General features: G+C 43.4%; 3 long non-coding RNA genes across 8 annotated transcripts; all 3 read left to right on the forward strand.

Moving 5' to 3' along the window:
- The first annotated feature begins 20229 nt into the window (after positions 1-20229).
- LOC122474288 lies at positions 20230-57261 on the forward strand. The gene is made up of 2 exons (XR_006294886.1): positions 20230-21188; positions 57074-57261. It is a non-coding gene; the product is annotated as an uncharacterized LOC122474288 (long non-coding RNA).
- Positions 57262-58011: 750 nt separating this feature from the next.
- LOC122474287 lies at positions 58012-72515 on the forward strand. Of its 3 annotated transcripts, none has more exons than XR_006294884.1 (6): positions 58012-58516; positions 62754-62843; positions 63114-63204; positions 65248-65449; positions 67649-67757; positions 69978-72515. It is a non-coding gene; the product is annotated as an uncharacterized LOC122474287 (long non-coding RNA). The 3 variants fall into 3 exon arrangements; XR_006294885.1 differs by lacking the exon at positions 65248-65449 and having other exon boundaries at positions 69978-70034; positions 70530-72515; XR_006294883.1 differs by lacking the exon at positions 65248-65449.
- A 2741-nt stretch (positions 72516-75256) lies between these two features.
- On the forward strand, positions 75257-95119 carry LOC122474461. Of its 4 annotated transcripts, none has more exons than XR_006294905.1 (9): positions 75257-75765; positions 78753-78913; positions 79273-79430; positions 83130-84067; positions 86923-86980; positions 89076-89295; positions 89937-90029; positions 91509-91619; positions 94218-95119. It is a non-coding gene; the product is annotated as an uncharacterized LOC122474461 (long non-coding RNA). The 4 variants fall into 4 exon arrangements; XR_006294902.1 differs by having other exon boundaries at positions 75258-75765; positions 91509-91644; XR_006294904.1 differs by having other exon boundaries at positions 75263-75765; positions 83130-83276; positions 91509-91644.
- The last annotated feature ends 49060 nt before the right edge of the window (positions 95120-144179 follow it).

Below are 144179 nucleotides of genomic sequence, written 5' to 3' on the forward strand. Positions count from 1 at the left end.
TAGAGAAACACAATGGAGGTGTGTGATGTGACCTTCTATTCAATAATATAAGCAAAAATCCAGCTTGATTTATTGTTATTGTGGTAAAATATACATAGCATAAAATTTAACATTTTAACCATTTAAAAATACGTAGTTCAGTGACATTAGTGTATTCTCACTGATGTACAGCCATCACCACCAGCCATCTCCAGAACTTTTTCACCAGCCCTGTGATGAGACTCTGTCCCCATGAGGTAATAAGTCCCCGTTTCTCTCAGTGTCCACAGCCCCTGGTCCAGTTTTATTTTTAATTTGTGGCCTGGGTAAATGAACATGCAGACCTGGGAGACTTATAAGGTACATGATCTTGCTTGCTCTCCCTTGCTTCTCTTTTTGAACATAGTCCTTTATAATAGACCTGAAATTGTGTGTATTAGATTTCCCACCCTGTATAGTAGAGCAGGAAGCCAGGCTTAGCAAGCTAACGTCCCTCCTTTTAACTGTGTATAGTTTTCTTCCCTGGCTTTTCCTTCTTTCCTGGGCAAATTATCTATCTGCTAAGACTCCGAGAACTGAGGCACATTTCCTGGCCTCTGTTGTTGGCTCAGGCACTTGCCTGGAATTTCTGGGATGCCAGCCCCCTGCGCGTATCTTGGAGGTGCTTATACCGATGGGTTACACCAAGGAAGCAGACGCCGTTCCTATGGGGGTTTCAGCACCGGGAGGTGAGATCTCTGGCTGCGAAGGGTTCTTAGCTTGAGTTCCAAGTTTGACTCTCCTAACAGCTGTTCAACTTTGAGATGACTTAGTCCTTCTGGATCTCAGCTTCCTCATTTAAAGGAGCCTCAGTTTCCTCAATGTGCAATGAGGATGATGACATATCTGATATTTCCACTTGGCATCTCCAATTCGACGGAATGAAATGGCGCTCTTGATTCTTCCTGCCAGATTGATTTCTTCGGCAGCCCTCTTTGGCGTGATCCCACATCATCCATCTGATAGTTTATGATGGAAATCTGGGGACAGCTCTTCATTTCCTTCCCTGCTCATCAGGAAGCCCTAATGATTGCACATCTGACTCCCATTTTTGACTCACACTGCACTGCTCTCCAATTTCCCAGCCACCACTAAGGACTATGGGAGCAACCTCCCAACTTGTTTACTTGCTTCAGTTCTTGGTTCTTCTCCAACCCATCGTTAATCATCAGAATCAGGATAAGAACACTTCTATAGTGTTCTCTACGCTGGCCACTGTTCTAAGTGCATTATGTGTATTACCTCGTTTAATCCATATACTAGAAGTAGATGAATCCCTACTTAAAATGAATCTAGGCTTCCTATTTTAAGGAATCTTGCTCTGCCAGATTCTGAGTGTTGTGTTCTGGCTTCCAGATGTCTTCATCAGGTCTATGTGTGAAGCAGGTCTTCTACAATGACTGACTGAAAAGGCCAAGGTGAAGGGCAATGCCTACTAAGTACTAAGAGAATTAAGAAGCCATCTTTATTTCCTGTAGCTCTCTTCTTGTGGTCCTGCCTTAGTACATTTTTTTTTTTAAGTCTTCACTATGGAAAAATTTTAACAAATGTAAAAGTAGCCAGAATAATAAAATTAATGCCTGTGGGTATGTCCCCCAGAGCCAACAGCCATCACATCATGGCCAATTTTATTCCATCTATGTGCCCATCCATCCCCCATCCTAAATTATTTCAAGGCAAAGCCCAGACATTATATCATTTCTTCTGTAAATATTTTAGTATGCATTCCTAAAAGATAAGATCTTTTTTACTATGCCATACCCAAAATACCATTATCATACCTAAAATCATTTAAAAAGCCACTCCTTAATGTTGTCAGTTGTTATATATATCCTATTATCAATTATTATATGTCAGTTATTATCTCATCCTTAGAATACATACTTTTATAGTTTATATCTGAATTTATTCCAATAAAGTCCACACATTTTCATTGTTTGATGTATCTGACCAGTATTTATAGGTTTCCCTGTTTTTGTTTTTTCTTGAAATCTTCCTTTTAGGAAACTGTGTCATTTATCCCATCAAATTTTCCATGCTGCATATTTATGATTGTGTTTCTGTGGTGTAGATGAGCATTTCTTCCCTTTTTTGCATTTCCTATAAATTGTAGAGACTTGATCAGATTCAAGTTCTATTCTTTTGATAAGAGCACATTCTAGGGTCACCTGGGTGGCTCAGTCGGTTGAGCGTCTGATTCTTGATATTGGCTCAGCTTGTGATCCTGAGGTTCTGAGATTGAGTCCCACATGGGGCTCTGGGTTGGGTATGGAGTCTGCTTGGGATTCTCTCTCTCCCTTTGTCTCTTCCCCCACCCCCCACTGTCCCCCTCTTGTGCTCTCTCTCTGTAAATAAATAAATAAATAAACATTAAAAAAAAAAAAAAGAAGAAGAAGAACACATCTTAGATGGTGTCCTACTCTAGGTTTTCTAGAATAAGACTGTTCAATAGAACTTTCTGATGATGAGACTATTCTATATTTGTGTTGTAGAATTATGGTAGCCACTGGTTCATGTGGCTATTGAGCCCTTAAAATGTGGCTAGTGCAACCAAGGAACTGATTTTTAAATTGTATTTAATTATAAGTAAACAAAATTTAAAATTTAAAGCCCTACATGTGGCTGGTGGCTGTCAGATGGAATAACACAGCTCTAGTGTTTTCAAAGGCACTGTTGGTTTGGTGAAATAAAAAACATGGCCAGTTTGGCCAGTGGGGCTGGAGTTAGGCTTGTGGAAGACTATCTTTATTAAATAAACAAGCCAGTAACTGCCTTCTTTGTGTTATGTAGTTAATGCAGTTGTACCCATCAGTGCCTGGAAGGACCAGAGTTAGGATCCAGTGCCTGTCCCTGAGCAAAATTTGTGTTCCCTTTGGAAAGAGGAAAGAGAATTGGCTATTGGCAAGGTATATCAGATGTTGTGTGGCTTGATGACTATACACTTTGAAATCTCTCTTTAAGAAAAGGCATACACAATTCTGAAAACGAAATTAAGAATAAAAAATAAACTTCACAACATTCTTGGGTGCCTGGGTGGTTTAGTTCGTTGAACATCTCGACTCTTGATTTCGGCTCAGGTCATGATCTCAGGGTTGTGGAGTTGAGCCCTTTGTGGCTCCATGCTAAGTGTGGAGCCTACTTGGGATTCTCTCTCTCTCTCTCTCTCTCTCTCTCTCTCTTTCTCTCTTCCCCTCTCTCTCACTTGTACTCTGTCTATAAATAAAAAAACTAAAAAAATGGTAACATTTTAAGTAACTGCCTGGCACATCCCTCTGAAACATTTTATTCGAAATCCTCCTCACCTGACAGTGAATTTCTGTATAATTTTTTTTTAGCAAGGATAGAAAGACCATTCAGTCTTTTCTCAACATGGGGGATCAAGACGTTTTTTTAATCAGTAGTTTAAAAACGTTTCAGCCTGACAACTTGCTTATTGGTAATGTTATGTAAAGATGTAAGGTTACTGCCAACTTTGACAAAACCACCCCCCGGTTTCTTTTATAAATGAATTGTAAGATCTCCAGGTATTTCAAGTTGTCTTGTGTGTTGGCGAACCTCAAACACTCTTTCCATTCATGCTACTCGTAAAAGAGTTCATTTTCAATGTCCTCATTGTAATGCGTGTTATGAGTTTTGTGCTAAATTTGTTGTTAGTCTTTCGTGCCAAAGTATTAAGAAAGTAAGATTGTTTCCAGTGCGTCCGCATGATTTGAACTATTAATCACATTAGCAAATAATCCCCAGAGGCTCTTCATTACTTTTATCCTCAGTCTATCTTTTCTTCTTAATATATTGCTGCTTTAAAAAATATATGCTGGGTGTAATCCAAATGGTTCCCAAACCTCGCTATTTTCTTTTAACCAGTGCCCATTTACCTTGAAGGGAGCCACGTCAACCTGTTCTAGTAAACACAATCTAAGTGTATCCTCAACCCAACTAACCCACCAGTACACCCTAAACCGTCTACTGGCACTCTGCTACCATTTAGCACGAAAGGAGATGTGAGTGAAGAAAACTGGGGTAGAAAACGGAGGTGGTTATACTTCACGGTGGGAAACAATCTTACTCACACAGGTAACCTTCAGGCAAGAGCTTCCTTTTTCCTGGCTTTGGAAAGGAGCCCAGCCAAGTGAGTGACCTGGGAGCTTAAGCTTCAACGGCTTCGTGGTAAATGGTAAGTCTACCTCTGCCTTCCACGTAGGCAACCACCAGGGTCTGCTGGCATAACGTCAGGAGAGTCAGAAATCACCAGGAGTGGTGAACTGAGGACGGTCTAGAACCAGGGATTGGTTTGGATCGGAGCAACCACACCAAAGCTGGTTTCCAGGAGGACCCGGACTTGGGAGCAGAATGGCGACAGGAGGCACGAGGTCCCGGAGGAAGTGCTACGACGTCTGGTGAGCAAGGAGATGTAGCAGATGTGCAGGGGCCAATACTGATGCATTCCAGATGGTCACGGCTGGACCAGCAGGCAGATGGACATTACTGATGGGGACGAGGAGTTTGGAAGGGTGGGATTGTCACATCCTGTCAGGGGCACAGCGCGACTTAATGAAACTGGTCAAGAGGGATTGAGATCTGGGGTAGCTGAGCCCTCCGCCGGCGAAGGATTCTTCTTTAGAGTGTGGCCAAGCTGGCCGGGAACCCAGTTTTTCTGACTCCTGTTTTTTTTCTTTACTCCAGGCTGCTGCCCAAATAAAACCTTTATCTCAAGCTACGCATTCGAAACTGGAAGAAGGCATTCGTTCTCGCCTAGGGAGAGCCTTCCTGGGAGGTGGCTCATCAAACCCTCGTGGTGGGTGGCTCCCCTTCTTGATGGCCTTATCAGCGGTAGGGGATCTTTGCCTGGCGCAAAGAAACATCCGTAAGACAGGGGAGGGAGAAACCTATTGTATTAAATCTTTCTTTCTCCTTTCGGTTTTTTTCCCTCCTGCCTCCCACAGGCACCTGGTATCAGTTCCAAAAGATGCATTTTAGTGCCTTTAAGCAAAACTAGTTCTTCTGCCTGGGCAAACTCTGACACTGAACTTTCTGTTTCCAGCCCCCTTAAAAAACCTTCATCAAACTTCCACCACGCAAAGGTTGAAGTGTTTCGGTCACCGAAGCGGTTCAGTGATGATCGTGGTGGCTGTTTCTTAAAGGGGGATACTCGTTCATTCATTCATTCATTCATTAGTTCGTTCATTCAACAGACACGTAGCAAATTCTGCAGTGTGACAGACATTGCGCCTGAAGGCAGAGCAAACACAGTCACCGTTGCGGCCATCTCGGAGACTCGCATCGAATAAATCACGAACAAACGTAAACTTGCCACACTCACCTGAATAAAAGGCATAGACCTGACCTCTATGTTTAGCCACTATGCAAATACGCTGCTGGGTCAGTGTGAAGGTATTTAAAGGCGTCCACGTGACATTCTCCTCAGATGGCCCCATCCTGTCCTTCCCTCTGCTGACGCAAAGGCCTTCTCACCCGTCACAAGGTGAAGCCTTGTCCCTGCCTTGAATGGGGCTGGCCTTCGAACTTGCTTTGAGCCTGAGAACGCTGTGAAGGGATCTGTGTGAGACAGTTTGGGGCCAACACCTTAAGAGAACTGATGGCCTTCCACGACTTCCCTTTCCAAGTCATCTGCCGCAGACAGAGCCCAATATCCCGAGACCACAGTGCTGTGTGGAAGCCAAGCCAGCAGCGGGGAGAGGCCACACGGAGAGAGGGATGTTCAGCCGGGTCCCAGCTCTTCAGCCTTCCCAGCTGAGACATCAGACGTGACTGAAGAAGGCCGTCTCCTCTCGGGGCATTCTTCTCCCAGTGGACACCACGTGGAACAGGAAAACCACCCAGAGGAAACCAGCGCACATTGCAAAAGAAGAATAAATGGTTATGGTGAGTTATTAAGTTTTGGGGAGGTTTGTTACACAACAATAGATCATTAAAACAGCAGTATAGCTGCTGCCTTGAGCCCCTTGAGTGGCCCCTCCCCTGTGGCCTAGACCCCTCAGATCTGTCTCCAGCACCCCCAGGACGGCTCCCCACCATGACTTAGCACTCAGCAGTCAATTCCCGGCACAGCAGGAAGCTTCCAGTTTCTTGTTCCAGAGTCCATTCTGTGTTCTTTGGGCTGACGTCTGCACATTTCCAGTAAATAAATGCTTTGAATACCTTCACCGAGGGCCGGGTGGCATAGGGTTGTATGGCGGGGGGGGGGGGTCTTTGACCTATTCAGAGAGGCCAGGGAAGGATTCCCCAAGGAAGAGATCTAAAGTGTGTGGAAGTGTTGATTTGGGGAGAAGGGCGAGGTGGCATGACCACAGAGGTGTGTAAGGGAGCTCTGTGGTAGGACAAGAGCAGAAAGAGAAACTGAAAGAAGGCAGGTGTGACTGGTGTGCACAGGGCAAGAGGAATGTGAAGGGTCTGGACCTTGTAATTGTCCTCCCAGAGTACAGCTGGTTAAACTAGAGAGTTCCCCTCTCTAGGCGGGCCAGAGACCAGGTAGAGTGCTATATGCTGCAGGGTGACTAGCCAACCCAGTCCAGTCCCTTCTTTTAGAGAGTTCAAACCGGATGTACCAAAGGAGTCCACTGGCCAAGAGCAAAGCAGACTTGCAGCTGAACCACTGTCATGGCGGACCTTGGCTGGGGCAACGGATGCCTCTTCCTGATTGAAGACTGAGCTCTAGAATTGCTATAGGGCAGAGGTGGCCTGCAGGCCAGCTGGTGTGGACATTACACCTTTTTTCAAAAAATTTTTTTTATTCTGTCCATCTACACAGGGTTGCCAGTACAATGCTTTATTATTAAATTCGTCGTTAACACTGAAATATCAAAAGTTTTCAAATCGAAACCTTTCAAACATTTGGGAATTTTTTGAGCATTTCTACCATATCTATGGCAATCGTAGATGGAAGTGAGTAGCAGCTCCTTGGGTTAGTTGGAGTATGCACAGTGCACATCAGTTTAAAACAGTTTCCACTGCTCGCTGGGGCGATCTCTCAACACACGAGGCCAGTTGTCATATATCATCCTACAGAGGCCCTGCTGCACATGTTCACATTACTACCCCCCCCCCGCCCCCCAACCCTAGAGGCATTGGACATGGTGATCCCCTTTTGGGACAAGCTGGCTCCCACTGTAAACGGAGGACCCTTGATGTCCTCCATGGTGTGTGTGACATAAGACTGCGAGATTTAGCAAACGGAGAAATGAAACGGTAAGAACGACAAAATTAAAGAGGACACCCAGTTTAATTTGAATTTCAGGTAAGCCACAAGTGATTTTTTAGTGGAAGTGTATCCTCAGTGTTGTATTTTCTCCTTCCCAGGAGGGAGGGGCAGCATTGACGGCTGAGATGAATGATGTCCTGGCCTCGCTGTTCCTGGATGCAGGCCCCCGTCAACTGGGGCAACGTTGAGTGAGGCTCTGCTTCTTGCCACATGGCACAGGGGCCAGTGAGCAGCCCGCTCCGAGTAGGATGATGTATGTGGATGCGAGGTGAGGGCATTCCCAAATGTGGGAATTTCTGTCCTGGGCATGCACGACCCTCCTAGCACATGGGTCCATCCGCCAACTCGGAAGCTCTCTAAATTCCTTCGTCTGGGTTTTTATGGAGGTCCTGTTGCATAAACATGGTTGATTAAGTCCTTGACCATTGATGAGTAACGCAATCCCTGGTTCTTTCCCCCTCCCCAGAGGCTGGGGGCGGTGGGACTAAAGTTCTAGCCCACTTTTCACGAGCATTACTTACCTGGCAACACTCCCCCGCTCTGCCCCCATCTTCCAAGAATCAGCTCATTAGCATAAACTCGGGTATGACTGAAAGAGGCTAAGTATGAATAACGAAAGATGCTCCTCTTGCCCCATTCCTCAGGTAATTCTAAGGGTTTTAAGAGCTTTGTGCCAGGAACCAGGGAACCAGGGAACCGGGACAAAGACCTTGGATCACAATATCACAGCTGGCACGGAGAGGCAAGTGACAAGGTGACAGTGTGGATGGCTGGAGAGAGCAGGAGCAGGAGGAAGCAAATATGTTGGTGGCACCTCTGTAGTTATCAGATAGTGGCACCACTGCCTGGGGGTTTTGTTTCCAAGGAAGCTGGGAGGAGGAGCTGCTCTGAAGAGAAGAGCACTACCTCTCTAGATGAATCGATTTTGAGGTGCAGTCAAAAGAAAAAGTCCAGCGAGTGGCTGAAAATTCCGTTAAGTTATAAGAGCCACTAATATTTAATCTGTGCTCACTTATGTGTTTCCTGTTCTAAGAACTTTGCACATATTAATTTCTTTTTTTATTAACATTTTTTAAAATGTTTATCCATTTCTGAGAGACCGAGAGAGACAGAGCGTGAGCGAGGGAGGGGCAGAGAGAGGGAGACAGAGAATCCGAAGCAGGCTCCAGGCTCTGAGCTGTCGGCACAGAGCCCGGTGCGGGGCTCGAACTCACGGACCGCGGGGTCATGACCTGAGACGAAGTCCGACGCTTAACCAAATGAGCCACCCAGGCTCCCGGCACATATTAATTTCTTAAATCCTCACAAAAATTCTATGAAAGAGATCCTACTATTATTCTTTCCACTTTTGGACGAGGAAACCAAATAACAGAGACATTTAGTAACTGGTCTAAAGTCTCATGGCCAGCGATATTCCACCCTAGCTGTCCCGTAGTGCGTTTGCCACACTTCCTCCCACCTGAGACCCAGGTGTATGCTCCTCTGCTCCCCTTTATCAGATCAGTCTAGAGGTGAGAAAAACATGTTTTATTTGTCAGTGTCCTATTACTTAGTTAAAAATTTTTAAGGGGAAAAATACAATTAAAACCAGACACCCCAAATTAAATTGTATTTACGTACGAAAAGAATTGGGATGAGTTCTGGCCGAATGGCACAGGTCTTTTGTGGCATCTAATTAGGATGCTTAAGTTTTACCATTGCCGTCTTGGTATTTAATTTTAGCGCAGAAAAGTAGTGAGATGGTGCGTGGATAGTTAAGTTGTGTCTTTGAAGAGCCTCTTAGACATGCTGAACGTGATTAACAATAATATATTAATTAACTGATTAATACTAGCTTCATAATGGCAGTTTTGTGACAGGAGTAGCTGAAGGTACGCTGCTAGCAGGGATTCCAGGGTACTTCATCTTTAAAAATGTGTTTCTTTCGTTCTGTGTCGAACAGGAATGCATTTTCCTTGAACTGAAGGCATGCGTTTTTTGCTGGACTGAAAATTGGTATTTTTGTCTTTTTTTCAAGAGGATTGTTGGATCCGTGTGCTCAGATTCATAACTGGCATTGCTCCCTTGTCTTGGAAACAGTGTGAGAGAGAACATTGCGTTCTTGGAATCAGAAACTGGTTCCCGAGTTCAGCCTTCCTCCACACAAGGTCTACGGGAAGAGGCAAAATTTGAGAGATGGGAAATTGCGCCCATGGAGTCATCAAGGGGTCATCACCGGGGTAGCAGATTTAGGACCCAGGTGGATGGGATAATTGCCACCTCTTCCCCCTGAACCAGCAAGTGTGCTTCCAATTTCATCAACAGAAAGGGGACCTGGGGAAGAAAAATGGCTTTACCCTTACGTATCTTTTGTTCTGTTGCTGACTCTGCCACAGGCCTTTTGGGATGTGAGAACGGTCTCAGTGTGTGTGCAGCCAGGCTTTTTTTTTTTTTTTTTTAGCACTATATACTTCTTGTGGTCATAGAGCCGTAAGTAAACGTGGAAAAGGTGACAGTCTGGGGACCTCAAGTTAGGATTGCTATACGGTGACATTGAACAATGGAGTGTCCCCAGTGCTCTCCAATAATTCACTGCGGACACTGACAGAACACGTGTCTGTTGATGGCAGGGTTGGGGTAGTTTGGGGTGGACTGAAGGCAAAGGCTCTCAGTGCCCTCCAAGATGCTGGTGAGTTCAGAGGACTAAGATATTCAATCATTGTAGGGCAGCAGACTCTTTAATACCGTGGGAAGTTGGCAAAACCTTGTGAACCTGTGTGAATCAGATACACTGGCTCAAAGTAGATGAAATGGATCAGTTCACATAACTTGGCCTAGTGTTAGGGCTGTGGGAATGAAAATGCCCTAGGAGAAATCCTGCGGCAGCTTTGCTGAAGCAGGTGTGTGTGTGTGTGTGTGTGTGTGTAAGAACCCTTATCCCAAATTGTTATATGACTTCCACCACTTACATCAGAATCCCTTTCTCTTTCTACTGAATGGCATTCCTAGCTCCCAACACCCTCCCAGTTCTCATGCCTGAAGGTCAACTGTGATTTCAACTTGATGCTTTTGCCCTGTTGGACACATGATTTTTTTTTAAGGTAACTTTTTTTTTTAAGTTTACTTATTTATTTTGAGAAGACAGAGACAGCGCAAGCAGGGGAGGGGCAGAGAGAGAGGGAGAGACAGAATCCCAAGCAGGCTCCGTACTGCCAGCTGCAGAGCCCGATGTGGGGCTGGAACCCAAGAGCTGTGAGAACATGACCAGAGCTGAAAACAAGAGTCGGATGCTTAACTGACTGAGCCACTCAGGCGCCCTGGACACATGCTATTTGTAAACCTAGGAAAAAGCAAGGAAAACTCCTTGGAGATTGATTTGGACACTTGATCAAAATGAATCTTATAATTAAAAATATTGATAACTCAAATTCTTTAAAAAGGTAAAAATCAGCTCATTTCAAGCAAGCTCTCCTGCCGGCCACTTGGAATAAAGTTAAAGCACCTTTTGAATAGGTCATCTGAATGCAGTTTTCTCTTGTAAGTGGGTTTAAGCAGGAACAGGTTGCCATTTCCTTGACATCGTTATGTGCTGTTGCACATGTCTGAAGTCCAGACATGAAATGAGGTGTGTGCGCATGCATGTGGGCATATGGGACCAGTTTTCCTTACAATGACAAACACATGAGTGGATCCCATGCTTAACCCCTGGTTGTGCAACTTCAAGCACACTGACAATGAGGCGAGCCCAAAGCTGTGCTGCTTGGCCTAGAATGGAAATTCTCCTGCAGACTCCTTTAACTTCTCTTCTAGTAATGGCTGAAGACTTAAGATGAAAACAGCAAGTAAGTCTCTTCAGAAAGGAAAGGTATAAGTCATACTTTCACTTTGGGAAAACTCTGCTAATTTGATTACTTACTTGACTTAAATTCACCTGTTCACATCCCAGGAAGTTTGGCTGACTATGTGTTGTATTCTTAGCAGCAATGAATGCAACAAAGATTAGTATTTTATTTCAAAAAAAAACTTCCTTGCTTTTATTTTTCCAAATGGGAATGATGGGAGGGTAATAACAGAATAAATCTATTTGTAAGTTCTTTTTTTAATAAAGTTTATTTATTTATTGAGAGAGAGAGAGAGAGAGAGAGAGAGAATGAGTGGGCTAGGAACAGACAAGAAGAGAGTATTCCAAGCAGGATCTGTGCTGTCAGTACAGAGCCTGATGTGGGGCTGGAACTCACAAACTGTAAGATCATGACCTGAGTCAAGATCAAGAGTTGGATGCTTAACCAACTGAGCCACCTAAGTGCCCCTATTTGCAAGTTCTTTAAATGAAAGTCATTAAACAACAGATGGCTTATTTTATGTTCAGATTCTAGAGCATCTAAAAAAAAATCTAGGCCATTTATGTTTATTATGTTTAGGGATTCTTTAAGAAAATAGTGTAAAATATTTCATTTTTCTCTAATAGTTTTACATGAAAATTTGGTTAAATGATAGAGAATTCATGTAAGGGAAAATCTTTAAAGTACTAGTGAAAAGGAGAATGTATATATTCTTCAAACAATTTTTAAACATTTATTATTTACTTTTGAGAGGGAGCACAAGCGGGGAAGGCACAAAGAGAGAGGGAGACACAGAATCGAAGCAGGCTCCAGACCCTGAGCTGTCATCACAGAGCCCAACACGGGGCTCAAGCCCCATGAGATCATGACCTGAGCCAAAGTCAGACGCTTAACTGACTGAGCCACCCAGGTTCCCTGGAGAATGTATATATTCTTAGTAAAGGCTGCTAATCTGGCTTTGTAAATATAAGTTGCAATCACTAAAAAGCAAATAGTAAATTTATTTTCAAGTTTGGTAGCATGTGTAGGACCATAATAATTACTGTCCAAAGGTACTAGGATGTATCATATTATATTCTTTAATGGATTAATGTTAGGTTTTTTTTGTGGCCCTTCCCAGTAAACATAGCTTAGCTGAGTAAATGATTATTTTAAGTATCTGTTATAAGTTATAGACGCCTCAGTAGCCTCTTGGTGTTTGGTTGTTTTGGGGAGAGTATTTTCTTTTTTTTTTTTTTCTTTTTTTAAAAAAAAATTTTTTTTTCAACATTTATTTATTTTTGGGACAGAGAGAGACAGAGCATGAACGGGGGAGGGGCAGAGAGAGAGGGAGACACAGAATCGGAAACAGGCTCCAGGCTCTGAGCCATCAGCCCAGAGCCCGACGCGGGGCTCGAACTCATGTTCCGCAAGATCGTGACCTGGCTGAAGTTGGACGCTTAACCGACTGCGCCACCCAGGCGCCCCAGTATTTTCACTTTATATCTTTATACAAAGATAGGAGGAGAGAAGTGTTGGGCAAGATGAATGGGCACGTTCTAATCGCCTGTGGGGCTTTGTAAAGTACATTCTCTCCCTGACAGATTGTGATATTGTAGAGCCTGTAACCCCTATACGGGACACCAAATTCCTTACTCAATCCTAAATCATGCCTAGAGATGGCTGCTGTGACTGAGGGAGTGTGTCTTATCCCTCAGGCATTTTGGGACAGAAAAAGTTTGTGAAAAAGTTAGTATTCCTGGGGCATCTGGGTGGCTCAGTCAGTTGAGTGTCCAATTTCAGCTCAGGTCATGATCTCACGGTTTGTGAGTGCAAGCCCCATATCAGGATTGCTGTTGTCAGCACAGAGCCCATTTTGGATCCTCTATACTTCTCTTCCTCTGCCCCTACCCCGCTCATGCATCTCTCTCTCTTTCAAAAATGAATAAACATTTATATAAAAAAAATTAGTATTCCTGACAGGATTTTTATTTCCAGAAATAGGGATATATTCTGTTACCAAATATCATCTGCCCGTCACACAAGATGATGCTATGAATCTGTAATTGGTTGTGGTTTCCAAATAATTTATATTTTAATACTCAACCTAGGATGCAAGATATTTGCAGAGTTTGTTTTGAGCACCAACTGGATGGCTTTGCTTAAAGGACCACCATGAGGACTGTTTCAGACAAGGAATCTTCAAAGTTCTGCTCTTGAACCATGGCAGCAAGAAGAAGATATAAGCTCAGTTTCTCTTTTTAACCCATTGAAAGGTTCTGTTATGCAAAAGGTTCTAAAAGGTTCTTTGTGCTGGTACCAAATCCCAGCGATCACGAGAGGGCTTAGGTCTTTCTGGTGGACCCACCAACTTGAATGATGGTCTATCAGCTTTGGAGATTTGACCTTCTGAGATTAGAGACAGCTGTGCAGAGAAAGAATCTCCCCCATCCCATGTTCTACCATTCCCACAGAAATAAATATACTTTCATTTGAGCCAGCTTAGACACAGAGGAGTCAACACTGGAGCATTTATCTGAAAAGAAAACCCAGGGAAACCCCTGACATGTTTTGGAAAGACCTCTAAAAATCTAGACATGACTGTAGTTCAAAGGCCCATGTTTTCTCCTCCCCCAGGCTCTCTCCTGGGGCAGTAGTTCTCAATATTCAATCTGGAGGTTAACTTTTGGCTCTGCGATCAACTATCTGGGTGGAGGGCTTCTCAGGGAGCCCCAGCGTCTTCATCTGTCAATAAATTACTTTTTGGGGCTACTATGGGAAGTAAAGAGGAAAGTGAGTATGGCGATCTCAGCACAGTGATGGTCACTAAATCAAAACTAAATAAAGACTCAACAGAATGTTAGCACCTACATCCTTGGGCACATTCACTGTTGGAGGGAGATTGTGACCTGGCATGCCAGAAAACATTGTACTTGCAATTATAATCGCTCTTAGGAACATTTTAATTTTTTAAAATGTTTATTCATTTTTGAGAGACAGAGAGAGACAGAGCGTGAGTGGGGGTGGGGCAGAGAGGGAGGGAGACACAGCATCTGAAGCAGGCTCCAGGCTCTGAGCTGTCAGCATAGGGACCGATGCGGGGCTCAAACCCGCAAACCACGAGTTTATGACCTGAGCTGAAGTCGGACACTTAACCAACTGAGCCACCCAGGAGCCCTGCTCTTATGAACATTTTAATATACAGACACAGACATATTGTGTGAATCTGGGAAGTGCATTAGATTAGAAATGGTGAACATATTTATTTTAAAATAAAAAAGGTAAATTCTGGCTAAGAATGCAATCGATCATTAAATGGGTGGTCTGTGAGGACACAGAAGAGGAAGCAGTGTTAGAAGAACGGGCAAGTGCCGGATAAGGCAATATATATCCAGTGCCCAGTCCCTCATGTGTTTTTTTAAGCCTAAATGGGCATACATGGAAAAAGAATTACGTGAACAGAATCTTAGACTTCGATTCAAGTCTTTGAAACAAGCTTGCTTTTTTGTTTTCTTTAAATGTATGCATACATATACACATGCATTTAGTTCTGGGAAAGGATCACAATGAACTCTTAATTTTAAACCCTGTGAGGACAGGCCGTGTCCCTGTTTTGTAGAACAGTGCCTGTCTCTAAATAGCATCTGTTGAATGAATGAGTAAATAAGCAATGAGTCAATAAGCAAATACCCAACCACTGTTGCAAAAGACTTGGGAATAACCAGAATGAGGTTTTAATCATATTTGTTTTGTTTTGGGCAACATCTATTGCATATTTTATATTTTAGCTGGGTATCTTTGGGAGAAGTGGTGTGTGTGTGTGTGTGTGTGTGTGTTACAAACTGTTGTCTGTTCTTATAAAATTGTGGGTGTTTTTTGTGGAGTGATTGTGTTCCAAAAGACTCAGACCTGATATGGTGAGGACTTCCGGAAGCTTATGGAGTTAAGGCGTGCATCCTTCACTTTGTGCAGCAGAAGGATCTATAACAACAAACTGGTCTACATGTAGCTATGTGTAAATATGACCGTTCCTTTACATATTGAAGTTGAACAAATATTATCAGCAATCACTAGGCATCATTGATTTGCAAGGGAGCAAGGAGTAAGGGAATGGAGGTTCTCAATGTCAATCCCCTTGAGAGAAATTGCTCTTTGTCATGGGATGGTGCGCTGGGCCATAGGAGGAGGGCTCTCTCTCTCTCTCTCTTTCTCTCTCTGCCTTCTCTCAGGTCCTCCTGGCAAAAGTCTGCACTCCAGAAAGAAAGTAGGAGAGCTGGACTTTGAGACATGGTGGCAAAGTAGGAGCCAGGAAAGGGAATTCCTAGGACCCGAGTAGGGTAAGCATGTGGGCTAGACTGCTAAGCAAATACACCCGTTGAACAAGGTCATCCATATGGTACTTCCATGACTAGCTGGCCTTTTGGGAAAATGAATCCAACAGATTGTGATCATGTCAGTCACTCATCTGGGTGACTGGGTTGGACAAGTATCTAATGGTTTTTAAAGTAAAAGGGCTGGTGCCTCATGAATCTTCTCATCACAAATATGTCTTCTCGCTGGGAATGATTCTCAGGTTCAAGAGCCTTGATTTCATCTTGTCTGTGTTTCCCCCCTTGTTAAGAGAACAGAATTGTGTTTCTCAGGTCTTCCCTTTACTTGCCCTACTAAATTGGCAAACCTGTAGCAGATAATCTGGAAAAGGAAAGCGAAAGGATCCGGCATTTATTAATAAAGGATCAGTTGTCTATGAGAGGCGTTTTGCGTATGTTATTGAATTCATTCCTCTTGACAACCGTGACGCATGAATGTTAGTATCCCCATTTCACTGATGTGAAAACGAAGACACAGAAGGCTAAGTCTCTTGCCTGATCTTGGGAATGAGAGCATTGAGCCTAGAATTATTTGGCTCCTGAACACCTGCAAATTTCTTTCAGGGTCTCTCCCTGGGCTTCACTCCCGGGCACTTTTTTCCACCTTCTCTCTGGATGGATATGCATGAGGTAGCATCGAAAGCAGGACAGATGTGCCCACGTGCAGGTGGTTTGGGGGAGCAGGAGCCATCTTGGTGAAGACTCATCTCCTGCCCTTTTCCCACTTCAGCCTCCTCCCTGCCTCCCCCACCCCTGGGCAATCTCCTGTCTCTGAAAGACGTCACAACAAGGGATTTGTCACTGGAGATGAAACCAGTGATCCGTCCAGCTCAGTTTCCTGCCTCTTGAGTTTGGCCGAGTCATGACACTTGAGCAGGAGGCAGGACGCTGGGCAGCCCCAAGGCGAGCAAACAATATTGCGTGGTATACGTGGGACGAAAACATCCCAGCTGACCCCAGACCTGTGCGTGCCCCAAAGCAGCAGATTTAATGAAGCAAGTGGCCAGGTGAGGTCACAGACCAGATTCCAGGCATGTTTTGCCCACGCCGGCTTGAAGGGTCTCTTTGCATCTTTCTGTCAGATTTATAAGACACATCGGAATCTCATTTTTAAAATTCCAGCCTCTGAGCTTTGATATATTTCCTTTCTAGTGCTTTTCTGCTGTGGCCTGAGAAGCGAAAGGAATATTTGCATCTGCGTTGCAATTACCAGAAGGGGAAACTTTTAAAGGGTCTTTACAATTATTATAATCCCATGTAAAATGTTGGCCTTTTAGGGCACAGGGAGGGAAACGGTAATCTGGTTTTTAAAACATTTTCTTGTTTCAAGTGGAGTTGGTTTATACCCACTACCCTGTCTTGTCATCATGTCATGTCACCCCCACCACTTAGGCGTGCTGACTGCCTCTGAAAGCTGTCGAGATCGTATGCCCTCGCCAAGGCTAACAGCTTGTCAACAAGACAGGTCAAAGGGGCCATTTCAGTGGCCAAGCTGGCAGATTCTGGGTCGGATACTGGAAGGAAACTGGGGCCCAGGGGCCAGTTTGGCCCTGGCTCTCGCAGTAATGGTGTGGGGAGAGGAAGGGTCCTGAGCCCAGGTGCCAAATCAGATGCGGAGGCTCGTGTGGGTATTGAAGGACCAGACCCAAAGCGCCAAGGCCATGGGGATTAGAGATCCATGCCTCAGGTCTCCACAGGAAGCGGCCAATGGTTGCCTCCTCACGTCTGCGGTGGGTCCTCCATACAGACGCCGGGCCGGACTGGATACGTGTCGGGATCTCTGTCAGCGTGGGTGCCTCACTTGGCCAAGGAACTTGCTGCTGATTCCCCCGACTCCTTTCTTTCCTGGAGTGTAAATTTTGGTTTACTCCTTTCACATCTCTTTTGTGCCCAGTTTTCTCTAGATTGTGAGCTGGAGTTAAGTCTGACCCATGGGAGTTATGGGGATTTAGTCAAAAGAACAACAACCCCCCCCCCCCACCCCATTCCTCTTCACCCCTCTTTCATTTATCATGAACTGAAAAAGTGGATCTCTGGATCTTGCCTGGAACTTTTTTCTCAGGTGGCCAGGGTCACAACACCAGGGGCCAAACTTCAGAGAGATCCTCTGAATGATTCCACGTTCAAGCACTTCCGGGCGAGGCGGTACCAGGTGCCCAGATTATCATGGTCAGTGTATCTGGAATGTGAACCGAGCCCAGAGTCAGGCTGGATGAGAAGAAGGCAGATTTGCGTTAGGCGTGGTGGTCAAGAGTTCAAGTTGATTACATTGGCATTTTTCTTTGGAAAGTTGCAAAGCAGTGACATTAAAATATCCTCCCCGCTAATGAAAGGTTTTAATAGAGCAGGGGCAAAGGACGTTAATGAGCATCGTGGCACCCTGGTTGCTGAATTAATGACTAAGTGAGGGAGTCCCAGACGCCAGGCTTATCTGCCATTAGGCATCTCTGAGCGGGCAGGAGGATCAAACTGACAAGCATCACCGTGGAGATGATTGAGTTTCTCAAGCAGCCTGTGTTATTTTAATTAGACCGGGATATTGAGAACATGGTGCATTGATAAACTGAAGAATTAACGAAGGCTGTTTCTTCTCCCTTCTTCTCTTTTCACCCCCTTCAAATGAAGCAATTATTTCCCTGACCTCAGGAACTGAATTTCAAAGAGGTCTGAAGACAGGCTGAGGCCTGCTGCTCTGGTGAATTCTGCGGGGCCCAATTACTGACCTCAGGAGTCAGCATTCCGAAGATTAGAGTCACGGGGAATTTGCTTCACAGACTCACTGCTAATAATATACCTTCCGCGCAGACACCATTAACCTGCCTTTTCCAGTTAGCCGGTCAGGTATGTCTCGGGGCAAAATTGTTATCAGCTCTCAGGGGGTCAGGCCCCGGGCTCTAATTAGAAACAGAGGCACCTGCAAGGGAATGTAATAAAAGCAGCCAGCGAGTAAAGGAGTAAAGGCTGACAGTGAAGGAAGGCAAGGTGAGAAGTCGTTCTCCGCCTTGGAACCCACGGGAACAATGCTCCTCTGGTGCTGAAAGAGTTGCGGATCTTACGGTTTCTCCGGCTTCTTCAAACTAGCTCTGATCTTCCCTGCGAGTTTTAGTCCAATAGGCGGGCAAGGGATATTGTTGATATTGACCTTACTTAGAGGCGACTGAGAACACAGTGACTTCTTCCCCTTGTCCCCACACCTGGACACCTCACTTGCTTATAGTTGAACGAACATTTGTTGAGAGATGCTGGGTGCTGGGCTCTGTGCTTGGATGGACAGTAGGCCCTCCCGGAGGGTTCCCTGAGAGAACTGAGCATGGATGTCCGGGGTGTCCGCAGTGGCTCGGGAATGAGCTCGTTTCCTATGCAACGTGCCCTCCCTGGGAGGATTGAGAACACGTGGACTCTTTTTCTGTAGGGCTTAATTTCTCAGGTAACATCCCCGGTGAAGGCCGGACCACAGGCACAATGCTGTTCCCCGACCCGCCCTGCCATAGCCCAGAGGGACTGGCAGCTGGCCCGGCAATGATGTGGCATGTAAAGGTGACAAAGACCATGGGGTCTGGCAATGATGTGTCATGGGGGTGTGACAAAGATGAGGAGAGGGGGTGCGTGCTGTGGGAGCACACGGATGAAGAGCCAGCTTGCTCAGGGAGGGTAGGAGGGTGAAGGAAAGCCTCTGGATGCTTCCATCTGAAGGAGGTGCAGGAGGTGGTCAGCAGAGGGGAAAGGAGTGTCCAGGCAGGGGGGGAGTGCGACAGCAGGAGTGAAGGGACAGAGAACGGATGATTCCAGGTGGACATTTGGGGACTCCTTGGTATTTAGCACAGAGTCTATGTACATGACACGTAGCAGGTGCTCAATCGACACTTGGGTAAATCAATGAAGAAGGGAATGAAGTGTGACTGGAGAAGACAGTGTGGCTGTGGGGAGTGACTAGGAGGGTGGTGGGGGGGGGAGGGGTGGGGGGTGAGGGACATGTCTGGAGAAGTCAACAGGAGCCTCGTCAGTCACGTTCAGCAATTCGGGCTTCATCCCAAACGTCCTCAGGGGCTGCTAACTGCAGTGTGGTCATGTAGCCTCTCAGTCATGTGCTGGGAGTATGAGCAAGTATGAAAGCACGCTTCTTCACTGGAAAGCAGGCCTTGCAATGAGCTGATAACGAATATGCCCTGATCCCCGGCTGAGTCCCCCCTCTGAAGGGCCTCTTGAGGTTTCCTTCTCTGTGTGGGCTTTCTGTGTTCTCCCTCTTCTTCTTCTCTCCATCCCTCAGCTTTTCTTACCCCTCTGTTCTCCCCCCAGGGCCCTGGCTCCACCTGGAGTGGAAGAGCCAGAACCTCAGGTCCCGTGGTTTGGGAGAAAGGTCCAGTTCTTCACATTGTATGGCAAAGCAGCTCCGAGTCGACCCCGTAGTGTAACTCTGCTGTGTCACTATGCCCAGGGCCTTATTGAACATTGTATGATTCCACCCCTGTTCTCTCTCCACTTACCAACTTTCCAAAAGTACCAAGTAGGTAATGGCACTGTGTTAGGGCCGTGGAATTAGCAGGAACTCTTCGCAAAGCTGTCACGTATCTGGGCAGGTTAGCTTTATTTTAAACATTCATTTTATAACGGAAGCAGTGTTTCAGAGTGGTTTTTGCCTTCACTGCAGGACTCTGCTCTTTCCAGTGATTAAGAATCTTTTCTTGACCCTTTTATAACATTCACACCGAATTTATTCCATCGCAGACTCTGAGAGACTCTGAGAGACTCTGAGACTTAAGGTTGGCTTCCAAATGGACCCCTAGTGGGGAAGCTGGCCCTGGGAAGGGGTGGTGAGGGCAGACTCCGGGCGCTCACACCCCTGCTTCGACCACAGGGACTTGGCACTGCTCCGGAGCTACCCTTGGGGTCAGATTCTGTCAGACTCCGGGGTTCCACAGTTGAGCAAAGGCTGAGAACCACTGTTCCAGAGAGCAGCTCCAGGCTGACTGCCTGGAAATGGGCAAAGAGCCACTGAAAGTCAGCACCATTGAGTGCCCTGTGTTCAGCCAATGGCCTGGAGCACAAGTGCCCACGAGGTTCACTACAGCTGCACTTTAAGGACCTGCGATCATTCTCCCGTTTCTTCTGAGAAGTCTTGTGACAAACCACCCAAGAGATTTAAGAGATGAATCCAACCGCGGGAAGCATCAACATTTTTGACCTTTTCTAGGTATCAGGCCTCGTGCTAAATGCTTTATGAGGGTTATTCCTCTTACCTCCCTCAGAAACTGGAGGAAGAAGTTTGGGGAAAGAAGCGGAAGAAATGTGGACGTTAAGTCTAAGAAGTCCTCAACGGAGCACAGATGAGCCAGAAAGGACATGGTTTCAAATTCCTCAATTCGAAGCTGCTAGATTGGAAAGGTCAAATTGGAAGCTACGTCTTTAAATGTTTCAACTTGTCTTTAGTAGGGTCATCAACAACAGATGCCATGGAGCAATGGTGTGCACGTTCTAGAATTGAGGCTCTCACATTTTCATCCGTAAATATCACCTGGAAGTGTGACAGAACTAGAGACTTTCAGTCTCCACCCGCAGAGATACTAATTCAGGACATTTATTATCAGGTGAGAATTGCTGGCAGACTGTACTGATAGGAAGGTCAAAGTGACCACCATTAAACCTGCAAGCTGGCTCTGTTTTAAGTTCATTTGCATCCGAGAAAGGCATGGCTGCTAATTACTTCGGAAACCGGATTGATCCACTTTTGGTCATTTTACTGTGAAGCATTGAGCAAGTGTGGCTGGAATTCACGATGGCCTGGTATGTTCAGCATTTATCTTACTGTGATAGAAATATTCCTCCTTCTCTTCTTTCGTTATTTTCTTATAAGCTGCAAGCTGTGCTAATAAGTAGCCAAGCCTCTCTTCACAGCTGATTATTTTGTGGACTGTGTCCCGGTGCATACAACCAAATCAGCCTTGAAACTATATTTCCCATATCAGTAAGCTTGGAGACCATTTGGGAAGACCCTTTATTCACTGGGGCCAGAGAACTCCTACTCTTGTTGGTTTTGAATGTTTCTTTGGCTGACCATGCCCTCGTCACCCTGTCAAATCTTATTGATCCTTAAAGGCTTATTACAAATGTCATGTCCTCCTAAAGCATTTCCTGATTTGCCTCTTCCATATCCCTTTTCCTGAATAGTCAACTCTGACTGCCATTACCTTTGAACCCACAAAACTCGTGGTTACAATTCTTTAATGGAGCATCTTTTCTTTTTTCTTTCCTTTGCTTTGCTTTGCTTTCCTTTGCCTTGCCTTGCCTTCTCTTTTCTTTCCTTCTCTTCTCTTTTTTTCTTGCTTTCTTCCATTTTGATTGCTTTATTCACTTACTTAGAATGCTTATGACAATACTTAAGCGCTACTGAAATAGATATGGTCAGAAGTGAAACCTCAGTCCTTCATGTCAGTTTCACTCCCCACTATAGACCTTTCAAAAGGTATTTGCAATATGTATGTCTCCACATATCCACCCCTTCCTCCTAAACACACACAGACTTATTGTGCTTTTGGTGGGGAGTTTCGATCCATAACAAAGTAGGCTTCCTTTCAGCTGCTCCAGCACGTGTAGAATTTCAAAGAAGGTTCAGTCTGTCCTTTAATTTGGATTTAAACAACAGTGCAACCCATAGATAAATTTGTGCATGGGTTTCCTAGTCTCTCCACCTCGCTTCGACCTTTTTGAGGGCACAAGGCTTTCTCTGTGGGCTCTCCTGGTGCCACCTCCCCCCTCCCCCCGCAGATTCTTACAATTGTAGATGACAGTGCTGCCGGGACCAGTTCCTCACCATCTTTCTCTCCCTCCTCAGTTCTTTGGCTTTTTATTCTTCACCTAGGGCTTGGAGAACCTTGTCTGTGAAGGGCCAGCATGTAAACGTGTTAGGCTTTGTGGGCCATGGAGTCTCTGTTGAACTGTTCACCCCAAAAGCAGCGGAGGCAATGTGTGAATGAATGGGGGTGTCTGTCTTCCAATAAGCCTTACTTACAGACACTGAAACTTGAATTTGATTCCTTTTATCTTTTTCCCCATTTGACAATGTGAAAATTGTTCTTAGCCTGTGGGCCATACAAAATTAGGCAGTGGTCCAGTTTGGCCTAAGGAACATAGGTACCAACCCCTGCCCTCCCCCAAACTTTACATCCTTTTGTATCTGGCTCCTGATGAAGTTGCCAGCAATTTTCTATTTGCCTTATAATGGGTGGAGCTGGGGCATGGATCTTCAGATTCTGGGGCCTGAAGAGGGAAAGCAGAAGGGCTCTCACAATGTCCTGGCCTTCAGGTAAGTATCTCAGATGCAACAAACAAAAAGCAAGATTAGAACTTCTGATCTTTCTGCTCTTCTGTGTTTTTCTTACAACATTAAAGGAGTATTTCCTTCCAGTCTTGATTTAACCATCATTGTTTATTGTACATATTTTATTCTACTTGACTCCATATAATTAATTTCCTGAAAATAAGGGCTTTTAAAACCCTAGTGTCTCTGCATCATCCATCCAAATGTCTGGTACAAATTCAGTCCTCAAATCTTTTGAAAGGAACTGATCGTAAGAATTCCTATCAAGCCTTTATTTCTCAACCAACACTCTTTATCCACATTCTATCCATTTCTACTCCTTTCTACTATTCTCTCTATAAATTAGCAAATAGAAAGAACATGTCTTCAAAATTCTTTTACATAGACTTTCTTGGAAACCAAGAAAAAAATGGGATATGATGGATGGAAGATATATCTACCTCTCTAGACATAGTTTCATTTCTTTCCCCAAATCCCAAGGCTGCTCTCCCTGGGAATGCAGGGCACAAATGTGTTCACCTGCTGTCCTGGGATGAACCTCAACATGGTGGATTTGTGTGGGCTTTCTAAAGTGTTCAACACTCACAGCCACTTGTATGAAGATGACAATAAGATTGTGCTCGTGCTTTGGCTGAATGTATCTTACATCTGTGACTGAGTCTAACATTGCTCTGATCCCCCACCTCCACCCTAGATCTGCTTTCCCTGCCTTTCTTGAAAGCAGATGTGGAATTCGTAGTAGACAAGGAGTCTTTCTTTATGTGATTCATGTCAGAGTTGTAGTGACCATGGAGAAATGTACATAGATCAGAATGGCAGCAGGGAGTGGACTGGTCAGAGAGAAAGGTGCCCCGACGTACTTAAACATATCTTTGGCTCTGGAATCCAAGCTAACGTATCAGGGTCTTCGTTTACAAAGTTTTCCCTGGTCAAAAAATAAAACGTCTAACAAGCCTAAAGTATACTCAGTAGCCGTATTAAAGTTCTCATAAATCATTTATGAGATGCAAAGTAAACATGCCTGGCTCTTTGTATTTTACTTCCTTGGCATAACACGCGTTTCAGCTGGCCTCAAGTCAGCATGAGTATTTTCCTCAAACATTCAAACTCCTCCTTCTAATGTGATATTTTATTTTATTTTACTTTATTTTATTTTACTTTATTTTATTTTATTTTATTTTATTTTATTTTATTTTATTTTATTTTATTATTTTTTTGAAATGAATACTTGACTTTCCATCCTCTAAACAGCCAACCATGTGGCCCATACGGGCAGTTCCAAAATGCAGACTGCCATTCCTGACAGTGTGATGTCCTACTGCTTGTAAGCCAAAGAGTAAGCACGTGCTATATTTATCTACACTGGGCCTTTCCTGGACACAGTTGCAAGAAATCATGGAAACCTGTGGCACTTCTTCTTCTTCTTCTTTTTTTTTTTTTTCATTTAGTTTAATTTATTTTTTTAATTTACATACAAATTAGTTAGCATCTAGTGCAACAGTGATTTCAGGAGTAGATTCCTTAATGCCCCTTACGCATTTAGCCCAACCCCCCTCCCACAACCCCTCCAGTAACCCTCGGTTTGTTCTCCATATTTAAGAGTCTCTTATGTTTTGTCCCCCCCCCCCCCGTTTTTATATTATTTTTGCTTCCTTTCTTTTATATTCATCTGTTTTGTATCTTAAAGTTCTCATATGAGTAAAGTCATATGATATTTGTCTTTCTCTGACTGACTAATTTCGCTTAGCATAATACCCTCCAGTTCATCCATGTAGTTGCAAATGGCAAGATTTCATTCTTTTTGGTTGCCGAGTAATACTCCATTGCATGTGTATACCACATCTTCTTTATCCATTCATCCATTGATGGACATTTGAGCTCTTTCCATACTTTGGCTATTGTTGATAGGGCTGCTATAAACATGGGGGTGCATGTGCCCCTTTGAAACAGCATACCTGTATCCCTTGTAAATACCTAGTGGCGAAATTGCTGGGCTGTAGGTAGTTCTATTTTTAATTTTTTTTGAACTTAATTTTTTTAATGTCTTATTTATTCTTAAGAGAGAGAGAGAGAGAGAGCAGGAGCGGGTGAGCGGCAGAGCAAGAGAGGGACACAGAATCTGAAGCAGGCTCCAGGCTCTGAGCTGTCAGCACAGAGCCCAATGCAGAGCTTGAACTTATAGACTGTGAGATCATGACTTGAGCTAAAGTTGGACACTTAACTGACTGAGCCACCCAGGCACCCCAACTTTTTTTAAATTTTTTGAGGAACCTCCATACTGTTTTCCAGAGTGGCTGCGGCAGCTTGCATTCCCACCAACAATGTGAAAGAGATCCTCTTTCTCCATATCCTTGCCAACATCTGTTGTTGCCTGAGTTGTTCATGTTAGCCATTCTGACAGATGTGAGGTGGTATCTCATTGTGGTTTTGATTTGTATTTCCCTGATGATGAGTGATGTGGAGCATTTTTTCATGTGTTTGTTTGCCATCTGGATGTCTTCCTTGGAGAAGTGTCTACTTATGTCTTTTGCCCATTTCTTCACTGGATTATTTGTTTTTATGGGTGTTGAGTTTGATAAGTTCTTTACAGAGTTTGTATACTAACCCTTTATCCGACATGTCATTTGCAAATATCTTCTCCCATTCCGTCGGTTGCCTTTTAGTTTTGCTGATTGTTTTCTTCGCTGTGCAGAAGCTTTTTATTTTGATGAGGTCCCAATAGTTCATTTTTGCCTTTGTTTCCCTTGCCTCCGGAAATGTGTTGAGTAAAAAGTTGCTGTGGCCAAAGTCAAAGAGGTTTTTGCCTGCTTTCTCCTCGAGGATTTTGATGGCTTCCTATCTTACATTTAGGTCTTTCATCCATTTCGAGTTTATTTTTGTGTATGGTGTAGGAAAGTGGTCCAGGGTCATTCTTCTACATGTCGTTGTCCAGTTTTCCCAGCATCATTTGCCGAAGAGACTGTCTTTATTCCATTGGATATTCTTTCCTGCTTTGTCCAAGATTAGTTGGCCATACGTTTGCGGGTCCATTTCTGGGTTCTCTATTCTGTTCCATTGACCTGAGTGGCTGTTTTTGTGCCAGTACCATACTGTCTTGATGATTACAGCTTTGTAGCACAGCTTGAATCTGTGTCACTTCTGTTGCCATAATATGGTTAAGAGTGAGTGTTGGCAAATGACAGCAATGTTTGCTTTTGTATGGCTCATGAGCTAAGAATGATTTTAATATTTGAAAATTCTTTCCAAAAATCAAAAGAAGAATATTTAGTGATCTGTGGAAACTGCATCAAATTCAAATTTCAGTGTCCACAAATAAAGTTTTGTTGGCTCAGAGCCACCCCCATTTGCTGATGTGTTACCTGAAGTTGCTTTTGCTTACCCTGGTGGAGCTTAGACCTTCGGCAAAGGCCTGGAAAGTCCTTCACAGAAAGGGCTTGCTGAACCCTGGTTTAGAGCTTGGGGTTTGGATCAGACTTTCTTGGCTTGAATTCTGGCTCTGCCTCTCACCGTGTGAAACCTGTAAGCTTTTCTTGTCTATAAAGTATTTTCTGGTCTGTAAAAGATGGTCTTCTTCATTGTTTTCTTGTGGGAAAAGAACTAAATGGGCTTCTCTGGTTTCCTCATTCCCTCTAGATGTCACTGTTCCAGTTGGGAGAATTCCACTCCTTCCTGATCAAGTCCCAAATGTTCACTAAGAGACTTTGCTATGTTGTGGACTTAACTGGTATTCGGATTCGTCGAATAACAGCCTGTCAATCATTTGGGGTTGGTTTTCTATCAGGTCAACTCTAACTTGATAAAGGAATACTTTTAGCACTCACAGAAAAACCATGTTTTTTTCTTTGTTGCCTGGAGGTGGGAATTCCAAGGTTTGAGCATGTATTCTGTAGTTTTAATTCAGCTTGTGCATTCAGAAGCAACCCTCTGGGCCTGTGGTCTTGGCATTCTTCCCCCTGAGCAGTGAACTGCCCAGTTCCTGAGAGCCCACCCACCGTAGGAGTGCTGTGTCCAGGGCCACAGGCACTGGTTTGATCAGGTTCATCAGTGCTTGTCGACCTTCCAGCATCACAGATGGGAATCTCACTTCCTGTGTCCATTTCAGGATGATAATCATGCTTCTTTCCCAGTGTTATTCAGTATTAAGTTATCCCTTACGGTTATTTGTTTGAACACAACAGAAATTCAGTCTGGTAAAAGAACACTTGTTGGAAGGATGCTGTGTGGCAAACCAAACTAAAGGGAAAAAGTAAAGAGCTGCCTACCAGGCCTTAAGAAGGAGCCAGGGAAGTTGTGTGAATTGCAGAGCACAGAGCTCATTTCAAGATGTTGCTTTCATGACTCACCCCCAGCACTGTTGCTTCTATGACTTCGCAAGACATTGGAGGGTCTCGGAGAGCAAATCTGATGGGCCACCCATGGGGTCAGGAGGGTGGGTCTTGTCACTGAAATCCTCCAGAATCATATTGAGTGGCAGAATGCCCAGTGGTCTCAAATAAGGGGTGTCAACCTCACTCCAGCCTTTAATTTTTTTTTTTTTTTGGTGGTGGTGGAGAATAGTGGTGGTGGGGAAGGTAGCTATTAGTTAGATTGTCTCTAAATTTCAGTTCCCCAAACTATAGAATCCAGATAATAGTATTTATTTTGCGTTGTTGTAAAGAGTAAGTGTAATAATATAGAGAAAGTGGTCTATACCATGCTTGACACATTGTCAACGTGCAGTTATTTCCCGATTATTGTTCTCTGCATCAATTCCCATATACAACATTTTTCCATCAAAATATTGTGCTCTCAGCACCTAGGGCTCATAATCTAGAACTCCATTTCAGTTTCTAGCCATAAGCACTCAAAGATAAAGGGAATCGATCGATGCAATAGTTCATTTCTCTGTAAACAAATTATTTAGGTCACTATCAAAACTGTCCGTATTGCAGGTACAGGTAGGTAACTATTTCCTGACCTATTTTTATGTTAGATTGAAATCTCTCTCAGGACAAGGCTGAGTCTTTTTTTTTTTTTAAGCTCAACCAATACTCACTGAGCATCTACCACAGGTAAAGCTTACTGCGGGGTGGGCAAGAAGGTGTACAAAGGGAATTCTGTGTTAGTAAGAGTGAGGACATTGTACCTTCATTCTAGAACAATTTCAATGTGGGAGGAAGGGTGTTAATCTAAAGCAGCTGGAAGGCAACTGACTCTGGGGAGTGTTACTGGGAGGCGTTACTGGGCTCTAGAGACGGTTCAAGATTACTGTAGTGTCCCATGGTTCTATTTGAATACAATGTCGTTGAGAAGATGCTATTGTGCTATGTTTGTTGACATAAAGGGGCTTAAGTGTGTTTTACTCCTGTAGCCAAAATTGTGAGTGGGAAAAAAAAAAAAGGATGCCCAATTAGTTGTCTATCTATGCGTTTTACAATACAAAGATTTCTCAGGTCCACGAGTCTTGACATCAACCCCCATCCGATGAGTCACTTTAGATAACAAGTTAAGTGGTAAACATATGCCAGCAGAGACATCTCTAGGTTTCTTCTCCATATTCATTCCCAGGGATGTTGGCTCTAAAAAACAACAATAATGACAATTAAAGATAAAATCAAACGTCCAGTGAAACTATTTTTTCAAGAATGAGGCCAAAATAAAGACATTTTTAGACAAAGATAAGCAAATAAAATAAAACCCCAAGACCCTGCAGGAGACTCCTACCAATAGGTCTTCACTCATGAAAGGCTAAAAAATATATTTCAGAAAAAAAAAAATGACCCAGAGGGAGCACCTGAGATGCAAGAAGGAACCGGAATAAATAATATGGTGTACGTCTTGGTAAATGTAAACAAAAACTGACTGCATAAGCAATTAAAATCTAATTTACAGTGTATAACATCAGTGTAGAAATAAAACCTTCAAATACATAACATGTAAGTCAAAAGGATGTGATCAATGTTGAAGTGCCCTAAGGTTCATATGGTGCTCAAAATGAAGGTAAAAATATTGATTAACTTCTAGTTTTCAAAGTTACAGATGCATGTTGGTCATTTATAGGACACCACTAACAGAATAGACAACCAAAATGTAATTTTTAAATCAGAAGAGGCAAAGAATGAAATGAGAGAGAGAGAAAAAAACAGCAAAGCTAAAAAGAGGCAAGACAGAGGGGCAAAAACTAAAAAGCTCTGGACAAGGAGAAAATACAAAACAAGGTGGTAAAAATCAATCCAAATATATCATTAATCAAAACGAATATTAGTAGACTATAATATCTAGTTAAAAGGCAAATACCGGGGTGCCTGGGTGGCTCAGTCGGTTAAGCATCCAACTTCAGTTCAGGTCACGATCTCACAGTTCTTGAGTTCGATTCCCTCGTCAGGCTCTGTGCTGACAGCTCAGAGCCTGGAGTCTGCTTTGGATTCTGTGTCTCCCTCTCTCTTTGCCCCTCCCCTGCTCATGCTCTGTCTCTCTCTGTCTCAAAAATAAATAAAAACATTAAAAAAAAAAGACAAATACTATCACACTGGATGAACAAGCCAACAATAAGCATCAATGCAGTAGATTCAGATATGAACTTTTTTCTTTAAACGTTTATTTATTTTTGAGAGTCAGAGAGTCAGAACATGAGCAGGGGAGGGGCGGAAAGAGAGAGGCAGACACAGAATTGGAAGCAGGCTCCAGGCCCTGAGCTGTTAGCACAGAGCCCTCCGAGGGACTAGAACTCACGAGCCGTGAGATCATGACCTAGGCTGAAGTCAGACGCTTAACCAACTCAGCCACTGAGGTGCCCCAGATATGGACTGTTGATAACAAATACATATCAGTGCAGCAGATGATTCAGATATGGACTATTTATAAGTCCTCATAAAAAGATACTGAAGGTTGAATATAAAAGAATGGAAAAAATTATAACAGACATGTACAAACTCCAGATAACTGGAATAGCCAGGTTCGATAAAAGCTGGTTTTAAGACAAAAGGCATTTGGGAGATCATTATATAATGCCTACTGAGAAAAGATTCACAAGTTGATGAAATTACAAAGTAGACAAAACACCAATGATCTTAGTGGGAGACTTTCAGACTACTCCATCAGATATTTATAGATAAGCCAGATAAACATTCATTAGGTATATAGAGTATTAACAGCATCTAACAGACATATATGGAACACTTCCCCCAGCAATTGGAGAACATACCGAGGATCTATAAACATTAACCTAGTTTTTAGACGTAAGGCAATCCTCCACAAAAATTAAAATGAGTGTCATTTGAGACCACATTGTGTAAACAGAATGCAAACAGTTAGAAATTGTAAGACAAAAGACAACTTGAAGACACAGCATAGGCTGAGAATTTAAAAATGCACTCTGAAACCTCTCATGAATCAAAGAAGCAACCAAAATGGAAATTAGAAATTATGTGAAACTGACAGTTAAGGAAATTGCTGTTCCTGGAAATTAGTGGACAGTTGATATTCAATGCCAGCTGGTGATGCCATGTAGAAATGGGGTCCCAAAGATGCCAGAACTTCTGAGTCTTTTCAGAGGATCCCGAGAACCTGGTATTTTTAATGAGGACTTTCTGATCTTTACAGCACTGTGTGGGTTCTCCCCGACTGCCCACTGAAACACTGGCAGGCCTGTTGGTCACCTGTTTGCTCTTCCCAGGGGAAGTGGGAAGTCACTGAAAGTTTATTGAACTGGAGAATGATTTGATCACACTGGTCTGACTCAAAGCACTCCAGATCCAGTAATATTTTATGTATATTATTTCATAAATGTAAGTATAATATATATTTACATAAATTATATATTATATAACTTTATATAAAATATATACATATAAGTGATTATATGTATGTGTGTATATATATATATATATTTTAATGAATCTGGATCAATCCCTCCCTGCCACAGTTGACATAAGGCAGCTATCAGTTGATTGTGGCATTTTTTCACTTTCCCTTGGGTGCACAGAAACCCTGCAGATTCTGTAGCCCAGAAAAATGACAAAGGCCCCTGGTCCTAGGTCTCTGGTGATTGCTGTGGCCATTGTTCCTTTGCTTTGGTCTGTTGGATTTTGACACGTAGTAAGCATCTAGTGAATGTTGGTTGTTGTTGTGGTTATTTATGAGCCCTATTAGCAAAACAGATTTCATAAAACTGACATTGCGGCACAGGTCTGAGGTTGTTCAACACTTAGGATCGAGGTCATGACCTAAGCATAGAACCCTTTCAGAGTCTGTTAAATGAATGAATTAAGAAGCCACGAAGCTGGCCAGCTTGATAGAAGGCCTGGTCTGGGCAGGCTGCTTTAACTTGGGAACCTTGATCTGTAACAGAGGAAGCAGAGAAGGAAAGGAGCCGTGTATAGGTGGGGAAGGCTCACCCAGATGGGGTGTTCATCTTCCTGAGCCCTCCTGTCATTGAGATTTCAGTTTAAAACGTCATCTCTCAGAACGGACTTGCCTGGTCAGCCAGTTACTCCCATCACATGGCCTTATTCCAATGATTTGAAAGGGGTTTGTTACAATCTGACATTTTCTTGTTTATTGATTTATTTCCTATTGAGCATGCTTTGCTGGAATAAAAGACAAATGTCTGTCTCGTCCACTGCTGAGTCTCCAGAACCTAGAATGTGCCCTGCACACACAGGTACTCCATTAATATTCATTGTCTGAGTGAGTGTATACTTTGCAAATTTGCCTGAGCCCAGCTTTGTTTTTATTTATGTACATTGGGGAAAAGAGAGTTCACTAACATCTGGATTCTGGCAAGATAGGAAACGCAAGTAAGGACACGTTAGCAATTGCATTTATATTCCCCATTTTTCCCCCTGTAAATTTATATGGGCCTTGAAAAAGATTAAGATGGAGGGATTCTTTTTGGAAGTCTCTCGTTTGATGGAAGCCATCGTCTCTACAGAATAGCGCTTATTTCACAATGCAGAGAAACTTCTGGATGTAAAAGGTGGCATAGGCTGCAAACCAAATTCGACAAACTTTGGAGATGTGCAAGTCCCTAAACAGGCATTCTTCCTTTGGTCTCAAATCAGAGAGATTTGCTAACAATGTCATTTCTTCCGTTTGGTTTTGCAGCTCAAACAAAACTTTCGCTCTTGCCCAAACCCTGACATGCAGAAACGTGGTGTGGAAGCAGTTTTGACAGGAAAGGAAGCCAATTGTCCTCATTTCATGATGAAGCTTTTAGTGTTGTTAGGAGTACCATATTCTGCTCTTCATAGAAGTCTTGATTTCATGTACATTTTAACATTCCAAAGTGCTTTTTCCTTTATATTTCATTTCATCCCTGCGGTATTCTTAGGTGTCAGTTATCAGTCCCGTTTTTAGAAGATATGAAAACTATAACTCAGAGTGAATACATGCTTTGCCCAGGGGCATTTAGCTACTTATCGGAAGACCTGGGTTTTAGTCTTGGCTTTGCTATAAGATATCATGTTCCATGCTCTTATCTCCACTGTGTTCAGTCTCAAAGCTAACTCTCTCCTAAGAAGTTGGAAGCATCCCCAAATCAGAGCAATTAAAATATGGATTTAGGGAATGAGAGGAAATACTCTTGGATTACTTGTTCAAAAAAGGCTACATTTTACAGTTATCCAGGCATGTACTGATTATCACTGACAACATTAGATGCAACAATTAGCAAATTCTATTTTTTATGGGGCATGATAGATCATAGTTATGGGGGGATAATAATGATACCTTATAATTGTATTGTGCTTTTATCTTCCCAAAGGACTTTAAAATCTATTAGTTCATTTTATCCTTCCAAGTGATGCCTTAAATTTTTATAATATGGCATTTTCAGCAGGCTCTAGAGTCAGGTAACTCTTAATAACATTTGCAAACTACAGCAGAAAGCCCACGCAGTTGTGTACCACAAAAAGGAAGTTGCCCTTAAAAATATCTGATAGCAAATTAGAAGTGGGGAAAGCAAAATCCTACATGTTTAAACACTCAGCTATCTAATTCCCTTGGGATTTCAGACTCCGCTCATAACAGTGAATATTTTGGAATCAACTCAAACTGCAAGCTGTATTCATTATAGTAGAGAGTGAAATGTCAGTGAGCATTTTTGCATTCGCTTGTTGCTGGGATTAAGACCACATTAGTAATTAGCTATAACTCATTTGCTTCAGTAATTACCCACAATTATTCAGAATCTCATGGGTAATGGAGCACACAGCACAGTTGGCACATGCTGCCTTTTGGGCACTGACCTCTTGGGTGAGAGGTCATCCCAGGCATGAGGAAGGGTGGGCTCTCAGCAGAGTCAGTTGGTCTGGTAGCAACACGTGCAAATAATTTACCAGAGACATGAAGAAAGACATTGTGCATGCAGGGGAAGCTTTATAATTTCTGCTGAAGTGAAGAACAGAAACAATTTTTGGCTTGTTTGTTGTTCGAAAAGAATGTTCTGGAAAACAATATGGCGGGCTTTCCTGGGAGTGGGCAAGACAGACTCAGGCTGGAAAGGAAATCACACGTCTGTTCTGGGTAGAAAACTACATGCGAGAGGGCAATGTGACTGAGGCAAGAGCTCCCTGAGATGGAAACGTGGAGCCTCAGTTCACGGCCCTTTCAGAAGCAAACAACACTCAGGCCTCACGTTACCTCATTCTGTGCAGAACCCTACAGGTGGTTAACAAATGAATCTCTCCCTGGCTGGGGGGTTGGTTGGAATAATGGGTTTCCAGTAATTATGTCACAGGGGGACAGGTGCAAGACTTCAGTTTCTCTTCTCTTCTCTTCTCTTCTCTTCTCTTCTCTTCTCTTCTCTTCTCTTCTCTTCTCTTCTCTCTCTTCTCTTCTCTCTCTTCTCTTCTCTTCTCTCTCTTCTCTTCTCTTCTCTTCTCTTCTCTTCTCTTCTCTTCTCTTCTCTTCTCTTCCTTTTTTCTTTAGTGAGAGAATGAAGTACTCCTGAACTAATTTTTATAGCTTAGATTTCTATTCTATTCTATATCATAACTGTTAAAAGTAGAGATTTTCGGGGTAACATGGAACGGTGTTCCAGTCCTGGCTCTCCTATACATAAACTGGGCAAATTACTTAGCCTTTCTGAGCCTCAGTTTCCTTTCCTGTAAAGTGGATAAATTAATAAGTACTATCTCATTGGGTTGTTGTGAAGATTCAGGACTAATGTTAAAGCTCTCACCATAGCACTTGGTGTTAAGTACACCATATATCCTTGTTTTTATTACTGCTGTCGCTGCCTTAAAAAGTGATACATGTTGTACTATTTGTTCCACACAATCTCCCCGTGAGTGTCCCATCTCCATTTGACAAATGAGAAAACCAAGCCCCAGAAAGGGCATATGCTATGCTGAAGTTAACACGATTAGCACGGTAACCCATAACTCAGAACTCTGGTTGACTATTTTCCATTCAAAAGACCCATTGACTTGAGATAATTGCATTATATATACTCTATGTTAGCCAGAGCACTAGCCTTTCTCCATATGTAATTGTCAAGGAAAGAATTTCCTTCCCTTTAGCTCCTTCAACTCTGCCTACAACTCCTTACTACTAACTACTCTTCTTTTTAATTAGTGGAACAGTCTGGTAGGCAGAATAATGGCCCATGAAGATACCCATATCTTAATCCCTAGAACCTGTGATTATGTTAGGTTATGCGGAGGATAGAATTAAGGTTGTTAGTCAGCTGACCTTAAAATAGGGAGATTATCCTGGATTATTTGGGCAAACCCAATGTAACAACCAGGATGCTTAAATGTGGAAAAGAGAAGCAGAAGAGAGTCAGAGAAGGACATGTGACAATGAAGAGGTTAGAGTGATCTCATATGAGCCAGGATTCCCAATTTTTGCTGGCTTTGAAGGATGAAGAAGGGGCCATAAGCCAAGAAATACAGGCAGTCTCTAGAAACTGGGAAAGGCAAGGAAATGGATTCTCCCCTAAAGCTTCCAGAGCCACTTTATCCATTTCCCCTATTTTGTGGATGAGAAAAACAAGGTTCAGTTTCCAAAGTCCTGCACCTGAGATGTGACAGAGCCAGGAGTTAAGCTCAACCCACTTGATTCTAGAGCCTGCACGTTGAGGCTCTTCATTAAAGTGACATCTACCAAAGATATCTTGTTCCTCTGAACTGCTGTACAGAACTAGCTTCTCTACAGAGGACTTATATCATGGACGGAAGAACCTGGCCTTTTAGAGTCAGTTCTACTCAGTTTTCTGCTTTTCATTAGTTTGAGGTTGAGTTTCTTCTTCCTTAAAATTCAAATGACGCCCCCTCAACCACCCCTCACCCCAATCAGACTGTTGTATGAATTGCAGATGATGTGTACCGTCTTCAACATGATCACCAACTTGGTTGATGGTCACAATTCATACTTTCTTGAGCACAAACAGTTATTAAATCTCTATGATTATTTATGTCATTGTTTTAAAGTCACCACAATAGTCCAGTTCTTCCGCCCGATCGTTTTGTATTTTCGAACCTATGACTATTGCTTAAATGTTAGCGTGTGGTTTGGATTTCATTACTTCTATTCCTAAGTGTTGAGTAAGTAAAATGGATAGGTGGTCATTCTTGCCGCAGTACCAGTTTCAAGGATAATCAATTCATCATTTCTGTCCTCAGGAAGCCTAGCTTTACATGGAGTGGCTTCAGGGGGTGTGTGGCTAAAACAAATACATAATAGACTCATATAATGCCATCAACGATTATGGTAGAAATGTACAAAGTGCTCTGGAGTGTCTGACAGAGGAAAGACCAATTTTATTGGGGTGGTCCTGGAGAGATTTCATAAGGGAGTTAATACTTGAAATGAGCACTGATAGCATTATAGTTCTTTCAAGGGCAGAGGTGTCCGATTCTGTGTCCTCCTCCCCTCTCTCTGCCTCTCCCCTGCTCATGCTCTGTCTCCCTTTCTCTCTCCTAAATAAATAAACATTTAAAAAAATTTTAAAAAGGAAGCAACATGATCCAAAGTATGGGAGGAATCAGAAGTCCTCCAGGTTGACTGGACATGAGCGTCAAGTTCTGAAGTAGGAAGATGTAAGACTGAGGAAGATGTAAGCCTTGTTATTTGAGGCTTGACTGGTGCTTCCAGAAGCACCCCTGGTCAGGAAGTGTAGGATGCACTGGAATGGTGGAGGGAGGGAGGGTTGGGCAGCTGAGGGGGAGAATGAAGTGGAGGCCAGTCAGGATACTTTTGCTTTAGTGTCTCTCATCCTTTTTTTCATTATCACTTCCCTAGGAAGTCTTTTAGACATCCTTCCTTCTAATTGCCAACTCCATAACGTTTTAAATTCAGATATACTGTATGTATGTTTATATAGTGTATCTATATTTGTACTTTAAACATAAAAAGAGACTTATAAAAAAGATGCTCCCATCGCCCCCAAACCCAATTGTCACCCCCCTCAAGGTGGGCTTGTTGAGAATGTATAGTATAGTAGAGGTGAAGAGAATCTGAATTAGTTAGGTGATACCTCGGAGCATGGAAAGGGGGCAGAAAGGGGAAGGTTTTGAGGAAATACAGGTGACAACTCTTGCAAAAGAGAAGATGTGGAGAGAAGGTAGAGGATCCTGGACCATCCTTCTGAGAAGAAGACACTGTTACACAGACAGGGTCAGCTTTGCTCTCTCTACACTTTCCTTCAACGTGTCAGCCTTCCTTCTTAGAATGCTGTATTTGGTCCTCACCTCAGCTTGAAGGCTGAGAAGGTAATTCCCCAGAGAATCTTCAGCGCTCCACTGTTCTGATTTTGTAGAGAGGAATGGCTGTCCCTGTCTCTCACACCCATACCTCACGGATCCTGCCCCATTTTGTGTCATGGTCTAGATCAGTGGCCCATGGGAAGACTCCCTGAGAAAACTGGTCAGAGTTCGTTTTTTTCCCAAGCCCAGAGGGAAGTTCACTCTGAACTAGTTCAGGACTATCCTAGGAATGGGTGCCCATCCTCATGCCGTGGGAGGGGACATTATGGCAACTTCTCAGGGGTCCTGCCTGTGTTGAGGTGTGGATGACGAAATGACACCATTGCCATCTTACGTTTGGTCTAGAATTCTCTTAGAACATTGAAGTTGACCCACACTAATAAAAATAGGGTGTTGGAATGGACAGCATTAGTATGTGGGGCTTAATTATTTGGATTGAGAGAGAGGGACAGCAGATTGTTTTCTGTTTGTTTTTCTTTGATTCATAGTTGAAGTTGCCGCCCTGGTAGGTATATTGGTTTGGTTGTTGGATAGTTAGACTGGAAATGTTCTGAATGATAGGGAAATTGTTAGTGTGGGAGAAACTGCATCATCAATCTGCACATTTTGAATGTAGACTTAATTATACTTTAATGCAGGTTGTTTCTTTCTTGTCCATTTCGTCAACAGCTGATTGACCCCATCTTTCATATTTATGAGATTGGGTATTTCAATTGTTTTGTCAGTGAGAAGAAATGTGGTGTATAAGAAGTTTGTTAGACTATGTGTCAGAAGATTTGATCCCTCATTTTGGCTTTGTCTCTTACCAGCTGTATGATTTTTTTTTTTGTATGATTTTTTATAAGACACGCATTTTCTCCCTTTTAAACAAGACTCTAGGACTTACCTACGTGCCTGATGTGATTGTGGTAGGGCTTAACTGATAGAGGTGGTGGTGTTAAGGGAAACTTATCTTGCTGATTCAATGTCTTCAAAGGCCCCCCAAACCAAAAGCAATTAGGACCAAACCAGCTTTATGGAGCATGCTAACAGGTTGGGCAGGCAGCTTCAGAATGTAAAAGGGAAGGCTAGAGGACTGAAGGAAGAACTCAACAGGGAGGAGTTCTTTGGTGAGAGTTGTTGAATACCCACCATGGTGAAAGCAGGAAGTCCTCCAAGTGAGGAGGCACTCAAGAGAACCATCTAGAAAGCTTGACGTCTACCCTTTAGCGTTTGGAGGTTTGAGGCTATTAATTGATTTACTCAACAGAACCTCTAGAGAACTTGATTTCTACCTTTTGGAGTGTGGGGTTTGGTACTATTATTTGATTTGCTCAAGAGAACCATCTAGAAAGCTTGACTTCTACTCTTTAGAGTTCGGGGGTTTGGGACTATCACATGATTTACTCAAGAACACCAACTAGAAAGCTTGCCTCCTGCTCTTTGTAGTTTGAAAGTTTGGGACTATTACTTGATTTATCCCTGGAAAAAAATGGACGGGCTGTGGCTGAAGCTGCCATAATGGCAGAGAAAGGAGACAGGGCTGCAGTGGGAGGGATCTGCACTCCTGCTGAAAGTGCCAATGTATATGCTTTCCTTGGGCCAGTGGAGGAGCCTGTTGAAAGTACTTGCCCGAGGAAGCCAGCATGGCTGGCTGGATGCCACAGGCTAAGAGAAGCATATAGGAGATGCAATTTGCTTGGGTTATGCTCATGTTCTGGCCCCCAGCCAGTGAATAGCACCTCTTTCACTCTCAAAGATGAATGTCCCCAGTCAAGATAATTTATATAACAGCTACTCTAGGTGTACTTAGCAAGTTAGGAAAGGCATTTCAGAGATCAGAGAATTACAAATTGGGGGTTCCCACTGGGTGATCTCGGTGGGTTAGAGTCCGTATTTGGACATCGGGCTCCCTAGAGGACCTCATGCCAGATACCAGATGTCCCTGTGAGGGAAAGATGAAGGTGACCATAGAATCTAACATCTGAATCAATCAAGGTTTCACCAGAAAAACAGTACCAGCAGGAGACAGAGAGTAAGAGACTTATTGTAAGGAACTGGTTTACTGATTACGGGGACTGGCTGGGCAAGTTGGAGCCCCTGAAGGTCAGGCCATCAGGAAGGGTAGGTAGGTAGGTAGGGGCTAAAACTGCAGATGACAGGTGCAATTTCTTTGCTGAAAAGCCTCAGTGCTGCTCGTCAAGCTTTCAACTGATTGAGCCAGGCCCACCCAGACTGTCTAGGATAATCTCTCTTAGTTAAAGTCAACCGATTATGGCCTTTTAGTCACATCTACAAAATATCTGCACAGCAACACTTCGATTAATGTTTGATTGACTGACTGAGGACTGTAGTCTAGCCAAGCTGACACATGAAACTGACCACCACATCACCCAAACCAGGGTGCTTTTCAGAGTGAAAGTGGTGGTAAAAATAAGTGAAATTGCATAATTTTTGGAGACATTTTCCTTATCGATCAACAGTACAAATTAGTTTTATCATCTTGGTAGACCTCAAGTTCTATTAAAAAAACTATTTTAAATATAAAACTTCTTTTCACAGAAAAGTAAATGTAACATAGCCATGTTTATATCAATTCTCTGCACATTAAAGAAAACAAAAGCAGGATAATTTATCTGGATACATGTGTACCTAATTTTATCAGCTTTTTAACTGTTTCTGTTTCTAATACTGTATCATTTGTATTTTTCTGAAGAATGAAGTTTTCGAAATAGTCTCATTATTTAAATTTTTTTAATAGTACTGCCTGCAATCTTTCTCAAGGCTGAAGTTAAAAATTGGAAGTGTTGAAACACTTTCAAGTGATACTTTTATGACACCATGATCTTTTTGATTGAGAAAATGCTCTGACTACATCAGGCAGGAAGTGGTAAGTGCACAAAAAATTCAGTTAAATGGAAGATAGTCTGAATTCTAGCTTTTAACATATTTAAATTTGAGAATATTTGCAAATTCTCAAACTATTTTCAGAGTAATACATTTCTTCAATTAATATTTTATAGGACAAAACTCATAAAATGAATGGCTTCTATTTATGATTCATGTAAATGTTTCACCAACTTAGAGATGTGAAAATTTGGGGCATTCTCGGTTTCTTTTTATTCTGATAAAGAATAGAAATTCATCTATTTAAAAATAGAAGCTTCCTCAAAATATACTTCTTACATGTTGAGAAGTCCAAAATACAATTATAGAAATCGCTCAATTTGTATGCTACCTGAGCTCTTTTAATATGTTGAGTTGCTTTTTTATTTTCATTTAATTTTTTTTTAATGTTTAATGTTTATTTATTTTTGAGATAGAGAGAGACAGAGCACGAGCAGGGGAGGGGCAGAGAGAGAGGGAGACACAGAATCTGAAGCAGGCTCCAGGCTCCGAGCTGTCGGCACAGAGCCCGACGCGGGGCCCGAACTCAAGAACAATGAGATCATGACCTGAGCTGAAGTTGGACACTTAACTGGCGGAGCCACCCAGGTGTCCCTGTTTAGTTGCTTTTTTGCCTTTACAGTGATAAATGTTACCGACTGCCTGTTTGCAAATTTTTTTTCAATGATTATAATTTCTTAAAAACTTTAAATGCTGAAGCTTTTGGCCTTATACTTATTGAATAGTTTGAAGAAAGATCCTCATCTGTTTTCTCATTTATTTATTTTTTATTTGAGAGAGAGAGAGAGAATTCGCTAGCTGGGGAGGGGGGCAAAGGGCAAGAGAGAGAAAATCTCAATCAAGCTCCATGCTCAGGGCAGAACCCGATTCAGGGCTCTATCCCACCAGCTTGGGATCATGACCAGAGCCAAAATCAAAGGCCGGATGCTCAACCGGCTCAGCCACCCGAGCATCCCTCCCCACCTGCCCTTAAATAAATCCAACCAAAACTTAAAGAACTTATTTACATAGAAGCTCAATACAAATGTTGGACATTTATGTCAATTTGCAAAATAACCCTTCAAAATTTCAAACATTTATAAAACTGAGCAGCAAAGAAAAAAAGTGTGCACTATCATGCTGCATTTTTGTTTTTTTTCCTTTGAATTCAGCATCGACTTTGTCACAAAAATTTTAAGATTCAGTTTGTCTAGCTGGGAATATATCTTTGTAAATTTTTGTAACTCTAGCTTCTATATTGATGGTAACATGTTGGATGCAATTAAATTGTGCATGCCCTACAACCGAGACAAAATATCCTTCTGATTGGTGGGATTTTTAAAGAAAGTTTTTATTTTGAAATAATTTTCAAATTGCAAAACTGCAAGTTGAAAAAATTGTTCAGAGTTCGCTTCCCCTAATGTTAACACCTTTGGTAACCACAGTACTGTGGTCCAAACCAAGATATGAACATTTGTACAATGTTGTTAACTAAACTGCAGACTCCATGCAAATTCAGGAGAGAGCCCTTTCACCCCCTTTCCTGTTCCAGGATGAAACCCCATGACCTTCATTTGCTGTGTCATCTCGGCCTCCCCCAGTCGTGACAGCCGTACATTCTTGGTCTTTCATGATCTTCCCACTCTTGACGAGTACAGGTCACTTGTTTGATAGAACGACTCTCAGTTTGAGTTCGTCTGATGTTTTCTCATGATCATATTGAAGATGTGCATTTTGGGCAGGAATATCTCAGAAGTGTTATGTGTCCTTCTTAGGGCATCCTGTCAGGGCATGCATGATAATGACATTTTTTTTTTGTTACTCCAGATATTAACCTCAATCAGTTGGTTAGGGTGTCTGTTGGGTTTGTCTATTGTAAAGTTACTATTTTCCCGTATATAACTGATAAATATCTTGGGTGAGATACTTTGAAACAATGTTGGTATCTTGAATCTCCTCAAATTTTGCTCAGTGGTTTTTGCCTCATACATTGATACCTCTTGCCTGCGACAATTATTACTGCGGCATTTGCCTAATGGTGATTTTTCGAAGAGTTTATTTATTTATTTTGAGAGAGAGAGAGAGCGAGAGAGAGTGAGTATGTGAGGGAGCAGGGGAGAAGCAGAGACAGAGAGGAAGAGAGAGAGAGAGAGAGAGAGAGAGAGAGATTCCCAAGCAGGTCAGGTCCTAAGCAGCTGTCAACTCAAAGCCTGATGCAGGGCTCAAACTCAAACTGTGAGATCATGACCTGAGCCAAAACCGAGAGTTGGATGCTTAAAGGACTGAGCCACCCAGGTGCCCCCTTAGCGGTGACTTTTTTATTTCCCTGGTTCCGTCTACATTTATAAATTGGGATTCTTCTGTAAAGAAGAACTCCCCACCCCCCCCTTTATTGATTCAATAATTCCTTGATATTATTGTGCATTTATAGATAATTATTTTACTCTATGGGTTATAACCCAGTACTATAATTATTTTTTTAAATCAAATTGTTGCAGCTCTGACCATGGAGAGTCCCCTAGGTTGTGTCCTTGCCTTAATTTTTTTTTTTTTTGAGTATAATTGACACACCATGTTATTTTACATTCAGGTGTGCAACACAGTGATTCGATTTCTCTATACGTTATGCCATGTTCACCATAAATGTAGCCACCATCTGTCATCGTACAAGGCGACTATAATATCATTGACTATATTCTCTATGCTGTGCTTTTTATTCTTGTGACTTATTCATTTCATAGCTGGAAACCTGCATCTCCCACACTGCTCCACCATTTTGCCCACCCCCCTACTTCCGTCTCCTCTGGCAAGCATCAATTTGTTCTCTGTATTTATTCTCTGATTCTAATTTTTGTTTCTTTCTTTATTCATTTGTTTTGTTTGTTAGATTCCAAATATGAGTTACATTGTATGGCATTTACAATAACCAAGATATGGAAGCAACCTAAGTGTCTATAGATAGACAAATGGATAATGAAGATGTCTTACACACACACACACGCGCGCGCGCGCGCACGCACACTGGAATGTGTCCTTGCCTTTTGATGTGCCCCTCTCCTTTCTCAAACACTTCCTTATTTTCTGGCACCACAAGATCATCCAGGCTCTTGTGTTTTTCCTGGCCCACCTCTAGAATCAATTCTTTCCCCCAGGGAGCTCTGATTCCTTTTATTGGAGAATGGAATATAGAAACCAAGATCTGGCGCCGGGTATGCTCAGACTGCTGGAAGACAGTGTTGAAACGTATATATAAGCAAACAGATATACATTTCTATATCTATCTATTTGTATATATATGAGTTCATACTGAGTACACGCGTTCATAACTTGATTCCAATCCAACAAATAAGTTCATTCTAGTTTCTCCCTTTCCTTAACTTTTATTTCGGTCCACAACAGTGAGAAATCTGGCTCTTGTTATTTACAATACAGGAATAACATAAATAGTGGCTGATTTGTACTATATAATACATAGGAAACCTTAGCTTTCACACTACTCTCTACACATCAAGATTTCTTAGCCCCTGTTTCTCATGCATAGTTCACATGCACACAGCCTATAATTTTCAGCATTTCCACCGATCCTTCCATTTGGTAGCCTAATGGCTTTCAGTATGTTGAAGGCTGTTAGTATAATTTATGTCACGGGCCACAGCATAGCTACCTGGTATACCAAGATGCCGGTAGGGTCATCCCTAACTATGCACTGCATGCTGTCCCCATAGAGGGAGTGTCACTTTGTGTCCGAAAAAGGTCAGGTCCCCATTCAGATTTAGCTATGTATTTCTCTCATGCTATCAGATAAAACCATGGCAGGAGCTGGAAGTAGAGGTCAGAGGTCCACCAGACCCCTTCTCATGAATTTCGTGTAACTGTTCATAACAAACACCTCATAGAAACATCGCAGACAACAGTCATGACTGGGAGCTCCCGAAGTAAGCTGGGACTGTCTTGAATGAACTGGCTGTAAGATCAGCCTGATAAGACCTTTCTCTCTCTCTTAATCCTTACCTCACTCCAAACTTGGAGAAGCCAGAGGAAGTAGAAGGATGGGAGGAGGAGAAGAGAAAGAGCAAGGTTAAAAAAAAAAATCACAGAAAAACTCATCCTATCCCTTCCACCTTTGTCGACATCCAAGCTGGTTCAGACACAAGCAGAGGTATGGCGTAAGACTGTGGCAGTTTGACTTTACATTTAACTGACTTTTTAAAAAAAGTTTATTTTTGAGAGAGAAAGAGAGGGGGAGGGAGGGAGAGAGAGAGAGAGAGACAGAGACAGAGAGAAGCCCAAGCAGGCTGCGCACTGTCAGTGTGGAGCCTGATGTGGGGCTCAAACTCACAAACCGTGAAATCATGACCTGAGCTGAAATCGAGAGTCAGATGCTTAACCAACTGAGTCACCTAGATATTCCTTAACTGGCTTTTTGATACCTGAAAAATCACTAGAAAAGTTATCAAATCTGCCTGGTATTTCATCTAGAGCAGAGAAGAATGCTCTAGCAAAATTTGATTGAAAGCATTTTGTAAATGATAATGAGCTATATGCCCTATTCCCTTATTCGAAGACATTTCTTTCTTCATATTATATATATATTTTATACATATATAAAATATGTATATATATACATACATACACACATATGTGTGTGTGTGTGTATATATATATATATATATACATATATATATATACATATATTTATTCTTCTGAAATTGGGATGCATCTTAACCCCAGTGTACATTTATGGAGGTGATATCTTTCTTCCTTCTTTCTTCCCCTCCCCACCTTTCTTCTGAATAGCTGCTATTAAATCTATAATGTATCTTATAACCAGAACTGAGAAATTACTGCAGGTTTTTCTGTTTCATCCAGGATTCCTGAACTATGTATGCAATTTTCCTAATGAAAAATTGCTTCTTAAGCATGTATATTGAAGCATAAAGCTCTTCCTTGATTTCTTTTTTGTTGCCAGGTCAATAATTTTATACCAAACTAAGAAATGAGAAGGCACATTTCCCCATCTTTAGCTTTCTTTTATCTTATCTAAAGACAGATATCATTTTTTAGGCAAAACACGTTGCCTATAGTGTATTTTCCTTTTTCAACATGGCCCCAGATAGGGAAAGGAAAGAACAGGTCATTTCTGTAGGAAAAATTGGAACCAAGCTGAGAGCCTATCTATTAACTCTGCCTTTTTCTCCCTCCCTCCCTCTCTCCCTTCCTTCCTTCCTTCCTTCCTCCCTTCCTTCTTTCTTTCTTTCTTTCTTTCTTTCTTTCTTTCTTTCTTTCCTTCCTTCTTTCCTTCCTTCCTTCCTTCCTTCCCTCCTTCCTTCCTCTTTCTTTCTTTCTTTTTTGGTACAGTAAATGTTAGATCCGGATTGAGGTTATTCCAGTCTGCAGAGCAAAACAATAACAGTGAGAACCAGCACAAAACATCCTCCTTTTGGCCGTGTTACATGCAAGTTTCTAATTTATGTAACAGAAAAAGGAGATTTAGAGAGTTCTGAAAAAAAAAATGGAGTTTCTACTGGAAAGACTGACAGACTCTAAACTACAAGGGTGTTGCCAGGCGCCACCATAATAAAAGGTGGCAAGCTTCCAGGAGTCCTCGCAGCTGCATGCCTGAACGTTATTAAATATCTAACTATAGTTTGCAGGCCCTGGCCAGCTTGTAACTCATTTCTGGCTGACACATTCCGGCTCATAATTAGTGTAGTACTTCTATGGCCCTTACTTCTAATTCTTTTCCTGTAAAACAGGTCTGTTCCAAAAGACAAAGGTGCACTTCACTCGGCAGTAGGGGAAATCCATGCGGTTGGGATTCTTCAGGTGGTCATGTGTGGCTGGGATCCACAGGGCAGGGAATTCTGTCTTCTTCGGACTCTCTGCAAAATGGCACGCAGATCCCCGGATTTTATTTCAGCCTTTGTCACCAGCCTCTTCCCTTACAAAATCTTAAGTTTTTTCGTTGACCTGCTAAGACGTAGAAACTTGACCACCTCGCTCCCTTGATCTTACTCCTCATGGACAAGCGTGGAAGGACACAGTCTGGCAAATGGAATGACCAAGATGTGCGCAGATCAAACATTTCAACAATGGGTCCGCAACCGACAAATTTCACGCTTGTCATTTGTCCTGGGTTGGTAGCATGTGTGCTCCGCTCAGGTGCTTCCCAGATTTCTCCACCTGCATAGTTCCGGCCTGGCGGGGCTGCAAGGCGTGGGAAGACGAAGCGATGTTTGGCAGTGTTCTTTTTAACCCTGGAAGCTGGGGGCAGAGCTCTGGTGCTGCTGTTGCTCTCACACACGTGGCCGCTCGTCTTCCTGGTCCGTAGCTTCTCCAGATCCACTGGGTTATCCTTCAACTTCTTCAACTTCTGGGCCAAGTACATTTCGCCCTCTGATGAAAGGCACCGGAGTCACATAATGTAATTCGACATTTTGGAGAGACCGGTGTGGGTTTCGGTTTGCCTTCATGGGTTCCAGCTCAGTATCAGGGGTTCCAGTTTGTCCTTGCCACACCCCCCTTCTCCTCCATCTTTCTTTCCCAGCTGCCTGCGCTGCTGACTCTAGGGGTCATCGCCACACAGCACAGCCTTACATGGACTGTTTAATCATCACCCAGAATTGTGTAAGATCAAATCCCCATAATAAATCCCTTATTTTATATCACTCTTGGTGTTAGTGATTCTGCTCCTCTGATCATACTCTACTTGGTACAGTTGCATAGCTGTTGACAAGCTAAACCCTATGAGAGTGTTCAAGAAGAATTCAGTTTTCTTTGCTGAGGAAGACAGTTAAGGCATCTTTCTTTTCTTTTTTGAACAGCCGAAGGAACTGTGAGCGTAGAGATTCAGTGACTTGGCACAGCAGAAAATACCAGAGATGACATTTGAACTCAGACGTTTCTGAGACTGTACCCAGTGAGCTGTGAGCAGGCACTACATGTAAACGGAAATCAAAGAGGTGTGTGTGAAAAGGTGTCCCATGTCACTGGTAATCAGGGTCACGCAATAAGATGCTACTTTCCATCCACCTGGGTGGCAAAAGGTCTTAAGGTTTAGTATCAGCAAGAATATTCTCCATGAAAAAGGGAACTCTCATGAATGGCTGGTATTCACTGGTCTAGCAACTTTGGAGGATGATTTGGTATTTCCCCAAATCTAAAGGATTCATGTCCATGACCCAGAAAATTCATTTGCACTGTTTACTCCAGCCTACGTTTTCATGTGTGCCCAAGGAGGCATTTTCAAAGATGTTCAGTAGAACAAGTCCATGTTCATTAATATGAGTGTGACCCCAAAGCATGGTGGTACATCCACAGAATGGAATGAGGTAGATCTGTAGGCACTGAGGAGCTTCTCGTATATTGTGGAATAAATAAAAAGGAAATCACAGAATGATATGTTTCATAGAGTACAACTCCTGTGAAAATACACAAACAGAACAGGGCTATCCATTTCCCAGGAGCAAATATGTGTAAGTAAAAATATTTACAAAGTTGGCAAGCTAATACTGGCGATGAAAAGAGATGAGAAGAAAACTGGGATTGTCAGTGGTGAAGTTGAGTTTAATTTATGATGTTTTATTTCTTTTACAAAGAAAATATCTTCATGTATTACCCATGTAATTCATATTTTTTGCTGTAGAAAGATAAAGGCAATGTGTCTGAAAGATGCGTTATAGACCGTACGGCATATTAAAAGAGGGATGGTGTATTTGCAAAATGTTAATTTAGTTAATACTTTTCATTTTATGGCAAGGAAATTGGGGCTCAGAGACATGAAATGATTGGCTGAAGGCAGACTCCAATAAAAATTTGAAATCAGATTGTCCTGGAAAAATTGGTAACAGTTTCTGGAATTTTTTGTTAATAATCTCAGAAATACTTTGATGAAACCAGAGTTTACTTAGGGCCACCATCCTGGGGACCTTCTGAACAAACCAGATTCAGCTTCAACATTCATGATTTGGTCTTTTAACCATGTTGCACATGGATTCTGTTAAGATCGTGCCAACACCACAGTATCAGTGTTGAGTCTTGGAGCCTATGGCTAAAGCTACAAGTTTTTCAAACACCTTCACCCTCTGTTGCCTCAGTAAATTCATGTTTTCTGCAGCATATCCAAAAACACTTTGGTCCTTGTCCTTCTTTTTTTTTTTTTTTCAACGTTTATTTATTTTTGGGACAGAGAGAGACAGAGCATGAACGGGGGAGGGGCAGAGAGAGAGGGAGACACAGAATCGGAAACAGGCTCCAGGCTCCGAGCCATCAGCCCAGAGCCCGACGCGGGGCTCGAACTCCCGGACCGCGAGATCGTGACCTGGCTGAAGTCGGACGATTAACCGACTGCGCCACCCAGGCGCCCCGGTCCTTGTCCTTCTTTAAGATGGTTCACATCTGTGATATTTCCCAGGAAGGCAGAAAACTCAGAGACAGTTCCCTACAAAGCCATTCTTTAAATCAACAGAAATATAATGGTGGTATTCTGAGTCCATTTGTTCTGATGTCCCAGGAAAGAAAGAATTGGTTTCTGCTTCTACAAATGTATTTTCATCTGGCCTTCTCAAAGATGGGAAATAACCACAGAACAGTCCAACACATGCAAGTCTCTTTGGCCCAGAGCCTAATTCCAGTCTGCTTGTAGGGATCTGCTTGATTAATAGAATCTGAAAGTCCTAAATGTTACCCATCATTTAAGTTCTATTTATGTTATCCCTGATAATAAAGGTCTTCTCCTAATCCCCGATTCTTACTCATTTCTCCACCTCAGGTGCTCCACTCCTGATGACCGGGGTGGCCACCTTGTATTATAATGATCTACCTTGGGTTTTTCTCTTTTGCTATTTTGTGAGCAGGGGGAGAGCCGGGGAGATCTGGGGCTGGTAGAAATAGGTTCAGAGATAAGGGACCTTATCTCTACCTTCTCTGTGGGTCTCAGAATCTTCTATCAATGTCTTTCGCACAGTGATAAAAGAGCTATCTTTTTATCGTAGCTCCAACAACAACCATAGCAGTGTGGTACCCAAACAAACTTGTTTTACAGATGCCACTTTTGGAGAATATTCAGAGAGAACTTGTTGCCTCCCTCCTTCTCCCTAGCTACCTGATCACCTATTTCCCCATCTTGGGCAGCAGAGTCTTTCTGAGGGTATCATTTCCTCCTCTACCATCCTGTCCTCAAGGACAGCAAAACCCCTCATGGCTGCTGCCAGAAAGAACTCTACTCCTCTCGTTTGAATCTGAGCCCCTCTCCTCAAGCATGGCTCCATGATGCAGAAGTAAAAACACGGAAGCAACTGTAGCCGCCTCCAGCCTTCAGAGAATACTTTCTTCCATTAACTGTTTTCAGGAGTTTCTCTCTCCTCCCCAGAAAAATGAAATACTTACTTTTTTCTGTGTGTTGATAGCCAGGAGTGTGATGTTACACTAGATGCCTTGTCCATTCTCTGAAAATTAGGAGGGGCAGGTCATGGCCTCTGCTTCTTCTCTGTGTTGAATCTCAGAAGAGTTGGAAACTGAGATTGTCCAACAGCCACGCTCCTCCAAGTCTTGTTCATTTTAGTGTGACATTTCTGAGCTTTTGTTCCACAAGTATTCAACACACACACAGATGTTATTCATATTCTTCAATCTACTGAAAAGAAAAATACCCAAGTCTACTGTGTTACCGGAACTGAAGTAAACATTGGCAGCAAGTGTGGAAGGACTGACTGACCCGGTGGTTTAATATTTTTCCACTTCAAGCCCTTAATGTGCGTCCTGTGAATCATCTAACAACAAAATGTCATGCTCTCCGTGAGGTTTCTCTGCTAATTACCCAGTGAGTTTTGCCTTCCCAGTTTTATGTTTGGTGTGATTGTGTGTGTGTGTGTGTGTGTGTGATTTTCTCCCATTCCTATTGATGTATAATTGACAAATAAAATTGTATGTCCTTGAAGTGTGCCACTTGATGTTTTGATATACGTATAGGTTGTGGGTTGTGGGAGATAATGGCCACAATCAAGCTAATTAACGAATCCATTACATCACAAAGATTTTCTTTTTCTTTTTTTCTTGTAGTAAGAACACTTAAGATTTACTCTCCTAGTAAATCTCAAGTATACCATACAGTATTGCTAGGTATAGTCACATTGCTGTACATTAGATCTTCAGAAATGAAATTTTATACCCCTTACCACCTCCCCCCACCCCTGGCAATCACCATTCTACTCTCTGCTTCTATGAGTTTGATTCTTTTAGATTCCATAGATAAGTAAAATCACGTGGTATTTGTTTTTCTTTGTCTCTCTTTTTTTTACTTAGCCAAATGTCCTCCAGATTCATCCATGTTGTTGCAAATGGCAGAATTTTTTTCTCTTGTAGAGCTGAATAGAATTCCATGATTTTTAAATTTCACGGGTTCCACTGCTTAATTCTTGGGTGCATTTATTGGACAATGGAGCTCTTGATCCCTGACCTATCCACCTTAGTGGTTTGAAATTTGATTTACAATACTTACAAGAAAGACAAATCCCACAGATGATGTAAATGGATATAATCTTCTGTAAGGAGATGATGGAGAAAGAAGAAAATTAGTTGCTATTTGACCAGAAGTAGCTTATTCTACTACTAATAAAATCAATTAAAGATGTACAAATATCTCCTTTGAGCTAGGTATTTTGGGAATAGAAATCATAAATAAAAGATGGTCCCAGCTCCAGCTGGCCTCCTTTCTTTATGCAGCATGATGACCCTTCTCCTGTAAGGCCTGGCTCAGTCCCAGAGAGGTTTACAAGCCTTACCTTCCACCTTGGCAATTAATAAGGTATTGAACTCAACTTATGGATGCTTCCTAGAAGAGATCCTAGTGCCATGTGAAGATCATAAAATGTTCTTTTTCTTACCACATCTATATCTTCACTCACATTTTCTTTTTTTATGTTTACTTATTTTTGAGAGAGAGAGAGAGAGAGAGAGAGAGAGAGAACATGAGTGGGGGAGGGGCAGAAAGAGAGGGGGAGACAGAGGATTTGAAGTGGGCTCTGTGGGCTGGCAGTAGTGAGCCTGATGTGGGGCTTCAACTCATGAGATCATGACCTGAGCCTAAATCAGAAGCTCAACCAACTGAGCCACCCAAACGCCCCCTCACTCACATCTTCTAGTGTAATATTGCTAAGGACTTATGGAAGAAAAAAATTTAACTGCCCACTATCCCAATGGTTTCCTGTTTTGGAAGGAATTCCAGGATGGGTGGAAGTTGAGTCAGATATTGAATCTCCAGAGGGTCTTTGTGATCAGGGTTGTTGGAGACTAGTCCTGGGTGCAGCTGCAGGGACTAGTGTCCAGCACCATGGACTGGAGGGGTTTTTGGTGGAGTGGTGATGACAGCAAGTGTCCATTGTCCCTGGCGCCATTGGACATGCAGTAAGGAGATAGTTCTGGTGGCTAGATTGTGGCTGTCCTTTGCCTTCCTAGGTTCTCTCCAACTCTTGTTCTCTGGGCTTCTCCTAGGTTCCTTGAGATACCTAACACCCATTTGATGAATCCCTTGTTTTGCTTGAGTCAATCAATGCCTATTTCTATTGTTTGCCATCAAGAACCCAGACTGCTACCAACATTTTGCATATGGCTCGCATCTCAAAATCTTTTTAGATAAATATTTTGAATGCTTAAAATGATCAAAGTGATCATGATGGTCTTTCTTATCATTTGGGTAGTATCAACCTGATCAACACTATCCTATGTTTCCCCCTCATCCTCATGTTTTATCTTCTGTATATTTAGGACGGAAGTAAAATTTTTATTTGACTATAAAACAGCTTTTTTTTTTTTTAAAAAATAACTCTAAGAGAGGTTAAAATATTTAGGTGTTATTGACTCAGAAGATGCATTAATTCCTGCTATCGTAGTTAACTAAGAGATGTGTCTGGGTATATATTTAACCTATTTTCATGAATGAACTAGCCTGCTTCTAGACAAAGGATTGAGCGAAAGTCCCCAAGCTACTAGCAAACATTAGTCTCCCCTAAATGTTTTATAAGTTCCTTATATTGGCACGCCTGCAATATGCCATCCAAAGATGTTGAAGGGAATGTCTATGGTCAAAAAACAGCTCGAAACTCTTGATTTTAGGATTTTATTTAGGTGGTTCTTATAGCAAGAGCTTAAAAACTGTGCTCTGCAGAGTCCTGGGGGCTTCATGGAATCCCTTTGGGGATTTCAGGAGAGGTATGCATGAAGGAAGTGACAAGGGCTAGAATGTCTTCATGCAGAACAACATCTTTTTCTTTAAGTGTCAGGTTTTCACACAAACCACTGGACCTCTTTGAAACACAGTGAAACTTTCGGACCCCTATTCTCCAGAAAAATTCACATACAAGACATAGAGAAAATTTTCGCATGTAATTTTTAGGGTGTTCATAGATTCTGATGATCTTTTTGGATCTTTATTCTATAGGTTCCCAGATTAAGAACCTTTGAGGAAAGCTTTCTTAGTTGAAGTTTTCTTTTACTTAAGAAAGGAAAAAAAAAAAAAAAAGAAAGAAAGCCACCATCTGTCTATACTCACATGTTTGGGTTTTCTCCGTATCTCCATATGTAGGCAGTTCCAAAGAGCTGTCTTTTCATGGCCCTTTGAAATGGGTTTTCCTTGCACACAACGATGTGTGTAAAGAAGCTTTGTCCTCAGACAAGACCAGGCCATTTACCTGTTTCACATCCAGAAGACTGCTAAGAAAAGTTTCTCTGCAAAATATGTCTTCTTGAATACCCTTGAGCTGGGTATTCAATACCCTTGAGATGACTTTTCATAGGGAAAGGCTGGAATAAGGAGCTCATGGCTGGAAGACATCTTCAAGAGTCCTTAGACTCAAAGGAGCTAAGAGATCTAGATCAATAGCCAAGGAAAGCCCAGAGAAAATGCTGAGAGAGGTACGGGGAAAGAAGGGAAGAATATGGAGAACCACAGAAGGAGGAGGAATGATCTTGATAAGGGTCAGAAAGTAGTTCAAGCACTTTCTCCTTCCTCAGGATCTGTGTGCATCTTGCTCCCACTGCCTGGTCTTGTCATCCTTCTTCTCATCCGCTTCACTCTGTGAGTCTTAGATGAAAAGTCCCCTCTTTTTCCTCACTGCTCAATATAGGGTGGATTTCCTCAGTTATTCTTTCTCCTAAAACTTAAAAAATTATTCTTATAGCACATATCATAATTTAATATTATATATAGAGAGACATACATATATAATACAGGCTTTGAGGGCGAATATGTATGTGTATATATAATTGAGTTACACATGAAATATAATATTTAATAATATATATGTCTACAATATAAAATACATACTGTATTAGTGTTTGTCCTTGTTTATTGTCTGTCTCTAGAAGCCACTATAGGGTCAAGGACTGTGTCTATTTTGTGCTTGACAAAGAGTATGATTGTTAATAAATAGTTGTTGAGTGAGTGAATGATCACTAGAAATTATGGTTCTCCCTAGATGAGGCAAAGAGCTATGCCACCCATTGGCCTAAAGATGGGTGACTTAGACTTAGGGAATGAAGAATTGGTTGAAAGTAGAGAATATGAATTTTTAGAGGAGGGATCTGCTCAGAAGAAAAAGTTGAACTCAGGAATTGCCTTGTTCTGGATTTCTGTTTCAAACCCCCAAAGTGAATACCACCTGTAAGTCAGACAAAGCCTGTTCCTGCTGGTGATCCCCACGTCCACCTCTAGTTTAGAAGGGGCTCTACTTCTGAGAAGGGGTGAGAAGGATGGGAAAGAGAAGAAAGTCACTTTCTGCAGTCCACAGTGTTGAGGTAGCACCTCCTAAGACCTCTCCTGCAGGCAGTGGAAGAAGACAACCATGCTTACCTTCCCTTGGCTGTAGATGGTGTAGTCCCTGCACTTATGTGCAGCTCAAGGCATGGGCATCCCAGGAAAAGGAAACACTGTTGAGGGTGAGTAAGAACTTTCCAGTGAGTGTGTGGCTTCTATATTCATTGGAGTCTGCTTCTGGGCCTTAAATCTTACTTGGAAGTGCAAGCATCCGAGGAAGGCATTCTGCGCTGTGAGCGGGAACTGGAAATGTTCCCTTTTGCTAGGATTAACGCAATGCAAAAAGGAGCTGAGGGCTAGAAAGGCAAATATTCTTTCTGGAACAATGACCATGAGACCAGTTATATTCAGGAGATTTCACATTTTGTAGTACCTTTCTCGAAGTGTATTAACTTTCTTATAAATAGTGAGATAAATAACGTAAAAGCCCACAGCCTTACATTTTCTTGGTTGGAGTTCGCATGAGTTGACTTTTCTTTATCAGTTAGAGGGAAAATAATCCTCTCATCTTGCCTGAATTGCCTGAACATTCTAGAGAGTGATCTAACTTTCTGTTTCACTTCCTGCTCTGTAGAGGTGGCATTGACAAACTATATATATATTCTCTGCAGTAAAAACCCCAAGAATACTTGGCTTTTGAAGGACCCTGAATGCAAGGAGGCAGAAACTTGGTTTGGAGTCCAGACCTGCCACTTACAAAGCAGATGATCTCAGAGAAGTGACAGAGCGGCTGGCATCTATGACTGAGAAGATTTAGATGGTCTCCAAGCTCCTGTTACAAGATTGTGTGACATTCTTAATGAACCCAAGAATCTATGTTGAGGTCCTTTCTATCCTGTAATTTAAAGAAGAGGGAGGCTGACTAGTGAATATAAATGATTTTTGTTCTACAGTTTACCTACTCCAGGGGTCAGCACTATAGGGTAGGTGTGCATCTCCTTATTTGTTCTAGAATGCTCCTCGGGGAGGGCCAAGACCTATTCAGCAAGGGGCTTCATCCATCCTGGTGAAACATTTGGGGAGAGGAGAGGAGGTTTATGTGTGTGTGTTGAGTAAACCAAGTTTATAAGAAACTTTGTCTAAATCCTAGATTCCATCTCAGCTTATATAGCCAGAGAATGTGCTAAAGAGTTGAAACAGACAACTCCACCCACGAGAGAATTTCACAATGAAATCTCTTGCGTGCTGCAGCGAAGTCACAGACAGCGCTGTTTCACAATGTAATGATGTGGAGGTAGAGGCCAAATTTATATGCAGAACAGATGGGCCCATAGCTAAAAGAAAGGGAAAGACTTTTCCAAAATAAGCTTGTTAACTATTATTATCTCTGAATATAAGCAGGGAGAAAATGCAGTGTTTGGGACAAGCTAAAAGTATCTTAGGACCTTTTGAGTTTATAGTCATTTTTTTCCTCACATATTTGTAAAAGGGCTATAGACGATGGGATGCCATCCCATCTGATGAGTACACTTAGCATGATTTTAATTAGTAAATTCGGCAATCCCTTAGAAAGAATTCTACCCAAAGGTGTTGTCTCTGAAATATCAAAAAACCTAAGGACACCTGAGGAAACATGGACCCATGTTGGCTTTTCATATCTGTTGGATGGGTCAGTGATGACTCATTTAGAAGTCAAAAATTTCCCTTTACTCCTCCCAAATATTTTCTGCGCTATATGCTCACAGATTCTTGAAATTTCTTCTTCAGTGACTTCCTTTCATTTTACCATTTAAAAATGAGATATGAGAGACAAGCACTTCTACAGATGCAGCACTTTGACTACAGTTCTTACTAAATAGTAAATGACTGATACAAAATTCATTTTCAAAGGTGAATTCCAATGGGATAGCTGGGAAAGATCATGTAATGAGGGCAGGAAAGTGGAGTGTACCCAGGAAAGTGGAGAGGGTACAACACACAGTAAGCTTGGACTGGGCTGGAGCAAGACAAATGTTACTTATTTTGCTTTTTCTGTAGATGCATAGTTTTAGTGAATATAGGAGAGTTAGATAATTATTAGACTTTTGCCAAAGCTCGGTCTTTAGCACTGACTTTAAAGGAAAGACCTGGGGCGCCTGGGTGGCGCAGTCGGTTAAGCGTCCGACTTCAGCCAGGTCACGATCTCGCAGTCCGTGAGTTCGAGCCCCGCGTCAGGCTCTGGGCTGATGGCTCAGAGCCTGGAGCCTGTTTCCGATTCTGTGTCTCCGTCTCTCTCTGCCCCTCCCCTGTTCATGCTCTGTCTCTCTCTGTCCCCCAAAAAATAAATAAACGTTGAAAAAAAAATTAAAAAAAAAAAAGGAAAGACCTGATCTGTAAGGTGTGATAATATCCCAGTGTGATATGTGGAATACTAAGAAAAAAAGTAGTGGTCCCATATATACTTCTTAGCCCATCAGTTAATATGAGGAATTCTTCGACCACATGCATAGAGGGAGGGATAGGAAGAAAGGATTGATAAGAGGGGGGTAGAAAAAAAGCTGTAACTAGGTGTCTGAGAGGAGAATGGAAACTAATGAGAACCCCCCACCCCATCCCAAGTGCAGACATAGTAATAAAATATAGCACGTTGTGTGGTTTCTATACTCCAGGCACTCTTTTGAGTATTTTACGTATATTAACTCATCTAGAGACCACATTTGTCAATATCATCACACAAATATCTGTTCTTAAGTTATTCATTCAATAGACCTTCAATGAGAGTCGATTATGTACCCAACAGTTTACCAAAGTTTGGAGTTACAGAGGTTAACAGAAAAAGGCAAGGCTGGTGCTTCTATGGAATTCACAACTTAGTGGGGGAAAATAAGCAGAGAATAAATAAGTAAATCGACAAATGCCATTATTCTAGATGATGATGAGCTCTATGTGCTATCAGCACAGTATAATAGAGAGTAACTGGTGTCCAGGGGATGATGGAGTGGTCGGGAGGCACCTCTCTGGGGAGGAGACGAGTGACCTTCCACCTGAACGATGAGCAGTCAGTCACATGAAGTGAGCAAGGGAGGCTGGGCACGAGGCACAACACTTGCAAAGGCCCTGGGGTGGGATACGTGTAGTTTGTTCGAGGGACTGAAGAAGGATCAGTGTATGTGGAGCACAGTGAGCACAGACGAGAGGTAGAAGGTGAGTGAGGTCAGCTGGGAGGAGGAAATGCTCTGTGTGGCCTGTCATTTGGATTTTAGACAAAGTGAGAGGAAGCACTTAGCATCTGGTAGGTTCTGAAGATGAAAGGCATATAAGATTAAGCGCCTGTCTCATGGGTTCACCAACTAGCATCATCTTTCTAGAGCCCGCTTATTTGGCCCTTCGCCTGACTTAACGTTTGTTGTGGTTGTAAGAAAGCAGCACGCCTAAGTGTGAGAATGGTCAAGAGAGTCTCTGTGGTGGAAGCTAAGCATGTGCTGGTCATGCAGAGAAGGGGAGTGGAGAAAGGAAATCCATGAGCTAGAGTCTGGCTGCCGTCAGCTCGTTCTCAGTACCTCTAATAGGCAGCACTCACTTTTCTTACCGATTTTTACCTTCGCTTGAACATACTTTGTTTATCTGGAACTCTCATGTTCCCTGAGGGTGTGTGCATGCACTTACGTAAGAGTGTGTGTGTGTGTGTGTGTGTTGGGGCACTCTACATTCTTTGGAGCCAAAAGACATTTGGTGGAAAGCTTATTAACTTTCTTGGCTCTGCCAGTTGAAGTATGGCCTTGTAGTACCGTAAGCTTTTTAGGGATGAAAATTTTCATTTCATCTTAGATATTTGCTATCTTGGTCCCATAGACAGATGTCTAGAACCTTTGAGGTAGTGGTACATGCTCAGTTCAGTTCACCAAACATTTGCCGATGGCCTACTCTATGCCAAGTGCTGGGTGAGGCCCTGTCTCAACAAAGATGGGCAATTTGCATGCCTCGCCTTCATGGAGCATGTCTGAAACCAGAATCAAGTTTCACATGTCAGCTAATGCTGCCTTTTCGCTTCCCCTGTGCTTTACTTCAGGTCCTGGAAGTCCACCTGCACACGAGCTCACCCCCGTGCAAGCCGGGCTCCAACCTAATCCACAGAGCTCTACGTTGCTCTCAGTGAGCCACATTACCAGGACAGCATGCAAGAATCAAGGGGCCAGAGTCAAGAGCTGCGTTCCATTGTAATTCTCCAGCGGTCATGGATAGCTGGAGCCTTTGAAATGGACACAGATGATTTACGGGCAGAAAGCATTGAGAGGATAAAGTCTCAGGAATGAAAATCCAAGAGGAGAAATAAATGGGGAATGCATCCCAGGGAGAGGAATAATATTTACTAGAGTATGTTTGTTTCAAGGCGGATTCCTAAGTTTTACTGCTTAGAGTGGTAATCTTTGTGAGAAATTTCAGGCCAGAAGAGAGGACTTGAGAAGCCAGTCTGACCTGTGAAATGCTACATCCTTGGCATCTGTCTGCCGGGGGAGGGGGCTGGCTGGCCTTTACGGGGCACGATATTCTTCCATTTGCCTAAGAAGCGGTCTCTTTCCTCCCTCAATTCCCTTAGAAGCTTTCCCTTTAACAAGTGTTTTCCTATGCACCAATTCAGTACCCAGAACTAGGCCAAGCAAAGGGGATACGGTGACGAGCAAGATATACCCAGGCCAGCTTGGGGAGACAAATGAGGTAAATGGTCACCAAGTGGTTAGGTGATTTTGCCTTCGATAAATACCACGGACGTCATGAAGGAGAAACACGCGGCAATAAATGTTTTGGCCACCTTGGTATGACGATGAAAGTTTTTCTGATTGTGTCTCGGGTTCCAGGCCTGGGTGTGTCTTTGACTGTGAGCAGGATTTGGTCAGGTTGAGCTTGGACAAGGAGGACTCTATCCCCTAATGCGCTCCTCCACACCTGCTTTTTCTCCATGTCCTCTTTTTCACTTATTCCCACCCTTCGCCTCTTCTGCACAGTCTGGGAACTCCTTTAGGTCAGGGATCATGGTCTTAGCTCCGAGTCGCAATGCTCTGTGCAGTGACTGGTACATGACAGGTGCCAAATTCGTATACGCTGAGTTGAACTATAGACCTTTCTACAGCATCTCTGCTTCCAAGTATAGGCTTCAGCTGGGCAGAGGGGCTGTGGGTCCTACCTGGGTGTCATTCTTCAGTGCACCGAGGATTCCTGACTGCAGCGTCTGGCTAAGGGGCTGAGACAGGAGCAGGACAGTGAAGATGGCTGCGAAAGCAGGAGATTTCTGCTCCAAGCGCTCCCTGTCCTCCATCGAATGATGCAGGTTTTGCACGGATCCTTTCTACTCTGCTCTCAAGGGATGCGAAAGATTCGGATGTCAGCTTTCCTTCCGAAGGGTTTCAGAATCAGACTGATTGCTCTGTCTCGGCCAGTACCTTCCAGATTCTCTCAGAGGGACCTCCTGATGGTGTTCAGATGGAAGGTGTCAGAGTTTCACAGCAAACGCAGTGTAATACAACCTTGACTCTACATGCCCCCCCCCGCCCCCAACAAAAATGGCACTGTTTTCCCGTGCATTCTTTAGGTTGCTACCATCCACCCCGCAGCATTGCTGCTACCCTAGAATCCAACTTGCTTTCCACCACTAATTGCCTTGCCTCCGTGCTCGCATGTGCTATCTTGTCTCCTCCTAAATATATTATGTATTTCTCCCTCCTCTCAGTCTCAGTTACAGATTCCTTGAAACAAACAACTGGTCACCCTGCCTCAAGTTCATGCTGTTTCCAGAGATAACTTCTCGAGACACAGATTTATAGTGACTGCCTCGGAGAGCATGCTTGTCACCCACGGTGTACGTGCAGAACCCTTAGGAGGGCATAAAAAGCCTTCGAAATCTGATCTCAGGGCACCTGACTGTGTTTTTACTCCGTTCTCTCTTTTCAGATATACTGTGCTCCCATGGAACCAAGCCATGTGCAGTTCTGAACCCCATTACGTTCTTTGGGCCTCGAGGCATGATGTGTCATCGTCTAGAATACGCCTCCAGCCTCTTGCCATGCCCTTTCTCCATGTCAGCCTTGTCAACATCTACTCAGTGTTCACGATCCAGCTCAAGCATCCCGGCTTCTGAGAACTTCTCCTCTCTCCCTTTCCCATCCATGCACCCGACCCAGTTATTCACACCCTTTTCTGGGACAGCAGTTTCCACCTGACTCTACTCTGGGATCTATCATAGGGCGCCGGAATTTTCGCTGTCTACCCTTTTGTTCTTCACCCATGTCTCGTTCAGGTTTAGGTTCCCTGCACCTTACACTCAACTTCCTGTTAACTCCGTGGCTTTGGAGACATTAGATAACCTCCCCCGCACCCCCCCCCCCCCCCCGCCAGCTTCAGGGGCCCACTTCACAGATTGTTATGAGGGGTTAACACGATACCTACAGCACAATGCCTGGCACAGTGTAACTATCTAATAAACGGTGCTGTCTGTTGATGTTATCTATTAGCCTAATATCGATGCAGATAAGAATTGTCTGCTGGAGACGTCAGGGACTGTGTATGTATGTCACCAGAAGGAAGGGTTTCTTCTGTGCTTTGGGCTTGATGTAATGGATTTCGAGGAGAGGGTACAGGTCCACTGTTACTTTCAGCTGCTGAAGGGAGATTTTCACTTAGGACCCATGGTCATCCTGGAGGAAAGAGAGGCGTGAGTTTGCCTGGGACTAGTCTGGAGCTGTTGGTATGGAGAGTGTGGGGTGCGTGCAGAATGAACAGGTTGCTGTGTTACTTGTGCTGTCATAGGATTTTCAAGGCAAGACGGTTACAAACTGGACAGAATCATAAAAAATCTTACCTAGATATATTTTATGGTTTGAGCTATTAAATGGCTACTTTGAATCTAGCACAAAAGAAGCTCAAGGCATTGTTTTGGCCTTAGGTTATTCGCCTCCTCCCTCTTCCTGCCCCACCATGAGGAAAGGAAGCTACTTTCATTTTGGTATTAATGCATAGTCCCAGACATGCGTGATCCAGTGTGGTGTGACAGAGACTCAATTCTCTCAGAGTGCAGTGAAACGTGAGGTCAGCATGCACAGAGACCTGGGAAAAACAAACTGATTTAAGGCACTACACTGGGAAACTCTGTTCCATTTCCTTCTGAATGGAGTCCACAGTGGTGCTGGAAAACCATCTGGAGAAACCCAGCCCCAGGAGAAATAGCATGTTGTAATGCATTTGATTAAAAAAAGAAAGGGAAAAACCATGGTGTGTGTTATCCTCATGCTAAGACTGGGGGGGAGCCAACAGCCTGCGAGTGGTGGTCTACGGAGATTTTGCCTGGATTACTTTAAAAGCACTTTTGCAGAGCCAGGCAAATGAAAGTCATGTGTTTATTCATTAAGGAGACCTTCTCTTGGGGATATTTTATTTGCAGTTCTATAAAGAGGCAAAACCTCCACATTTTTAATCTTCCGTGCAAGAACTTCTAAGCACTGGAAAAGCAGTCACAGGAAGAATGAGTTTGGATGTCTCAGAAATCCTGATAAAGTTTGGGAACTTGTCCAGGCTCTTTGAACTTTTTGGCTGTGTCATATCGGATTCTGTCTGTGGTAGCAAGTTCACTTGCAGCGTGTACATTTCTCAGGCTATTTTGGTGTTTTTATCAAGGGCTGGGCCCAGCCCCAGAGGAGCAAAGCACTGAGAGAGTCCTGAGCATGGGGATGTCTGGATACCCCCAAATTTCCTCAGCCTTCAGTGGGAGTTTGAGAGACATGCGGGGGTCATTTATTCCATCCGGGGGGAAGTGTTCTACTGATCACAAGTGGTCAGTCTCCAAGCCTCTTAGTCAAGTGGTACCAGTCCAGTACAAAGGGTCTTGCCATAACATTCAAGGCCTAGTGGGATGAGACCTTCTCTTTTATTGTTTGGAAATTTTGGAAGGTCAAAGCTCCCACTCAAGAACTCAACACTGCTTTGTGTCTTTGGTCTGGACTATGGGAAAATGAATTCAAACACAGACAGTCAACTTCAGCTCTTTGCGATTCTTTGTACAGGCATGGTGATCAGACAGGGCACTTGGTAAATGTTTTTAAATGTGTCGAATCCAGAGAAGGATGGAAAGGGGCTTTTATGTCCCTGTCCCACTTAATTTTGTATGCCATTGGACACACAAGGGCAAATGGAATTGCTTTTGAGGGAATATGATTTAGGAGAAAAACATGTGCATCAGTGATCTAATTTCGCATACATTTAGCAGATTAAAACAACAAAGAGTTATTGCGTGGTTTCTGTGGATCAGAATTTAGGGTGGCCACGCTGGGTGGTTCTGGCTCATGGTGTCTCACGAGGCCGCAGTCACAATGTCAGCTGGGGTTGTGGTCATTTGAGGGCTTGGCTGGGGCTGGAAGATCTGCTTCCAAGGTGGCTCTGTCACAGGGCTGTCGCAGGAATTCTCTGCTCCTTGTCACATGGGCCTCTCCATGGCGCTCCTTGAGTGTCCTCATGATATGGCAGCCAGCTTCCCCCAGAGTGAACTGAGGAGAGATGGAGAGCAAGCGGGAAGCCACAGTGGCTTGACCTAATTTTGGGAGTCACACACCCGCCTTCCGCCATATTCTCTTTATTAGAAATGAGCCGCTAAGCACAATGTACTTTGAAGGGGAGAAAAATTAGCGTCCGCCTTTGCTGAGAGAAGTATCGAAGCATTTGTAGACATATTTTAAAACCAACACACTATGAGCCTCAGAGCTCATTGATATTGACGTGAATCTCAAGTCTGCCACTTAATAACTGCATTGCTGGGGGCAAGTTGATGAATCTCTGGGACTTAACTTCTCATTTATGAAGTGATATCCAATAAGCCTGCTTTGAAGTGTTATTGACACGATTAGAAATTACGCTTATAAAATACTTCAAATAAAAACCAGGTCATATTTACAATGAAAATTGTAGCTATGATTAGTGTCATAAATTCTAACATTGTTAGAGCACACCCACTGAGAAAAATAGGGGAATCCCACTTTTAAAATTATTTTTGAAAAATGTTTATGTATTCACTTTGAGAGAGAGAGAGAAAGAGAGAGAGCACACGCATGAGCAAATGGGGGAGGGGCAGAAAGAGAGGGAGAGAGGGAATCCCAAGCAGGCTCCGTGCTGTCAGCACAGAGTCCAAAGTGGGGCTTGATCTCATGAAATCTGAGCTGAAATCAAGAGTCAGACACTTAACCGACTGAGCCACCCAGGGGACTCACATTTTAAAATCTCCTCATCTAGACAAAAGGGTTCGTCCCTCCTGCATTAGAGGCACCATCTTGTCCCACGATTCATTGCGCTGATTGGTTGTTCTGTGTCAGTGAGTCTCTTCAGGGCATTGTACCTGGAGATGACATCTGTCACACCCTCTTTCGAAGAGCTGATCATAAAACACACATGGACACACACCCCACTCTTTCAGTTAGTGTGCCATTTAATACATTCCCATCATCTGAAAACAATTATCTTGTGGACAGTGATGGGACCGGATATGAAAAGAGATGGAAAATGTCAGAATGAGGCATTTGATGGCAGATGGTTTTTACTGTTTCACAACGATGCTTCCCCCGGAAGCCAGGGTATGACAATGAGGCCAAACAGTTGCCCGGTATGAGGTTGTTGCTCAATGGAGTGATTAGACCTCATCCCCCAGCCTTGGAACAGTAGCAGGGTGGCCCAATTGGCACTTTTATTATTTATTTATTTATTTATTTATTTAGAACGAGGCCCCATGCTTCCCAAGAACCATTAAAGTCAATTGGATTTCAGCAACTGGTGAGGTTACCTCAGCAAAGGCCTGTTTATATGCGGTAAGTTCAAGGTTTCTGGAATTGAAGGTGAAACTGGCAAAGCCACCATTAATCCAGGAAGCGAGGGAAAAGCAGTATATCCGTGGTGCAAATGTGGGAACAATAAAGAACAAAGACCATGATCTTCCTGCCCTGGGAAGACACTGTTCCCCTCCTTTCTACCTCCTACTAGTCAAAGGCAGGGAGGCGGTGGGGCGGGGGGGGGGGGGGGGGGGGGGGGGGGAGGTTCCAGTTTTCCCTGGAATGAATTGTCAAAACTTTCCCCTCCAGGCTTGAAACGGGTTCCCCTCTGAGCAGCTCAGCACATTGTCAAACCAGTCTTGACTTGAAAGACATATGGCATCAGCATGGAAGATGTCATGTAAGTTACCCCCACCCCCACCCCCAAGATTTTCGAAAGATGTTATACATCCTGCATCTGGGGCCTGCAGAGCTGAGGTGGCGGAGAGCAGGCAGCTCTGCAGGGGAAGCTGCCAGGGGGCCGGAGACCCCATCTGGAGAAGGTCCTGAGCTGGTTTCTGTGGAGCAAATGAAGGAGAAAAACAACTGACCGGGCGGGGGGTGGGAAGACAAAGCAGGCGACGGGAAACGTTGGTTTTATGGAGCTTGCAAACCTGAACTCAAATATTAAAAATGCTTTCATCAGTCTCCTTAATCCAGAGAAATTCTTTTTGGCTTAGATGGGAGGAAAAATCAGTCCCTTAAGGGGAAAGCGAGAGGAGAAGGAGGTAAGGATATGAGTCAGATTCACGGAATTGCCGGCAAATGACTTCGTTTTAGGAGGTGGAGGGGGACTGTTCGCAGCTGATCCAATGTTGCAGGCCACGGATCATGCCCGCCTGCCTTTTACAGATTTCTCTCTCTACTTCAGAAAAGAGTTTGACTCCATTAAGTGGGGGAAAAGGTGGGGGGGGGGGGGGAAAGCTATTCTCTCTTGTTTTCTTTTTTCTCCGGGGAGTAAGCAACGCTTGGGCTCCAAAGCTGTGTTTTTCTTTGGGTTTCGCCTTTTAATAGGGGTTGAAGAAAGTGGTTATAGACATTCGAGGGGAAATAAAGCCTGCGGTTTATTAACAGGGCTGGTTTTAATCAGCAGTGATTTGACTAGGGTAACATTAGAGCTACAACACTGATAACCGATACTATGATTTTTCTATGCTTTTAACCCCAAACTGAAGTCCTGTGGATTCACTGACAGACACGCATTTGTTTCCCTGGCCAGGCTGTGGTGAGTGAGTGTTTTGTGAGGACAGCATCCACTGAGGACAGGAGTAGTGGGGCGGGGGAGTCTTCTCAGCTGGAATGCCAGCTTCAAACCTTGGGGACGCGAGGGCTGCTCAGTGAGGCCAGCGGAGGCGAGAGGGAAGAGTGGAAGGCAGGTTCTAGCTTGGAAGCCAGATGGAGTTGGCCACTCCGGGTCAGGGCGCAGATGGTCAAGTATTCACGAATACTTCTTCAACAGACCTGAGGTGACATCTCAGGTCGTGACACCTTACAATTTCCAGATGTTGTTTTTCCTCCTCCTTTTAGGAAAGTTGAAAAAGTCTAGGCCACTTCTCAGGCAGAAGGCTGCTCTTTGGGGTAACTCAATCCTGTCCTACATGGAACAAACTGTTCTGGATCTCTCCCTCCGGTTAGCATGGCCTCCACCCAAATCACTGCCAAGATCCCAGTGAATTTCCAGTTTGAGCTTAAAAATCAAGGTCAAACTCCTGGACTAGTCAGCAACTCCGGTTTGCCGTATTTATAGCCAGCGGTAGCAATAAGGTTTCTAGGTAGGTTCCCTGCAAGAGGAAGGCACTTTTTCAGTGTATTTTTTTTTAATTGTTTTAAATGTTTATTTTTGACAGAGAGAGAGAGAGAGAGAGAGAGACAGAGCATGAGCGGGGGAGGGGCAGAGAGAGAGGGAGACACAGAATCCGAAGCAGGCTCCAGGCTGTGAGCTGTCAGCACAGAGCCCAATGCGGGGCTCGAACTCACAGACCGCAAGATCATTACCTAAGCCGAAGTCAGACGCTCAACCGACTGAGTCACCCAGACGCCCCTTTCAGTGTATTTTATCTATCTATCTATCTATCATCCATCTATCATCATCTGTCATCTATTTTTAGCAAGCTCTTTTATCAGTCTTCTTAATCCACAGGGGTGGGATTTGAACTCAGGACCCTGAGATCAAGAGTTACATACTCTACCGACTGAGCCAGCCAGGTGCTCCCACTGTATTTTATAAAAGGAGAAACAGAGGCCCAGCATTTACCTTTCTCCTACTGATTGCTTAAAAGACAAATGAGATGATGCACCAAGTTCCTGGAGAAAGTGAGAGGTGAGGGTGGTGAGGGGAGTAGACCCATCCCCCAGCCAGTCGTCCTCATATTTCTGTAATGTTTCGTGTTTCTTGTTTACACAGATACAAATTACTCTCTCAGCCTAGAGAGTGCTTTGGGCGCGTAGAGTTTCTTTCTTGTTCTCATGCCAGAGAGGCAGTAGCCAATCCCCAGTCTCTCCCTCGATGTTCCTTGTGAAAGGGGGCACATATCCAGGAGATGGCTGCCCAAGGTGATGGTGGAACCATGGCATGGAACCAGGCATGTGGCCAGGAAGGAATCAGAGTGAGTCTGCGTCAGTGTTGGCTCAGATCCACCTACCCAGCACCCCTGGCTTCCTCTTGCCTCTCCCTCTGACCACACTGCCCTTGTGTCCCTCTTTAGTGGGCATCCCTGGGGGAGGCTGCCCAGTTCACAGTACCAGCTCCTGGGGACCTGCCCCTGACTCAGACGGGTGGGGCTGTGGAAGCCATGTCTTACCACCCTGGGCTGAGAAGCAGACAGCTCAGCTCTGGAGCAATAGATTCTCTCTCTTGGGAATATGAAATCATACTGAGAATCACAGAGACTCGGGTTTGTTAGAGCCGAGTCTCATGAATGACAGCCTTTTGGAACAGTGGTTGCCAAATATTGTTTTCATTACGGGTGGGTTAAAAAATGGGGCATGTATTCCCACTCTATTTATATATTTGTAGATTATATACATGTATACTTTTACTGGCTAATATCTCAAGGCACACTATATTCTTAGGGTTTTTTTTTAAATGAAAAGTAAAGATGGCCTTGGTAGTAACAAGCACACCCAATGCCCGAATCTTGGTTTCAAATACCATTCTCCAATGAAAGGAAGCAGGACTCCTTGGGTTAATGGTTGATTCTTGGACCGCGGTATTGAAATGCAGAAGATTAGCCAAGAGCATCTTGTAGTGCCAGAAAGTAGGGAAACACTCAAACAAAACAAAACAACCTAATAACGGGGGTATGCCACAGGGACACAGGAGCCAACTGAAAGAGCTCCCAATGGCCAAAACTGGAAAAAATGGAGCATCAAAATAATATGGCATTATATCCAGAACATAAAATAAATATCCGTGAGTCCAGATTGATATAAACAAATGATTAAGTAAGTAAGTGAAGAGGAAGAGGCAAATTTCATTTGGAGTGCTGAAGCATTCCAAGTAATTTATGTAGATAATCCAGGAGGTGGAGCATAATTCCTTGCTTCTTAAGTGTGGGCCACACGTGGTGACTTCCTTCGAAGGGGACAGTATGGAAAAAGGAGGCAGGGGGAAGCAGCTTTCCAATGGAGAAACTTGAAAATCTCTGCCTCCACCAGGTGATCAGGTCAACATCAACAGTCATTAAGTCAGGTTGATGGTATTTGATATGATGTGATGAAAACGGTGCTTTATTTCTATTGGTCTTTCCTCTAAAAATGCATAACCCCAGACTAGTCATGAGAGAAACATCAGACAAATCTCAATTGAGAAACACTGGGCAAAGCACCTGCCCAATACTCCTCCAACTGTCAAAGTCATCAAAACGAAGACGAGTCTGAGAAACTATCACAGCCAAGGGAAACTGAGGAAGAACAAGGATATATATATATATATATATATATATATATATATATATAAATAACTAAATATAATGTACTATACTGGATGCCATGATCAAATAGAAAAAGGGCACTAGATGAAAACTAAGGAAATCTGAATTAAGTTTGGACTGTAGTTAATAATAATCTACTAATATTAATTCATTAATTACAATAAATGTACCATGCTGGTAAAAGCTGTTAATCATAGGGAAATTGAGGGTGGATCATATGGGACCTCCCCATCCTATCTTTATGATTTTTCTGTAAATCTAAAGCCGTTCCAAAAAGAGAAGCTTATTGTTACGGGATGAATTGTTTAAAACATCATCCTTCAGGGGCCCCTGTGTGGCTCCATTGGTTAAGCATTCGACTTTGGCTCAGGTCATGATCTCCTGGTTCATGAGTTCAAGCCCCTCATCTGGCTCTGTGAAGACAGCTCGGAGCCTGGAGCCTGTTTCAGATTCTGTGTCTCCCTCTTTCTGCCCCTCCCCTGCTCGTGCCCTGCCTCTCTCTGTCTCAAAAATAAATGAACGTTAAAAATATTTTAAAAGATCCCATCATCCATCAGCAGCATCCCTGGCCTCTACCTAGTAGATGCCTATAGCATCCTTCCAGTTGTGACGATACAAATGTCACAAGTGTTAGCAAACCCCCCCCCCCGGGGGGGGGGTGCAGATCGTCCCCAGTTGAGAACCATTTGCCTTAAAGAAAGGCTTGATTGAGTGGGAGGGCCGGTATGAGATAGAAAGTTAAAGAACTTTCTCACAAATAAAAAATGGCCCCCCTAATTTTGCCAGCTACGTATTTGTGTGCGTGCGTGTACTTACTCATCATTGTTGGCTGAATTAGAGGAAAGTAGACAAGCTGATTCTTCATGCTATAAGGAGCTGGTGCAGAGGATGAGACGACAAGGTCATAGGAAGGTCGGAAAGAACAAACAGCGGAAGACCTCAGAAGCGTGAGGAGCAGAGACAACAAGCAGCAGCGGCACAGGTAATCGAGGGTCTGACGTGGGCGATGTAGCTCCACGCGCTGGGGGGAGGGGCTCCTGCATCCTCCCTACTAAACTCAATTACACAGGTATGTATTGACCACTTGCTCTGAACTAGGCTCGTGCTAACTGCCAGGCTTCTAGGTCACCCTCCTTCACGGGCCAGTTGCTTCTCCCAAGCTCGTTCCTTCCCTTAAGGTGCTCACGATGCTGCCCGGAGGCCCGGGCCACCCTCCAGGCTCGGCAGTTGGGCTCCGCCTCCTCAGAGACAAACCACTTGCTCAGGTCTCTCCTTGTCAATAAAATTGTCTAAGACCCCTCATCTCTGGCCTTTGCTGTGCACACACACATTATTATTTGACACAGTATATGCATATAATTATATATTATGCATATATTATATAATAATTATACACATGTTATATGCATGAAATATATGTATATGTAATATGTTATGCATGTGTATATGTTACATTATATAGTATTAATATATAATATATTAATATATATTGTATATATACACACGATACATACATATATTGCATGTATTAATAATGTATATAATATATGTTATTATATACACTATTAATTATAGACACACACTATTATTATGCACTATTAATTATATGCATACACAAGTATTATACACAGTATATAAATACAATTACATAAATATATTATTATACATATAATACATATATACGTATAATATATGTATGTAATATATTACATACATGAATAGAATATATCCCATTATACATTATTAACATATACAACATATAATATATAATTATATATAAATTATGATGTAATTATATATAAAATTGCCTACACTTACACTATCACATATACATTTAATTTATATATTTAATTGTATAAGCTACATTGGTTATCTTCTTTCTAGCTTTATTGAGATATAATTGACCTACAACATTGTGTAAGTTTAAAGTGTACAACGTATTGATTTGATGCACTTAATATATTGTGAAATGATTACCGCTGTAGAGTTAACTAACTCGTCCATTACCTCAGTTAATTACCATTTCTTTTTGTGGTGGGAATATTTACGATCTCCTCTCTTAGCAACTTTCTTTACCGCCCCCCCCCCCTTTTTTTTCAATATATGAAGTTTTTTGTCAAATTGGTTTCCATACAACACCCAGTGCTCATCCCAAAAGGTGCCCTCCTCAATACCCATCACCCACCCTCCCCTCCCTCCCACCCCCCATCAACACTCAGTTTGTTCTCAGTTTTTAAGAGTCTCTTATGCTTTGGCTCTCTTCCACTCTAACCTCTTTTTTTTTTTTTTTGCCTTCCCCTCCCCCATGGGTTTCTGTTAAGTGTCTCAGGATGCAACTTTCAAGTATACAATGGAGTTTTGTTAATTAACTATAGGCACTATGCTATACACTGCACCCCAGGATGTATTCATCTTATAACTGGAAGTTTGCATGCTTTGACCAACATCTCCTCATTCGGCCCGCTCCTCCCTCTTCCCCCCAGCCCCTGGCAATCACCACTCTACTCTCTGTTTCCATGAGTTCAGCTTTTTTAGATTCCACGTGTAAGTGCCAGCATATAGTATTTGTCTTTCTCTGTCTGACTTATTTCACTTAGCATAATGGGCTCAGGGTCCATCCATGTTGCAAATGGCAGGATATCCTCCTTTCTCGTGGCTGAATCATATTCCACTGTATATGTATACCAGGTTTTTTTTTTTTAATCCATTCATCCACTGATGGGCACTTTGGTTATTTCCATATGTTGGCTATTTTGAATAATGCTGCAATGGATCCAGGGGTGCAGACATCTCTTTGAGATCCGGATTTCATTCCTTTTGGATGGATACCCTATATGGGTTATCTCTGTCCTTCTAAATCTTCACTGTACTTGAATATCCCTGATCAAATGTCACTTTTGCTATGAATACTTCCCAGTTTTACCAGTCACAAGTAGTTTCTTTTTCTGCCGATTTCCATTGCCCTCCCAGTTCCTTGACAAAGGTACAAAAAGCCTACATGTCTCTTCCCTAAAAGATTGCACTCTGCTGTTGCCATGAGAGTGTAATCATTGTTGTGTTATTTTAATCTTTGTACCCTTTGTTAACCCTGTGGTCAAAAATTATTACTTAACTACAAAGCTATTTTAACTGAGGTCTAGATTATTAGAAATAAATTAATATCTTACCCTGTCATCCTTTTGACATATTTGCATTTCAACAGGAACTTTCTGGAGAAACACAATGCTGAACTTACAAGATTTGAGGGTGGCCATTTAAGGTACGAAGCCAGGTTAGTCATATTAATTAGGGGCAAGTTTTATCTCGGACTCCAAATCTCATTCTGTGGGTGGAGGCCTCATCTACTTATGCCTGAGACTTGCTCTGCCTTTATTCTTAATACATGGGGATCAAGATTGAAGAGTTGGATTTTTATGGAAAATACTCCTTTTGGACATTTTCTGTTAGCCTTTCCTGTATACAAAGCACCCCCAAAGTTAGTGACTTAAGATGGTAATAAGATATTATTTTTAAGCTTCTGTGGTTGGCAAAGCAGTTCTTCTGTTGGTTTTGTATGAGGTCATTCACGTAGGGTGTCAGTTGGGCCAGAGGGTCCAAGATGGTGGGTGATACTGGCTCTTGTCCTGAATACCCGGGTTCTCCTCTATGTGCTCTCCCATCCTCCAGGAGGCTAGACCAGCTTCCTGACATGGCAGCCACAAGGTAGCATTCCAAAATGGCAAGGGCAGAAGCTACAATGTTTCTTTATTCCAAGGCTCCAGCTTTCACACAACAGGAATTCCATAACATGCTATTGATCAAGTCAACTCACATGCCAGCCGATAGTAGAAAGATGGGGAAACAGATGCCACTTTCAACGGGAGGAGCTGTGAAGACTTTGTAGCCCTATGAAATTGACCAGACAGCTGTGTCACATCTCCAGTGACCCAGACCCGAGGGACTGAGGCTACCACCCCACGCTATGCAGAAGTCCTCTACTTATTCTCCTCTCAAAGGGACAGAGGAAGGATATGCTATCTTCAAAGACTTCTCTCTTCCCAGAGGTGGGACACAAATGATTTCCCAACACAATGCTACACTGGACTGACCCGAATTAACCAATGGTATGATATCCTCGAAGATTTCTTTCTTTGCCCAGAAGTAGGAGAATTTGAACTGTCTCATCTGTGGGGAAGAACACTATGTTGGCTGACCGCCATGTATTTCTGGAAAATTAACCACTTACCTCTAAGTGATGGCAGGAGGCAGCCCACATTGCCAAACCATTTCTTGCAGGTGGTAGTAACTTCCTAAAGCCTAAGCATGTGAAGTATCTGGCAAAGCATCATCATAAAACTATCTTTAAAGAGTGCTGAGCTTGCCCGAGTGGAATTTAGAGGGGAGATTCTATCATCTGTAGAAAGTTAAATAGTCCCCCCCACCCTCCCATCCCCACACCACAATACAGTCTTTCCTCTGCCCCAAAAGTTTGTAATAAGAATGAGTAAGATGCTGTGGATTCCCTGCACTCAAACACGAGGGAGCATTTCTTATAACATCCTTTTGCCGGGTCAGGGAGGGGAGATGTTTGAGGAATTCACCGAGCACCACATTCCACACTCACAACCACGCTCAGAGGGAAGAATTGGCATTGCACAGCTCAGGAAATGGCATCTGAGGGGCTAAGAAATCGTCTACTATCTCACAGCTAGTAAGAACTGAAACTGGAATTCATGCTTAATTCCAGGTCTGTCTGAGGGGAGACTCACCACCACCGCCCTCTCTCCCAGGAGGATGTACACACACTATATGCCAGATAGATCATGCCTTGGATAAAGGAATACAAGAAACCAGGGACTTGTAGAATCCCAGAGAGGAAAGCGTTGGAGGAAGTTTGGGGATGGCCTGGAAGCATGATGTTACTCCATTCCTGTCTTTAGAAGAAAGGTCCGATGAAGAAAGATTATTGAAGTAAGAGATAGATAGAGATAGAGATAGAGATGATAGAGATAGAGATAGATAGAGATAGAGACATAGAGATGGAAGTGGAGTTAGAGGTGGAGGTGGAGTTAGAGAGAGAGAGAGAGAGAAGGAAGGGCTGCACCCTGAAAATGTGCACTCTGGCTTCAACAAAGGCTTGGTGACCCAGAGGCATTTCTCATTCGCCAAGGGGAAGTTGGCCTTGAAGTCGCCAAGGCCTGTAGTGCAGGCCAGCCTGGGCTTTCCACCCAAGCATGTGCTATGACCTGGGAAAAGCTGTTGTTAATTCTATTCAGTTCAGTCTAGCATTATGTAGGGAAATCATTTGTCTTAAATAAGACCCTGTGTTTTGCAAGGTACTGTCATCTTGTTACCACATATTCACAAATACCCGGGGATTACCTATCGAGGTATTTTTTGCCTTGTTTCACATTGGCTGGGCATGTCAAAGACCCAAGCCCACCCCACATCTCCCAGGAGGGGTCAATTCCACTGAGGGAATGTCTAGTGGTTGCCTGGGGACCGATGTCCAATACTCAAGCCTTGAAAAGGGAAGGGAGAGTCTCCCATTGCCCAGTCTGGGGCTGAACTCCTCCACATCTTGAAAACCATTGTATTATTTTTGCCTATCCATTGTGTGCTTGTGACTGACTCATGATAAATGTGGGCTTACTCAGCAGCAGGCTTATAAGCAGAAGAAGGGAGAGAACCCGGTGTCCCATAGACTAGGGGCCAAGATAACAAGGGACTCTTCTCTAATGTGATGGGGGACAGAAGGAAACCCACAAATGCAGGCATCAGATGTTCTGCTAGTCACATAAGTAGGAGCTTGCAACCAGATTTATTTGCTCTGGAGAAATAAGAAAGTGGTACATTTCTTATACTCAAGCATTATTGGGCAAATTAACACTCATTATATATATACCTGCCAGATAGGTGTGTGTGTATATATATATATATATATGTATATATGTATATTATATATATATACATATATATTATATATATAATATACATATATACATATACATATATATATATATATAATATGCTCTCTTATGGCATTTTCTGATGATTTTGTGTTCTTTAGTCTTACTTCTGCCAAGTTGTTAGAGAGACTAAGATCATTTCTTATTGTTGCATATTTCTTGGACCTAGGCTCACGCTATGACCTTAGTGGACATGTGTGTCTTTTGACGCTTGCAACGTATTGAAAGCTTATTAAAGATTACTAAAAGACTCTTAAATTTCCCAACTATTTTAACAAGAAGAACCAACCTAATAGTGCAGCTGAGGGACACTCAGCTAGTCCTAACAGCGGGCACATGATTCTCAATACTGCCCTGCATTTAGAATGGCAGGTGTCTTGGCACATTCTCGGCACAAGTCAGTTGACTCACCCCAAAGAGCCAGCCCAGTGTCTGCGGCATCCCTGATTGCCTAGAGATATTTCTGTTTGGTGTGTGTCTTTAGAAAATACACTGTCCCATTAGTAACAGCCTCCTCACCCTTTCTTTCATTCCAGCTGTAGCTGACGGCCCCAATCCTCTAGAAAACAGCACCGACCTAGCAGTTTAGGATTCTCTGTAGAGTGTCTTTTTCAGTGGAAGGGTTAAAATGCATTACATTACATTACATTGAGTTAGTCTGCTGTGTCCTCCGTGTGTTAGCAAGGCAGCCTGGGCTCTCCTGCAGTTTTCATTAATATGAAGTGAGTGGTGGGTGCAGGGGTGGGCGTGGATAGAACAGGCTCCACTAGTCCTCAGAGACCGAATTTCCACAGTGGGCTTCGGGAAGCCATGGCTGTCAAAATGAGCCACTCAGGATGATACCTTCTCCATTCTCCAATGTGCGTGTGTGCGTGTGTGTGTGTGTGTGTGCGCGTGCACGTGTGTGGGGGGGTTCAGAGTCCATTCCTCCACTTGGTCTGAAAGTATTTGATAAGTGGAGACACAGAAGTTTAAAGAGGAAGAGGTTTTCAACAAGCTCACATAGGCTGAACTTCAGCAGACTTGGCAAATGGGCTTTCCATTTGGGAAATGAGGAAGTAGGGCAATTTACTCATTGTTCTGTTATCCAAGCACGTAAGTCATATGTTTTTATTGTAGAAAATTTAGAAGAACCAAAAAAATACAAGGACACAATTAAAATCACCTAAATTACACTATTAATATTTGTGTGTAAGATGAAATTAAATACTACATATGTATATTTGGTGAGGTATTTAATATGATGTGATATGTAACATTTTATAAAATGTATTGCATTATATTACTATTTTTTTCTACCAAAGTATGAAAATATATGTATATACTCTATTGAACTTAAGTGGTATGTAATTTCAGACTCTCTCAAATGTGATTAACATAAGTATTTTAAGGAAGAATAAATGAAGTTTTACATTAATGAAGAAATGCGTGAGTAGATTCATTTTCCACTTGGTGGGGCGGGGCTTACAACCCTTCCCCAAATTTTAAACTAGAGGAAATCTGAGAGATTCACACTAACCTCTTCATAATGGAATGATAGTTCACCTCATCCTGACTCTGTCACCAAAACATGCCAACCAACACATGCACACACACCCATCATTTAAATACACAGTTTATCTCACTGTGAACTTGGCCTGGGACAGGAAGTCTGGTTCTATAGGTTCAACTCTCAAAAATACAAGCAATGAAACTCTCTGTTTTTCATTTCTTTCTCTTAAACGGCCTCTACTCTCTTTTATACACACACACATCACCACCACCACCTTTCTGCAGCATAAATAAATCCCTCATGTGGGAAGGTCTTATGTAATCCCAGAGATTTCCATGTTGCTTATGTTGGGCTGAATGTTAGGTGTTATTTTTTTTTTTCTTTTTTGCAGTGTAATCTTTCTCTTCAGAGATGAACTATGATTTAACAAATAAAGCTTCAAATAAAAACCCGGCCAGTTCTTTTGAGGTCCACTGCATCTGACTCAAAATTGCTTTGAGACTTTAGTTGTACATCTCTGACTTCCAGATATTGCAGAAAGGTGAAAAGTGGGAAAGAAACATAAGCCAAAAACATGGGACATTTCAATCTAATCTCATTTTCTTCTCCACCACTTTTGTGTACAGGTTAAGAACAGGGTTCTGATGCCCAAGGCCTGACCTGAATCCTGACTTTGCCACACTCAGCCAGGTGACCTTGAACTCTTAAAGTTCCAGTTTCCTCATGAATAAAATGGCTTAATAATAGTCCTCTTTTACAAAATTATTGTGAAGGTTAATCAAGATAATGGGTGTTTAGTGCTTAGAACAGGGACTTTTAAACATTAAGTGCTAAATGTTAAGCAATTATAATTCTATTATCATCACTGGTCTTTCTGAAAAAAAAATTTTGTTTGTTTTTGAGAGAGAGAGAGAGAGCACATGCCATGTGTGTACCTGTGCCTGTGAGCAGTGAGGGGCAGAGAGAAAGGGAGACAGAAGATCTGAAACAGGCTCTGCACGGATAGCAGTGAGCCTGATGCAGGGCTCGAATTCACGAGCCATGAGATCATGAGCAGAAAGTTGGACACTTAACTGACTGAGCCACCCAGTTTCCCCATCATAATTGGTCTTTTCTTAATATCAGTATTACTGGGCTAGCATTGAACTTGAAACTAAAAAAAATTGTAGAATGAGCTGCAAAGCTCAACATAAATTTCCTCCTGAAATACTAATTTATTTTCCTTCTAAATTTAAAATAAATACAAGCATATATAACACCCATGAAGGGGTGGCGGCAAGCATCCAGGAAATTTCCTGCTTATAAAAGAAATCTAACCTGGTAAAAATAAATGAATATGCAATTAGACTTTCCTAGGATTTCTAACTACAGCATGTCATGATCTGTAATGCTGTATTGTCTGTCCGTTTCAGTACAATACCCAGATTATAAATTATGACCTTCATAGGCGAATTACCCAGTGCAGCCAATATTGCTCGAGAGAGTGGTTGTGAGAGAAACCTAATTCTGTTAAAGATTCAGTTACAAAGGAGAACGTCAAAGCCGATGAGGTATGATGCTGTCATGGGATTGGGGGTTAGTACCATGAAACTGATCATCCATGAGTCAGTTTTTGGCTCAAATGTGGGGAGCCTCCAGGGAGCACTAATAGGATTCGCAAGTGTTCTGGCACCATCTCAGTGCTGCGTAAACCATGAGACCAGGGCAAGAGAGCTCAAGAGGGATAGTATTTCCTGGCTTCTTTCTTTCTGGCATGTTCAGAGTATCAGAGCTTGGGAGCACACTGTGTTGACCAGTGTTTAGTGTTGAATGAGGCGGGATGGGAAGAGAGGACAAAAGGGTAGTTTCTCCCTTCCAGAGATCTTACCAGCCATTCCTGAAAGGGATCCGGGATCAGGTTTGGGGGCAAGAGAAAGCCCCCCAGGTCTCCCAAGAGTTGATAGGACATGTGAAATAGACAATAGTCTGAAGGAAGAGACTACGGCCAGATCCTGAAGCATCCATCACGAATGCACATTCCATGGCTCCTCCTGAAGGTCTGTGAGATCCCTCTGAGCCATCTGAGGACAGTGAAACTAGTTTCCCCATAGACGAAGCTGAAATTGAACTGAATAGGACAGCACATTTGCCTTGCTCATTTTTCTTCTTCATGAACGTGTCTGCTGTCCCCTGGCCATCTTGGTCTGCTCTCTCCAGCCTGCCAGAAATGGCATTCTTTGTTACAGGGACTCTCAACTGTAGGTTTGTCAGTGTGACTGTTCCCATAGTGAGCATGACAGAATCCCCTGGGTTCTGCTCCTTTTATAACATATTTGTGTTATCTGTGAATGGGATGAATTCATTGCTTGAACTGGGGGTGGGGGGCATTTCTTCATGGACAGGCATATTATCTATGTGTTTAATTCTCAGCTAGAAAATATCAAATGGCTTACACCTTGAATAAGGATAGCCCATCAGTCAGACGGAGATCATGAGGGTCTGGCATGAAAGCCACTGAGTTCCACCATAGCTTTCCAATGTACCTTTACAAGTAAGCTACTTAATTTCTCCGAATCTCAGTTTGTGGAGAGAGTTGAGCTGTGTCCCAATTGTACCTTTAAGATCAAATTTTAATTGCTGATTGTTTTAATTGCTGATGTATATATATACATCCATCAACCAAGAAAAGTTTACATGTTTCTTGACTGTCTTGAGGATTAAAGAGATATGGGCGTAATGTCCCATAAGTACAATGCCTAGTGCATGAGAGTCACTCAATAAACACATCATGACTGCGTTGTTGTTTTTATGCACATAAACATGCATATTACTCAAGCCAACCCTGAGTTTTAAACTCAGTTGAGCTCAATCCTTGTACATGAACATAATAACTGAAGGGATCCAGCTGCTTCCCTTGGCCATGCACGATTGCTGGTTTTCATGCTGGATACTTTGGAGCCTTCCCATCTGGTCCCATGGCACTGTTGGAACCTTGGGAGTTTGAGGCAGTTCATCCCCACCTCCCCACCCCCCCAATCCACTCAACATAGGAGGGTGAGACCTCTCCTCCAGCTGGGGCAACATTGGAAGTAGGTAAGTTCCTGGCAATCTGACTTGCTCCTTGGAATGAGTTTTCCTGTAGGACAATATGTTACATGGTATCTGCTTTCTTGGAGCAGTCCACAAAAAAATCTTGTGTGAGTCAGGGAGGAAACACATGGCACATTCAAATGGGGAATCTGGGAGGGTTTAGTAAAAAGATTGTTTACAAAGATGTGGGTGTAGAGAAATCACCAAGGATAGTGTATCAGCCTGGAGACTTGGAATGGGAAGGCTTAGGTGCCATGGCAGGAATATGTATCAAAACATGGAAACAGAGAGCTTAGTGGGAAGGGCCACCAGCCAGGCCCCTACAGCACAGAGACACGACTAGCTTGTGTTCCTTGGGCAGGGAGCCAGGGGAGTCAATATCCTCTCCTCAATCTCTTATTCCCCATTGAGTGAACCCAACCAGAAGTCAAAGAACCAGGAACCAATCTGTGTAGACAATTCAAAATATTTTTTTTTTTATGTTTATTTATTTTGAGGGAGAGAGAGACAGAGTGTGAGCAGGGGAGGGGCAGAGAGAGAGGGAGACACAGGCCCCCAGCTGTCAGCACAGAGCCCGATGCAGGGCTTGAACTCATGAACCATGAAATCATGACCTGAACTGATGTCGGAAGCTTAACTGACTGAGCCAGCTAGGTGCCCCCCGTGTAGACAATTCAGATCAGCCTTTTAGGGTGGAGCAGGCTGGAAGCCAGTAGAGTGAAGATCCCCAATCACAACGTGGTTTTCTAATCATGAATCCAATCACAATTGTTCCTAAGCCACAAATGTAGTATAAAATTTTCTCGGAGCCACATTTAAAAAATAAAGAAATTAATTTTAATAACATCCTATTTAAATTTATAGACCTAAAATATTGAATTCTACCATGTAATCATTATAAAATTTACTAATACAGTATATTATATTTTTTTAAACCAGTCTTCAGAATCTGATGTATATTTTATACTTCTAGCAAGACTATCTCAATTCAACTAGTCACATTTTAAGTAGTGAACAGTCCTGGGGGGCTGGTAGCTACTCCGTTGGACAGTGCAGGTCTAATATATTTTAAATGCTGGATAAATGCCAGATATTATTATTACAAAGGGTGGGAATTGAGAAACATGCTTTGCCTGGGTTTGGGGGGGGGGGAGGTGACGGAGGCTTTGGAGGCTTGTGCCAAAGGCCCGACGGTCCCGTCTGCCGGTGTCCTCCCTGTGCCTTGACATGCCTCACATGGCCGTCTCATTTACAGTCCCAGATTCTTAAACTCAAAGTGACAGTAGAGATGGGCCCTCCTGGGAGAGATCTGAGGCCAGGCTGTGGGTGACTTGAGAGGACAGAAATGTGAGTTCCCCATCTCCTGGGACTCATCTGTCCCCATCATCCCGTTCCTGCTACCTCACATCTCACCCCCCCCAGCGGGCCACTTCATCCAGGCCTCTGCTTTGGCTTATGTCACATCCAGAATTTCTGCCCGTGGAGTTTCTCTGAAGAAGGTGACTGGTTTCAAGAGCCGGGCGGTGTTTTCAAATGACAGTTCAGCCCCTTTGAGAGTGACATCATGGCAAGAGTGATGGTATTAACTCCAGTGTTGGTACCAGAGGATGGCAGGGACTCAGATGCCTGGTGAGCTGGCCCCACCTCTTAGCTGTGTTTTTCCACTAAAGATTTAATTAAACCACTGCTGTGTCAATATTCCTAGCATGCCGCCAGTCTCTTACCCTTGCATGGAAACATTCCAGGTCTCCAAGCATAGATTCATAGGGAATTGGGTGCGGTGGGGGGTCCTGGGAGGGAACCTGGTGTCGACAGGCCATTTGGTGAGGGCTTTCGTTGCTCTGTGTGGGTCCGAGCGGCTCAGGCTCAGTTTGCAGCTGCACCACAGACCTGGAATAAGGGCAGGCCCAAGCCCTGCTTCAAAGTCTTTGGTCAGAATGACTTCACGGCCTTTTCCTCCTCCACCAGCTTCTCTCTCTTCCTCTCAGGAAAGAATGGCCCGCGTACCAGCTGGGGTTGCCACCCTGGAACCACGACGCTTAGCCTTTCTTCTGTTACGAGACTGTGGAGACTGTTGGAGTCTCAAGGCTACGAGGGGCGTGGTTTTAGCCTCGTTTTAAATGGTCGTGGAAACAGGATTGAGAGGGTGAGTAACTTTGCTTGAGGTCACTAAGCCTCAGATTTGGGATTTGACTTGACTGTGCCACTTTTCAAAGTAATCGTTGGAACACTATGACAAAAATAATAGTGGCAATATGGAGTAAGCACCCAATAAAAGGAAGCCATTATTGTCACACAAGTAAGAGAAATGTACAATTGGCATGTGATCACCTCCCTCTTCCTGCTCCTGGGCCAGAAATGGTAGCATTATACGGACTTGCTTTGTCCATTAGTGGATGAAAGCAGATTCCCAAGGAAGCGGTGTCTCCTTCAGGCTCTATTAATTTTTTTTTAAGTTTATTTATTTATTTTGAGAGGGAGAGAGAGAGAAAAAGTGCAAGTGGGGGAGGAGCAGCGGGAGGGAGAAAGATGAGTGATGGAGAGCCGAGTCCTGAGGAAATGAGACAGAGGAGAAGCTTGAGTTAGCAGAGGAAAGGTGGATGGGAAAGGGACATGGGTGGCTGGGTGGGAAGGGTTCCAGGATTGATTCCCTGCCTTCTATTGTGCACATGGCCCACGGTGGCAGAGATGGTGGCTGTTCACTGAACAGTCCACATGTGCCCCTGTACTTCCCAGACCCTCTTGGATTTTCTCACTTTCTGCCCTTTGCCACATCTCCATTAATGGGACTACTATCTGAACAATTGAGCAGATCCTAATCTGAGAGTCGCCTGGGGCTCCTCTCCCTCCCTCACCTTCCATATGCAATCTATCACCAAGTTCTTTCAAGGGTAGCTCCAAAATACATATCCTGACTTATTCCTTATCTCATGTCTTCCTAGCTTCAAAGCTACCGACCTAGTCCCAGAAACCACATCCTTTTACCTGGGCTGTGCCTCTTGTTTGGTGTGCCTGTTCCCAGCCTTATTTCCCCCTTCATTCTTTGTATAGCATGCTCTTTAAAAACATAAATCAGGTCACATCTCTTCTGGCTTAGGATACCTCGTGGTTTTTCGTGGCATTTTGAACAATAATCTAAATACCATAAAATATAGGTACCTATAGGGTATTTACCTATAGCCTCCTCAATTTAGTATTGGCAACCTCTCTGTCCTCACCTCCTGCCCTTTTGCTCACTAGGCTAAGCCCACTGGCTTTCTTTCTGTTAATCCAATACCATAAGCTTTCTCCTGCCTTGGGTCCTTTGCACCTGTTATCCCCTCTGCCTCCAGGACTTCACAAGGCTGGGTCCATCTTGATGTTTAGGCCTTAGCTCAAATGTCACCTCCTCAAAGAGGTCTTTCCTGAACACTCAACATAAATGAGCCTGCTGATCCCCATTCTATCACACAAACCCTGCTTTAATAGCTTCACAGTGCTTATCATCACCTGTCCATTTACCATGGCATGGAGAAAGAATATAAGTGCCGTGAAAGCAAGGACTGTCTTTTTAGCCTTGTTTCTCCTTTATAAGTGCACTTGATATGTAGTTGATGGTTGGAAAAATACTCGCTGAATAAATGAATCAAAGTATCTACTTGAGTTCGATTCCCAATAGTAGTCTGTAAGTTTACCAGCCAGATGAGAGGACTTCCCCTGAGAAATTCTGCCCTCGCTTAGACCTGGGCAAGGGACCTCTGTTGTAAGACCCTTGCTTTATAGGGCTCTACTCTGATCTTCCTCTAGCCTTGTTCTTTCTCGTAAGATGAAGACATCAGGAGGTTCAGGGGATGTGCCCTCCGAGAATGCAGTCTAGAAGGGAGTATAACATTTCTAGAATTCCCTTCTAGAGTGCCCCTCTTTTAGACCCCAGAATTCCCTATCCAGTGACCTTGAGCCTACTTCCAGAGCCTTCATGGGACTCTTCTCCATGTCTGTCCTCCTTGGGCAGACCAGCGTGCATGGCCCTATGCCTGGTGGTGGCACAGAGGCAGTTGTCTGATGTTAGGTGTGGACAGATCTTAGATGTGCAGGCTGGGGAGTCCACTCAGCTCTGCGTGCTGTGGAATGGAGTTCGAGTGGTAAGAGAGGAAGGGCACGTGGAGAGCCGAGGCTTGCTTCTCCTCATTGCCGGTTTTAGCATGGAACACCAAGGAATCTGAGAAGCCTGCATTGAAACCCGGCCTCTGGAGCATGACGGAAGGAGGAGAGGAGGAGATTACATATTGAGCAATACGTGAGCTTGGTTTGTAACTTCTAAGTAGTTACGTGGCATCTCCATTTGGACTCTCCCCAGCCTACAAATGCTCTGGGCAGGCCTCCCGAGCTGCGTGGAGTCCTGGTTCCCTTTGCATTGGTTTAAGATTGAGTGAAGGCCCTGGAGCGTTCCCTCCATCATTGAAACAGAGGGGCCCCCAAGAGAGAACCAGGAACTCCTGGTGGTGCAGTAAGCCATGTTCCTTCCCCATCGTTGTATTTGTGCTTGCTTTCCCCAAGGTCATTAACAGGATTAACGGTAGAGGGTTTGTGAACAAGATTCATGCCCCATAACAGGGGTTTAGATAAATCAATCAAGTACATACATCCAATGCTATACTCTGTACCTATGAAAACATTTTAGATAAATAATTGGAATAACAATCCTATAACTACTAATAATCATAACAATGACAGATCTTCCTCCTTGAGCACTGGGTCTCTGTCCGTCAGCATGTGCAGCAGCTCAAACTCACCATCTCAAACCACAGGGTGGGTTCTTAGGCCCCCAAACCACAGGGTGGGTTCTTAGTTCCAGGCGTCAGCAAGGAAACTGAGCTTGGGAGGATTTGATTATACAAGGGCATGTGGATTAGGGAGTCGCTCTCTGAGTCTTTTGGACTGGGCCACAGTTTCTCCACAGGGCGGAGATGGCATCTTCCAGAATCACAGGGGCCCCCCCATTCCCTAGGAGAAGGGAAACCAGAGCTCCCTTTTTTATTGAGGTATGATTGGCATACAATGTCGTGTAAGTTTAAGGAGCATGAAGATGTTGGTTTGACACATTTACATAGTGCGGTATGATTACCACCTGGTACCACCTGTGCCATTGCTTTTTTGTGGTGAGAACATTTACAATCTAACCTTCTAGCAACTTTGAGGTATAAAATCAGTATTGTTGAGTGCAATCACTCCGCTTTGCATTAGGTCTCCAGAATTTACCCATCTGCTACGTGCACGTTTGTATCATTAAACAACATCTCCTCAGTTGCCCGAGCCCCAGCTCCTGGCCACCACTATTTTACGGTCTGTGTCTATGAAGTCAGCTCGTTCAGACTCCACGCGTGAGTATAAATGATATCGTGCAGTTTCGGCCTTTCTCCAAGCTGACTTGTCTCAGTGCAATGTTCTCAAAGCCCAGCCAGGTCATTGCAAATGGCAGTCCTGTGGCTAAATAATATTCCACTGTACATTTACACGGCTTCTTTATTCATTCATCGATTGGCGGACCCTTAGGTTGTTGCCACCTGTTGGCTCTTGTAAATCATGCTGCAATAACATGGGAGTACAGCTGTCTTTTTGATATCTGGTTTCCATCTCCTTTGGATATATACCCAGAAGTGGGATAGCTGAATCATATGCTATTTCCATTTTTAATCTGTCGGTGGGAATACCAATTCTCTCAGCCACCATGGACAGCAGTATGGAAATTCCTCAAAAATGTAAATATAGAAACCTGTGCCCTTTGACCCTCAGTTTGCTTTTCCCTCCTCTTGGCCCTTTGATACTTAACCTCTCTAAGTCTTCAATTTTTTTTTTTTTTTACCAGTGAAATAGGAATAATAATAATACAACAATACAACAATATGGAATATTCCTACTTGTTCACTCTCTCGATAAGTTCCTGTTTTTCTTTTCCTCTTCTCTGGATGCTGGTTGTCAGCTATTGTGTTCCCTGTGGGGTCCAGGACGTGGGGTAAGTGGCCCTCCCCATGACCCATTCTGGGAAGAGCATCAGTGAGAGAGCGTTGGGAATTTCCACACCACCCAGCTGATCTCCTCCTCGCAGCTGTCCAGCCTGGTGTACTAAATCATTTGGTTTCCTCTCCTGTCTCGAGGTGCCCATCAAGGCCCTTCCAGTATGACAAAGCCTCAGGCACAGGGTAGTGAGAAGAGAGAAGGGACTGAGAAGTGAAAAAAAAAAAAAAAAGGCTATATAAAATGCCTATAAGAAACTGTATGAGTTTGTTGATTACCCCAGACGTATTTTTAAAAGCTTAATGTTCTACATTACAAATTACCTTTTGAAGTTACCTACTTCATCAACATCACATCAGTGTTGTCATTACCATTATAAGTGTTCCCATTAACAACAACAAAAGCAAAGAGTAAGACTAGGCATTTGTGCTCTTTAAGAGGAATATAAACTCCTGCTGCTCTCCCTGTGTTCTGCTCCTTCTTGTCGACCCTGTGGTGAGAGCCTTGAGTGCATGACTCACTCTCTCCTCTGGATGATGTTCCTCCCAGATTAGCAGAAAGTCCCCTCTTCTTATATATTTTATTTTCTCTTCAGGTTCCTGGCATGCCTGTTCTTCTTCCCAAGAAGGTTCTCTGGCACATTCAAGGTGGAATGATTTCAAGTCAACTTAGTTGTCCCCATTTTCATTTTAGTAGACATCCACTCCAGGTGCTGCATTTGGCACTGAGTGAAAGAGTGACGTTCAGATAGTAGTAAGGGGATCGTCTGGCCGTTGGATTGTTCTGCGTGTAAGCAGACCTATTGGAAGGTCTTTCTATAAGTAGCTAATACACATAAACTGTGAAACAGAACAAAAAGACATAATGGATTAAAAATAGATAATAAATAAAGGAAAATACAACAGACAAAAGAGAAAACAGCCAACTTCCAACTAGACAGAGATATAGGCCCTACTAAATTTTTTGGGTACGGTTTTGAAAGGCTCATTAGTAAATGCTCAGGGTATGGATCCAGGTTTCCTGGATTCGAACCCTCTTTATCCTGCTTGTCAGCTTGGGACCCTGGACTAGTTAACTTGCCTCAGTGTTCTCATCTGTAAAACGGAGCTAATACAAGGACCTCTATCATAGAGCTATAATGATAAGAAATGAATTAGTATTTGGAGGATATGTAAAATCATGGTTGTGTTGGGGTGAAGCACTCTATCAGTGTTTTTCAAGGAAGTCATAAATGAATTCAACATATCCAGAAAGTCTCATGCACAGAAGTGGAATCCCACCAGTCCTGAGGCTCTGTTCTCTGCTTTTCGGCGTGCTAGGAGTCTTCAGATATCCTGCCAGATCAAATAGTGCCACCTTGAATTAGCTACTGACAGTATATTGTTTTATTTTATGGAACACCATAAATTCAGTTTTTCTTTTTTTGTGCTATGGTACACATTGGTGCAGTGGTCCTCCAGATACATATGTCTCTCCACATTATTTCCTGCCTATGTCCTTAGGTGGGAATCCAAGAAGTGGAATTGCCGAGCATGAAATTTTGTCTTTTTTTTTGAAATTTTATCTTTTGATACATAATGTCAAATTGCCTTGCGCAAAGATCATGTAGTGTGCATTCCCAGAAACAATGCTGGCAAGTACCTGTTTTCTGCATCCTCCCCACTGTGAGGATGGATATTGTCAATTATTTCCTAATTTCTGTTGTGTTACATATGACACCATCAGCATTGTGGTCTACAAGACAGGTGCTGTCCTCATTGGTTATTTTGTATTTTGCCTTTACGACTCGCTTACTCATATTTGCACATTTTTCTAGTAGGGTGTGTACCTGTGGAAGTTCTGAGCTGCAAACAATAGAAAGCAACGTAAGCAGATGGAGAATTGATTTTTGGGGGGTATCAGGTGGCTCATGTCATTGACAAGGAGGCTGAAAAATGAGGCTCAGAAAATAAGCAAGAACAAAGGAAGGACTGGATATAGAAACCACAGCCTAGGTTATGCGGGAGGGTAGAGGTGGATTAAGCTGTCACCAGTGGACACATCTCCCCCCTCCAAGCACTGGTCTCTCCCAAGGCACTGGTCGTTGGCTTCTGAAACTGCCCAGTCAAGGAAAAGGCAAAGGCCCACTATGGGGTTTTTGTCTTCTCTTCATTGTGTTGTACCAAGGCTTTGTACATTTGGAATATTGATCCTTTGCATGTCTTTTGTATGGGAGACACCTTTTCTTCAATTTGTATTTACCTTCTAACTTTGTTCAGAGTGTATTTGGCCACATTGACATTTAAAATTTTCTTTCAATAATTATACAATGTTTTCAGGCGCTCATGTGCTCATGGTAGGCTCCTAAATTGTTCCCTTTTAACTCCAGATTCTCCCATAGCATCAGATAGGGGATACCTGTGGTAGATTGTCCAAGTAATGGCCCCAGATTTATTCGTGTGTCATTGCATCCATACCCTTGGCTAGTCCCACCCACATTAGTCAGAACTTGCTTCTGGCAGTTGCTTCAGCCAATAGGACAATCCAAGCACGATCAACACATGATTCAGGCAGAGGTAGGAAAAGAACTCACACACTGAAGTCTGCTCTCTTAGACCTGTGTGACCCCTACCACACAAAAGATGATGTGAAACTCCTCCGGAGCCAGCAGAGGTCATCTGTGCCAGCCCAAACCAGAACTGTTCAGCCCACCCATGGGATGGTGAGGAAGTATAAATGTGTGTTGTGCTGGCTCTTGGCTAGAATTGCTGGAGGGCATTCACCTGGGCCTGGGGCGAGCCCCCACAGAAATGTCCCCGTTCAGAGTCGGTGTTGTAGTTGCACTGGTCCTTGTGGTTCTTATTATGATTGCAAGAGGCACCTCAGCAGCAACTCTCAGGGAATTTTGAAACAACAATCAAGGTTTATCACACGCAGGGTCACGGACAGTGCATGGCACGTTTGGGGTCATACAACGAGGTTGTGGAGAGAGAGAGAAAGCATGGGCTTGAGGTTCTGCTTTTATTCGGGATTGAAGATGGGGCTGTCTAGGGTTTTGTGGGTTCACTCCTCGTTGGTGAATTTAAAACATAAGAGCAATAATTACAGCATGGGCAGGGAAAAATACACTTATTTTTCAAATGGTCAGTTATGGAAGTCAACCAGGGACCTCTAAAACAGGGGTGGAGTGGCCTGGCTTTTTATCTAGTCTCGTGGCTGGCAGTGTGTTTATTGGAGATAGCTGTGTGAAGAGGCTGCCTGGAAATCAAAAGCTTAATGTCAGACACTTGCATTATAATCAAAAAGCCAACTCTCAGGTGCTTACACTGCAAAATGTTTGATATTTTAAGCCACTAAGTTTTGAGGAAGCTTGTTACACATCACATGCAAACCGATACACTAACTATACATGCAGCTCCTTTAAAAATCCTATTAATTCTAGGAGTGCCTGGAAGGCTCAGTCAGTTAAGCGTCCAACTCTTGATTCGGCTCAGATCCTGATCTCGTGGTCTTGGGATGGAGCCCTGCATGGGGCTCAGCATGGAGCCTGTTTGGGATTCTCTGTCTCTCCCTATCTTTCTCTCTCTCTCAAAATAAATAAATAAACATTAAAAAAATAAATGTAAAATATCCTATTCATTCTATTGTTTGTTTCCCTCCTATAGCTTCCCAAACTATGTAACCTGAAGGAGAGAGTAACTCAGGACCTAAAAGAACTCACAGGTAATTCAATGTACTCTACACTAAACTTTCTATGACATTCATTTCCTGGAAGCTCTTTTTTCTTAAGCTTATTTATTTATGTTGAGAGGGGGAGGGGCAGAGAGAGAAGGAGAAAGAAAATTCCAAGCAGGCTCCACACTGTCACCGCAAAGCCCTGGAAGCTCTTAAGAGAATGCCACTGATTGGTCCTCTCTCGTTGACTTGAAGAGTATTTGCTTTAGGTGATCCAAAGGATTGGAATCTCCCTCATGCTTCTACTTTGGCAAAAGGCAGAATAAGAAATATCGCTTTCCTTCATTTAAAAGGTCTCCTTGGTTGGACAATTCCCGGCTTCTAAATCTTTTCCCAGTTGTTTCCTCACCCCAAGACACACTTGAATTTAACCTCTGTGTTCACAAATACATGGAACCTTCTTATCATGTAAAGTTTTCTTCGCTAAAATCTGAGGGCTCTCTCCACAGCAATATCAGGCCCATCATTTACTTAGCCCACCATTTTGTCTGAAGAAACACGATGGAGAGAAGGCGGGTGTCATTCTAGCTGACCTCTTTCACGTCAGTCCTGAGCCCACCCAACATTCGTCAGCTTGTAGGTTTGGGAAAATGCCTTTTGGTAAAATCATGGGGTGGTAAACATTCAGAGAGCTTTGGGTCCGTACCATCGAGTCTCTTAGCCCAAGGACGCCGACTTCTTAGTGACAGAGCTAGGGCTAAATTACTCAAAGCTGTTTCCTCTACTGGCTACGTATCAACTACTTAGAATGGACATGTTGGCAGTTCCTAACGCTCATTCTGTCTCCCTTTCTCACTGTGTCTCATACCAGGTGAACTTACTCATTCCCAGATATGTAAATTATGTCTATGGCTTCCAAATTTATATTTGTAAACTCCAGACTCATGTATCTAACTGCCTACTCACGATCTGTCCTTGGATGTCTTGCAGATATATCGGAATTAATGTGTCTAAAACAAGACTTTCAGTCATCCAGCTGGTCTACCCATTCCATATCCACATCACTAACCTCAGCCAGGTTGTTATTACTGCTTCTGTAGACTCTCCCACCAGTTCCTGTAGACTATTCTAACCAGTTCCTGAATGTCTTGCCACTTCTCTATTTCTCCTCTAACCCGTTCTCCACACAACATCCAGAATAGCCTTCTAATTATGAAAACCAGATTATCTCATGGTTACCAGTTATGACCCCTTCCAATGGCACATGGAGTAAAATCCAAAATCCTCACTGAGGCTGGCAAGTTTTCATCACCCGGCCCTTGCCTGCCTCCAACTGCACTTCATCTCTCAGCCCTGGTCTTTCAGGTTCAGCCACACCAGCCTTTTGGTTTCTCCATGGGTTAAATTTTCCCTGCCTCTGGGTCTCCGGCTCTGCTATTCTGCTTGGAAGCTCTCTTAGCTTTCCTCCTGGCACTCTAGGCCTTGGCGTGAATATAGATAGCATCCTTCCAGGCCTTTCCTTATGACATGCCATGTTCTTTTCACAGCACTCATTACAGTTTGTAGTTATTTCTTTTTAAAAAATTTTTTTTAAATGTTTATTTATTTTTGAGACAGAGAGAGACAGAGCATGAACGGGGGAGGGTCAGAGAGAGAGAGGGAGACACAGAATCTGAAACAGGCTCCAGGCTCTGATCTGTCAGCACAGAGCCCGACGCGGGGCTCGAACTCACGGACCGTGATATCGTGACCTGAGCCGAAGTCGGACACTCAACCGACTGAGCCACCCAGGCGCCCCTGTAGTTATTTCATGAATGTGTCCTCCTGCTCAAACTCACTTATTGTCAACAACTCTCTAAGTACTCCCAGAGCAAAGCCAAGTCTACCTTGCTTACGGTAGCAGATTTGTTAAATGCAAATCCGGAATCTTCATGCATCCAGCGCATGGGCTTATATTGCAGAGTTAATCTCCGACCTTCTCAGCCAGAGCCACGTCTTCTCTGACTACATCTTCAAGGGCAAAATTGTTACTTTGCATTGTTTGGCATTATGCCTCCTTTTCATATAAATGCAGGAATTTGAGGGCTTATTTGTTAAGTGCTATAAGTTGGCTTATTTACTTTTTTTTTTTTTTTTTAAACAGGAGAAAACCTCAGAGTTTTCATACAGGCTCACAAAGGTCCAGTGATGAAATTGGGACATAGAAATGAGCGTGGCAGGCAGCTTTTGCACATTTTAGACGAAGAAGCATAAATCTTTGATATTTCACAGGATGATTATGCTTTTTACATTGAAGAACTATCATTAGCAAGGAATTCTAAAAATGATCAGGTCTGGAGTAGACAACTAAGAAAAGTAACAAGGTTTGTTTATACAGAATTCTTTGTTTTGAATTTCATATCTCTGACAGTAGGGATGTCTCTCTTCCCCCTGGTACATCAGGCGGTCTCTTTCCTATGAGAGATTTATTTCCTTCTTTCTGGAGACAAAGGGCGGTCTTAGTGTTCTTCTTGCATTGGCCCATTTCTTTTTTTTTTTTTTTTTAATTTTTATTTTTGGGACAGAGAGAGACAGAGCATGAACGGGGGAGGGGCAGAGAGAGAGGGAGACACAGAATCGGAAACAGGCTCCAGGCTCCGAGCCATCAGCCCAGAGCCTGACGCGGGGCTCGAACTCACGGACCGCGAGATCGTGACCCGGCTGATGTCGGTCGCTTAACCGACTGTGCCACCCAGGCGCCCCGCATTGGCCCATTTCTTAAGTAACTCAATTCCAAATGATGAAGATGTATCTGTGGAACTCTTTGTGGTACAGATGCCTCATAAACTGCAAAGACCCCCAGATGCATATCGTGTCTTTTAAAAACAGCTGTCCATTCTTTCTGACCTCCTACGTCCATTGCTTAGGAGAATCCTAATTCAAGCAGGGAAAGTAGAATCATTATTTCCCAATACTCTGAGGCTCATGGTCTTTAGTGAATGACCCCAACCTTTTACTCTCATAGGCATAATCCAGATAAATTTATCAGAATGGAACAATGCCACAAGAAAAAGACGGGCTTGAGAATCCACTGGAAAAATTCATTTGCTGGTTGGTAGTAAGTAACTTAGGTCAAACGGTCTGTCCATAGCCCAGAGGGTGATACCACGGAGGCTATGGGGTTTACAGGAGAGTCTGATTCTGTGCCGATCTGGTCTTCTGCTTGGATACATTCCAACCTGGAGTTGCTTTCTTTACACATTTCTAATGAGTCCTTGTAGAGATGATGTGGGCCAGAAGGGCCCAAATACATGCATCATTCAAGTGAACATCCTTTTCAAAAAGCAGACAGTCCCAAGTCTCAGAAAGCAGGGCTCTCCAGTACATTCCTGAATATAGGAGCACAGCCTGAATGTTCCTTGAAGAATTTCCTAGGTGTGTGACCATTTGTTGAGCTGAAGGGAAGGAAAGAGTTAGAAAGCACAATGTCTACGCAGGAGGTGACGGGGTATGTCACCATGAAGGCCTGCTTCCATTGTTCGTCCCAAATTCACCATCTGAGACTTTCTTGAACTTTTTCAAGTTTGCAGGATACAAAAGGTATCGGTTTCATCTATGCAGATAATGAAATCTCACAGGCCTGTGTCTGTGAAGCCATTCTGTTATATAGTGTGCCTATGGCCAGGCACTACCAAGCACTTTTAAATTGTATATTTTTAATATTTATTTATTTATTTTTGAGAGAGAGAGAGAGAGAGAGAGAGAGAGAAGGAGAGAGAGAGAATCCGAAGCGGGCTTCAAGCTCCGAGCTGAAGCATAGAGCCCGATGTGGGGCTCAAACCCACGAACCGCGATATCATGATCTGAGCCAAGGTCGAATGCTCAACCAATGGAGCCACCCAGGTGCCCCAAGCATTCATTAAATACTTCTCTTGGACACACCTTTAAAAAGTAGGAAAAATCTTTATGAAAGCCCAAATAAGTGTTTTCCTAGCTCAGAAAATAGGTGACCTCAATCCGGCCCCGTCTGCTGCCTTGCCCGAGAAACTCAGTCCCTGTTTGCCCTATTTTAATGCAAAATGCAGTTTTGGACACAAGTTGCCCCCAGTGGGGAGAGGGCGAGGCAATTGCCCTCACCATCCAGTTTCATCTTGGCCTTTGCTGAAATTGGCCCAGGTTCAGCGTCTACACTGATGCCACACGCCTCCTGTAGCCTGGGCTCCTGCACCTCCCTGGGTTCCCAGGCAGTCCTGGGCTGGAGGCACAGCGAACACACACGGCTTCCCAGCAAGCTTCCCCCACCCTGCCCCAAGGCCAGGCCTTCCTCTTCCTCTGCTTTCTCATCAGCCGGGAGCCGAGGGAGGATGGGAGGTCCCCACCTCTCCCCTCCAAGGCAGACTGTGGTCCGGAGCCCCGGAGGACTTGGCCCCTGCTTTGTATCTGCCCTCCCAGAGGAGGAGAGTTTGCAGGGGCCAGTTTTGAGATTATTTGGAGCTGGTGATCAGTGAGGTGTCTTTAAGCTGGTGGAGCCAGCTGTGCTGACTTAGTCAGCTGGCCTGGATAAATGCCATCCCGGCTTTCCTTTTGTTCACTTAAGGAAAATAATGTCAGAGTGCAGGACGGGCCCCCGGCGGGAGAGCTGACACCGTGGAGACGATTCATTAGCAGATGCTCCGCTGAACCTCAGCTGTTCTCTCCAGTGACATCGGTGCGACAGGGAGCTATTTGTTCAGGTGACGGGGTTTGGCGGGCTTCAGGCCGGGACCCCCACCCCTAACCCCAGGAACCCCCCCCCCCCACTTCCAGCACCGAAAAACACTAGAGTCTCCACACGGGCTTAATCCTCAAACCGCAAGAATCTAACCAACTTCTCTCAATGACACTTGGAGGTTTTTGGCAGCCAGAGCGCCTCCCCGCAGCGATGCGGGGGGCCAGGTACAGACGGGCTGGATTGAAAAGCTGAGCTTGAAGGTCGCCACCACCGCAGGATCTTTCTCCATGTGGTCATCACCCTGGTGGGGTGGAGCCTGTTCATGACCAGGGGGTGATTGATCTGGGCTTAGAGCAGCGCGTCTCCAGGGGCCTAACACCCACATGTATTTTCAGCTAATTTTGTCAACGAGCTCACTGGATTATCTATCCCTGGTAAGGCCTCTTAGAGGCTCAGGGATGTTTGAGGTTTTGAACTTCCAATTTTTATTGTTCCCAGTATTTGAAACTGGAAGGAAATACTAAATGGGTCTTAAAAAAAACCTTACATTTTAAATATTCAATCTACTTGGAATATTTGCAGAATCATATGCTATCCCTAGTGAGATATGGCAACAAAGAATCAGAGACCCAATGAGTAAAAAGTTGGGCCAGACAGTTACTCTGTCCTCAGCATTCAGAGTCTCTGCCTCTCCCCTCTTGGCTGTGGCCCTTGGTTTAGACCCTATGGTGAAATGCTGGGCACTTTGGTATCACCCAACTGAGAGGTAACTTGGGGGCCTCGAAGATCAAACAGACCTCTCAGAGAGTAATTGAGGCTTTATTATTAGTGGTTGATGACTTCTCGGGTAAGTTTCCTTGACTAGTTCTGACCAATAGGCTGTAGGTGAAAGTGGTTTATGTCATCTCTGGACTCAAGTGTAGAAGAGTCAGGACATGACCCTTCTTGGCTGTATCTTCCCTTCCTATAGGGCCTGGACATGTTTCAAGTGGTAGAGCCTGGTTCCTGAGAGTTAACACGTCGTCCTTGCCACGTACTTGAACACATAGCAGAGCAAAAATAAACCTTTGTGTGTAAAGCCATGGAGATCTTGGAGCTCATTTTTTAATCGTTGTATGGCTTAAGCTATTTTGACCAATACAACATTGTACGTTAAGTAGGTTTTAAGCCATTGGATTTTAATATATTTAAAATACTCTTATGTACGTGTATTATTGTGGACGTGTAGAGTATACGATTATAAACTTTTGGCTCATACATTTTTCGTGTGCAATAAACAAAATGAACCGGGAATTAGCATCTCTGTGTGTTTTTCTCGTCCTTTTGGTTTTGCACGTATTAAGCACTTAATGCTAAGATGGTAAGTTAGCATTAGGATAGTATAGGCAGTAGGATTAGGAGTCTCTAAGTCAAATTCTCTCTGCAGTGAAAAGAGCCTGATACATACAGGCTGTGGTCTCAGCAAGTTCAGGAGATTGGGGGAAAGGTTGGGAATAGAAATGAGGAGATATAGAAGCCACGGATATTCAGGATCACTCTCTGCACTGAGGCTCGACTCACCCTCCAGGGCCCTTCCTCACTTACTTGGTCCCACACTGGTCGGTCCCCTTTTGAACTGCGGTGCCAATGGATACCTGTGCTTCATGTTAGTTATATTCGGTCTCCCATTATCTTTGCATTCATTCCGCAAAGATCCATTCATTCTGCAAAGATCTGTGGAGACTGGGATGGGATCTCACGTCAGGAGATGGGAACTCAGAGCCCTAAGCCGGCCCTTAAAGACTCACAGTCTAGTGAAAAGTTCCCTACAGGGGTGTGCTCCCTCCTCACGAGAAAGGCCATATGCCTTTCATTTCCCAATTTATCTCCCACACGCCCTGGTGTAATGCTGGCTGGGTGGAGGCTGTTGCATGGACGATTGATTTAATGCCTGGTCTCTGCTGGGCGCAATCAACTGGATCTTTATTAAAATCCATTCCCCGAAGCAAAACGGTTCTGTTTTTGTTCAGATCCATTTTCCTGTCTGCGATTACTATGGTCTGCTTTGGGTTGCTTCACGCTATGCAATTCTGGCAAAGTCCTCTGCATTTTCCATCCCTGAAACTTACTCAAGAGCAGCCAGGTTTTGTGTTCAAGAGTGAACAACTGTGCAAACTTGTGCATTTGGGGGCAAAGGCTGCGAGGTGGGAAGCCTCCCAGCAGAAGTCTGACCCGCTGGTGAAATGTGGTATCGCACGGGAAGACCATCTGAAGCATCCCCCTTTTCCTCCATCACTGACATTCAACTTGAAATGTTCTCTTTCCAGATACAAGTCAAAGCAAGACTTTTCCGAGTGTCAGCTTCACAAGCTCAAGCTAGTTCTTGGCAGTGAAATAGGTTCCCTTTTGCCCCTGGCAGAGTATTAGCAACCCAAGCACAGCTAGCTGAACGGAGCTGCACCAATGCACTGGGGTCCCAGCTGCTAAAGGCCACCTGGGTCCCAGCCTGTCCGGTTCTCTAAAGACATCTTCCCCTGATTCGGAGGGGTTCAGGGTGTGCCGTCAAGGATGACATAGCTGTATCTTTTTTTTTTTTTTTTTTTTTTTTTTTTTTAGCTTCTGAAGGGCAAAAGACCCAGCTTGTTCTCTCTGCAGCTAGATGAGCTGAACTGGCTGCAGGAAAACAGCCGGCATTTGTCAGTGAGCTGCACCAAGATACAGAAGACAGAGCCCAAGCAGAGGAGGGCAGCTCAGGAGCAAACAGTGCCAAGCACCGTCGAGTAATCCTTTGCAAACTCGATGGCAATCAACGCCACCCAAGGGCACTGGATGTGCCCATAGAAACCTCTTGCATTTTTGGCTGAATGTGGCTGTGGACTGGCGTTTGGGGAGAATATCTGTTGTTTCCAGGCAGGCCAGACTGCCGAATGCAAAAGTGACTCTTTTGATATTGATAAATAACGTGACTCAGGATTCCCCCCCATAGAAATTGTGCGAACCCTTAATTATCAGGGCACTTTCTCAGGGGCACATTAGAATATACACTGAATTGCGTTATCTTCACCTTGGCCCACGCCTCTGTAACGCAGGGCGGTAAGTTGCTCTCAGAAGTTTTTGCGTTTGTTTGTAAATCATCAGTTCAGACTGCAGGAAGGTTTCCAGGAATTAGGAAGAGAAAAAGCCTAGCAAAAAATACACAGAGTGAGATTCCTAAAGTAGGTTCCCCACCCCACCCCCACCCCAGCCCCCCTTCTGGCGAACGGGTCACAAGATTGCAATTCTAAACAATCTCACAATTAATTCTTGAGCTATGCAGCCCAATTAGAACAAATGCTTTCTTTCTGGTTTAATTAGAGATGAGTACGCGCCTGTGAGCTTATTTGTATAAAATAAGCACTCATTAAACCAGGTTTGGATCAGGCTCAGCTTGTTAGAAATGCCCTTGAAAAGGGTGCTTTCTCTCACTGTCTCTGGCCCTTTTAACCCCTTCAATGCCCAGAATGAACTTCGTAGACGTGGACGGTATAAAGAGTATCTTTGTGGCAACCTGGTAAAGAGTATCTTTGTGGCAACCTGGTGAACTTGAAAGAGGAGAGATGCGTTTGCTAGATTTGCTGGTAAAGAGGCCCTTCCTCTCACCTCTGTACGCTTGGCATCTTCCTAACCTGCCTCACCCACCGCAGGCGGGAAATCTGGTTGTGTCTGACGAAGGTCACTCAGCTGTAGCAAGAACAGGCTTCCATGTGACGTGCGCTCTTGAACGTCTCACTATCCAGAGAGTGAGCCATGGGCCAGCAGCAGCTCTCAGGTTCACCCCAGACTTGTGAGAATCTGCATTTTTACAACATCCCCAGGTGATTTTGTGTACACATTAAAATTTGAGGAACACACTGGTCTAGAGGTAGCAAATGGTGAAGATTTTACTTGAAAAGACAAAGGTCCCTTGGGAGCCCCCAAGAATGTCACTTCCATTGAAGAGAACCAGCCCCTGGCCCTTTCTCTACAGTGGGGAGTGGGGGGGGGGATGCCACTTTGACCCCCTGTAAACTTTCTACCAAAGACTCAAATATGTCCCTTCCTGTATCCTTTAGTGAGCTCCTCTGACTGACAGGCTCTGGGTTATGAGGCATTTCCTCCCCCCGCCTGTGCCTTGGCCTCTTACCCACCCCCTTCAGCACTGCTGGGTCTCTGGCCACAGGGAGAGAGAGAATTCCTGTCCTCAAGAGGCTCCCGCTGTCATGGACCAAAGCTGGAGGGAGAATATGCGTGGGAACAGTCATGGGACCCCCAGACCCAAAGTGAGATACATTGGTCACTAGATCCAATGTTGGAAAGGCCATACAACCTGGAAGGAGGGAGCCCTTGTCTTCAAGGAGGAGGCTCCATTATGTAGTATCCCGACATGTGCCAAGAGGCAACTTTCGAGACTGTTCTGCATTATCGTCAAGGGCATCCTCAGGCAGCAGCTACAAGTATGACCAGTTTCTGGGTGATGGTAAGACACTGGGAAAGTGTGGCTTCACTTTCAGTCAGACAGCATGGCTGCAGGCTCCAGCCACTGTAAGGCTGGCCTTCCAGAACGATGAAGCTTTCTAGGTCTTGTGCCTTGAGTCCTTGTCTAGCTCACCTGAGGCATCTGACATGATGAAGCCACAGGACTTAGGAAGCAGCGTCAATGAACAAGCCGTGCAGTGAGGAGCCCCGGTGCTCCCCACCCCACCCCCAATAAAAGAGTTTTGGGTGTCAAAAAAAAAAAAAAAGAATGTCATGAATTATAAAAAACTTGCCAAGCACATAAATGCCACCTCTGCTCAGCAAGAGTTTGTCCATTTTTTTTCCTCATTTATTTCATCAGAAAGTAAAACTTGGGTATAACAAGATGGCAGCATGAGGCACGTTACCGACAAGGCTGAGGACTCCTTTGCTCCCTCATGTCGTTCAGCCCTGGACTTTCTTCAAAGAGCCTGGGGCAAGAAGATATTGATATGTCCTTGCTTCACCACATGGTGCCAGAAAGAGGGTTGAGCTATAGGTATAGCAGGTTTTAAATTTCTCTCCTTCCGTCCTAGACATGGAGGCTATTGTCACTGTTGATTAGGGGACAATGAAGGAGACCGGATTAGCAGGTGAGTCATCACCAGTGAGCCTTCTAGCTGGCCCTGGTCTGACTGGTATCCTGTTATTGCCTCTGCCCTGGTGATGGGCTCAGCCCTGCAGCCCTCCCCACTTCGGCTGGATGCTGGGGCAGGACCATAGGCGTCTGCACAGCCTAGGAAGCTTGTCCCCAGCCCTGAGCTCCAGCCCATGAAAGGCCCATTCCTGCTCCCTTGACCTTTTGCTGATGAAACAGAAACCTGGAGGAAGACCTGGGAGGGGACCATTCCTCCCTCTCAGTGAGCTTTCCTTAGCCCACGATGACCGTGTGGTACATCAGCTCGTCATCGTCTAATGGCGTGTGATGGTGGAAAGAAATGTGAGGGAGGCAGGCTAAGGGGGGTGGGGGTAGTGGTGAGACAATCTGGAAAAGCCAAGAGTAAGGAGCTGGGATCAGGTAACCATGCAGTTTGCTGGAAACCTTGAACATGATTCTGAAAAGTTCAACTAGAGTTCTGGAATAAGAGGTTTATTTATTTATTTATTTATTTAGTGCAAGTGGAGAAGGGGCACGGAAAGAATCCCAAGCAAGCTCTGTGCTGCCAACGTGGAGCCTGAGGCGAGGCTCCCTCCCAGAAACCGTGAAACACGGCCTGAGCCCAAATGGAGACTTGGGCACTGCTCTCTCTCTGCCCCTCCCAAGCTCACGCTCTCCCTCTCTCCCTCGCAAAATCAATAAATGAACTTTAAGCATAAAATAAAATAAGTTTGCTACTTTAAAAAAGTCGCACAAGCAAAATTTGCTTGATGTTTAAAAATAAGAAAATAAAATTTTAGATGATCAAACGTTGCTTGCCCATCTACCACTTTCAAACACTTGGGTATATCCTATCTTTCCCCATTTTATGCGGATCGAGGTATAAACACATAGAGAGGTTTATAGATTTAAAGACAATAGAAAATGGAATCAGTACACACACAAATGATCTACAATACTATCTTCAGTGAGTATAATTTTATATCGGTGCATAGATTACAGTGTTTCGAAGCTGATTTGCTACAAATTATTACTGGGCATTTGGAGTATTTCCTCATCTGTCTATCTATTTACCTACCTACCTATCTATAACTATCACCTTTTTATGTTTTACTGTCTTAACAGTATTAAAGTACATTCTTATAGTTAGATTTTTGCACATATCCTTAACTGTTCCCTCAGAAAAAAATGCCTAGATATCATTGTTTGCTTAAAGGGAGTCTGTATTTGTGAATTTTTAATCTTATGGCCTCACTGTCTTCCAGAAAGCTTATACCAAGTTTTACTCTCTTTTGAGAGATAGCTTTCTCACTCTAAGCTAATGTTTTTTGGGGAAAAAAATCCCTTTGGGTTTTGGGGCCAATGCTTGGAGTTAACTTCTACCACAGTTCTGCCCAGAAGTGTTCTTGGGCTCTCCTTCAATGACAGAGAGGGTAAAACATGAGCCTTCAAGAGCCGAGAATTCAGATGATGGCATGTGGAAGCTTTGTTCTGATTGTCAGTCTTCCTAACTACTTGGGAGGGCCAATTAATCCCTGGAAACCTGGGGCTCTTGAGGGGAACGAACTGAGGTGGGTCTTCAGTCTGTGATGTGCGGGTACCAACAGGGGTCAGGAGAAATGGCCAGTTTCTACAACTGCCTGAGAGGCCACTGCAGCAGGTGCCAGAGCGAGGGCCACCCATTTCCCCTGAGAGCCTGGTGGTCCTGCTGGGTGAGCCACAGCCACAGGAGGCAAGGAAAAGCACAAAGGCACGTTGGATTCAGGAAGGGAATCCACTGAGGGAGGAAGACCAGCCTGAGGGATCAACCAGAGTGCTGACGCTCCAGAGTAGAAGAAATGAAGAAGAGTGTAACTTAAGAGAAAGAAAGAAAGAAAGAAAGAAAGAAAGAAAGAAAGAAAGAAAGAAAGAAACTTTCAAGGAGACAGATTCACAGAGCCCCCCCAAAAGAAATGTTTAGCTAAAATACACATTTCGCAAGATAAGAAATGTAACGGAAGACTTGATAACAGAGAATAATCGCTTGCTGATCACCAAATTAAAGATTTCATTAAGGAAACATGGCAGGGAGAAAGTGAGAATAATGAGGGAAATTGTGAGATTTAGAGAAGTGAGACCTTATACGCAGTGTTGAGGAATTTCAATAGGAAAAAAGAATAGATGGAGAAGTTATAAATAAATAAGACATTCTGAGTTAAAGAAAACTTCAATTTTGCAATTGAAAGGGTTCAGCAGATGTCATGCAAGATTAATAGTAGTATTAATGTTAATGGCACTGGTAATACAAACCAGATCAGAGCCGGCCAATAGCCCTTCCTGCAATGATGGAAATGCTCTGAGCTCTGCACCTCAGTGGCCATTAGTCACATGAGCTTTGGAGCTTGTGGTATGTGAATAATACGGCTCAGGAACTGACTTAATTAAAATTAACTAACATTTGCACTTAAACAGTCATATGTTAGTCACTTCCACTTTGGACAGCTCAGATCTAAACATTTCCTGGTGAATTTCCAAAATGCAAGTCTCAGTGTAAAAGCTTATAAAATTCTAGACAAATGCAAAAGTTTGCCTTCAAAGTCCAGAGAGTCGGATTTGGATTGGACTTCTCATCTGTAATACTAGAAGTTCAAAAGCAAAAGCAGCAAATGTATAAACTATTAAAAGAAAAATACATAAAAAAATCATCTATTCTGCCACGATAACATTTTTTAAACAATTATTATTATTATTATTTTGAGACAGAGAGAGTTAATGCAAATGAGAGATGGGTGGGGTAAGGGAGAGAGGGAGAGAGGGAGGGAGGGAGAGAGAGAGAGAGAGAGAGAGAGAGAGAGAGAGAGAGAATCTTAAGCAGGTTCCATGCTCAAAACAGAATTCAACAAGGGGCTCAATCCCATGGCCCTGGGATCACGACCTAAGCAGAAATTAAGAGTCAGATGCTTAACCGACTAAGCCAGTCAGGCACCCCTAAGATAACATTCTTTATAAGGAGAAATAAATTTGACATTTTTAGATATGTAACTATTCAGAAAAGTTCTTTGTAAACTATAAGCAAGAGCAGAACAAAGATTTACATGCAGAAAAGAGAATATGTTCCAGAAACTTTGGTGTATAATGAATCTGGATGTGTATTAGGTGATGTGCAATAGAAAGGATGATGATGTCACTGGAAACTGTGATTTCAAGATTAAATAGTTTCTTGAAACACACACACACAAATTAGGAAAATCTAGAGACCAGGAAAAACCAGCAATAATGTATCCGGCAGAACAACAGCAAGACCCTATTATGTCTGAGCCCAGAAAATATACCACTTTCTTCTATAATTCATGGAATAAGGACAAAGGTTGATTTTGTCTTTGGTTAGAATAAAATTCTAACACATTTCAGATAAGGGAGCTTTTATGGATCATATTATTTGACCATAATCCTTTACCCCCAAGTCCTAAAACGTAGAAAAGCATTCATGGAAAGATGTCACTCAAAAGTTGAATTAGTTGAGATTTTGGACACATCTATATCTAAATAACTTCTCATATGAAAGAGTAAATCAAGGTCTGAGTTACAAATCATACAAAAAAATTAAAATGGAAACGTAGGGGATGCAGCCAAAGGTACGCTGGGAGGAAAATTTATAACGCGTTGTCTTCATTATACTTAAGTAAATAAATTAGATAAAGAAGAATACAACAAACAAAAGGATTAGGAAAAGAAGGCTGATAAGAATAAAACCTGAAACAAATGAAATTAAAACAAACTAAAGAAAGAACTAGTTTTGGGGCACCTGGGTGGCTCAGTCGGTTAGGCATCTTGCTGAAACTCTTGTTTTGGGCTCAGGTCATGATCTCACGGTCATGGGATAGAACCCATAGGTCAGCACTGGGCATGGAGACTGCTTAAGATTCTCTCCCCTCCCCTGCTCTTAAGATTCTCTGCCCCTCCCCTGCTCATGCGTATGTGTTCTCTCTCTCTCTCTGTCTCTGTCTAAAATAAAAAAAGAAATAAAGAAAAACAACTAGTGTTTTAAAAAGATGAAAGAGTCAAAACCAGAAAATAGATAGGAAACAAAAAGATACAACATTAAGAATGAAGCATGAAGTATAAAAATAAATACGAAAAAGAAAAAAAAAACTATAGGGGGGTACTTTATGCCGTCTACAGTAATATGTATAAAACATACCAGAAATTAGTAATTTTGAAAATAAAATATAATTGACCCAATGACAGTAGAAAAATAAACATACCAAAAATTTATCCAGCTCTGTTGATTTTCACAACTAATTTGCATTTTATATGAAAAAAAATAAACCTTTTTCTTTCAACGTTTATTTATTTTTGGGACAGAGAGAGACAGAGCATGAACAGGGGAGGGGCAGAGAGAGAGGGAAACACAGAATCTGAAACAGGCTCCAGGCTCTGAGCCATCAGCCCAGAGCCCGACGCGGGGCTCGAACTCACGGACCGCGAGATCGTGACCTGGCTGAAGTTGGACGCTCAACCGACTGCGCCACCCAGGCGCCCCAAAATAAACCTTTTCTATGTTAGTGAAATGTTCTGGTATAGAGAAAATTAAAGAAATTTCCCAGTTCATTTCAAATATATTATTATCTTGATATCAAAAATTCTAGAATAAACAAATGAATAAGGACTTTAAGTAATTAGCAAGTAAAATCCATCAGTGTACTGAAAGAATGCCTATTACAGCATAACCCAGGAGGGTTTGTATTTGAAAGAATGGTTCACCATCAGGAAATCTAAAAACAAAATTATTAATTCAGTTAAAGGAGAAAGACAAAAAGTACCAGTAGATTCTAAAGAAGTCATTATAAAATTTGGAAGACGTTATTCATAGAGATTCTACTTCAGTTTAAATAGAAGTCAACTGAGTAAATATACTGAGACTCTCTTCTTCTGTAAAGAAGAGACAATGGCAGTATGGCTGCTACTATTTGACGCTGAAGCTTCTAGAAAATAAAATCAGCAGAATATATGTTAGAATTGAAAATCCTCACAATAATCTTTTTTTTCAGAAGATAATTAACGTATTCCTAGAAAACTTGAAAGATTATTAAAAAAAACCATTTAAAATTCATAAAGAGATTTTGAGAAAGTATATGTAGGTGTGCATATAAGTATATATAAAACATATAATAATACATATAATATACATAAAATATACAATACACAAATATGTAAAATTCATATATTTATATATTTTTATATTTGTAAAAATCAATAGTCCTTTTTTCAGATATAGCAATAAGGGAATAGGGGAAATCCCATTTGAAATAGATATGAAAACTATAAAATAACCAGGAATAAACTTTATTGAAGGACTTAAGGTAGTAACAAAGAAAGAAACACACCATGTTCCGGAGGAAAGTCTTAAATCTGAAGTCTCAACAGTCATGAAATCAGTGGTTACATGAAAGTCACTCTCCCCTCTTCCTGTGGGACATCAGGAATCATACTTCTTGATTAGAAGTGAAAAGTGCAAGTACAAATGTGTAAAAATTTATAATAAAAATTTGGAAAAGGAAAATACTGAAGGGTGGCAGAGAGAATTTGCCTAGCCGGATGTGAAAACATACTATAAAATTTCTGGAAGTAAAATCACAAGGCATTGAAATTAGGGCAGGGACACGCTAAGCGAGCCCTCAGCCTGCCGGGAAGAAGTGGCCCTGGAGAGAAACCTCGATGACAGGAGAAAGACACAGAGAGAAATTTTCAAGTCGGTGTCTGTGGCTATTTGTGGGATCCGACAATTCTCTCTGCAAACCTAAAATGTAATTTTATGTAAAATGTAATTTTATCATTTAAAATAATAATGACCTAAAGTAAACATAATCCTATTCTGGGTCATCTGATGATCACCCACAGCTAAGGACTGCCACAAAATCTGTGCCACACTTGCATTTACAATTAAGTGCCTTTATGATCGCACTGGTGGTAAAGTGGCCCTGATTTAATAATCCTGGGCAAGTAAGAACAGACGTAGATTTAAAACACTGATGACGTGCTTGTGTTGAGTGACAAATACCAATGTGGCTCAGTGACAATGAAAGTTAACATCGGTGGGAACAACAAGGGAGCCTTAGGTCTTCGCATGACAAATAATATTCTCGGCATACCCAACTTGAGAGGACCTGCCTGCCCCCCATAGCCCTGAGTTACCGGTCTTCACTGCTGACCAACAGCTTTGTTATGGCAACATATTGTGTTCGTCTGAAATTTACTGGTTTTGCAATTGTATTTGTATTTGATTTGCAAAGCAGATTTAGTCTGATGTAGCAGAGCTCTAACAAGAAGGAGTTTATATCTAGTATGTATTTGCCTACAGTAACGAAAAATAACTTACGTTAAAGAGGCAGCATCGGCGTAAGAATAGAACAAAGGATTAGTGGAAAGATCAGAAAGAAAGATGTATGTGGACTAAGCATGGAATTACACAGCATTTTATTTTAGTGGGACGAGGAAGATGAATAAATAACAGATACACACAAAACTAACCATCCGTATCAATGAAAACAAAGACACATCTGTTTTACCCTGCCTATAAAATTGCAGTTTAGCCACAGAGTTTCTCTATGTTGGCACTGTTGACATTGGGGGTTGGCTAATTCTTTGTCGTAGGATGTTGCCAGCACCTTCCTCCCCGCAGGTGGGACAAACGAAAATGTGTCCAGACATTGTCATCGAGTTGAGGGAGGAAATTGGCCCCAGTTGAGAGCCATTGGTTTAGATGTCCTAAAGATCTAAATGGAAGAAAAATTTGCATCAGCATCATCAGGAATACTCCAGGCCACATTTGTAAGAGAATGTCTATGACTACATGTTTAGAGATAAAATACAGTTAAATAATCTCTATCTACCCACACGGGACTCATGGATTAAACCGTGGTGCTTCCATACAATGGAGTAGTATGCAGCTACTAGAAAGGTTCAGTGATATCTCACTGAGAGGGAAGCCCATGATACATTCTTAAGTAACAAAAGAGGTTTGCAAATTTTCTTTGTAGCAGGGAGAATGGTGGGGGGGCTCCTGGATGGCTCAGTCTGTTGAACATCCGACCCTTGATCTTGGCTCAGATCATGACCTCACATTTTGTGGGTTCAAGCCCCCATGTGGGTGTGGAACCTGCTTGGGATTCTCTCAATCCGTCCCTCCTCCACTCATGCTCACTCTCTCTTTCTCTCTCAAATTAAATAAATAAACTTAAAAAAAAAAAAGGAGAACAAAAAGCCTTATATATGCGTATGGGTGAGTGTATATAAATATCAATTATTTTGTGTGTTGGAGTGTTGAGAATGTTGTCGGGCAGACACAAACTAAACACTAGTCCTGGTCACCTTGAAGGCACAGAGACCTCACTGTGCAGATGGGTTTGAATGGGCCGTGGGAGGCTTTGGACTTATTTTTATCACTAGTCCATTGTAACAAACACATAATGATTCTACAATCCAAAAGGTAAAGCCAGTAGAGTTCATGTAGTTCAAAGGTCTATCCAGTGAGGGGAAGACAGTTTACGGCTCAGTGTGCTAAGCGATATAACATAGTGATGATTATCCTTTTGGGGGGCTAGTGTGCCATGGGGTGGTTTAGTGTGTTTTTTGTTGGGCAGGGGTATATAGTGGGTCAAACAGTGGCCACCAAAAATAACTGTCGTGTCCAAGTCCCCGAAACCTACGGATGTTACCTCATTTGGAAGAAAAGGTCTAAGCAACTGTAGTTACGTTAAGGATATTGAAATGGCGTCACAATTACCCAGGTGGGCCCTAAACCCAACGGCAGATGTCCTCCTAAGAAAAAGTCCAAGAGAGCTGTGAGACACACAGAGGTCAAGTGAAGAGGAAGGCAGAGGCTGGTATGATGGAGCCACGAGCCGAGGAAGCCACAGCCACCAGAAGCTGGGAGAAGCAGAAGTAGATTCTCCCCTGGACTCTGCAGGGAGCATAGCCCAGCCCACACCTTGACTTCAGACTTCCGGCTCCCAGAGCTGTGAGAGAATAAATTTCTCTTGTTTAATCTATCTGGTCTGTGGTAATCTGTTGCGGCAGCCACAGGAAACCAGTATTAGGAGGATGATTTATTCTTTCTGGGACAGTTGAGGGAAGCTTCCGTAGAAACACGGCTGTCGTCTTGCACTTCAAAGGAAAGTGAAAAAGGGAGGGAGTCTGCTCAAGGCAGGCGAACAGCATGAGCAAAGGCCCGGTGGCCTCACGGGGCAGAGCTGGGTGAGGGTGGCTGGGATGTGAGGTGTATTTCCCGGGGAGGGTGAGATGGAAGGTGAAGCACCATGTTGTCTCCTGATCTCCTCAGCTGGAGAATGAGTTCACAAAAAATTGGGGGATGTTTTCTAAGAGGATGCGGCAAATTCATGTCAGAGACAGGACTCTGGTGAATCTGCCTTCAGCATTGAAGTCATGAGGACGGGGGAATTGCAGCCTCTCCAAGTGCCCAGAAAAAGAGAATCTCAGAAGGGACTCCTGGCCTTCAAAACGTGGCAGCTTGCTGGATCCTGCGGGCCCCGTTCTCAGCCAGTTCGCTCACATTCCTAGCAGACGGCTTGCTTTGGCGTCCGTGTAATCCCCGCCAGAATGGGAAGCCCCCAAGCTAGGCAGAAAGCAAAATATTTTCCTCATTTGACATGATAAAGCGTGTGGCTTGTGAGGAGAACTGGCACAACCCTGGGCGTGTTCTGTCTTGTCCCCTCCACTCCAGCACCGGGGGGAAACGACTCTCCACCAGCCAGCGTGTCACAGGGGGTCTTCTGTTGGCCTGGGGGGGGACAGTAGCCGCGACTTTTCTTCGAGTACCATACATGCCCTGCCCTCCCCCCCCTCCCCCGCTCCCGCCACTGCTCAGCGCCATTTCTGTTGCAGGTGGGTGTGATTCTCCTTGGTGCCCTCAGAAATACCCAATCAGGGAATCTTCTGGTAGGGCATACTGAGACTAAAAAGGAATGGGCCTACATGCCAGAAACGCTGGCAGATGTATGGCTGAAGACATTTGTTTCACAGGACTGACGCTATAAATAGATGCGGATAAGCAGGAAGGCGGCAGTTTGCATGGGTGGCCTTGTCTCCGTGGCAGAGATAGTTCCCAGAAGCACGCACCAATGGGGCTGGCTCTGGATCCAATGACGTTGCCAAGTCATGGCCGCAACATGCCTCACAGCTGCCTTCGTGCCACGCCCTTTCCCTCATTGTTCAAAACACGTGTGCAATCATCTCTAGAAACTTCCATGAGAAGCTGGGGGCTCTCATCTATTGACGGTACGCCGTGCATGTGAAATCCTGTCTCCTCTGTGGCTGGGGGGTGTGCGTGTGTGTGTGTGCATCCGTGTTTGCATGTGAGTACGAGTGTGTTTTTGTGTGCATGTGTGCACATGTGTGTGTGCCCCACATCCCAACCCATGGGAGCTCTGAAAGCCTGGGTCCCGGCTTCATCTCAAGTGAGCACCATGGGAGTTCTCCCTCCTCCTGCAAACAGAGGGAGGCGGATTCCCCTGCTCTTAGGAAAGACTGGAAGCTTGGATGGGGGAGGGGATGGGGGGCAGGAGGGACGCAGAGGAGACTACAGGCTGGGGTGCAAGTGGTGCCAGGAGCTGGTGGAGCACCTGGTGTGTGGGAAGCAGGGGGAGGAGTCGCTGAGGAAGGAGCGGGGGTCAGGCTCATCAGTCACAGCCTGTCTCCTGTTGGGGCCCTTGTGGGCCAAACAGAGGCGGGGGCGAGCAAGGGGGTGGGGGAAGGGAAGGGAAGAGGCCAAATTCTCCAGCCCAGCAACCGATAAACCGGCGAGAGGAAACGAAAGAAGGAAGAAACCATGTCTCTCTGACAGAACGCTGGAGGTACAGAACAGTCTGAAGGGCTTTGTCTGGAAGCCGGTTATTCTAACGCTTTCACGTGGGTGGGAAGAAACCAGGGGCCTCATGTGCTGTGCTCCCCAGACATTTGTTTCCCATCCCACTGTGGCTCTGTGTGGGGTCACTGATATGCATGATCTCCGTCAAGGCTCACAAACCTTAGCTCCATTTTACAAAGGGAAAGACTGAGGTTCAGAAAGGTGGAGTCACTTGTTCAAGATCAGAGTAGGATCACGAACCCATGCCTGGGATGTAACAGAAGGTCCTCGTCTTGCTTTATCTTGGGGGCATGCAGATACTCTTTTTTTTTTTTAAGTTTTATTTATTTATTTTGAAAGAGAGAGAGGAAACAGGAGAAGGCCAGAGAGAGGGAGAGAGAATCCCAAGCCGGCTCCGCACCATCAGCACAGAGCCTGATGTGGGGCTCGATCTCACAAACCATGAGATCGTGACCTGAGCCGAAATCGAGTAGGTTGCTTGACCGACTGAGCCCCCTCCCCGCCCCGCCCTCCCCCCACTGGTGTCCCCAGATATTCCTAATGGCAGAGGGGGCTTCGTCTCTCTCATAGCACAAACACCAAGTGCTCGTCTGGGAACCGCTACGTGCACGGAAATACACCGTCTCATTTCTTCCTCACAATCACGGTCTGGAGCGAGTGGGGGAAACTCCTCCAAGGGCACGCAGCAAGGTCATGCCTGAGCCTGGAGTCAAGCGAAAACCTATCCGATCCCAAGGCCATGCTCTGGCCCACTGCGCTCTACTCTGCTTCCTTAGCTGAAAGAAGGCTCGACCGACTCCCAGCCCCCGCATCCCCTTTGCAGCTGGCTCTGCCCAGGAGAGGAGGTGCGTTGTAGGCACGCCACAATGCCCATTACTCATTACTCATGGGCCTGCCAGGCCTCCCAGTAATTAAGCCCTTAGAATTTCCCTCAGCTTGGGTGACGTCATTGCATAATTAAGGTGACGGTGATGCCCAACTGCACGCACCAAACAAAGGTCCCTTGTTTTAATTTATCATCCGAGCTCTCCTTGTGCAAAACGGAGCTCCCACTTGGTGATTAAGGAAGACGGTTTGACCCCACTGAATGAGGGCAGGGCTTGGGGCAAAGCAGCAAAGTGGCAGAGGAGGAGATGCTACGGCCGCTCTTAAATTGGCACGGTAATGAGGGCACCAATAAAAGATAGCAAAGGGTATGCTTACCCTGGAAAGACGAGACGCCGGCACGAAGCTGCTGCCTTCCTTTTAGGTAATTTTCTTGCCAAGTAGCTAAATAGATTTTTCTGTGTCCCCTTTCAGTTCTCATCTGACCCTTGGATGGAGCTACTAAGTGCTCACGTGTCCCGAGGTTGATCACTGTCTACCCAGACTGTCGTCCTAATGCACGCAGATTCTACAGCACAAAGTACAAAGGTTCAAACTCCAGTCTTTCCCAAGTATTAGTTTTGTGACCTGGGACAAGTACGTAAACTCCCCGTACCTCAGGTAACATATCCATAAAGAGGGCGATAATATAACACTAGTACCTACTTCCAAAGGGTGTTGTGAGGGAGTCAGGTGAGTTACTGTGTGTTGTGTTGAGGACCCTGCTTAGAGCATCAGGACCGTATGAGTGTTTGTTGTTTTTATCTCAACCACTTTCATAACCATCTTTGTATACCTGTGTCGTGTTTTACATGGGGCTGGTGTTCAAAAAACGTCCCCTCCCTCTTAGTTAATTTCAATGTTTTCAACACACACACGGAAGAAATGGTAAGTATGTGATGGGAGGGAGCGACTGCTATGGTGGTATTGACTGGCAATTTATAATTTAAAAAACAATTTATAAATGTATCAAATTGTTCACATGTCAATGATATCTCAGTAAAGCCAGAAAAAAAAGAATAAATGTCCCTCCAGTACATTTTCTCTCTCCCTCTCTTCTCTTTCTTTGTCCCTTCTCTCCACAAACACGGATTCGTTTCTATCTTCGTGCATAAGTTGAAGAAAGTAAAATATGGTGAAGATTGACTCGCATGTGATTGCTATGGGCGGGGAGGCAAGATGACAGTGGTTATAATGCGTCTGTGTTCCCTCCTTCTTTCCACCCACTCAGTATCTATATTTATGTAATATAATATAAATATTTTATACATATATTTATATTCTTTTCCATGACATTTCTGAATTCTTTTGAACTTTAGCTATTCATTTGTGAAATTTTCAGGTTTTTTGTGAGTTGTCCTGAAGTTCTTTAAAAGCCATTTTATTATTTACCAAAACTCTAGCAATTGTAGAAATCTTTGACTAATTTCTCCAATGGTACATTAATGTTTATTTCTTTACACATTTCAATTATGTATGTAATGTACAGGAATTCATATGAGATGATATAGTTTTAATAGCTTTTGGGGAAATCTGCCATATTATATTTGCCTGATTTTTAATTCTCTTCAGAGAAGCAATTTAAGGAATTGTTAAGGAATGTAACGGGATTTGTACGGCTTATGAACATATGTATTCCTTGGAAAAGTATATGTTTAAAACCCCAGTAGAAGGTGAAGGCTGATTCACTCATGAATTCATCCAGAAGCGTATGTTCATATTTGTTGCTATGTTCAAGAATACATTTATAAGATTATGGGTAAATTTAGGAAATTCAGCAACTTGGGCGTTTGGTGACATGAGCCTTAGAAGAATTTACTCCTTGTTCTTCTATGAACGAATGTTCCACTTGCCTTTCTGATTATTGAGAAGAGTTAAAGCAGGATCAGAATGAATGACCACTTGCTGAGAGAAACATGGAAGGTCCTCGGTAGTAAATAGATAGGAAGGCAGACTAGGGGTTTTTATCTAGTAGACATCCATAGTGAAGCATAACATATGTACAGGAAAGTATACAAGTCATGAATGTCCATTAAAGTGTAACTTACACCCAGACCAGAGCATAAAACATTACTGGCCCCCCAAAACAGCTTCTTGTTCCCCATCCCAGGCTCTATGCTAGCTCCCCAGGTTAACCACTGTCCTGACTTATCACCGCAGATGAGCTCTGTCTTTATATGTCTGTTTTGTACTTCACGTAAATAGAATCGTATCTATGAACCCTCTAGTGTGGGCTTCTTTGGCTCAGCACAGTGTTTGTGAAATTTCTTCACGACGTGTGTATGGTTCTTTAGTGCCTGTTGTGTGGTGTTCGTCAGGAACGTTCCACGATTTATCCATTCTATTGTTGATGAGCGTTTGGATTGTGTTCAGTCTGGGGTTATTCCAAAGAGCGTGGTGACGTACATCCGAGTACATGTGTTTTGGTGAGGATAGGTACATGCTTGTTTACAAGATTTTGAAGACTTCTGCAAAAATTTTTTTTTTCAACGTTTATTTATTTTTTGGGGGACAGAGAGAGACAGAGCATGAATGGGGGAGGGGCAGAGAGAGAGGGAGACACAGAATCGGAAACAGGCTCCAGGCTCTGAGCCATCAGCCCAGAGCCTGACGCGGGGCTCGAACTCACGGACTGCGAGATCGTGACCTGGCTGAAGTCGGACGCTTAACCGACTGTGCCACCCAGGCGCCCCAAAGACTTCTGCAAAATTTTAACTGACAAACTTTTTAATCTGACTTCATATCAACTTGCTGACTATACCGGGGTGTGGATTTGCGGGGTTTCAAACGTTTGCATATGTTCAGTTTTTGTGGCTGTCCATAATGGTTTCCTAGAGTTGTATCCATTTACATTCCTACCGGAAGAATTCTGGCTCCTCTATATCCTTGCCAGCTGTAGGTATTACCATATATCCAGGCTTTTTTCATATGCCTACTTTTCTTTTTTTTTTAATTTTTTTTTTCAACGTTTATTTATTTTTGGGACAGAGAGAGACAGAACATGAACGGGGGAGGGGCAGAGAGAGAGGGAGACACAGAATCGGAAACAGGCTCCAGGCTCCGAGCCATCAGCCCAGAGCCCGACGCGGGGCTCGAACTCACGGACCGTGAGATCGTGACCTGGCTGAAGTCGGACGCTTAACCGACTGCGCCACCCAGGCGCCCCATCAAATGCCTACTTTTCTTAATGTTTAGTTATTTTGAGAGAGAGAGAGCATGAGTGGGTGAGGGGCAGAGAGAGAGAGGGAGACACAGAATCCGAAGCAGACTCCAGGCTCTGAGTTGTCAGCACAGAGCCCAATGTGGGGCTCGAACCCACAAACTGTGAGATCATTGATGAGGTTTTTGGGGTGACAGTGGGGTTCAGGCAGTCTGGAGCTGCTGACCACGAAAGAATTCTTGAAGACATCTTTGGTGCAAAAAATGGTTTTATTGAAGCACGGGGACACCCGAAGAGCTGCCCCGGGACCAGGAGGAGAGATTGGTTTTATACTATGGAGTTGGGGGAGGTAACGCCGGCCAGAGGAAGTTTCCAGTGAGATTTTCATGTGCTAAAGAAGACTCTCAGGATAGTGGAAGCCTAGCTATTGTCAAGGGATGGTGGTTTTCCCTCTAGCAAGGCATCAGTGTTAAGACAGTAGGGAGTTCCTGGAGAACCTTTTTTACTCTGCCAGCCTCAAGTATCTGTCAATGGGCTGCTGGTTACAAGGAAATTTAGTTCTATCTGCCATTTCCTTCTGCCTTTGTTGCCCACACCACTATGGAGGGGAGTTGGAGACTTAGGTCCTGCAGGACTACGATCTATCAGCTAACCCTTTGTTTACCCCTTTCCTTTGTTCTTGGGCAGCCAGGAGTGCCTGAAGAATATCCCCGCACACCCTGCCTGGAGGTGGGGGGTGTTTGCAGCCAGTCAGCTTGCCCTAAACTCCCTCATCAATTATCGGAAGCTTAATCTCCTAAACCACCCAGTTGCCCCTCGTATGCCTTATTCTATCATTCTGACATTCCCTTTTGTGATGTACCTATCCCATTCTTTAGCACATTTTGAAAACTGGCCAGTCTGTCTTTCCCGTGGATTCGTAGGAATGAATTATACATGGTGGACACACATTGCTTGTCGTATGTGTTGTGAGCATCTTCTCCCTCCCTGCGGCTTAGCTTTTACCTAGTAGCTTCACGGTGTCTTCTGATGAAGGCATGTTCTTAACTGAAAGTAAACCAGTTTGTCCATCTTCTCCTTAACAGAAAGTACTTTTTGCATCCCGAGGCTAGACGATTATCAGTGGCCCTCCCGATGCCAAAATTACGTATTTCAGTGACTATCCCTTGTTTTTTCCTTCAAGTTCTGCTCTCCTGCTGCGGGAGCAAACAGACACATTCAGGTTGCACCTTCATTAGGAGGTTAGGTGCTGGGCCACGTGGGGACGGAAGACAAAGCAGCAAACAGACCCAGGCATCAGGCAGCCTGGCGTCAGGGGACTTGGAACGCTGCCCGGCCATTCTCTCTCTGTTTCTGCTCACACAACCCTCTCTTCTCAGTACCTTCTTTCTCTCTTTGCCTCCAGATTCCCTCTTACTGCCGTCCCTCTGTGAATCTCTATTTTAGAAGACAGTGCATGAGTAGAAAGATGGAGATATGGTGAGGCCAAAACATTGTTAGTCACCGATCCCACGGGGAAGGGGCAGGTTGTGTCACAAGGGGCCGCAAGGAGGAGGCACCCGAGGCGGTCAGGAGGGAGAGGGAGGAGGGAGACTTCGGCAAGAGCCTTTATTGTGGTTTCCAGGAGAAAGAAACGGTAAACCAGGATTGGCTGGTCTGAAGAATTTCGGCAGACTGCTGGGGCTGTCTGGAACCCAGTCCTGGGCGATAGGGCAGGTGGGTAGTGGCCCAGAGTGTGAGAGCCCAGTAAGGAGATGTTGGGGTGTGGGTTTGTATTTGGAATGTGTGCTTAGGGGCAAGTTGTTCTCCGTCTCTAGGATTGGCTAACCTGGGAGGGGCCGGCCCTCCCATGGCAGCCAGGCCCTGGATGTCAAAGCATCAGAATGCAGAAACTAAGAGACTTGGGTCCTCCAGTCTTGAGCCTGTCTCCCCTCCCGAGAACTGTCAGGCCCTTAACATAACTTATATTCGTGACACTTCCCACGGGAGGCTGGCTGGTCCAGTGAAGTCTATTTGCTTCCGAGCAGAGTTTTCGGGCAGCCCCCCAACCCTACAGCTGACTGGCCAGGCTGGGGATCGGAACCTCAGCAGGATCTGCGGGCCAGGGTCACAGGAGTGATGTCTGCACCCGGTCAGCTCTCCTCGGAGGGAATGTTCTTTACCGGTATCTACCTAGCTACATACCTCCCCTGCCTTCAGGTGAGCGCCGATCTGCCTCACTCCTAAGCCTTCCTAGCTTCCCTTCTAAGTCTGTGGCCACGTGTGTGTTTCCTCTCTGAATTTCCAGACTGTCTTCTCTATTCTTTCATGGAACTTTGCACTCTCTGCCATTTGATACATGCTGTTGGGGTATCTGCTTTTATATCTCCTTTAAAAACACGCAGTAACTCAGGACTTGCTCAGGTGGCCTCTCTCCTCTCTTCTCTGCATGCCCAGCATCCAGAACGGTGCCTGGTGCTTAGTGAATGATTTTAACCGTGAATACTTCCTGAATATTTTACATTAGGTCCCCACAGAAGCAGGACCTAAAATGAGGATTCAGGAACAACTCGGTTGCTTTGGCAACCAGCCCGAAAGCACTTGGTGGGGTAGGCGGGGGAGAGAGGTCGCAGCACAGTGGGTGCGTGCGCTGTTGACCCCTGAGGGCAAGTGGGGCTCAACCTGCTGCCAGCCTTTGTGGGACACAGCTGGGAAGTGTCCCCTATGGGTTATTTGTCCATAGGCCACTGGGCGCGGACTGTCCCTAGGCTGGTTAACCCTCTGACACATAGAGCATGTTCCTGTAGCCAGGGCAGTCCCTCCACAGGATCCAACACCAGGAAACCAGGCCATTGACCTATGAGCGACAATGGGGTGGGGCACCCTTCAGTTGCAAACCAAATGTTAAGTAGTCACCGGTCCTAAAATCTAGGCCTCCATACCTAATGGCCAAGAAACAGCGAAACAAAGGGACAGGTTTAAAGACGTATCCTCAGGGGGAATGGCCAGCTGACCTTGGGAGTAGGTGGTTGATGCCTTCATGCTCCTCCCACATCCTCCCACATGCGATGTGCCGGGCCCTCACAGCTGGGAACAGCTGGGCTGAGCTATCAGGGAAAAGTGTGGCAATGGCCAAGGTGTGCCCTGGGTGGGCGGGCTGGGGACCTTCTTCTAGCTGTTGTGATTTCACGTGAGCCCTCCTTTACCCCAAGCAGCAGTATTACCCTGGGGGTGCCCTTTCATGTTTCTCCCCATCATTCAAAGACTTCTAGCCTTTGGGCGCCCTGACGATGTCCGATGTCCGTTTCCTTCCTTGGAAACATCTGTGAATCCTGGCTCCAGGCAAGGTCAGCTTTTCTTAGCTTCCTCTGAGTTCTCCTGTCACACCGAGGTAGAGGTAGAGGCGTCGTCCACACTGCCTGTTGCAGTGGGATGGCACGACTGGGGGTAAATTTAACCAAGGAAACAGGAATCAAGATAACCTGGAACGCTCGTCCCCAAACTCAATTTAGGAAGCCCACGTTACAGAAGCAGCCCAGGATGGAGTGAGGATGGACGGCAAGTAGAAACCGTGATCTGAGACTCTGGAATTTGGCATGAAAGCAAATGTCATCACTTTGCTCAAGGCACATGAGCATCTTGGCAACGTTCCATGTTTCAGACATTCTTGAATTTGCCAATTTCGATTTTATATTTTTGGACACTCTTCTGGAATAATCTGTCGATTAACATATACCAGATTCCCTTTCTTTTTTCTGTTAGCAAAACCCTACAAAAATGTTTCCCAAACCCATCCATTCCCCCGAGTTTTCTGGTAATCACAAGCAGGCCTCCCCATGTGTCAGCTGACTGCAGCGTTCCGGAACATTCCACCAGCACCACAAGCTTGAGTACTCCCCGGGGGGCTTTGTCTACAGTCCTAGGCTGGGAGGGCCAGGTACAGCTGTCACGATGACAGGGTATTCTTTTTTAAAAATAGAGCAAATTGATTCTGGATTATATTTTAAGTTCTGTTATGTGGTTATAAGAAAGAAGGAAGAGAAGAGCAAACAAAAAACGGTACTACACGTTGGAAACTGGGATGAGGTGGCAAGAATACTGGCCTGGGAACTCTTCCCCAAGTGCTGACAATAGTATTGTGACCTTGGACAAGTCCTTGAACACCGCTGAGTTCAGTTTCCTCCTCATCTACAAAGCTGGACCACGTTCCAGCTCTAAAATTGTTAAGAACGCACGCATTTTCAAAATACACACATATGGCAATCCCTCATACACTTTGGTATAAGAAAAACAGTGCCTCTGCCGTAAGCAGGTACTTGTGAGTAGTCTGGAGACCAAGTAATATGTATGAGGCAACCGAAAGGGGAAGGCTCAAGTCTGGTCAATGACGTCATCTCTCAAGTTTCATAATTGTGTATTTTTATAAATGTGTTATGAAGTGTAGTAGCGATACCTTGAAGCAGAAAATTGTTGTTCCTATGAATTAACATTTAAAGATTTTTCTCTTGGCCACCTGGGTGGCTCAGTAGACTTAGCGTCTGACTCTTGATTTTGGCTCAGGTCACAATCTCGCTGCTCATGGGATCAAGCCCCGTGTCTGGCTGTGCACTGACAGTGTGGAGGCTGTTTGGGATTTTTTCTTTCTCCTTCTCTTTTTGCCCCTGCCCTGCTCATGCTCTCTCTCTCAAAACAAACGAACAAATAAACAAACATTTTTTAAAAGATTTTTCTCTCCATTCTTCGAGTTGCCAGAATCACTTCAATTTATATGACCCTCTTGGGGAGCCTGGGTGGCTCAGTACATTGAGTGTCCAACTCTTGATTTTGGCTCAGATCATGATACCAGGATCGTGGGATTGAGCCCCACATTGGGCTCTGCGCTGGGTGTGGCTCCTGCTTAAGGATTCTCTCTCTCCCTCCCTCTTTCTAAAAATGAAAGAAAAAGAGTTTTTATATGAATCTCTTGTGTGTCAGTATCACTAATTCACACATCGACCTGTTGGAATAGCATTCTTACATTCCTTCTACTGATGAAGAAATTGAGCCGCGAGGGGTGAAAGACCTTGCCCAAGGCCACACAGCAGTGTTGGGATCAGAAAACAGCACGTGTTTCTGTCCATTCATCACTGGTGCCATCCTGAGTGAGATGTTCTGAAAACGGCACCTTTAGACTCAGATTTGCTTGGCTTCTCTCCCAGGTACTTGGCATGGTGAAAAGGGCTTTGGAAACACCAAAGCATGATCAAGGAGTTGCCTTTGTCTTTGGAGGAATTCTAGGAGAACAGGTTTATATGAACAACAGGTGAGCTCGGCATAGTATCCCCAGCAAGAAGGAAGCCTCTAGTGTGTTGGAGTGTGGGGATGCCTGTTGGAGAAAACAGGGGGCAGATTGTGTGAGCAACTGTGACTGCATCTTTCCAAAAGGGGTTGTTTACTTAGGGGATTTTCACGGTAAGTTGTCAGTTTCATCAAGTCTCGGAAGCTGGTACTTTGGTTTGCCTTCTACCTTTTGCATTTGGCCTTCTAAGAGTCCAAGAACATGTTCTGCAATGTCACCGGATCAGTGAAGAGTTTCTCACCGAAGTCAAATTTTTCATGGTTTCTTCTGAGCTAGAACCAGAATTAAACAATTCCAAAATGATCGCAGTTTGCCAAGTCTCAAATCCATCCCACGCGGCCAGCCTGAAACTGGGTCCCTATTCAGGCTTCTTCTTGTTTTAATTTGTTTATTTGTGAGGGGACTTACTGCCTCTAGGAGGGTCCCATTAAAAAAAAAATCTCAGAGGACATCAAAAAGTTCTGACCAAACAACATCTTGATGATTTAAGTGTAAATATGTCAGCTACATATGGTTTTCATTATTCCTGAAATAACACATGGGTTTAAAAATCAAGGGGAAAAGTGTTTGGCAAAACACACTGAGGACTTGGCTGAATGTTTTTTAAAGACCGTTATGAAGCCTGAAGGGGAAAGCACCCCAAGTGGGACAAATCCAGGCAGCTAAATCCTTCCTTGTTTGTGTCTTTCCTTGATCAGAGATGACATTGGTGCTGTCACTGGCACGCCGATGTATCTGCCACGCCACAGAATCTATCTGGCAGGTGAGGCTTTCGTGGACAAGTCTAGGTCCTGAACACATCCCTGCTGATTAGGAACAACGCTAATTTTAAGCAAGTGAACGCATCTGGAGAATGAGAAAATAGTTTATCTCGTAGGATTGTTGTGAGCATCTGGGCTAGTACGTGTCAACTGCCTGGCCCATAGTAGATGCTTAATAAGTGGAAGCTTGAAAATGATCATCGTCCACTTGAAAAGTGGTCATTGGAGCACGAATAAGGTATTTCAGGGTGAAAATTGGTTCTAGCGTAGGAGAAATCCATGTGATCACTTCCCCAACCACAGAAACAACAGGTGAGAGGATAGGGCAACCGTGTCAAGTGTTGCTCAACACAAAGAAACAAGAATGAGCCCCAAACTAGAGGTCAGAATAAAATCAGTTTTCACTGACCAACTTACCAAGGCACTTGTTCCTGATGACACACTTAAAAAAATTTTTTTTTTCAACGTTTATTTTTTTGGAGACAGAGAGAGACAGAGCATGAATGGGGGAGGGGCAGAGAGAGAGGGAGACACAGAATCGGAAACAGGCTCCAGGCTCTGAGCCATCAGCCCAGAGCCCGACGCGGGGCTCGAACTCCCGGACCGCGAGCTCGTGACCTGGCTGAAGTCGGACGCTTAACCGACTGCGCCACCCAGGCGCCCCGATGACACACTTTTAAATGTAAGGAGGTTCATTTTCCCGTGAGGGTAGTTGGATTACTTTTTTAATTAACGATTTTTTAACAGCTCTCTGGAGTTGTAATTGACTTGGAGAAAATGTCATGGCTTTAAAGTATTTGAATTGATAAGGTATATACAACTGTGGAACCACCACCAAAATCAACGCAGTGAACATACTGATCCCTCCCCAAAGCTTTCATGTGCCTTTTGCAATTCACCGCACCGCGGTCCTTCAACATCCAGACCCAGGCAACTACTGAAGTGCTTCCTATCACTGTAGGTACGTTTGCATTTTCTAGAGTTTTATGTGAATGGAATGATAAATACTTGCTATTTTTTATTGCTGAATAGTATACACAGACACTGCAGTTGGGATACCCATTTGCTGTTGGTGGCCATTGGGATTTTTTCCAGTTTTTGGTTTGTTCGTTTTCATTATTATACAAACGAAGCTGGATGGACCGTTGTATAAACTTTTGTGCTTGCTTTTCACGGTAGGGACCTAGGAGTGGAATGGTTGGGTATGTTAGGTGTGTGTTTAACATTTTAGGAAATTGCCAAACTATTTTCTAAAGTGGTTCTACCGTTTTGCATTTCCAAGTGCAGCATATTAGTGCTCTAGTTGCTACCCAAAATTGCCAACATTTGGTACGGTCAGTCTTGTTTTTTCTTTTTCTTTTTCTTTTTTTTAGTTTGTTTATTTATTTTGAGAGAGAGAGAGAAAGCCAGCACGCATGCGAGTGGGGGGAGGGGCAGAGAGAGAGAGAGAGAAGGAGACAGAGAATCCCAAGCAGGCTCCTCACTGGCAGCACAGACTCTGAGTTGGGGCTCGATCCCACAAACTGTGAGATCATGACCTGAGCCAAAATCAAGAGGCAGACGCTTAACTGACTCAGCCACCCACGCACCCCTGGTATAGTCAGTCTTTTTCATTTGAGACATTTTAATAGGCATATTGTGGTTTCTCATTGTGATTTTCATTTGCATTTCCCCAGCAACTAATGGTGTTGGCTGTCTTTTTGTGTGCTTACTTACAATTCCTGTGTCTTCTTTGGAGAAGTATGTATTCAAACCTTCCCTCACTTTAAAAAACTCAGGTTTTTGTTTTTTTATTGTTGACTTTTCAGGGTTCTTTTTATATTGTGGGTGCAATTCCTTTATCAGATGTATGATTGGCAAATATTGCCTTCTAATCTATGGCTTGTCTTTTTGTTCTCTTAATAGTGTCTTTCAAAGATCAAAAGTTCGTCATTTTGACGAAACTTGATGTAACAGGTTTGTTTTTTTTTTAATTGATTTCACTTTTGGTGTTGTATGTGATCTTTGCCTAATCCAAAGTCACAAAGATTTTCTTCCATGTTTCCTTCTAGAATTTTTCCAGCTTTCAGTTTTACATTTAGGTCCAAGATCCGTTTTGAGTTCATTTTTGTATATGGTGTGAAATTGGGATGAAGATTAACTTTATGCTTTCATGTGGCTATCTAACTCTCCAGCATCATTTGTTAAAAAGACTATTCTTTCTCAACTGAATTGCCTTTGTACCTGCATCAGAATCAGTTATCATGAATGTGTGGTCTATTTCTGGATTCTGTTTCGTTCTGACTAATATATTTGTCTATTTTGACATCAATACCAATTGTCTTGACTCCAACGATTTTTAATAAGCCTTGAAGACTGGCGTGTGATTATTCCAACTTTGTTCTTATTTTTCAAAATGGTTCTTGTTCTCTGAGGTTCTTGCAACTCCACATGAATTTTTTGACTCAGCCCGCCCCTTTCTGTAACAAGCTTGCTGGGATACTGATTGAGATTGCGCTGAATTTAGATCAATTTAGAGAGAACTAACATTTTAAAAGTCTTGAGTCTTCTAGCCCAGGAGCAAAGTAGATCTCCCCATTTATTTAGATCTTCTTTAATGTCTCTCAGTAAGACTTGGTAGTTTTTAGTCTAACAGTCTTTCATTTTTGTTGTCAGATTTATCTCTAAATATTTGTGTTATGGATGGTATTTTTTAAAAATTCAATTTCCAATTATTTATTGCTAGTATTTAGAAAAAACAATTTCTGTCTATTGACCTTATAGCTTATAATTTTGGTAAGCTCACTTATTAATTTTAATAATTTTTTAGTAGATTCCATAAAATGATCCATATAGATGTTTGTGTCACCTGTGCATAAAGACAGTTTTATTTCTGTCTTTCAAATGTGGGTGTATTTTTTTCTTTTTTCATTTTCTGGTCTTGCTGCATTGGCTACAATGTCCAGTATTATGTCGAATAGAAGTGATGAGAGTGGGTATCCTTGCCTTGTTCCTGGACTTAGGGGGAAAGCGTGCAATCTTTCACCTTTAAATCTGATGTTAGCTGCAGGTTTTTATGGATACTCAAGGGTGTTCCTTTGTATTTCTAAGGGGTTTTTTTTTGGAGAGTTTTTATTAGAATTTGATGTTGGATTTTGTCAAGTACATTTTCTGCATTGACTGGAATGATTATATGGTTATATATACTTTTTTAAAGTTTAATTTTAAGGGTGCCTTGATGACTTAGTGATTAAGTATCAGACTTCAGCTCAGGTCATGATCATGCATTCATGAGTTCAAGTTCATGAGTTCGAGCTCCATGTCAGGCTCCGTGCTGACAGCTCAGAGCCTGGAACCTGCTTGGATTCTGTGTCTCCCTCTCTCTCTGCCCCCCTCCTCCACTCACGCTCTGTCTCTCTGTCTCTGTCTCTCTGTCTCTCTCTCAAAAATAAATAAACATTTAAAGTTTAATTTTATTTATTTTGGAGAGAGAGAGAGAGCAAGTGGGGGCAGGGCAGAGAGAGAGGGAGACAGAATCCCAAGCAGGCTTCACCCTTTCTGCACAGACCTCGTGGGGGTCGAACTCATGAACCATAAGATCATGACCTGAGCTGAAATCAAGAGTCGGACACTTAACTGACTGAGCCACTCAGGCATCCCGATTATATTGGTTTTCTAACGTTAAACCGATCTTGCATTTCTGACATGATATATTATTCTTTTAACACATTTTGTTGGATTTGATTTGCTAAAACTTGTTAAGAATATTTGTATCTATACTCATGAGGGTTACTGATCTATAGTTTTCTTTCGTTGTAACATATTTGTTTGGTTTTGGTGTCAACGCTCACCTCACAGAATGAGTTGCAAAATACGCTTTGCTCTTCAATCTGCTGGAAGAATTTGTTTTGATTTGGTGTTATTTCTTTCTTAAATGTTTACTGGAATTTGTTAATAAAATCATCTGGGCATGGAATTTCATTTGTGGGAAGGTTTTTAAATACAAATTCAGTTTCCTTAAAAGATACACTATATGGAGTGCTAGTTAAGTGTCTGACTCTTGATTTTGGCTCAGCTCATGGTTTGTGGGATGGAGCCCCATGTCAGGCTCTGCACTGACAGTGTGGAGGCTGCTTGGGATTCTCTCTCTCTCCCTTTCTCTTTGCCCCTCCCATTCTCTCTCTCTTTCTCAAAAAAAACAACAACAAACAAACAAAAAACAAAACACGATAACAAGATACACTATATGACCTTCACAATATCTGTTTCATCTTTTTTTTTTTAAATTTTTAAATTTATTTTTGGGACAGAGAGAGACAGAGCATGAACGGGGGAGGGGCAGAGAGAGAGGGAGACACAGAATCGGAACCAGTCTCCGGGCTCCGAGCCATCAGCCCAGAGCCTGACTCGGGGCTCGAACTCACGGACCGCGAGATCGTGACCTGAGCTGAAGTCGGACGCTTAACCGACTGCGCCAGCCAGGCGCCCCTATCTGTTTCATCTTAAATGAACTTTGGTAGTTGTATCTTACAATGAATTTGTCCATTTCATATAGTTCTTAAATTTATGAGCATAAAAGTGTGTGTAATATTTTATTATTATCATTTTAGTATCTACAGAATTTGTTGTGATGTTGCCTCCTTCATTCTTGATATTGGTAATTTGTGTCTTTTCTCACTTTTCTCCTGATCAGGCTAGGTGAATCTTCATCAACTTATTGATATTCTCAAATAACCAGGATTTGCTTTCGTTGATTTTCTCAATTATTTTTCTGTTCCCTATTTCATTGATTTCTACTTGTCTTTCATTATTTATTTTCTTCTGCTTATTTTGGGTTTGATTTGCTCTTCTCTGTTTAGAGATAGAAGATCGAAACTCAGGTTATTTATTTGAGAACTTTCTTCTTTTCTAATAAATTCATTTTAGTGCTACACGTTTCTGTGTACTGCTTTTGTGAATTCCCACACATTTGATACGTTGCATTTTCATTTGTGCTTAGTTCAAAATATTTTCTAACTTTCCTTTTTTTTTTTTTTTTTATTTTGACCCATGAATCATTTACAAGTTTGGATTAAAATGTGAAGTCAAATGGAAGGAGAGGGAACGGAATTGCAGGAAAAGAAATATTCTTGGGTCCTTGTTGAACTTGAAACACACTGCTAAGTACTTTTACAACACTGATTAAACCACTACAAAAACCCCATTTCTGAGATGTGAAAAGCTGGTGCTAAAGAGATTTATTAGCGAGCTCAGGTCACAACATGTGCCAGGTCTGACATCAGATCTCCTAGGCTCCAAAACCCACACATTTTATCTTCTTCCCACATTTGGTGCGAGAGGTGCCAAACCAGAAGGTTGGGAGAACCATGCAGATCAAACATTCTTACCTTGTAATTTTCCCTAGAGTGAACTTTGATATTGATTTCTAAGTAAAACATTGTGACAGTCTGCCATTTTTATGGATTCACAAAGCACGAAGCCAAAGCAGAGAGAAATCGTAATTAATTTAGAGTTCTTTTATATTTTATTTTTCTTTCTTTCTTTCTTTCTTTCCTTCTTTCCTTCTTTCTTTCTTTCTTTCTTTATTGAGAGGGTGCATGAATGGGGGAGAGGGGCAGAGAGAGAGAGAGAGAGAGACCGAGAGACAGAGACAGAGACTCCCAAGCAGCCTTTATGCTCAGCACAGAACCTGATGTGGGGCTTGATCCCACAATTCTGGGATCATGACCTGAGCCAAAATCAAGAGTTGGACACTCTCAACTGACTGACCCACCCTAGTGCCTCAAATTTAGAGTTGTTTAAAATCACTGTGGTGAAATAAAGCATCAAAAACAAAACCCTCACCCTCACCCACTGACTTGTAGAGAACGGGTAGAGAATACTGAACCACGTCTGAGATACATTTTGTGTGATGATAGTGATAGTGAGACTGTAAAACAGAGGTTGGAAGACAGTTTCTTTTATTTAGGATCTGATATTTCTGCTTTTTACTGAGACGTTGATTGAGTTTTTCCAGTCCCCCTTTGTTTTCTCATTACTGGTTTAGATATTCTTGGTCACATAGAACTGTTGTTTCAATATAGGGTAAAATGAAAATGCTATATTGAATTAAATCAGATAGAATACAGGTGTGGAGGAGCTTATCGGGATAAAAATAACAAATCTGTGGCTCAGGTATTCCCCATGGAGAAAATAGAATGTCTTCAATGAAAAAACACAGAAGAAAAGAGACTGTCGTCAAATAGCATATACCAAAGAGTCTGGCAAAGATCCTGAAATAACTGGAAACTTCCCACATTGTGCTTTCTTCGCCTGACTTGGAGACAAGTTCTGAGGTGACAATGTGTCAATGTCCCTCATATCAGCACTCCGTGACCCTCTTTGTTTGCTGCTGTCTTATGGTGTTTGCCCTTGGACATTCAGTTCCGATTAAAAAGGGGAGAGAGGAGGCTGCATACTGCCAGTTTAGTCCTATAAATATTTGTACAGTGTTTATGACAGATGTTTTCCTGTTATGAAGGAATCTGACCTTCATTAAAAATCAGGAACGTTTTTAATGCAAAGCCAAGACATCAGAAACAACAGCAGGGATTGCCAGTGATTTTCATATATTTGAAGATGCAAATTCTTACTTGAACAAACCAGTAATTATCACAGCTCTGATTATTTGTTGGGAAAGTGGTCAGAGGGTAGGAAATGGTCACAGTCTCTCTTTTCTTGCTCTAATCACCGCCCCATTCCATCATTTTGCAAGATGGGCCATTTAATACTCTCACTTCATAAAATAACAATGTGGCTTTTTTTTTTTTAACATCTCTTGAACCTTTCCTCCTGATGTGTGGAATACCAGTCAAACCACATACACACAACCCTAAATGTCAAGCTTATGCTATTTCTCATAATCATTTTTCATCATGAAGATAATATCAATGTGTGATGCATGAAAAATTGCATTAAGGTACCATGAAAAAATATACTCCAAGTTTTAGAGTTTTCCAGGTGGCCATGCTCTCTCTTTCAATGGAAGGATTAAGTCACCTGGATTTTCCCTATGTGCATTAACTTTTGGGCTGAGGCATTTGGGCTTAGACTCACCCACTTGGCTGACATGTTGCCTCTTTAGGATTACTGGGACTCAGATTTATTGTGACTTCTGTTTGCGGGGGCGGTGGGGGGGGAGAAAGGTATATAAGACATTGATAGAACTTAGAATATGCAAATTACAGAAACCACGTGCACATAGTCAGGTATTGTCATGTGGCAGACCCAAGAAAAGAGAGCCACAGTGCTGTGACCAAGGACCTGCTCGGGTGGCATTCATTACCCCTATTTACCTCTGTCAGTTCTGAAGCTCCGGGTCTCAGTTTCAAACCTGACGCTTTCAGCATTTTGAGAAGGGACCATCTCATTGTGGTGAACTCTGAAGACATGTGCGTGGGACGGACTTGTACTACCAGAATGCCAATGTATTCATTTACATTAAAAAATATGGCACGTAACGGGAAGCACTCAAAGTCCTAAGGGTCAGTATGATCTTTGATAATCAAGGAACAAAAAAGGAATCTTAGTGGTGAGTAAGGCATAGAAGTGTGTAAGGATCAGCTCTACAGCCGTGGTTTAGAAATCTGTGGTTCTGGCTTCCCTTCCTTGATGTGATGACTGTGCTAGCATTGTTGAGTTTCCCCTTGGGCTTCCCAGAAGACAGTACCCGTTTTGATGGCTATATTCCATCTTCAGAGCAGTAATGTTTCGTTTGGGTTATAGTCAGATCCCGCCTGTCTTGGGAGTAATTTTCTTAAGGGACTGTGGACATCCCTGCTGTGATCTGTTGTGTTTGGATATAAAAGGCTTAATCCCAGGGGGTGATACTATATGGTCATTTCCAATTTCTTGGAAATGGAAGTTCGTTAAAGTCCTTAACACTTCCAAAGAAATCAACATGACCAACTTAGAGGGACACCTTGCACTCTTTGACTGCACATATCTGCGTATCACTTCTTTAATAAAGTAGCAATTAACTAATATTTCATGTTAATACAAGTTCTGATGAGTCCTACAAATGATGCACATGTGTCCAAAGGACACCAAGAGATATACATCTGATCAAGGCGGCATGCACTATGTTCATTGCAGAAGTTTTAAGACGACTTAAATATCCACCCCTCCCATGGATAAAGTAATCATCATAAATTCAGACAATAAAACCTAAGAATGAAAATAATTAGCTCTCATGTATCAATATGGTTACATTTAGATACTTATAGAAAATTAATACTGAGCAAGAAAAGTAAGTCATAGAAAGGCATGCATGGTATGAGACTATTTCTGAGTATTGAAAACTCTCAGAACAATGTCATTAATTAGTTTATGGAAACATATACATGTAATTAAAAAAAAAACCCAACAGCTTGTATCAAAAGTATATCCAACAATCTCCCAGGATTGTGGAATCTTCTGGGAAACTGGGGAAGGGAATGATATTGGAATGGGCTTTAAAAAAGGCAATTGAACTCTATGAACAAAATTCCATTTCTCAAAAATTTTGGTGACATTGAGAATCAATAATTCTATAAATCGAGGTGGCAAATACATGGACTGTTGTTATGTCAGGTTCTCCATTTTCTCTGTTTTTAAAATAGTCTATAATAAAATGTTTAAAGAATTAAAGAAACTTATATTCCCTTGTATTGAAGTTTCTCCAAGACATCTGGTCAAGGGAAAAATTGATCGCAGAGAAATATGTAATATCTGTTACAATTTATTAAAAAATATGAATACAGAAATGCACATTCATATCCAAATGTATACAAAGCTGTAAACACAAAGAAAAAGGTCTGTTTGATGAATCGCCAAGTCATTATTATTTGTACTTACCTACTGTGAGCGGTGTGGGCAAAGGGGTACTTTCACCCTTTCCCCCCTTCCATAGACTTGTCTTATTTTGTAAAACACAGGAAGCATATATTTATGCATTCAGAATTTAAAAGTTGGAACGCAAACCCTTGCTCTTTCAATGAAAACAACCACAATAGCAATGTACACATATTCCATGGCGCAGGGACCTCAATCTCTCTGGAGAGTCCCAGGAATTTCACTCAAAGCCAATTCTTTCCAGATCAAGGAAACCTGTATTTCTCACTCCCAAGACCTTTACATGAAGGCCAATGCAACAGTCTCTCTGGCGATTCCAGGGGGTAGGGCAAGGCTGAAGAGACCGTGAACCAAGCCAGGGAGAAACCAACCAGAGCACAGGAAGAAAGTGGAGGAGACAAACTAATGTGACATTCTGTGTCCACTATACTTCAATTAAAAAGAAAAGGAAGGCTCGGGGCTTCTGGGTGACTCCACTAGGTAAGTATCTCATGCTTGGTTTCAGCTCCAGTCATGATCTCATGGTTTCATGAGTTTGAGCCCCGGGTTGGGCTCTGTGCTGACAGCATAGGGACCCTGCTTGGGATTCTCTCTCTCTTCCTCTCTCTCTGCCCCTCTCCCACCCGCGTTGTTTCTGTCTCTCTCAAAATAAACTTAAAAAAAAAAAAAGCCTGATTTCTGCCTTCAAACATGATGTTGACAACCCTTCTTATGAAGTAATAATCATGGCATTATTGTTCTTAGAAACATTGATTTCTCATCTAAGTTCATACCAACCGACCCTCAGATAGAAACCCTGATGGAAGGCTTCTCCGAGGTGACAACTGCGTCTTGCTTGCCCCAGCATTACAGCCCGCCTCTGAATGTGCCGGATAGTCTAATTGTTGAAAAGTCTAGCTCCCCTGTCAGATCATGAGAGGGACCCTTTTTTCATTCCATCATCTCTTTGTGCTTTGGCAATGGGTCTAGACCTTCTGATGGTGGGGGATTTACTCCGAAATGCCCAATAATTAGAGCTTGTAGTTGGACAGATGTGGATTCAGACCCCACCTCCATTACTAACTAATTGTGTAATAGGGACAAGGAAATAATTCCCCTCCCCCTCAGCTCCCTCGGTAAATTGAGGAATGATTCTTACTTTAGAGGTTGGCGTAAGTGTGTTTCATCCATAGTAAATGCCTGAAAGATAACAGCTATTATTAACCATTAAGCCCATCAAGACTAGGAGGTACACAGTAGGGTTAGGGCCAAAGTATAACCTGTGCTACTGTCCTTAGTTTCCCTGTAGGGAGCAAATAGCTGTTTCTTTACAGGTTTCAGTGGAGATATCCCATAATTGCCCCACAGACTGAGATCCGGGCATACCCCAACTTAATCTCTGTTATCTGATCATGTAGGGAACATTTAGCATAACCAATCTCTATATCCTCCACCTGAAAACCATCTTTTTTGGAAGAGAGGATAGTGTTCCGGCCAACAGTTGTACAACCAGAAACCTCAATTCAGCTCCAGTGGGAGGCCGGGGGCGGGTGGCTTGGGATGTGGGGGTGTAAAGAATCCCAGGATGAACAGAAGTATCATCTGGAGAACGAATTTTCTGTCCTCTCACTGATTTTCTTGCCTTTCTTTTTCTTTTCTTTCTTCTTTTTTTTTTTTAATGGGAGAAAATAAGAGGAAGAAAAGAAAAAAGTCAGGAAAGGAAACATGGGTGTTCTTTGAAGGTCCCCAGGAGCAAATCCCCCAATTTCTGGGTTGGCAGGGTCACATTACAATCAGTGGGCCGTGGTGCTCGGGAGACAACCGCCGCTCACACCGGAAGGGTGAGTGTGAAGTACAGGGTCAGGGTCTGTGAAAAGAAAACAATCGCTGTGCTGTTGTAGCCCCGCCCGAGCCTCTCAGATGGGAGACACGCTAGGACATTGGTTCTCAGACTCTTCACTGTTACGGATTAAGAAAATTTTAAGAAGGAGAACAAAACAGGTGAGAACGATGGAAGGCTGGAAAATTCCAAGATTGCTATTACGGTTTCAAGCAATCACTATCACTATCACCAGTCTTGAACGAAAGAAGGGGCTTTTCAACACCAAAAGTGAAGGAAGGATATGTTCTTGGATAAAAGGAAAGTTCTTTTCAGAAAATGCAAATTGGAGTTTCCACATAACAGTTCCCTCCCTCTCTCTCTCTCTCTCTCTCTCTCTCTCCTCACCCATTCACCTACCCTGTCTATCTAGTTATCTAGTAATTGTGGAAAGTCTACGTAAATAATTCTCTGTAGAACACTCACTAATTTTCCTCATGTTTTTTTTTTTTCCATAGATCTTTCATTATGAACCAGTGTCAGTCTCCAGAGCAGGATTTTAGAACCATGACTTGGAGGTGACCTATTACAAGCTTGAGTTTCAAGAGGAATGTTCTGAAACACAGAAGTTAAGTGGCGAGTGTCTTATGGCCATGGAGCTAATAGCAGATCAGAGCTAGGGCCTGTCCTCAGTTCCTAGTCTTACAACCAAGTGTGACAGCCTGTCTTGTCGCTAAGCTGTCGGCAAAGGGCACAGTCAGCGTTTGGTTGCAATGGGGCTCCAGACCATGGGTCACCATCTTGGTGCTGCTACGCAGGTAGCTGTTTCATGTATCCTCCCGTGTTACAGCCCCCATCCTGTCCACACTCGTGTCACCCCTCTTCCTCTCCTGACCTCCTCTGACTTTGGCTCCGTGGGTGAAGGGTGCCTCCACATTTCCAATGTCCAGTCCCAGGACATGGGAGCTTGCTGCTTCCTGTCCCTTATCCCTCGGGGACCTTACGTTTTCTCAATCGTATCTTTGAAATATCTCTTATATCTTATTATTCTAATGTTTATTTTATTTTTAAAAGAGAGTACGCAAAAGTGTGGGGGGCGGGGCATGGAGAGAGGCGGGGACAGAGGATCTGAAGTGGGCTCTGTGCTAACAGAAGAGAGCCTGATGCAGGGTTCGAACCCATGGACCGTGAGATCATGACCTGAACTGAAGTTGGACGTTCAACTGACTGAGCCACCCAAGATCCCTTCTTGTTACTCTTCCTTGGCCCCACAAAGCTCACTCAGTCCCTCATCATTTCCTTTCCAGGACTGACTGCCATAGCCGTTTACTCATTGGTCATCTTAGCTCCCGATGTTTTTTTCTTAGCTATATTTTTTAAGTTTATTTATTTATTTTGAGAGATAGTGAGAGAGAGAAGAGAGAGGGAGCAGGGGAGGGGCAGAGAGAGAGAGAGAGAGAGAGAGAGAATCCCAAGCAGAGTCCACACTGCCCATGCAGAGACCAATGTGAGGCTCGAACTCGTGGACTGTGAGATCATGACCTGAGCTGAAACCGGGTGGTTAACTGGCTGAGCCACCCAAGCACCCTTCCTATCTGCTCTTTATAACAGAACATCAAAAACAATAACAACAAGAAAATAATAGTAGCAGCAGAAAACTGTAATGACTTCTCACTGCTTCCCCTAGTAAAATCTCTCCCACCCTCCTCCTTGAGTGCCAAGTCTGAGTTTTGGGCCATTCCAGGCCATGTTCTTCTGAGCCTTTGGTTCCGCCATTCCTTCTGCCTAGAATGCCATTCTTCTCAGCCTGTGATTTAAAATCTCCCATTTCCCTTTAATGCCCACAGCAAATGTTCCACCTTTTATTTAAAAACATTTCTTAAAAAAATATGTTTTTATTTTTCTGAAAGAGAGAGAGAGAGAGACAGAGCATGAGTGGGGGAGGGACAGTGAGGGGGAGACACAGAATCTGAAGCGGGCTCCAGGCTCTGAGCCGTCAGCACAGAGTGATGCAGGGCTCGAACCCACAAGCTGCGAGATTATGACCTGAGCCGAAGTCAGACACTTAACTGACTGAGCCACCCAGGCACCCCTATAAATGCTGCGTCTAATGTCACTTCATTACTTTCCTCTCCAGCAGAATTGGTTTCTCCCTCCCCTAGGGCCCTCTACCTCCCAGCACACCTCTATCTTTGAGTGAATATAGCGGCATATCGTGGTGGGTTGTGTATTCCTTCCTTATAATAAATCGTGAGCTCACCAAAGGTGATTTCTGGGGCCTTCTCCATCACTGCATCCCTCCCAGAATCTAGTTCTGTGCTGACTCTAAGTGGGCACTTGATTAAAATTTGTTGAATGAGTGAATGAAAAGTCTAGCAGTATCTTTTTTTTAATTTTTTTTAATTAAAAAAAAATTTTTTTTAGCAGTATCTTTTTAAAAGAAGTACAAAAGCAGGTCTGGGAGCATCTGGTTTGCATATTTAAGAATTAAGAAAGAAGAGATTTGAAATGAGAAATTTGGTTGGACATGTGGGGGAATGTTCCCAGGCTGGAGCTTTTCTTCTGGCAGATTACATACAGGAATTCTGCATTCTGAATGAAGCAACTTCTCATCCAACAGGGCCAAAACATTCACTCAGATTTATTGGAGGCTGAAAGCCTCTGAGGTAACCCATCTTAATTCTAGGCTAGTCCGTGTTTGATAAAATGGAAATTAATACCTAACAACAAACTAGATTTTGGTATTGAAACCTTTTGTTTTTCTTTTCAAACAAAGATTAAAGAATAACAAAGAGTAAGACATTTTGGCCTATTTTAAATTGTTTATTTATTTATTTTGGTCTATTTTAAATGTTTATTTATTTATTTTGAGAGAGCGAGCAGGGCAGGGGCAGATAGGGAGGTAGAATCCTGGCCACGGGGCTCGAACCCACGAGTTGTGAGATTATGACTTGAGTCAAAACCAAGAGTCAGACATTTAACAGACTGAGCCACCCAGGAGCCCCAGACGTTTTGATGCCATCTAATAAAGGTGACCATGTGCAGGGGCAGAGAGAGCCAGAGGACTCTGCATGGTCTTGGGAAGCAGAGTGGGAGACAGAGTCCACTTCTGAAAACTACTCTCTTGTAGTCTGATCAGATTATGTTAAGATCAAAGTTTCAGTATAATGGTCTTAAAGATCAAAATCGAACACACCAATGGAAAGTCATAGAAGACCAAGGCTCCGGTCTGAGCTTTGGTATCTAGTATCTCAGTATGGTCAGGTCACTTAAATTCCATTAGTTTCACTGTCCTCTGTAAAAACAGCACATCCTTTATGGGATTATTGTGATGATGCAATGAGAGAATGTATATAACATAACTGGTCTGCAACTTAGTGGGCACTCAGAAACTATTGTATTAATTTCCATCTAGAGTAGGTAAGAGGACTTGAATGTAAGTCTTGGGAAAACTTCCAAAGGTCCTAAGTGACCTCGAGGTGAATTAAACAGTAACATAGGAAGAAAGGACATGCAGCTTTCCAGGCCTGGCCCGTAAAATCCTCCTCCCTAAGGGGAGATTCTCTGCGATGTTTCTTTTCCTCATCTGCCAGCCAGACTGCAAGCATCCGGCAAAAGAGTCAGTGGCTACAGGGGTGAAGCCACAAGGTGTGGAGAATCTGGGTCCCGGAGTCACCATGTGGAAGGCTGCCTGCTGAACCGTAATGAGAGCCAGAGACAAACTTCAGTCGTGTAAAGTCACCGAGAGTTTGGGTGGTTCGTTACATAGCAGGTGGATGTCCCTGACCAAGGCAGCTCAGAAAATAGCCCTGCTGTGAAGGTCTGCACTTATCAGACTCTTAGTAGGATATTTACTTCCTGTATTGCTGTTTGTGTTCCAAAGAGACAAGAAGAAGCTGGAGAGGGATGAGAGAGAGTTAGTAAGCATCTCGTAAAAAAGATGGAAATCTTGTCCCTACAGAAATTCAATTTCAAAAAAAAAGGATGAGGGCACTTTTTATTATGCAAATCATTTTCCCATCCTGGCACGTGTGGACTTGCATCAGGACACCTATCCTGAGTCTGTGCCAGGGGGTCTCAACCCTGGCTGCGCATTAGAGTCATCTGGAAGCTTTCAAAATGATGTGATGCTTAAGCTCCGCCTCCGGACCGATTCAGTTGCATTCACCGCTGGTTCCAAAGTGCGTGCATATTTGAGAACCATTGATTTATACAATCAGAAGCATTTCTTTTCCATGAGTTAGATGTTCAGAGGCATGCTATCGAACAGATATTCGCTTGGAGAATCGGATACTAGACAGCTCTTTGGCACAAGTGGATAGTGGACAGGGTTTCAGTTTGGGTGTCAGATGAACCTGGTTTGAAACCACGCTTGCTTTGTCGCTTACTCGCTGATAACCTTGAAGAAGTTGTTTTGCTGCTTTAGACCCTCTATCTCCTCAGTCTTAAAAAAGGGATTGTGGGGGGAAAAACGGGCTGAAGGCTGGACAGCTGGAAATAGACTGGATACTCAACAAATGGTAGTTATTATGCTCAGTGTTTGTAAACAGAGGATACCAACTTTACAAGCCTCCCACTAAAACTGCAGAAGAAAGATATCCTGAAGAGATTCTGAACAACAAGCAATGGTAAATTGTAATTAACTGAACAGTGTTCATTGTGATTAGTTTAGGATGTATAAAGTGCTGTTGACGTTATCTTTACTGAATGTGTTATCTTTATTGCTTTAATTTAGTGGATATAAAAAAATATTTATAAGGATGGCTAATGACACTGGTCTGCAAACCCTATTTTTCCACACACTCCTGACTGCTTCAACTCTGAATGCTCTGTTCAACTACACTGCCTTCTAGTTGAGAAGCAAATGCTGTGCGTTCTCTTCATAAAGGCATGGTTAACCACATTAGTCAGCTCCTATTAAGCAGGTCTTTGAAATATATGCTAATAGATGCTGATGAGGATCCTGAAAAGAATGGAGACACTGACCCTGTGTTCCAGGAGCTTACAAGCTCAGAGTACCGGTCTTGTTGATGTTGATTTCTGGCTGTTCCTTGATTTTATGTCTTTACAAATGGCGGCCAATGATGTAAATCAGTATGTGATCAGGGCCGAGGGAGAGGTGCGTAATACCGTTGTGGCAGATATCAGAGAAAGAGGTGTTTATTTTGGTTTTGATGATCAGGGAGACATCATGAATGAAAGAGGCCAGGGTTCACCTGGATGCAGCTTAGTTCTGGGGCTGAGGGAGATTCCACACTGCAAAAAGGAGTCTGTGAAGGAATGGCCCGTGCACGTCTGGAGGAGAGCAATAGGACCAATTTGTCCGCAGTCCCCGGAGCGTTAACACGGAGGACACAGCAGGAAATGAGGCTGGTCAGGCCACTGGGGCCAGTTTGCCCGGGCTGCTGAGTTCCAGACTTCTCCTTCGCCACATGCCACATCTTCACAGTCCTTGCAAGGCCCTGTCTTTCTTGATTTTGTTCCATACTTCCATTATGCCACCTCACTCCCGCTGTATACAATCGATCTAAAGTAACAACGATGTAGTTTTGAAAACTTACGTGTGTCGACCAAACAGGACTTGTGATTGTGTGGAGAGTATTTTAATTTCTGAACATGGTATCGTATGGCATGTCTCATTCTGACTCATATATATATTTTTTTCATTCAGCACTATCATCTTTAAGATCCCTCCACACTGGTACATGCACATCAGAGACATTGCTTGCAAACGCTGCATATTATCCTGTGCCAGGCATTCAACGCACTTTACCATCTGCTCTCCCAGTGATGGATGCCTGTCTTGGCTCCACTTCCCCCATCACAATCTTCTTACCTGACCTGTGTGAGAACTCCTTTGCAGTATATACACAGGACATTAGGGACTAGGTCATAGGTAGGCAGCTACTGAATTTAAAGCCAGATTTCTTTCCAGAATGGCAGCACCAGCCTACGCATCCATCAGCGGGACGTGATCCCTACTTAACACTTGGGGCACCTAGCCTTCTGATTACCGCCAGTCTCAGTTGTCAAGCAATATAGCGTTGCTGTTTATTTGGTCTATACTGATCACTAGCCTGATCAGTAAGTTTGAACACCTTCATATGCTTAAAAGCCTTTTGGGGCTCCTCTTTTGTGAATTACCTGTTCATATCCTTTCTCTATATTTTTTCAGGTTGCTGTTTTTCTTTCTCCGGAAAAAAAAAAAGTTCTTTGTAAAGAAGTGTCTCTGGTCCAGCAGCATCTAATCATGTGTTAGAAAGGCAGAATCTCAGGCTATAACCCAGATCTACCAAATCAGAACCTACATTTTGACAAGATCCCGTGAATCATAAAGCTTGAGAAGCATTGGTCTATATCTTTGCTGCCCCACATGGTAGCTACTAGCCTGTATAAATTTATATTAATTTGAATAAAATTTAAAATAATGATAAATTAAAAATTAACTTAAAATGTAGTTCTTCAGCCACTCTAGCCACGTATGGCTAGTGGCTACTGCATTGGACAGTACAGATGTAGAACATCACCCTCATTGTAGAGAGTTCTATTGAGTTCTATTGAACAGCATTGGTTGTTATTAAAAAATCCCTTGCCAGTGTTCTACACTGGAGATATTTTCTTTAGGTTTTTTTTCCCCCCCACTCTAAGCCGTGGTAAGAAGCCTGAAGAATGGGGGAGAAAATTAATGACAGTGGGGTTTGGTATTTGTGTGGTGAGCATATGGGGCAGAGGGAACCAGCAGTAGGTGTGAGGGACCAGATAAGGAGTGCTTGTTATATCCAGACAGGAGGCCACAAAGATTTCAACTAAGGAAGTGAGGCCCGGGAACAATACGTTGGCCTAGACTCTTCCAAATTCCAAAGCATTTGCATGTACTTTACATAATTTAATCTCACCACAGAGCTGCGGGACAGGATAGAAATGATTTTTCCTAATTTTCACAGGCCAACCAGAGATGCTGAGGTGTTGGTTTGTTTTAGGAATAGAAGAAAAGGAAAAGATGAACTATTCTGCTGGTCTCCATGAACGTAAATAAAGTAGGGAGATTTGGATTGGACAAGAGGAAAGTTTTCCTCTAATTGGGAAAGTAAAATCCTGGGATGGACAACAGAAGGAAGCCATGGAATCTCAACCTGCAGGGATGGCCAGTGAAAGAGAAATGGTAGGACAAAGAGCAAGACTATATTCTGAGCACTTGATGTGGGCTAGGCCTTGTGATAGGCATGCTACTTACCTGGTCATGGTCTATCCCCACAGCTCTGTGGGGTCATGGTCTATCCCCACAAGACCACTGAGGCTTGCAGGCCCCACAGCTGTGACTGGCTTCAAGCACTATGGCCTGCCTCACTGAACTATTAATTCTAGATGTTTTGGAGATCGTCTCCTGACATGGCTCTGGACCAGTTGGTCACTGTAATTCCCTTCCACAGATATACCTGAACATGCTCAGTCAGAACGGAATTCACTTGGAATGAGATGAAATGCAGGCCATTGGAAGGGTCATCAGCTGGCAAGTTCCTTTTATAGCACTTCTCTCAAAGATCGTCACATGGTCTTGTCGTTCTGGAAGTCTGTGGTGTTTTCACCTGAACAAATCAGTGAGGGTAATGTGACTCTCCCTTGGTCCCAGAACATGGCAGCTTTGAAAGAATGTAAATTACACCACCACGTAATTAAGACCAGGGGGAAAACTTTGAGTCTTTATTTTTAAAGTTCTTATAGAGCATGATATCATGTGAAACTTGTCCTAAAGGCTGAATGCAAATCTACTGGAAGGCTCCCTTCCCTTTCTATCAGCAAGGCTTCAGCCACAGGACAGAAAATGTGCAGAAACCAAGAATCATGTGAGAGTAAAATGGAGAACTTGCCAAATGGGAAGGAACCACTTGCTGGATGAGGGATCTTTGGTACAAACTTGCCAAAGAGAAAGAGAATGATTCCGGGGGCTAATGAGAAACACCAAAATGTAATTACTGAAAGAAAATCATTTCTTATGCAAGCCTTTAGCTGTGAACCCACCTTGGTCACAAATTAGTTCATAGGCAGCAGAATGAGCTATCCACCTCAACAAGGGCCCTGTCTCCTGAGTACAGGGGAAAGTTGATCAATAGAATCCATTTCATCTCAATTCTTCCTTCCCACCCTTGTCATCCTTCCCACCCTTCCCACCCTTGTCATGAGACCCTTGTCTCATGTTTTGTAATATTTACAACACAGTCTCATAGAAGGTTGGAAACACATTTATACTAAAGTGTAAATGGCTAACAAAATGCCAATACCTTGGTATAGTTTATATTAGGAACAGAGATCAAAGCCTGAGCTGAATTTTTTTCAGTACTGAACTAGAGTTTTTATGAGTATTTATTATATGCCAACTCTGAGCTTAGTTTAGGGAGAGGATGCTAAAATGGGTAAATTGAGCCCTTATGTTTTAACAGAGTAGCAAAGGGTGGTGATGGTAGAAAAGTATAAATAACTCCAGCAAGATAGGACATGTTAGGTCAGAACCAACTGCTATGAATGATTGGTGGGGCCAATTGATTCTAATTGGGAGGCTGGGAAGGGTAACCTGAGCACACCCTAAAAGAAACTTGGGGTTAGGGTTGGGGTTAGGCAGAATGTAAACACGTATACTGGAGTTCAAGTAATCCCAGGCAAAGGGAATAACTTGAAAAACATTTAGTAAAGAAGAGGGCTAGTATGTGTGGAATGGAGAAGAGGAGTGATCCAAATTACCAGCACAGAGGGGAAATGAGACAATGCAAACAGACAGTGGCCAAAGGGAAGTAGGTGGGAATCATGCTGTTGAGGGCTGTGAATATCAAGCTAAAGTTTTGTTCTGTGAGCCCCAGGGAGTCACAATGAGTATTTGACCTGGGAAGGATGGGTTCTCTTCCAGAAAAATTTTAGGCCTCAGAGTCAACAAATCAGGGAGGACTTTTTGAGGCTGAAAACATTATATTAGCTATATGCTCTGCTAAATACGTTCTGGGATATACAAATGGTGGAATAGATATCGGGATGTGATGGAGAGAGATTTGTCAGTTGCAGAGCACTAGGTAGGGTATTTTGTGAATTTAGACAGAAGAAGGTATTTAGTTAGATGAGGGATCAACATGTCAATGTGGGAGAAATAGATACTCTTTCTTACTTTCTGGATCTCTCCCCACTCCCCACAGAGTCCAAATACATATTCCTAGAGGACTGTTTCTCTTCTCTTAAGAGAGTAGTTGAAGTCAAGGTGGAAGTGACTGGGGAAGTAGGGGGTGGGGAGAAGCCGAATGGTTGCACCTGGGATGCACTGGCTACCCCAGGGCATTGAACAGTCCTTCCTTCTTCCCAGGTGGAGCTTCGGGTCAATGTTCACCAGAGGCCAGCTGTCAGGTAGCTGAGTGGCAAATGCAGTCTCCAAATCTGGCTGCCCACTGAACCACCCACTGAGCTTTTGGAACCGCCAGAAGCCAAGCCACACCCCGGAGCAGTGACATCTGAAAGCTTCTCAAGTAACTCTAACGTGCAACCAGTGTGCAGTGGTATATTCCTTGAGCAACGGCACTGGTGTCACCTGGAAACATTAAAAATGGAAATGATGAGCCCCTCCCTAGTCCTAGTGAATCAGAAGATCTGGGCGGTGGGGGGGCAGCCATCTGTTTTTTTCATGAGCCCTTCAGGGGATCGTCCTGGAGGACCCCTGGTATGGTGAAAAGATTTCCCAGTTTGGATGCAGAAGTCCTGAATTCAAATTCCCAGTTGTGCCTCCAGGGCAAGTGACTTAAACTCCAGTTTATCTGCAAAAGAAGGCCTGGACGTATTAATCCAGCTTTTCCTGAGTTCCTGGTGGGCAATGGGACTACGAAGATGAGTTTAACATGACTCCCGCCCTCAAGAAGCGTGTACCTGTACCTTGGAACCCAAATGGACAGTTCCGACTGTAGTGTTTAAAAAAAAGTACACCTTTCAGGGCACCTGGATGGCTCAGTTTAGTGTCCGACCCCTGATATCAGCTCAGGTCATGATCCCAGGGTCGTGGGATTGACCCCCACGTTAGCATCCATGCTGAGCATGGAGTCTGCTTCAGATCTGCTTTTTCTCTTCCTCTGCCCATCTCCCCTGTTCATGCTCTCTCTCTCTCTCTCTCTCTCTCTAAAATAAAAAAGAAAAATAATAATAAAAATAAGTTTAAAAAAATACACCTTTTTGTTGGTGACATTAAGCAGAATTTTTTTTTTTTTCCACGAAGCAGAATTTTATCTCTAATTTTTAACCGAAACCAGGTTTGGCTGGAATCATCCAAAGTACAAGCCAGGATCAACCCCTCCAGCTTGTCTCAGGATGTCCCAGAGGTGAGTCACAGTTGTGATGAGTCACATTTAGGTAGCTCTGCGGAAACAGGACAAATAAACTTTGGAGTCCCTGCTTCAGTGAGCAGACTGAGGCTCCAAGATGTGGCCGACATGAAATCACCTGTCTCCTAACTGGTCCAGAGCTGTCAAGAGTCTCTAGAATTATCATGGGACTTGTCTTCAGCTTTTCAAGTTTGAATTACATCTTTCCAACAAGGTGGAACTAAGGGCTGTCCCGTAGGAGATGATTGCCATCTTCATTTGTTAGTTGTTCTGGTCTAGGAGCGTGTTACGGATTGAATCATTTCCCTGTCAAAAGATATGTTGAATTCCTAACCCCTAATACCTGTGAAGATGACCTCATTGAGAAATAGAATCTTTGTAGATACACGTAAGTCAGATGAGGTCATGAGAGTGTGCCCTATTCCACCACGGTTGGCATCCACAAAACAGGAAGATGTGGACACAGAGGCAGATACACACAGAGGGCAGATAATGAAGAGACATGTGGCCTGAAGGTGGCCATGTGAGACAGACATTGGAGTCATGCTGCCATGAGCCACGCAAAGCCAGGGCTGGAAGAAGCAAAGAAGGACCCTCTTCTGGAGGCTTTGGAGGGAACATGGCCCCCCTCACACTCTGAGTTCAGACTCCTGGCCTCCAGGTGTCTGTGAGATAATTTCTGTTGCTTTAAGCCATCCATTTTGTGGCACGTTTCTATGGCGTCTTAGGACACCACTGTTAGCTATCTTTTGAAAAAGTCTATGATGAGTTGGAAATGTAACACATAAGTGGAAATAGAGCACACATACATTGAACTAGGTTTTCCTTCTAAGCACATCCAAATAGCAAAATTGAGCTCTAAACATTGCTCTAGCTAACACCAATCTTTGAATATAGAAGAACACTATCAGGACATAATTTGAAGAATATCAGAGGCCCCTTATGCCCCCACGATTTTCTTTTTCCATGTCCTATCGCGAGAGATTCATCCCTTTGGGCAAAACATAGTCTAAGCCCTCAACTCCCCTTTAAAAGGCAAAAGATTCATGAAAGACAAGAGCAATCCATTGAAGAATTCATAGCTTGTTCTTTGATTACTGGGGAAAGAGGTAGAGAAAGAGCCCCTGAAAATAAAAAAGAGGCCAGGAACCCAAGAGGGAACCTGGATGCGAAGCCCTAAATGATTCTATCATCTTGTTCTGGGCTGGTCTTGAATATTTTCGTCGGAACTTCAGCTTTGTTTTAGAAATCTAATTGCTGTAGAGATCCAAGAAATTTCAAATGCATATTTGGCACAGTAGAGAAAGTAAGCAGTCACTGTCGGCTATTGTGAGACTATTAACCTTGCTTCTTTCCTTCCTGTGTGTGTGAAAAGTTAATTCTTTCTTTCCCAGTCCCAAAAGAGACCCAATGCAATCCTTCTTCATTGCTAATGAGCTTGTGTTTAGAGCTTAGAAATGAACCTTAAGAGCTCTTGAAGGTGGAGGAGTGCAGACATTTTCTCTGGCTTCGAATTCTATTTGTTGAGATTCTTTTAAGGGTCAAGATAAATCTGTATGAAGATAAAAGCAATCCAGTTGGCAGAGAGGAGAAGATGCTTGTTTCTCAAAGGGATTTCGAGGCTGTTGACCAAAGAATTGTGTTTCATCCCTTCCTAAAGGGAGTTTCTGACAACAATCCTCAAATTAAGTGTTTGCAAATATTTACTGAGCCCAGGTTTTACTCATAAAATATTTCTAATCAGGAAATACAGCTAGACATCACCCCAATTCAGCTTTAGAAATACATTCCCTGAGGTCACATCCCAGCTAATGACTTTCTCTACTAGAGAGTAAAATTAAAAGAAAAAAAAGACTATGAAGTTATATCTGCTGTTTGAATTGAGACATTTTGTTCAAACATCTCAGGATCAGGTCATCAGTTTCTGCAGAGTTAAGTTATTCATACAAATGAGTCGGTTTTTAGGATCATAGTGGAGATAAAGGAGGGATGTTTCAGTAAGAAAAAATGAGATATAGCACAGCACTAAAAAGGAGGAAAATAAAATCTGAGAAAAGAAATACGGCATGAAATTGAAAGAGAACCTGACTATGATCCCATTTCCCCATCTGAGCCCAGAAGATAAAAACTGTAATAAATTCATTCATCTACACCCACTTTAAATATCGGAGCCGATCAGCAGTCTCACTGATGTACAGCCAGACTTTGAAGTCTGTCTTAGCCCTCTGGAATTCGACCAGCCACTTTCCAGACCATGTAATGTATTGCAGATCTTTCCACATTATGCATTCCAGATGGCCACAGTAATTCTTTGTGCGTTTTCTCCTTTCTTATTTGGGTTACTGGGGTAATTTGGGAAGAAAGCGTGCACGCTGCAAAGTGAAAATTGACATATAGTCACTGCCCTGCGCTGCACAGACGATGATGGATAGTAAAGAAACTCCAAGAGTTAACAATATATACAGTGGAGGGCAGGGTGTGTGGGGGGGGAGTGTGCTGAGCAAGGGTTGGGGGAAGCTTCCCAAGCAGTTATTTTTACTGCTTACTAAGCGAGGGGCGCTGGCTGTGGAAGCTCTAGTTACTGCTTCAGGACTGTTTGGGGGAGTCATGAAACCTTATTCTTCCCACGGCTCCCTTAGCCAACGTGCCGTTGACCTTGATGTTAGGTGCCCACGTGCTTTGTCCACACACCGGAGTACGTCTGAGTGAAAGGGCCCTATTAATAATTACACCTGGAGAATGGGGTTAAGCTCTAGGCACCCGTCAGGACGTGTGCTCACCCAATGACGAAGAGGAACTTCTGGTAGCACGCTGGGCGGTTTCAACGCTGGTCTTATTTAATTCAGCATTTGCTCCGTGCAAAGAGGTTGCCGAGTGGCTGTTGACCCTTGGGTTTGTGGTGACTGGACTCTCCAGGTCCCCACACAAAGTCAACACGTGCAGCTAAGAGGCCAAAAGCGTTCGGTCACCAGACGGGCTGTTCTGCCCCGGCAGTGTTCACCCTCGCTTGGGTCGGTTTGCCCTCAGCTGATTTATGTGGCATCCTATGGCTGAGGCTGAGTGTGCCCCTGGGTTGTTTTATTGTTTCTATTCAGGCTGTGAGAGGAATCTGTGAATGAGGTGAAATAAAGGCATGGAACCCCTTCCAGCAAAGGAGACGGTCTTTAAAACGAAATAATTTCTAAGGCTGTATTTTAAACACCGCTACTTGAAATGCTGAGGCGTGCTGTAACTGACGCCGATTTCCTGCGTGAGCCAACCCCCACCCCCCTTGGTGCCTCTCTACAGATGTTCCCAAATTTGGCCCCATATCTGAATCACCTGTAGATCTTACTAAAATATAGACGGCAGAGCCCCCTCGCTGGAGCTTCTGATTACATGGATATCCCCAACATCCGGGCGAATCTACAGGAGGTAAAAATCCTATACAAATCATGTCTCCGATGATCACAGTTCCCATTTTCTCCGAAAATGCTCCATCGTGTCTATGAAAACATAGTCCTGGAAACCCAGCCAGCTTTCCGGTTTTAGCAAAGGGAAAGATTCCCCCTCCAAATCATCTGCAAGCAATGACTCTCATCTGGTGAAGAAAGATGGATTTTATTTTCGGAGACACCAAACAAACGATGGCAAGCATCTTGCTGTTTTTCCAAGCGGTTCTCATTTTCTGCCCTCGTGGTAAGGCCTGTGCACACAGGGCAGTTTTCTTTGCGATGAGGCAGGAAGCCGAGGAGTGTCTTCTCCCGGGGGGACTGTCGCTTACGTTTCACAGACGCAAAAGGTTCCCAGATTTGGAGGAGGTAACTGGAATTCTGGATTTGGATCCAAACTCCCAAATACTCTGGGCGGTGCCACAGAAACAACATGTGTATTTGTGTCTGTGTTTTCTTGATCATGGAAAGACATGGACAGATAATCTCACAGAAACATCTAATTTTTCTGGAACCCTTAGGAAAACCAGACCTTTGTTTATTTGTGCGAAGACCGCCGTGTGATTCAGATGAACACCCAGTCAGGGTTACACTTTGCCATGTAAAACACGGGCTTGCATGCGTATTTTTCCTCCTGTTTTCTGACTGTAGCAGTTAAAAAAAATTTTTTTTAAACACTTGGAAAGAACCAGAAAAAGGATGGCCAGTAAAGCAAACCACCCAAAACTGCAGTTTTCAGGGAAAATGAATGTTAATATTTTACAGTATTGCCTTCTAAGTTTTATACCTCTATAGTACGGGTATGGGAAGATGGAAATTATAATCAGTATATTGTTGATAATCACGTTTTCACATGATCGATTTTGAGAATTGCTCCCTATTGTTAAATATTACTCAAACGCAAGATTTTCAGGTTTTCATTCGGGGGCTACACTAGAAGGGATAGATTTTTAAAAACGATCTGCTGGGGGCACCTGGTTGGCTCAGTTGGTTAAGTGTCCAACTTCAGCTCAGGTCATGATCTCATGGATTTTCCGAGCCCCGCATCAGGCTCTCTGCTGTTAGCACAGAGCCTGCTTCAGATCTTCTGTCCCCTCTCTCTCCCCTCCCCCTCCCCGACTCGTTCTCTCTCAAAAATAAACATTAAAATAAAGTAAGATAAAAAAAACCTATCTGCTGTCTGACATGGAGAGATTGTTTCTTTTTTAAAAAAGCTTATATATTGCCACAACGAATTCCTTTAAATAAAATTTTCTATTTGACATAGTTGATTCATGTATCAAAGATCTTGGTGCATATTGCCAACTTGGGTCCTGGGCATACTGACTCTGTCAATGACCATAGTTGAGATCGGCCTCAATGAGAACAAGCATTAGGAACAAAAAGTTTGCGTTTTGTAGGGGGGAAGCCACAACACCCCACCAAATTCCCCTAGAAGGGTTGAGAAGTCACTAATCTATGCCAGCTTTTCTGACTGTGGTTGCTACTTCCGGATTTGCTCTCATGGCAGGAACAGTGAATCCTACGATTTGAAGAACAGGGTTTATGGTGCATGGGATTTTTCTTGATCTCTCAATAGCTATCGTCATCATTACCTCTATTCCCTTTTGGGAGAACGACAGAGCCAAGAAGCGTCTTGCCTGAGTTAGCCCAAGGACAGTAAAAGAGTATTTTCCCATTGGCCTCTTCCTGCACATCCAGAGCTGACGGTACAGGAAATAGTCTGACGGAGGGAAGTGACAATGTAGTGTTTTCTTAACCTTTAGGGTCTGGACCTACTACTTGTATCTTCAGTCTGTTCCCTGGTCACTTTCAGTCAGCAGCCACCCTCCTGCTTCTCCATCCCGACCTAGTCTGCATGTTGCAGCTAGCCTGACCTGCCGGAGGGGTTTCTCTCCCACCGTGTGCTTCTTCCCACCGGACTGTTCTCCATCAAGGGCACTCTCCATCCCCTCCTATCCTCCTCTGGATGCGCTTCTGTCCTTCAAGTCTCCTCTTAAACAAGGTTAAATGCAACTGGGGACTTGAACTGGGAGGGAGCCCCTGTAGCCATATCATGGCAGGCAGGTGCTTTACAATTTTGCCAACCTGGTGGGTAGAAATGGAAAACAATCTGTTATTGAAAACCTCAAGCATTGATATTTGGCAGGAGGAGGGGACTTAGATGCTTCTTGAGGGCAGCCTGTCCTTCTGTTCTGAGAAAACCACCCCGAGGAAGCACTGGGTAGATGTGTGTAGAAACAGAGTCTGCAGTCTGCATATGCTACAGAGAAGCTGTTCTGAGGTGCTAACATCGCTCTGTGAGAAGGACAAAGGTATTTCTCTCAAGGAGGTAGGGATGCGTCTTTATACACTTCTTTTATTTTTAGATTGCTTTTGGAGAGGTATCCGGATGAGTAAGCCATCTGTGTCCTGTCTTGACCTTGGAGCTGAGTCAGGGCCTCTGGGTCAGAGGAGAGACTAGAAACCAAAGAAACTGTTTTCATGGGAGGCTTTGTGAGGCTGTGAGCAAAATCAGAATTCTTTGGAGCCCAAAGGGTCAACACTCAGCCCCTCTCTGATTCCCCAAACACGGATGACTTTTGTTTGCCATAAGTTCTGACTTATTTGCACGTAGGGAGGGAAACAATGGTCCTTTTGGTATTTATTGGCTAGCAGGTAATGTTACCAAATTTTCCCATTAGTGCCAGTGAGGTTGGAGCTAATTTTCTTGGGCATCTAGGCAAATGATCCTGCCACCTGGAAGAAGTGATAATTTTCCTCTTCTTATAGCTATGCTTTGAATGTCTAGTTTACGTGTGATCACAGTGAAAGAAGGCATATTACAGCTAATCTGGGTGTAATGATGAAAAGGCTGCAGTGTTTCTGAGAAGGTGTGGGAACAAAGACATGAGAACACAGGCAGAGGCAGGAGACAGCAGCTAACACACCATTGCAGCCTCTCAAGGGGGAAGGAATGGCATCCTAAACCATGATCGTGGCTACAGGTCAGAAAACAAAAAAACATGCGCACACGCACACGCACACACGTATGCATTTTAAATGCCAGACTGAG

This window comes from Prionailurus bengalensis, chromosome D4 (genome assembly GCF_016509475.1).
Source record: "Prionailurus bengalensis isolate Pbe53 chromosome D4, Fcat_Pben_1.1_paternal_pri, whole genome shotgun sequence".
In the NCBI taxonomy this organism is placed as follows: Eukaryota; Metazoa; Chordata; class Mammalia; order Carnivora; family Felidae; genus Prionailurus; species Prionailurus bengalensis.